Raw genomic sequence first — 144,179 nt, 5'->3', positions numbered from 1 at the left:
TGAGTCGATGCCTTAACCCAGGTGTGTCGCACATCGTGTCGAGTCGACATGCGATACTCTGGTTTGAGGGGAGTGTCGGGGTAACACAAATCAGCTGTAACAAACTGTTCCTTCTATCCTGATTTATAGTTGCCACACGCACTTTTGGCTTGTGGTCTAGTGGAAGTGGGAAAAGAAGAGAGAAAGTTGAATGGGGAGAGGATGTGGCCTAGCATTAAAGAAAACATAGAGAGAGAGAGAGATGTTTAAAAGCTATGTTGCAATTATGTTGGGACATCCAAAAAATGGCATTAGTTGCTAGCTGGCAACTAAATTGGATGGAATCCTAGTGCCTACATTGGCTACATGAATGTTAGATCGCCACTAATTTGTAAATGCAGCAATGAAGCATATCATGCTATTGTGTTGATGACAAGGCAAGCATAAACAAGGAAATTGGAAGTACAAAGAAATGAAAAAAGCATATTCAGTGTAAAAAAGATCAGGACAAAGAAAAATTTATAGTCTAATGAATGAGAGAGGGGAGAGAGAGGGAGAGAGGGAGGTAAAGGGAGAGGAAGAGAGAAGGAGGTAAAGGGAGAGGAAGAGGGGAGGGAGGGAGGATAATAAACAGAAGCAAAAGAAATATTAGGATGAAAGATTAAGTCTCTCTCAGACCCAATTTGGTGTGCTCATTTGACATGGTACATAGTTTTAAGAAATATGTTAAATTTTTGCTGATCAAATGTTATTTTAATGAAAAGTAGATGGTGTGGCAGTTAGTGGGATATTTTTGTTTAAATTGAATTTGAGTGTGGGACCCTATCTTTTAGTGGCAGAGAAAGAGAAGTAATAATAAATTAGTTATTGCCAATTGAAAAATACGCAAACTAAATTAGGATTGATGAAAAAGGAAAGTGAGCTAACGGAATTGGTTAAAGGGAGTTATAAGACAAGTTGTATTGGGTATGGTTCTAAGAATTGGACATGGAGCTTTTAAATTAAGGACGTAGGAATAAACTTTAGAAGCATTCCACTTTTTTTGACAAGGACTTGGTAACATAATCTTTATCTCAAATTGCTGTCGAAATAAAATCTCACTTATAGGGAAATTGGTGTGTGAATTGGGAGTTTGGGAATTAAGGGTCGGATAGGGGTTGAGAATACAACAATCTCTTTTTTGATTTGTATTTGGTTTAATTATTGGTAATTGGTCATATTAGTTTTATCCCTATCCCTATCTCTGATACTCCTCAACACACCCCCCCTCCCTTTCCCAGAGGTAATAAAACCTTATTTTATCCCCAATTCCAAGCTCTTATACTTTTCCAAACTCTTAGCTCATTTTCTTCTCCTTCACACAAAATAAACATTGTAACTTAAATTCCCACCTCCTCTAATTTTCTGTCCCAAGCAGCAATTCCTACAAAACAGCACCTCCTATGTTGTTGAGCAAAATAATTTCCCACTAGGTGTCCGTGCAAGATTGAAAAAAGCACTAGTTAGGGGTGTTCGTTCGGATTTCGGTTTGGATTTAGTCCAAATCCAATCCAATCCGAAATGTAATTCGGTTTTCAATTTTCCAATCCGATCCGATCCTAATTTCTCTCCCAATCCAATCTGATCCAATCCGAATTAAAATTTGGTTATTTGGATCCGATCCAATAATCCGAATTATGATACATTATTTTTTAGTGCCTAAAACGATTATGAAAATAAAGCTTTAATATAAATACAAGTCTTCAAAATCATGATTAAAATAAATAATTCAACATCAAGTCGTTAATTAATTAATACAAAGTCTCACTAAGTTATTTTATGTAGTAGTAAGTGTTTGAGCTAATCTTCAAAAGACAAAGAAATCCATATTTATACAAAATTAATATTACAATTCGGTTTTCGGTTTGGATTGTATCCAGTTAGGGTCAATCCGATCCAATCCAAAATTTCAAAAATTCTCAATCCGATCCGATTTAAAATTCGGATCCAATCCGAATTGATAATTCGGTTTGGATTGGATTGGATTTCGGAATCCAAATTATAGACACCCCTAGCTCTAGTTTGTGGCTTATCGAACAACCCAGATTCACTTTCATTTTGTTTTTTGTTTTAAGTACAAAGGTGTTTATAAGACTTATGTAATGATGCGGGCCTATTAGCTCGCTCGCTTTTTTGATTTGCTAAGGTTCTTACCTAATACTCCATTTATGATTAATTTCAAAGTTTAAGAAAAATTATAGAGGACCAAAATGGAAATTTTATAAAGGTGTATTTAATTGTTAGTGGAGAGATGGAAAAAAAAAAAAAGTAAAGAAAATTAGCGCAAGTGTCAGTGGGAGAGAAATGCTCCCTTTGTTTTGTAATAATCACTACAATTTGACTTTTACACTATTTATATGCCTAATTTGAATATACTTTATACCAGTGGCGGATCTAGAAGATTCAAAAGTTTATTCTATGTTTGGACAGTCTGGTGAATGTATTAAGAAAGAATATGAGTCTTATTGGAATTTTTGGTTAAGGTGATGGAGAATATGGATTTTGATCCTAGGTCGAGGAGTTGATAAGGGTTTGTCTTATACTCATTGTATATTTCTGGCCTATAGTTTTTCTGCCATGTTCATTAGTATTAATGGGTGTTCAGTCATGTTCATTAGTATTACTGGTTGTTCAGTCATGTTCATCTCTATTCATGGTTGTTCAGTTATGCTCGTGTCTGCTGACATGACCGAACACTGGATTATTTTCTTTCGTTTAAAATTAGATGGGTCATTTCGTCATGAAATTGGTTTATTTAAGGGCTGAAATGGAGTAATGACAACATTTCAATGTTTTGTGATAGGTAGAGGATTCTGTTTTAATTTTTGCAGTTACCGTTTCGCATACTGGTACTTCTTATTCCTAGCTTAAAAAAGAATGCTTTCTTTTTTCTAGGATCTTGATTGTGCAATCAAGGGATTGCATGATAGGACAGTCCAAGGGCCGAATTCTGGTTTGTTTAAGCTCCAGGTATTCAGTTGTGCAACTATATAGATTTTATGACTCGTTATCGTCATCCATAAGTCCAATGAAATCGTTTGCTATCGAATATGAAAATGCATTGTGTATTGACAGGTAGAAGTTGCAAGACCCTTTGAGAAAAACAAGAAAAGAGCCCGTGAAGGATCAAGTAGGGCCGTGACTGACGTGAGTCAATCCAAAGTCTTGAAGGCTTACTCTGGTTTTACTTCAGGTGGCCATGTTTCGAAAGTCCGTGAGGTTTGTTAATTTGATCATGCTGTAATGAGCATATTTATATATTCATTATATCATACATGAGACAAATTTTCTTTGGAATTGTGGACTATCGGTATTGGTATTGCTATTGGTATTGGATATAGTCATGAATCCATGCAAAATCTAGGACTATCCTGTGATTGGATTCAGGTATAATATAATAAGAAAGTTTGAGAAATACTTCCTCTGTTTCTCAATTGATGCATCATAGGGAAATGTCTCACAAACCAGTAAGGAGAGGGAGTGGAGATATTTACATATTTTCCCATGTGATAAGCTTTAATTATGGTATGTAAAATAAAAGTGGAGAGTTGGTCCCCACTTATTTGGAGTACACGTTTATTTGGAGTACAAGTTGAGGACAAGATAGTAATCTCACACATAAAATCTTACTAAAAAGAGAAGTGATGTACATTTTGTGAAACTTACAAAAAATGATGCATCAATTGAGAAACGGAGGAATTGGGATTTTATAAAATGAGGTTCTAAATTTAAATACTGAATATCATTATTTTCAGAATTTAGAAACTGAAATCAGACACTTTCCAGATCTTTCTAGTTTTATATTGTTTTCCCGTGTAATACTCCGTAATTTCAAAGCTTTTATTGTGTAAAATTAATTACCTTATTTAGAGAAATGCGGAGGCATAAACTGCTACTCACCATGTTTAACTTTAGTTGATGCAATGAAGAAATTTGTAAGCTCTAAATCAATTGAACTTTCTTAATTATAGTGTACACTCATCTAGGTAAATTCCACAAATGATGACAGTTTAAATCTTACACCCTTGACCCTTGTCAAAAGTCAAATCATCAACCTTAATAAAGATGTGAATATTCCTTAAATAAACCTATTTCTATAAAGTTGCCATCACACTTGAACCATTGAATCTTGAGAAAATTATATGTTTTTCGGTAAAGTTATAGGTTCCTATTTTTACAATGTATATCTTTGTGGAAGATTTCAAATTGCTACTAGATTTTGACAAGGTCTTGCTATGCTTATGTGATAGTTTTCTGAGGTTGGAATCTTGGTAATTGACTTCTTTTTGTAGTTAATGCATTTGAATAGTTGCTTGACCAGAATTTGATTATAATTTTCATTCTGTACTTCCAAAATTTACGGAATGTAAACACAAATTATATTTTTCTGTTTTATGACTTTAGCTTGACGTGGATAATTTACTATCAGGAACATGTTGGTGATCCATATGAAGCAGCAGTAGTTTCACTACCCGCTGCTGTCCAAGATCGTTTACTTCGGATCCTACGACTGGATATTGCTACCCGTTATGATGTAAGCATTCACAGATGGCCTCTTAGCATGTGGCATTTTTATTTTCTTACATACAGCTATTTGTGGACCATCTGCTTTCTTTATTTGAGAAATAGGCTTATAGTCTAATACATTGTAAATTTACTGAAAGTCTGATATGCAACCTTGACAGCAGGATTATAGCTTACATTGCTAATGAAGAACAGAACATTAAAAGAGTGAATCAAGTGACAATAGTCACGATACAAAAGATGGGAGAAACCAACTTTCTGCAGACCTAAATTTTTACTCTCCCAAACCAAGTTAATCACAAAATATTTAAATAAATAATAGAGGAAATTATTTAGCTTTGTGCTAGCAAATTATGTAAAATCTCATACATCATGTCATTGGGCTTCCAAACCTTATAGTAACTTAGTTTTTAGCTTTTATTATGCATTGTTTAGAATAGGGATAGTATTTGATCTGGCTGATTATAAATGTGAGATCTACAAAATTCAATGCTGTTTCTTCTACATCAAACAGCACGGGACACTGCTACATACTGTCCGTATTGAATAGGCACTTCTTGCCATACATGCTTTCCAGGAGCAGTGGCAAGATATCACGGCAGTAATCTCATACAAGTGATTTTTTTTCTTTTTCTCATAATGAGGTCTCTTCACTTTTCATGCCTTTATCCCGATCGCATTGTTTATATAACCTTTATTTCGCTCGTATCATTTAATGCAGCAATTCTTCACTTTTTTCAGTTTAGTTCAGTGGACATTGACACCATTTAATCGTTTATATTTTCTTCCAATATTTTATTTTATGTGTTTTTTGTTGGTAGATTGACATACGATGCCTGAGAAGTCTTAAGGAGATCCCAGAATCAGCTGCAATATCTGTCCTTGATCAGGTTGATTTTTAGTTGTCTTTGTCTCCATTTCTCATTTCATGTGCTACACTAACTGTACTCTCCTGTATGCAGTTCCTGTTATCAGGAGGAGAAGAAATTGACAAAGGAGCATTTCTTGCGGGATTAATTACCAAGGTATACTTGTCTAGATGCAAATCTAAACCTGTAGTTTGTAGGAGATTTTCTTATACATTTTTTCGTTGAGAATCTCTCTCTCCTGTGACATTCTCTTGTTCAGTATCAGACTAGAAGCCTAAGGACAAGTCAATTGCCTGAATATACGCCAAGGGAAGATGAATATGTAAGTGCAAGATCAGAATTGGCCAGGTTACCAAGTCGAAGCCAGGTGCCAGTTATGGACTCCTTTTCTTCCCACGTGGCCACCTCACGGTCAGTTGTATCTGTTTCTTCTCATGCGATACTCATTTTTGCATGCACATACTAATTGAGTAACTAGATGCCTTTATTTACTGAGGAAAAGGGCACAACTAGCTTATATCATGCAAGAGAATAAACTATTTGATGATTTATCTGATTAATTATGTAGCCAAACCTTCACCATTTGTTACATATGGATGGAAAAGTTGGCTGGTACTTGCAATTTACACTAGTGGTTATGGAAAACTTAAGACAATGTCAGCATTTTGATTGTATATATGACGAAATACACAAGAGTATAAAAGTGAGTTTCAGTGCTAAGAGAGTTCTGTTATGAGGATCTACCAGTAGACAATTTCTTATAAGATTTTTTTTGAAGGAATATCTTATAAGATTCATCTCCTGTTTGTTGCTGCCCTTAGGTCTGGAAATCTCTTTTGCACCCTTCAAATTCAATGGAGTTCATGAAAGCATATCCAAATTGATTTCCAGCTGAACTTGCCAAATTTAGGCTTTTTTTTTTTTGGGTTTGCGGCGGGGAGGGGGGGGGGGGGGGGGGGGGGGGAGTATGAATGTTGGGATGGGTATGAATATCCAAACATCCAAGTGTCACACACCCTTCAGCCATTGGAGGACTGGCCTAACATTGGACTCAGTGTGGGGACATGCATCTATGAAACATGACTAGAAAATTTTGGATTAAATTTTTTGGGTAACATTTTCCTGTATCGTTATCACTGCCCAGAACTAATAATTTTCTTCTCAAATATTAGCTAATTGCCTTGTGCATTATTGTTACCCTCAATTCTTGTCCATTATGAATGAATGTTGTGTTGTACAGTGTTTTGTTATTGAATTATATACATTTCTTGTCATTGATCTGCTGTACATGCATCGATAAGCAGTTATTTTTTTAACTTTTTATTTATTTATTTATTATTTTTTATAATGTATGCTTTAATCATTTGCGTCTTGTCACAGGTATGAGAAATATTCTCCTAATTTGCCCTATTTTGATTACTCGCCATCACCTCGAGCTGGCATTACAAGAACATTTGAGGAAAGGAATACTTCTCCAGTGTACTTCCCAGGTCCCTCATCAAGCTATGGAAGTTTGGGAATAAAGTCACCCATTTTAAGCACTGCATCTCACCAACCTACACGACCTCAAGTTAGATTTGATCCTTACACAGGTGAACCTTATAAATTCGACCCCTACACAGGCGAACCTATTCAACCGGAAACTCTTTCACGTGGCGGTCGAAGCCTTTACTGATGGTGATAGAGCCTTTGAGAGGGCTACCTTTTCCCTGGTCTTCCGGTGACATGTGAGAAGTAATTAGCAAGTTTAAGTAGTACAATAGTGATAGTTGTAGGTTTTTCATTCAATAGTGTTTTACTTCTGGTCTTTTAGAAGACGATGTCAAGTTGTTTAAGTTGCACAATAGTGTTATTAATTTAAGGAAAAATTGAAAAGAATAATCCCCCTTTGGCACATCTTCTCAAAATAATCTCACATTTTCGTATTTCAGAAATAATCCCACCTTTATACCCCATCTTCTCAAAATGAGCCTTTTATCGGTTTATAAAATGAGTAACCTATTTTAGAAGGTGACTTGACACTTGTCACCTTCTAATTGGTCCTATTTTTAAATAATTAAAAAAACAGAACAATTAAAAAAAAAAAAACTCAGCTCCCATCCCCAACCCGACCACCCCCTTCATTGTCGGACTGAAGTGGCCTGCCTTTGCCCGCCACCGCTGAAACAACCAGGTTTTTTTTTTTTATTATTATTTTTTAATTCTTTTTATTTCTTAAATCTCTCCTTCAAACCTGCCACCTCCCCCACTGCTTCAATGGCAGATCTCCATGACCACCACCACCAAACCTCCATACTACCATTACACCCACCAGATCTCACCTCGAACTCCCAACCTTACCCCCACAAAACACCATAATTCTCTCTCTTCACCGTCCTCGCCCTACCTCGCCGGTCTAAAACAAGCCGACCTGAATGACCACCCACATCTTCCTCTTATTTGATAATTATTGTTGTTCATGGTTAATTTATTACCCCAACATTTGATCTATTTTTGTTGATTGTGAAATAGGGTAGATGTGAATTTTTGTGGGTATTTGAAAAAATTGAGGTTTTTATTGTTTAATTTAAGTTTGTAATTGAATTTTTCTGGGTTTTTTGTGTTAGAATTATGAGTAAAAGCGGCAATCTGCATTGCTTGAATGTTCCATTAATTGAAATGATAATGAGGGTTGGTGGAGTACGCAACAAAGAGGGGAAGCAGGCAGGGAGGCAGGGTAAGGTGAGAGGGTAGTGCCGTGACGAGCTGGTGGTTGTGGTGGGGGACTAGGGAGGGAAGGGGGAGGAGAAAATATTGTTTGGGTGGAGGTCAAGTGGTGGTGTGGGTGGAGGCAGGTCTCTGGTGAAGGGGGTGGGGATGAGAATTAGGATTTTGGGAGGAGGTCAGGTGGTGATGTGGAGGTGGTTATGGTGGTTGACATGGATGGAGCCATAGAGGGGGTGAGGTGAGAAAGAGGGATTAGAGGATTTTTTTTTTAAAAAAATCTAACCTGTTTTACAGGTTGAAGGTAAAAAGGTTCATTTTGAGAACATATGATACAAAGGTGGGATTATTTTTGTAATTCGCAAAGGTGAGATTATTTTGAGCAGATGGGTGAAAGGTGAGATTATTCTTGTCAATTTTTCCTTAATTTAATCAGTTATTCAGTGAAGATGGTAAGAGGTTTCATGATTGATTATTTTGCTGGTCCAGTATTCTCTGTTGTCCTACTGCACCACTTACAAGTAATTCAAGTCCTAGATCCTGTTAAATTGTTTTTTATTTTTTAACGTAGAACCTTTCCGTATCACAAATATATCGCTCATTACATCAACCATATAAAGAGATGGTTGCACATTGTTTTTGTTAAGGTATTGCTTTGAACTGCCTTTGAGCATTTGACAAGCATCAGTGCTAGGGCTAAAATTGCAAATTATTTATGGGCCCTGTTCAACTTTTCGAAATGAAGCCTTCTACTCGATAAATTCATTACCAAATTTTTGTTCATTAAATTATTTTGAAATTAAATTATCTCAAAGATTTCTTTTTCATTTGTAAAATTATAAGAGTGAGTAAAATGCATATATAGGAAAACTTGGGAGATTAACAATGGTTTAATAGTTAATTTCATCTTAAAATTAAAGTTTTAACCATTGAAACTATGAATTAATATGGGAAAAATTATTTTGGGAGATGAAAAAATTTAAAAATTAATTCAATAATTGAAGATAATAATAAAAAGTAAATAAGAAATGTTGAAAACAATACCATTTAAAAACTAACTGTAAAATTAATTTTTTTTTAATTTTTTTTTTGACAAAAGCAAAAGAACAGAAAATTAATCAAAGTTTAACAGAGTAAGCCAACATTTCCTAGCCATATCATTCGCCCTTTTTACCTGTTCTCTCGGAACCTTTAGGATTGCGCATTTCACGAATGTGGCTCCCACTTCCTTAATTTCCTTAATTAACCAGGTAATCGAAACATCCTTACCAAGATGATCTTGCAAGTTGTCCAGAAGAGAGATAGAATCAGAAATCAGAAGGATACCTTGCTATCCTTGAGACTTAGCCCATTTTAAGGCTTAAGACATGCCCATGCTCACACTGTACCTTAGATGATGCCGCTCCACATTTTCCCATTTCAACTACCAAGTTCACCGAACTATTCCCTACAACTGCCCAACCAATCCCTGCCCTTGAAGTCTTTTTATCGCACGAGCCATCCGCTTCAATTCCACAATGAATCTTGCATAGCCGCTCTTGTCTTTTCCCAACTGCACATGATTATAACCTGGGAGAATGACTGGGTCATTGCTCCCTAAGCCCAAGATAGGGTTGCCTCCATTATGCTTATAGGTGAAGACCTCATGGTCTTGCATTGCTTGGTTTATGAATTTAGTGACTAAACTCGCATTCCCATTGACACTTTTGAAACATCTCGCATTTCTTGTTTTCCATAGACCCCATAGTGTCGCTATGAACAAAGCATTACGAGTACCAAACTTACCATCCTCGCTATAAAAGAGTAGGATATAACTCTGGATCCACTTCCTCAACGAACTGGAACCAGTAGAATCATGGCTAATAGAAAGTGGGGAGTCTCCCCGAATTTCCCTAGTCAGAGAACAATAACGGAAGAGGTGTTGACTATCTTCCGGCTCAGAGCCACAGAGATCACACATTTCATCAACCTGTAAACCCCTCCTTACTATGTTAACTTTTACAGCAATGCTATCATGAAAGAGTCTCCAAAGGAAGAGTTTCCATTTAGGTTGAATGTTCATTCTCCAAATAAGCTTTACGAACTCCTGGTCTTTGGTGGAAAAAGAAGCTGGATTTAACCCCTCTTCCTTCAGGAGATAGTAGTATCCTGTTTTCACCGTGTATCTCCCTGATGGGTGAAATTTCCAATAGATGAAGTCATCCTCCCCTTTCTGCGGAAGTTCCATAGCCAAGATAGCCTTAGCACTATTCCACTCAAAGCACCTTCTTACCTTTCCTGCATCCCAGGCTCCTGTGTTCCTGTCAATGAAGTTCTCCACCTTCCAGCCTAGAGCCGCTCCCAGAGTTTGATTAGAATTTACCATTGGAACTTCTCCTTCCACCCAAGGCATACAGATGGCCTTAACATCTTTCCCATTTCCAATCTTCCAAGCGAACCCATCCTTGAAAACTCGGGAAACTCTTTGCAGGCTTGACCTCCCCAAAGACGGGTTTCCCATCCTTACATATGGCCTAGCCATGTTGCACACCCCACAAGCCTGTAACCCTCCATGTACCCTTGCAAGTAAAAGTTGGGGGTTAAGGTGCATCCTTGAGGATTGTTTGAAGAGAAGTGCGTCATTGAGGATAGAAGTTCCTCTAATCCCCAAACCTCCCATGCTCTTAGGTGTCTGAATGACCTCCCTACTAACCCAATGCATACCTTTGCAACCTTTGTTGGACCACCAAAACCTTGTAATAAGGGAATCAATCTTGTTGGCAATACCTTGAGGGAGCTTGAGGCATTTCATAACATGTGTTGAGATACTTACTAGAACTGTGTTAATTAGAACTAGTTTAGCCGCTTGTGACAGATTGAGAGAAGCCCATGGCACTACCTTGTCTGACACTCTATCAACCAAGAATTGGAAAGCGGAAATCTTCTTCCCCTGAATATCAATCGGGCCCCCAAGTGTGTTCCCATATTATCCGTCTCTGGCATAGAAAGAATACTCTTCAAGACTAACCGCTTGTTGTTGTCAAAACCCGGAGAGAACTTAACAAATGACTTTTGGAGGTTCAACTGTTGACCCGATGCTTTCCAAACCTTAGGAGAATGTCCTTAATGCATAAACATGACTCTTCATCAGCCTTAAAGAACAACATAGCATCATCTGCAAAGAAAAGATGAGAAATCGAAGGAGACCTTCTCGACACTTTCAAACCTTTAAATAGGTTGATATCCTCTGCCAGTGATAGCATTCTTGAAAGAATATCCATGCAGAATATGAAGAGGTATGGGGAAAGGGGGTCACCTTGTCTTAGACCACACTTGGGAACAAAATGTTATGATGTTCTCCTGTTGATGACTGCTTTGAAGCTCACAGTCGAAATACATTGCGAGATCATCCTTATCCAGTGACTAGAAAACCCATAAGCCTGTAAGACTTTTAGGAGAAACAACCAGTCCACTCTATCGTAGGCCACTGACATATCAATCTTGATTGCCGTGAAATTCGAGCCTCTTCTCGAATTGATCAAATGCATAAGCTCATGGCTTAAGAGAATGCCTCCATGTACCTACCAGGGATGAAGGCATGCTGGTTTTCAGAGATGAGACCTGGGAGAACTTTTTCAACCTGTTCACCAGACACTTGGAGATGCATTTGTATACTGTGTTGCATAAGCTGATGGGTTGGAACTAACCTGCCCATTCAGGACTCCTAACCTTCGGAATCAGGACTAAAAGAGACTGGTTCCATTCTTTTAACATATTTCCTATCCTCAAGGATTGTTGCACACTATCCACTACTAGATCCCCTACCCCTTCCCAATAAGACTGAAAGAAATTAGCCGTGAACCCATCCGGCCCTGGAGACTTTGAATAGTGCATACTAAACAATCCCTTTTTAATTTCTGCAGCAGTAAAAGGCCTGTCAAGCCCCATCTTTTCCTCATTCGAAATCTAGGGAATGTCTAGCTGTCGAAGAAGAAGATTAATCTCCTCCGATCCCCATGACTCTCAGAATAAACCGGGTTGAAAACATCTTTAATTGCTACGAGAATCACATCATCTACCTCTCTATGCCCCTCCACCCAGACATCATTCTCATTTTTCAGAGTCAGGATTTCATTGATTGCTTGATGTTGCTTGACCAACCTGTACATTGTAGGGGTAGGCAGATCCCCAAACTTAACCCAATTTGCCTTCATGCGTTGCTTCCAGAAACTGAAGCATAGTTGGCTTTCTGGCACAATAAGGTTTACTTGTTGGATATAGTTGTCCCCGTCCTGGATTGACCTAATATCTGAAGCTTGGTCCTTAATCTCTCAAGTTTCCTTGATAGCTGATACATCGAGGAACCTTGAACTATTTCCTTCCATTCTGATTCCACTATTGTCTTGACTTCTGGGAAATTAAGACACCAATTTTCCAGTTAATAAGGCCTATTTGAGATGGCCTCTTTAGTTGTAGAGTGATAGGTAATAGCCGCATGATCCGAGCAAATAATTGGTTCATGAACTAACTTCCCCTCCGGGGAATGATGGAACCAATCCTCCGTGATATAAGCTCTATCTAGCCTTTCTAGATTTAGGCCATTACCATCCCTTTTGTTGCTCCAAGTAAACCGAGGCCCGGAGAACGGCACTTCCGAGACATTGCTGCTAAACCTCCAATAAAGAAAGGCATCAAGCCATCTAATTAAAACTGAACCCCCAAACTTATCGCTTCCACTTTCTACTTGATTGAAATCTCCTATGACTAACACATTTTTGAACTCATTCAAGAACCATTAAAGTTGTTCCCAAACTAATTTCCTATTTTCTACTTGAGGCTCCCCATAAAGAAAAAGTACATACTTAAAACTTCCATTAGATTCAAAGATCTTACAAAGGATAAAATTTTTGGAAGAGTACAAGCAATCTACTACATCATTTGACCAACTTAAAACTAGCAACCCCCCACTACTCCCATCCGAATCCCAACCAAAAGTGGATGTAGGAGCCAAAACACCTAAAACTGAAGCCGCTTCAACAAAAGCCATTTTAGTTTCCGAAACAAACATAAATAAAGGTAATTTAGAACGGTAGAGCCACACTAGGTAGGGAATTGTAAGAGAGTGTGGATCATTTAGACCCCTACAATTCCACGCCACAACCTTCATAGCTCTTTTGGGGGCTGATCTGGTACAGCCTCCTTACCCATTGACGAAACCCTCATAGACTCAAGAATGGACAATTGCAAATCGATGTCCATGTCATCCCTTATCTCCCTAAAAGCCGAAGTCACTTATTCACTCTTTTGCCTCTTAAATGATTCGGAAGATGAGGAAGAGAACCCTTGGTGCCTCTTGTTGCCTACTCGCTTCTTGATATCCTCATCAATTTCCACCCCAAACTCACGAGCTATATCCGCATCCGAAATTGCCTTAGAAGAAAACTTGTTCACACCATTCCTATCCTTGAGCCAAATGCTAAACGCACCCTTCTCGGACCACCTATGAAGCCTTTTAAGCCTCTTGCGTTCCACCCATTCATAGTCCGTCTCACTATAGCGAACCGAATCTCCATCACATGAAAACGGCTTATGCCCCACCGCCTCCCTAATCCTCTTCTTTGTGTTAGCACTATCATCAAAGTTAAATAAATCCGTGAAGTTGAAAGAACTAATATGTGATAATGGAGTGTTAGGTGATACTAGAGTGTTAGGTGGATCAAACTCCGTGAGTGGTAGATTCGGCAACCCTCCCAAGTCGGCCAGAGATAGCCTAAAAAATGGAGTAGTACTCCTAACATTTTGATGGATAACTTGAATTTCCTTCCGCCTAGCATTGCGAATACCAAGAGATAAAATAGTGCTTGCCTCCATGATACAAGCGTACTCATCATCACCAAGTTGCTCATCATATTCCCGCATAGTAGCCATAATAGACGAATTTTCCATCTCAACTTGCGGAATTACAGCAACTTGATTGTTCCCATTACCCATTCCTAGCAAGCCCGGCCCATTTCTGTCGAAATCAGATGGAGTAGTGGCCCATTCGGAGACCCCTAACGCGTGAAACAACGTTCCCGGACCTCCACCCCTCTGCTGCCGATTCTGTTGGGCCGTTGAGGACTCGCCCATCTCGAATCTCGACCCAGCAAAGAAATGACGAGGTGGCGGAGGGACATCAGCCGCCAGTGGAGGGTTTACCCCCTTACTCGATCGTGAAATTAATTTTGAAAGATATAGAGTTTTTTGAAAATTAGAATGTTTGATTGAAAAATTTATGGAAGAAAAAATATTTAGAAAGATGAAAGATCAAAAAGCGAAGCATTGTAGAGCAATTTCATTCAATGCATTTAACGTTCAACATACTAGGTGTCAACTTCATTTCCCAAAAAGTTAAAAATTGTATGCACAAAGGCTCAAACTCCGATATCATGTACCAAGCATACTTGCTCTAACCACTTCTCCAACTGCAAGTTAATGATATTAAACCAAACTAAATTATATATATCTAAATTTTGGGGCCCCTCAAATTTGGGGGCCCTGTTCCGTCCACCACCCCGCTCTGGCCCAGAACCGCCACTGACAAGAATTATAGTTATGCTTACTGGTTTCTTTCTTCTGATAACTGTAAATACGTCAAAATACTAGATATTGTTATGCTTGTTGCAGGCTTATGCCTTAGATTTCCAAGGAAATTGGGAAGTTAATCTATCTTTAATAGATTTCTCCTACAACAACAGTTAAACCCTTCAGCAATTACAATTTTGGATTGTTAGAGCTTGAAGAAGACTACTCTAGAAAAGATTTGAAAGAATTTGAAGAAGAGCTTTATATTCATATATGTATAGAAGAGATAAATCCTTCTTAACTGCTTAATAATGAGCATTATAATGCATATGATACATGTATGATAAAGTCTTACATAATAGCCATTTTCTTTGTTTGTTGACAGCCTTGGTTGTAGATATATTCCTAATGTAAGATCGAAGAGAGAATGATTGCTTTGGTAGTTGCAATTTCAAGTATTGTTGAATCTAGTCTATTTGGAGGTAGAATTGCAATGTCTCAATTCAAAATCCCTCTAGATGTTGATCAGATTCCGAGTCGAAATATTTGTCTTTCAAGACTAATTCTATGGGATGAGTCACTAATGGAAAAGCGTTAAACTATTGAATACTTTGATAGACTACTAATGGATGTCTATTCAAGGCAACATAAATTTGGAGGAAAAATTGTTGTCTTTGGTGGTGACTTTTGACAACTCTTGCTTGTTATCAATGGCAAAGCAAGGATACAATGGTAGGGCACACCGATCACATACTAATCGATAACCAATATAAACACATTAACTAAAATTTCAATAGTCCACAAAATAATTTATTCAATAAGTGATAGTTAAATTGTTCTTGACGAGTTTTATGTTATGGCTATCTTTATTTTATTTATTTTTTTCCCCTTACATGAGCTTAAACAATATAAACCAAAATAAAGTAGAAATGGAACAAAGGCTAGAGGACATTGTTGTTGCTAGTTGATGTACCAAGTGCACTCTCTGTTGCAACCCAAATTCCTCATAATGTGCTTACAAAATAATTATTAGCACATCTTAGGCTTTGAAAAGTCGGATATAGTAGAGACTAGAGAACCTATTCTTTAATGGAGAGGTTCTCATTGATTTCCGAGTGGATGCCAAGGCTTCCAACCCTTAAGCATGCATTGTACACTTGCAAAATTGAAACAGGTTGGAGAAATATTTGATCCCCGAGGTGAGAGATTGACCTTCGTAGAAATAGCATTTTTGAATAATTTCCATATGAAGTGTTTTAATTTAAGTAGGATCTTCATAGCCCAAATAAGCATGGTAAGTTAGTAGAAGCTAGAATAACATAACTAGTTTTGATAGATAACTTACCTGATTTATGTAATTTGTATTAAAGTAACTTATCTGTATTGGACCTAGGTAGCTCCAAGATAACAAGCAGAGGCGGATCTTCTATAGGGGCCATCTGGGGCCTAGCCCCTAATAGAAGCCCAAAAAATTAAATTTACCGGGTAAAAAAAATAGCCCAAAATAAAAAGCTAAAAGGAATGTGCAAGCTCAGATAAGTTACCAAGCGCCACATCTTTCTTATTTTTTTTCTTTTATCTAATCTTTTGGCATTACAAGGTTAAATTAGGGCCTACAATATCATTTAAAACTTCATGAGCAATTTGTTGTACTTTATCTCAGTTTGTCAATCTATTTAATTTATTGTACAAACTATATAACATACTTGAACATCTTAAATTATTTAGTTAGAAATAATAAATTGTAACTCTTGATCACTTTTTTCCCAACTATCAATTAAATGATCACTTTTGAGCACAACTACGTTTTATTTATTTTATTTATTTTTTTAAAAAACTACCACAAAAACATAAAAACTTTGAGTACTCACACTTAATTTTTCGACAAGAATCTCTGATTTAGATAGCCTACTATATAAAATTTCAATCAATGCCGGTAGAAAAAAAATAAGGGAATTCGGTAGCCAAACACAATTACATGTAAATCGCTTTTAATTTCCTATTGTAGTTAATTTAATTTCTCAATTATTGAATCTTAAAATTGGGTTATGGTCAAAATATTGAATTTAGGATTTTAATTAATTAAGGGATTGGGGCAATTAAAGTGTATTGCGTAATTTAAGGTTAATGTAGAGCACTGATGTCATTTAATATGGGTTTTTTGGAAGAAAAATACAAAACAGGCCCACAAATCATTATTTTTATTAGAAAAACTAGTGCTAGTCAAAGTGGTCATTTAAAGGGTAATTGTTGGCAAAATTTCCAATTTCTGAGCATCATCAATCTCAAAAACCTAGGATACTAATTCCTGGTTCTAAGACCTATCTTCTAGTAATTAAAATAAAATGGCTAACCATCCAATTTTTTTCATTGTGGAGGGAAATACTGGATTTGTAGTATAGAAATTCACAATGAACCCATATTTCTTTCCTAGCTATAAGATTGGTCCCATTTCCAACTTTCCAAGTCGTTCCTTTTAACATTACATTTTCGGCTTTTCCTATCCCTCGTAAACCCTATGAAAGTTTCCCAATAGTTCGAAACCCTGTTTCCAAAGAAGGCTGTAAATTAAAGCATATATGACTGCATATCGTGACAAAAATGTTTGTGGGTTGTTGATGAGTTTCCATACTTATTTCATGAACAATAATAGTTAAGTATCGAAATAGCACTTAGTAGCTTAGGCCCCATGCCATGCACGGTAAGTCTATTTTTTTGTAAAAAAATAAATATATCTAACAAATAAAAGTGATGCTTTAAAGTAATTCTTTAATATCAATAATATGAATCAATTTTATTATTACTACTTTCTTTGGCAAAATCTAATATTACTCCGTTTATCATATAATTAAAAAGGAGTTGGAATAATATTTTAGGTAAATATATATGGAAGAATTATGAACACCAAATAAAAGTGAATATATTTGTCATAAATATTATATAAAAGATTTAGAATAATATTATTATATCAAATATTTACCAAAAAAAAGGAAGGAGAGTTTTGGAGGGAAAAAAACAGCACCAGGATGTGACACATGTCACTCTCGGTGTGTTTTAATATTAAGTTACTAGATAAGCCCCGTGCGATGCACGACATAAAAAAAATCATTGAAATAAATATATATTTTCTATATGTCCCTCATATGAGATAAATTATAGAAACATAACCATTAATTGTCATTTGCAATGATACTAAGATCTTTTTAATTTTGAAGAAGAGTAAAAAGTTAAGCAAAATATGCATTATGGGGTACTCTATAACCGCGAGTAATTATATTTTGAAGTCAAATAGTCACTCATAAATTCATAATATAAAATATGGAGTATAATTAATATAATAATAATAATAATAATAATTGTCTTACAAAAATATTGTTATAATTTAAGGTAAAATAAATAAATAAAAATATGATGTCAGCAATTGATTTAGGCGTGAAAAATTCTAACAACAGCTTGACATGTGTACAATTTTAAAAAGTGATGATGTCAGCGGTTATTGTTTTAGTTTATTTATAGATTGATTCCTAAACTATAATACCCCTAAATTTTGGAAATATTTTCTTAATTAATTTAGTAATTTCTCTAATTATTTGAAATAATTAAATAAATTGTGATCTTGGTCGGTCCATAATTTTTTAGTTAACGTTGTACGCCATTTTTTTAAAATTAATTATTTTTCCGGATATTACCTTAATAATAATTAACAACCTTAGCTGAATTATTATCTCATGAATTATAACTAATCTTAGTTTTGATATTATCTATATTTTATATAATAATTTGATTTAATCATCAAATTCAATTATTTTATTTATTATTTATGATTTTCGTCTTTATTTGAAAAAAAAAAATGTGTTGGCCCTGAGATTGAAGGTGTCTTTTATCTTCAACCTTAAGTGCTAAATCTCCCAATCTAACTTACTTCCTATCTTATTTAACCAATTAACACTTACCTTATTTTTTTTTTCCTCTAATAGCTTTCATTAGTTTTTTTTTTCCACATAAATTAAAAAAAAAAAATGTTGGCCGTAAGATTGTAGGTGGCTTTTATCTTCAACCTTAAGTGCTAAATCTCCTAATCTAACTTGCTTCCTAACTTATTTAACCAATTAACACTTATCTTATTTTTTTCCCCTCTAATATCTTTCATTAGTTTTTTTTTTTTACATAAATTAACCTAGGCTAAATAAATGGCATTTAAATTCATTTAACTAATCAAATTTATCTAGTTTTCACACTAATCCTATACCTTCTTGAATGCTATCTTTTCCATCCTTAAACATCTATAAATAGACTCTTAATCCCTTCCATTTATTCACACCAAAAACAAGAATTTATTCTTGAGAAAACTCACGACCCTCCTCTTCCTCTAAATATTTTCTCCGTCTAGCTTAAGCAAACACCGCAACCGCAACAAAGTACTGCCACCACCCTTGTCGCCACATTACTATCGCTGGAAACAACCTACTACTGTTGCTTGCCTTGCCTAACGCCACCTGCTGCCAGCCCGCAAGGTGCAACACACACCTTTCCCTCCTTATTCCTTACCAAAATATATACATACTACAACTCTTTTTATTTCCTTATCATATATTATTATTATTATGTTTTCTAATACCCATTTATGATACTATCAATACTATTATGATACTAAGATTGTTATTTTGATACTAAAGTAACTTGTTAACAAGACTTGATCTTATAAAGGTTAATATTTAGATAGTTCATGCACAATTAGAGTATTATTTATAGTTTTGTTTTTTTATTTTGTTAACCTTATATTAACTAAGGTTACTTTAATTGTGTATGAGGAGTCCCTCGAACGTGGTCAAGTTTAGTAGTCGTACCTTATTGTTCTCGTGATCAAGGTACGTATAGGTGGCTAGGTCCTTGATACAATTTTGAATGCGTGATTGGTAAATGTTTGTTTGAATGATTGTTTGAATAAATGTTACGTATGAATATTAAGTTAATAATTTTCATAACGAGTTAAAACATATAATTTTATGATTTAAAGGTTTAATCTCTAAAAGTGTTGATTGATAAAAGTTGTCTAATTTATAAAACACTTGATTTAATTAATTGCAGCTCTTTATGAGCCCGAGTATTTAATATTTTAATTGTCCCTCTACCCGGGACTGGTTAAGTAAGACCATGAGCTTTGTATGATCTGGTCTTTCCTCGAGTATAGTATAACTTGCTTGGGGGGTGAGCACACTTAGGTGAGGAAAATTGGTTTGGAATTATATTTTAAAATTGGAAAGTTTATAAATTGGAAATCTATTGGTTTGGAAAGCTTTTATTGATGAACATTACTACCCTTGGAAGGTTTAATTTTAGAAAGTCTAATTTTGAAAGTGACTTATGGCAAATTAAACTGGTTATTCCGAAAGCATGTTTGCCTAATAAAAATATTTACATGCCTTGCACTTATACGTACTTAGCGTTTTTGCTAATCCGTTTTCCTTTTTTTTTTTGGCTTGTCCTGTTTACCATTACTGGTAAGCAGTCTTGATTTCAGGTGTGGAGTTGTTCGTGCACATGTTAGAGTCGGGATGGGATCACATAGTTATAAGTTTAATTTTATTTATGTATGGAGTTTTTGTTGGATTATTTTGAAACAATTATTATGGTTATTTACATTATTAATAAAAGTTAGTTATTTTTCCGCTGCAATTTGAGTATTTAATTAAGCCTTACGTTTTCACGTGGCGGTAATACGCCTAAGTCTATCTCTATGATATTTGTATACGTATTAATATAGTAATTACGTAGAGGGGTATTTGGGGGTGTTACATAAACCATTAAGTCCCTTGAAAATGAATAGTAGCTTTATTAACCCAGTGCAGTCCTTATTTCCCCAAAAGAAATGTGCAATTAGAGAATCAATACTAGCAATCAACTATAACACCCTAGAAAATCCTTTCCTTTATTAACCCAGTACAGTCCTTATTTCCCCAAAAGAAATGTGCAATTAGAGAATCAATACTAGCAATCAACTATAACACCCTAGAAAATCCTTTCCTTTAAAATACATGTTTTGCTCTTTTTAAAATATGAAATTGGATAATCTAAGACATTATCTCCACTGTAATAACGGCTAAAGCAATTATCAAAGACACACATCGGAAGACTATCTTTAAAACCATTCAAAACCAATCAACTTAAACAGTCAAACTAAACAAAAGTAAAGTCAAACCAAAGTCAAATGAAGTCAACCTACCTAGAACAAAGGACCATTGTAGGCCCTTACTAAAACCAAAATAAAACTCAAAACCTTTGCGTTGGTCTCACAAACAAAATATATAATATTCAAAGCAATAAACCACATCATATTCTTATGGAAACTAAGCATGATTCGCTCTTCACTCATACCCATCACGAATATGCTTCATCACCTTAAAATTTTCTCTTTATTTTGTCCCCACTACTCGCCATCAGAAATGGGTCGTCGTACGGTCAAGATAAAGACAAGTCCAACAAACACACAATCAGAAATGTTGAGTACATAAGCGTAAATAAACACAATAATAACATGCTTTTTATCCTTTCATCACACAACTTACCTTTTTGCACTTGTTTACAAGCATACAACATACAACATGACCAATCAATAAATAACTGAATTATTTATTTAGCTTGATTACGCATCGAACGAGTTTCCCCCAAACCTACCCCAATAAAGGGGTACAATAACAAGAGCTAACCGTGCCAATAAAGTGGTAGAATTCCTGCGCATAATATAAAGGAAAATACAGTGATCTGTACACCTAATAGAACTTATGATCAAATATAAAGTCACATAACTCCCCACCCCCCATATGTTCATACTCAAGGTATATACGTTCCAAGAGTTTTGGTGTGTAATCTCGTTCACTTTACGTTGTTTACATATATTTAGACTTTGTGATGACTCTTGAACCATAACAAAATCAATCATTACAAATCACTCAAGCAATATATGCCAACTTTATTCTTGAATAATTAGTGACCACATAATAAGTTTAATGTTGAATCTTTTTTAAACTATCTTGGTGTTAAATAACACCTTAAATGCATAATGTGTCACAAATACTATCACTCGGTGTTGAAAACACCTTAAGTGCACTTAGGCACCAAGAATATAATTTAATCCTCATGTGCATAGAGAATTAAATAGTTCAATTCTCATGCTTATAGCATCAATAAAATTTATATGAACCATAAAAAATATTCTTTTAGTAATCCAACCTCAATAATTAAATGTTTAGTCTAATTAAACATGCCTTCAATCATGCCAATAATAAAAGTGTGGTTCATATATATTCAACATGCCAATATAATTAATTCCAATCATCAATTCATCACATTTAATTCATACTTAGCTTAAACAATCAGATACCTACATCAATCCAATCAACAACTCCAACTAATACCTATCATGATCCTTTTTTTTTTTTTTTTTTTTTTTTTTTTTTTTTTTTGACACAACCTATCATGATACTACTTATTGGAATCAATTAATCAAAGTCTAGCAATTTTCTATACACTTAGATAATTACCAAGTACGTGAATGTACCTTGAATATGATCTCAAAATCGCCACAATTACACGAAATCACTCACTTGGAATTCCCCTATAACCCAAATTTACAAAGAGACATTAATACATATTCAATATAAATTTTCAGCAATATATACACTCTTTAAATCACTTATAAATCCTCTAAAATAAGCTGAATATTAATTTAGAACTTTTACTTTTATTCCAAATTAATGGCTATTTAAAAATCCTTTCAAGAAACACAATTATAACCTTTATATAAAAATTACATCTTTAAAGAAACATGTAAACTTGTTGTAATTATATTTAAAAATACCTATTTCAATAATTAATCATCTACAATAAAATTCCCTCAATATACATTAAATTAGAAATCTAAGATTTTCAATTTGGGGCTTTTTAATTCAAAATTAAATCTGAAAAATTAAATACATAATAATAATAATCAAACATCATAAAAATCATCACATAACCCAAAAACAACATTTAAATCAAGGGTAGATTAAAAATTAAATAAAAGAAGAGTTTTCTTTATTGATGGGTTGGCACGCACGCACCACAGCAGGGCTCCTACCGCGCGCCCGCCCCTGGTGCCGGTTCTGTCAGCGTTCGCTAGTGGCGGTAGTCGGTTGGTGGTGGTTGTGGCGGTGGCCGGCCACACGTGTGTGTGTGCGCGCACGTGTGAAATGTGTAAATAAAAGAGGGTGGGGAAAATTTAAAGGGAAATAAAAATAGGAGGAGGGAAAGAGAGAGAGAGTTTACCTTTGGGTATTCTTCACGGCAAAGTTTAATTTGCTCATATGATGGGTATTTATACCCTCTCTCAAAAGCCTAACTTAAATTCCTTTTCTACCCTTAATGATTCCTACTCCTATTCAAAATATACAGTTGACTTCTTTAAAATCCCATTAACTTTAAAACTTCTTTTCATAAAATCACAAGCCCCAAAGTTTCTAAATCATGAAATAAAATATTATAAAATTATTATATAAGTAAAAGTGGACCTTTAATTTAAATAAACTTTTTTAAAATTAATACAAAATTATAAATAATTCAATATAATTATTTAAATACTGTATAAAATACTTATTTAAATTAAAATACGTATAAAAATACGGGATATTACATCAACTATGGGATTTCGTGTAGTCAAGAATATAGGATGTTGTAGCTATCAAAAGAGAGTTGATTATGACTAATTTCTAGGGTTGACAAAGGTTTGGGTTTCCAAAAGAGGATTTTGCTGGCAATATATTCATAGATAAATTGGAATTTGTTTATCTTTATTCCTTCTTATTATATCCATTAGTACTCCAAGGTTCGAAGTGAACTTATCCACTTGTTGCATGATTAACAAATTTTTGAAACTAGATTGTACCAACAGAGCGAGGAATGAGCGTTAACCTTGAAATGTGATTTTCCCAGGTTAAGTTGTTGGCTCAATAATTAGCAAAATCTTGTAATGTTAGTGGAGAGCCCTCTACATGTCATCAGTAGCTCTACAACTGTCATCAGTAGCTCTTAAAAATAGTAAGGCATCATCCGCAAAAAATGAATGTAACATCATTGGGTGTCCCTTGAAACTTTGATATCCTTGAATAAGTTAACATTCCTTCCTATTTCCAACATCCTTGAGAGAATATCCATGCAGAAAAGGAAAAGATGGATAAGGAGATAAGAGGTCTAATTAGTAGTACTTTGTTGGAGATCGTAGAGATATATTGACTTATCAATTGAATCGAGTAGTAATTTGGAAACCCATAAGCTTTTAGACTTTGAAGTAGGGAATCCCACCAAACTTGATCGCAAGCTTTGCTCATATTAATTTTTACAGCCGCTAAAAAGCTAGCACCTTTATTTTGGTTATTGATCTTGTCTAGCAACTCATGGCTTAGAAGGATAATGCTAGTCGTGCACCTTCCAGAAATAAATGTGTGTTGAAAAGGAGAAATAAGTGATGGAGGAACCAACTTAGCCATACATTTAGAAGCACATTTGTAAATAGTGTTGCAGAAACTAATAGGACGTAATGATGCCCAACTTCCTCTAGGACTTATTTTTTAGGAATCATGACTAGGAGAGAATGAGTCTACTGCCTTAGTAGGAAACCCGTCGAAAGAAGCCCCGAATAGAACTACAAACTAAGACTCCGAGTAAGGCTCGAGAAGTAATTAGTCATCTTTATTTGAAATATAGGGTAAATTCGATCCATCTCTTGAAGAATTGTGTCAATCTCATATTACCGTTCTAAGTCAATAGGAGAATGAAAGACTTGGTTCGTACTGTTGCTTCAGTGAATATTAGAAGAGGGGGTGTTTTATAGTATGACGAATAATCAAGCTTTCTGCGGAATTAAAACGACTAAGCCTAATGCAAAGAGAAATTTTATATAGAAACTTCTTGGCCCTAAACAAGAAGAAAAAACATGGTCACTAGGGAATTTAAATAAAGATTATTTACAAGAATAGGGCAAAAATCTATTACAAGGTAAAGACTCTTTCTTTGAGTTCCTTAACGAACTCAAAATTTTTCAACAACAAGTCCCTCAACTTGTTGCTCTTCTCTTCTCTTTCTCTCTCTCTCTTCTCTTCTCCTAGATTCACTCAAAGCTAAGAACATAAGATCACTCAAACTCTACAATTAATCCCAAATTACAAGTCAACAAGATTAGCTCTAGTATAAGAACATAAGATCACTCTAAGTAACTTTTGTGGAATAAGACTTTTAACTCGATTAAGAAAATAAAAGACAACGTTATACTTTGACCAAGGGTGAGTTATTCAATAGAATAACATCCATCTTTATTAATACACTTACTTACACTTACCTAGCTTAGGAAAAACTCTATGGCTGATGCAACTTGACGCCACTACTCCATACGCACCAAGTAGAAACATGTCCTATTAAGACATGATCTTCCTTCATGCACATTGGTTGGACTGATTCATGGGGAGTAGTCCGCAAGAATAGTCAAAAACACAACATATTTTATTTCCATAACAAATCACATGTTTTCATCTAATAAAATCCTTTTAGTTTTCAAAATATAAGATTTAAACGTACAAATGTTTTTTTTTAGAAAGATTCTACCTATAAATATCTTTAATGACTAATTCCAAACAACTACTATGAGCATAAACTTGGTTCTCATACTTACATATATTCTATAACATAAGATATTTTAGTCTTCATGTTTCTTTAGGAAACTTCTACTCCGAAGCTTTTGTTCCTCCATGGAACTTCTTTTTTCAAGGCTTCAACTCTGAAGCACTAGTTCCTATGAAGGAACTCTTCACTTGGATTACTTTGTCTTATGTTATTTTGTTCCTCATGATGTCTCCACAATACTTCACTTTTCCTAGTTAGTCAATGTTCATGGACATACACTAAAGTAATCAAACACTTATTAGAAGGTAAATAAGTTAGGCTAAGTCATCATCAAAATTATAAGGAAACATTATTCCCACCTTTTGATGAGGACAAACAAGCCAAACTTATTTACAACGAAACAAAGATAATCCCAATAAAAACAAAACAAAAACAAATAGAAAATAAATGTTGTTTCAAGAGAAGGCCAAACACAAACATAACTTACATGTTATTTAATAGTTAGTGTGTGGTTGTTGTCAAAAAAAAAAAAAAAAATAGTTAGTGTGTGTATTCCTGTTGGTGTATATGTACTCAGCTTTTGCTGATTTATACTTTGTTGTTTGTGTTTGGTCTTGTCTTTATTTTATCCATGTGATAACCCAATATGAATATGACACAATTAAGATAAGCTACAGGTAAGTAGAGCATGAAGAGCGTGTTGGGATGAGTGGTAAGGGCTATTTGTTTGATTTGCTTGTCTTAATATATTTATTGAATAATATTATTGTTGCTTTGCTACTAGCATTACTTGAGTTACATACTTTTGCATTGTCTTAAAAAAAAAAAAACGTTTGCATGTTTTTTTTTAATGGGTTATGATTAGTTCCAATTTGTAGGATTTCTATAAGGCTTGAATTATTATATATGTTAGTTTTGGTATAATGTTTTTGTAAAATAGATGTGACTTTTTCTTAAAAGGCACGCCTAAATTGTGATTTATTTAGGGAATTTTAAAGGTTAACATCTAGGGGTATTGCACTTAATTATCCTTATAAAGAGTTACTATCATCTCTGGCTTCTAAACTTTAGTCTAAAATATAATATAATTTAATTTAATCTAATAGTTATTAGGGATATTATATTTTGATATTATAAAGGTGATAGATATATGGTATATACATTAATAGAAGGGTATAAATCATTTATGTAACTTATAATAATTTTATAATGATATATAATTAAAATTACCTCTAAAATCAGTCTCGATTAGTTGGAGAATAACGATAAACTTTTCTCCTTCATACCTTAACTACATATAGACTTAGGAGCCAGTGAATATTTAAATGATTGATATGATTATTTAGAGAAAATATGGAGCTTGGTTAGGGATGTTGGCTGATTAGAACAATAAAGGACAATAAAACTATACCAATCGTGGTAAAAGTAGGCAAAGTGAAAACAAAGAAGGTGATAATTAATGGTGGATGACTTAATGGTTTTGTTAGTTTTTTTAGAAGAAGTGCCTAATGTACTAAACCGACTAGATTTTCGGTGAATAAAAAAGATGATACAAATATGATTAGCATTATTGCCTATGCAATGCCAAAAGATGCCCTCCAACCCCATGATTGATAATTAGATACAAAAGGTTTACTAAGGTAGATCCTAGGGTTCTAAAAAACAAACTATGCGCCTATGCTACATTAATTAACAAAAGAAATGTGTCCGGGATCGTCTTTAATACCATGTTGAAGTGACTAGTGATTTATATACATCAAGAAAATACAAACCAACTTTATTTATTTGATAGGTAGGTTTATAAGAATATAAAATTATTATATTCCAAAAATTCCTATATTACTATTTAAAATTAATTTGTTAATATTAATTAGATACAAGCATATAACTAGAAAATTTTATGATAGACAATGGTAGATCTAGTATTTTTTTTATAAGTGATTTAATTATTCAATAAGTATAATTATATATTATTGTATAGTATTAAAAAACATATAACTACAATTTTGTAATGGCTTACGAAACTAAAAGAAATATGCGCATGTACTTTATATGTTGCACAAATATTGCACGTATAATATATTGAACATATTTGCCATTCATAATTATATGTAGTTTAAATTGTTATATTGTTTTATATTTGCATATTATCTTCTCGTATTAAATATTTTGATGTTAAATTATTATTTCATTAGCTTTTAAATATTTGTCACACAACTTGTTAAAAAAAATAGGGCTAATTGTTTTATTTTTATTTCATAGAAGAAATATGTATATAAAGTAATTAAGTTTGTTAATCAATGTAATTATATTAAGCTCTCAATTTTTAAGCACAATATGTGATAGGAATATAGGGTTTATATAAAAATGGTTGTTGTAAAATTATCTAATCAAATAATGATCAAAAAGAGTGACAAATAATGCACTTTTTCCATCATGGGCCTCCAACTATCATTAGCGGAATATCATATTGTACATAGTTGCGATTTATACAGCGCACTACTTTTGTGTTAGGTGGGGAAGAAAGACAACTATGATAGTATTATCTCTAATGATGCTCATCATTGACATCATCATCATAATTTGGTTCCCCACCTTTTTCATTATTGTAGTTTCCTAGTACTAAGTTTTGGAGTAGCTTTGTACCAAAGGTTTCTATCAAAATTCTTGTTAGCTTATTTAATTTAAATCATTTACATGACATTTTAAACATCAATAGCAAGCATCTAAAATTGATTTAAAACATTGGCCTAAAGTACCACAGGCACAACTCTTACAAAAAGAGATAGTGTACCTAAATATTACAGACCAAAAATTGTTCCAAAAGCAAAAGTTAAACATAGCATCACACAAGGAGTTAGGTAGGATAGGAACAGCTTCAAGAGGTAGTGCTTTGGCCATTGTCTTCATTAGCTACAAGTTCTTCTACGTCATTGTTGACCTAGTCACCACATTATTAACAATGTCTCCTTTCACCTTTTCTGTGCTTGTGGTCTTCTTTTTCAAATCAGCACTCAGTAAGGCTTGCTTCCCTTAGAATGATTCCGAATAGATTAATCTTTAAAGATTCTATCTAATAGATCCTTGAATATGTTCTTGTTGAGGTGACGACATTGCTGAAGATAGTCGAAACACAAATCTTTTCCATAACTTGAACCTTGTGCGTTTATGTTAGGGAATTGTTATAATATAAGTAAGAATTTTTTTACTTATGGCTTGAACAACTTTATCATTCAAATAAAACCAACAATTATTGGTCTTTTACTCTGAATGAGAGTATTTCCATGTTTGAACAGAAAGTTTGCAAATTATGAAACATAATAATCATATATGTTTCAGCCTTAGCTTTAAGAGGTCTTTGAACAACGCAGATTACCTTACATCTTATGTAGCACCACTTGCTTCATTCCAAGCTTGTAAGTCAATAACTTAGCTTAACTTCAATATAATGGTTTGAGGTCATTTGAAAAGTGGAACACTCAAGTAGTTTTCAGTACTTGTGAAGATAGGTTGCTAAGTAAACTTCGATAACATAAACTGTTAGGTAGAATTGGAATCTTAAATTCATTTCCTTTGTTCCATGTTTCCTATATTTCTTATCATACATTATCTCATAAGTGTTTTAACTTTAATACTTTGTTAGGCAAAATTAAACATCTAATGCTTCATGAAACAAAGTTCCATCTTTTCCTTTTATTCGTACTTGAATAATTACGTCAATGAGTCCAACTCATTAGTATATAAAGCGAAACGATATGATGTTTGTCAACTATTGACAAATTGAGTTTTCAACTCCACACTTCACGTTTATCAAAACTTTCTAATATTTTTTAAATACATGATGTCCAACTGTCCTATAGGAATTAGCCATAAAAGTCATATATGAGAAGTTGTATTTTTGAAATGCCTTTTTTTTTTTTTTTTTGAGAATCATTCTCAAACTATTTCCTTTACAAAATCATTGAAAACATTATAATTCGATTTCGAAATTCTACAAATATATGTGTAAAGTATAACCATTTATCAAGATAACATAAGCTGTCAAATACATGCAAACTAGCAATTTCAATCAACTTATTATTAACGCTTTATTCAATTTAAATTTATCCCATAAGCTTGAATAAAACGATTCCAAGATCCCAAAAATTAATAAGTGATTAAGCATGCTTTGGCTTGTCTTAATACTTATCATTTTAAGGTAAGAAATCTAATTGCTAATAGTTCCAAACCACTCTTGGTTTACAAGTTGTTGTATCTAATGCCTTCTCGACACTTATCCAGTTTGCCACAACATCTTAGAACTCCTTACTAATATTGTTGAGTTTAACCAAAACTGACGCGTATATCCAATATACGTTATATCCCTAAGAAAATGGTGATTTATTGCTTTAGAATAGCCCATTACCAACTTTAAATTTGAAGTTTAAGTAATTTGCCATTTTGGAATGGCAAATATGTAAGCAAATGTATAAATGGATCTTCAAAGACGCATTATGAAGCATAACCCTTGTACTCAGCTTCGTCTTCAAAGAAACACCATCTTCTTGACTTCACCACGAACCATGCAAGACTAGGAAAGAAGAGTAATCTAAATAACCTAAGTACAAAAATACTTAACGGCACACAGTCCGTATTTAGATTTACAAAAATACATAACGAAACACAATCTGTATTTTCGATCCTAGTCGGGCCATACTAGTCACTTTTTGTAAAAACTTGCATATATAAGAAAATTTATAATATTCCATTCATCCATTCACTTCCAAAGTGAATGGTCCATACATTTTTACAAACAATCCAAGCTAAACTTTGCATAAAACAAGCGCATAGTACTTACTAATTAACTTAAGTGGTTAATCCAATTAACACACCTTGCAACTAGTCGAGTTGTTAACATATTGTGTGAACTAACGTATAACAAGCATAATAAAAGCTTTAGATGCTCAAAACTGATTAACAACACTCCCACTAAATCCCACATCCATCTTAATTAAAAAAATCCAATTAAATTTACTTAAGCATATCAGTTAAAAAATTGTTAAAAATACGTAATCATGTGAAAAATCGAGTCCTAGCCTCGTTTTAAACAAAACCGCAAACCGAGAAAAAACAGTCAACGCAAGCTATGACCGAGGCGCTAGCCTTCAAGCCAATGTCGGGCTGCTGTAAGTAAGGCTGCCTAGCCGAGTAACCTTGCTAGGGCTCGGGCTAGGTGCTACCAAGCAACCCTAGCACCTTGCGTGGAAGTGTTGGCTGAATATCAGCACACACTATGTGTGCTTGATCTGCCGCTAGTGCTGCCTTGTTACCAGCCATGCGGGCTGGTGCAAAGTGCTACTAGCAACCCGCACGCACATGCATATGGCGATGGTGCAGCCCAGCATCCCAACAACATGTATATGTGTGTTGTGTTGGCATTGGGCGCTGTCTAGCAAATTAACCTACGCATAGCATTAGGCAACATTGCCTTACTAGCATCTCTTCTGCACACTCCAATGCACACACCTACACCACAACCTTCAGTTAGTAAATTAAAATGGATGTGTGAACAACCTTACTAGCCGAGGCTAGCACCGAGGCTCCATGCCTTGATTTAGGGGTGTGACTCGGGATTTTCAATCCCTTCAATTAATTCCAAATCCAATTTATAATTAAATGTTGAGCAATTCGGAATTAATTTTATGTCCAACTTAATTAACCCAAGTTTAGTGCAATAACCAAAATTATTTCCATGAACCAATAATTTTAGGTTACATTGATCTAAACAAAATAATAAGGTCAGGGCATGCTACATAATCATATTAACTTATCCAATGAATAAATTAATTATTATTTAGACAAACTAATTAAATTAATTAATACCATCCAATGAATTTACATTATTTAATTGGGACTCGTGAATGTTTGAAGAATTCAACATCCAATGAAGAACATTTAATTTAAACATAAATGTGAGCATGCATGATTTTAAACCAATTTTTAAAATCCTCAAAACTCGAAATTGTTCTTTTAATTTAGGGTTTTAGCAAGCCAAGATTCAATCAATCATTTAATAAAGATTCAATCTTTAACTATTTTAACCAAACTACTTAAGGCAATCCAATTATAATATTTAAGCATTTTTAAGTTTATGTAAAAAATGAGCACTCCAAATAAGGAACCATAAATTACCAAATTTATTTATAAAAAAGGAGTATAATTGTAGTAGATTAAATCCATAATCACTCACTGATACGTGTCGTTTATTGTATAAGACTAGTTTCGGACCCGTGCCATGCATAGTAAGTCCAAAACAAATTGTACATTGATAATACAATTATATATAACAAACAAAAAGTATCGAACAAAGTATCGGAGACGACCTAATTAAATTGTGATAATTGATAATACAAAATATAAACATAAACTCGTGAAATTGAGTGAAATAATAAATAAAGTAGAATGGTGAATTAAAGGTATGTAGTTGATCACCAATCCCTTTACAGTTCTTTATTTTTGCGAATTACACTATCAGCATAACTAATAGCTCGGATGCACATTCTATTTGATTAACATACCTTTTTTTCAATGGTTTTGATCCGCATACCTATTCCATAAAGTGTTACTCATAACATTTTTCCTAAATTATTTTTTAAAAAAAATTTATACGATAGCAATGTTATATTAAGCTTCATAAAAATTATAGTAATTATTGTAAATCCCCTAACTAAAGAGTGAGCTTGATAATTGGTGTGCCATGTTTTGTTGAATTGGCATGCAGTATCAAATATATTAGAAAGAAAACGGATAACATTTATTTAGTAGTATGAAAATTTTATCATAAGAATATATTTTTGAATTGAAGATGAGTAGAAATTGCAAAGGTAATATCATATATATTAACATTAAAAATGGCTTTGATTTCTTTTTCAATAAAGAATGTTCATTTGATTTACTAAATGTAAAGAATATTCTAGTAGCTTGCTTGGGTAAATCTTGTGCATAATATTAGATTACCTTAATGCAAACATAATTCATTTGATTTACTTAACATAAATAATATTAAAAATAAAAAATAAAAAAAAAAACTCTAGTAGCTTGTTTAGGTAAATCTTGTACATGTATGATATATAATTTGCTTATAAAGAATGTTAATTTGATTTAATTAACTAATTAACTTAAAAACTTTTTCTGGCTCGTTTAGTCTAAATCTTATGAAGTATTATTTTATAACAAAGAATATTACAATGACTAATAAATAATACGGAATACAATGCATGGTAATATGGCATAGTAAATATATTACAGTGACAATATGGTATAGAATCATTGTAGTTTTTTAGGCCAGATCTTATGCAATGATGTTTTATATTAATGAGTATCACAATGAGTAATTATTAGTATAATGCATGGTAATTTGATATAGTAAAAATATTACAATGAGTATATGACTATACGATAATACGTTATAAAATCATTATTCTAATATTTCATGCTATCGTGAAAGTTATATGCATTTATTTCAATCTGAATATATAATTATAAACTTAACATACATATAAAATTATAATTTTTTAAGGGATGGAATGTCTCAATCAAAATATAGTGAATATTTTATATAAAGAATGAATTGAAATAGCTCAATAAATAAAAAAAATATTTCAATCCGAATATATTAAAATTATAAACTTAATATACATATATAAAGATTATTTTAAATAAGGGATGAAATATTTTAATCAAAATATAGTGAATATTTTATAAAAGGAATGAACTGAAATATAGCTAAAAAGATGAGTGTTGGAAGGAAAATAACAGCACCAGGAAATAACACGTGTCATTCCTGGTGTTTGTTTTACTATTTTGTCTGTTTTAATATTATGTTATTGATTAAGTTAATAATTTACCTCACTTAAACCTTCAAAAATATTAACAACTAGTAAAAAGGGTAATTAAGGATCGAACCCACGAGGAGATTAATTAACTCTAAAAACTCAAAATCAACTCGAAACGTAAACTATATATACGTAAAGAATACTATTTACATTATATACATGAGAATGGGGGTTTTAACTTAAAAGATCAACTAAAGTAAACAAGAATTAAATAATAATCTACTCATTACAAGTGGTGACACACTTAACCAATTCCATTCATAACTTTACTCATACTAAACTATTGATAATAATAATTGATCGACTCTGCAAAATTACTCAATTTAACGATTAGACTAATGGTAGAGACATTAGTAACAAAGGCTCCCTATCTCCCTTGAAAACCAATTCCGAACTAAGCCGAAATAGACTCTAAACCAACCTAGTTAACACAAATATGGTCGCAACTTGTATAATTTAGTCTTGGAAGCAAAACACATAAATGTCAAATTACTTAGATTGAATTTGCTCACTAATTTAAACAAAATCGTAATCGCAGACTTGATATAAATTTAAACACTACTTCACTATATGATGTAAACTAAGCCAAACCATATAGATAGCAATAATTCACAACTAACATCATGAAAGATAACAATCAATGTCGAATTGCAAATTTAATATTCAAGAACAAGAAAATTTAAAATACCGATTAAATCGAAAATAATACTGTCAAGAATTAATTATAATATCAATAATCCAATAAAAGTATATCATCAAATCAGCAAAAAATCAAATAAATCGGTAATATGCAACAAATAAGTTAAGAAGAAGACTTATGAAATATACTCCCAAGAACACCCGAATAAACCCGACTTCGACCACGCGATTCACCTACATTCTTGTTCTACCTTGGATTAGAGACTAAGCTGCCCTCCAATGGCTATCTTCTCTTCACCAACAGCCCAATTACAAACTCACTCAAACTATCTCGCTCTTCGCATAATGTTTGGCTATGTTGTGTGTTTTAATTGGATAAATACGTTCTGAATTTATAACCAATTGCATGAACTGATTTTGCAAATTTTCCTTGGTCAAACTCTCTCTTGTGAATATGATATCTTCATCACATTACTCATCGGAGGATTTATATAGAATTGCGATATTAATGGGATTTGGATGATTATCTTTTCTTTGTTATTTGGTGTTCTACTGACTTCACGCCTAACTCCTTATCTTCTTCTTATTTTTTTTTCTTTTTCCTTTTTGTTCTGCTTCTTTTATTTGATGATGAAAGAGCACGTGAATGTGAGTTAGATAACCACACAATTTGGGCCTCCTTTGATGCTCTACGTTATCCAAATCCACTTCATACTCCACTGTCTTTCCTGCCAAAAAAAAAAGGATTATTAAGTATCAATGATTATAAAATAAAGGAGATTTTAGATTTTCACACTACAAAAAAACCAAAAAAATTGATTTTAACACTACCAAAAAAAAAAAAATTAACACCATTTAAAAAATGAAAATTTTGAAGTTACAACCATTTAACGTTTTTTGTCACTGAATTTGGTTGTGGGGCCCACCTATTGTGTTTACCTCCGAATTTCAACCTTCTAATTACGATTCTTCTTCATTTCATTGATTACCCACCAACCATCTGCATTCAATTCAATTGAATGTCTTCATCTACCCAAAAAAATATTCAGCCATTATTAAGTATAACCTAAATTGTATGGTTGTGGAGTGAATTTGAGAGGAGAGCAGTCAACTGTTTACAAAACGAACAACTCAGCAAATTGCGTCACCCATCTTTCTCAGCGAAAAAGGTTGACAGTTGCTTGGGTACTGACAAAGACTGTTGAAAGATTCCAATTTAGGTATTTTTTTTTATCCTTTTATACCATTTGTTGTATCATTGTGGGGTTAATTGATGTCAAAATTGTGAATTCATGTTGAATTTTGGGGTACTTTTGGTAAATTGACATAAACCCTAAATTAATTGTTTATAATGGTTAGCTCTGTGAATTAGGTTATTAAATTGAAATTTATGATTAATTACACTTGGTGATCAGATTATGTTGCTTTTATATTGTGCTCTATGTATGTTGATGTTTGGGTAGATGTGAGATGTACATGTTGGTGTTGCTGCAATTTAAAAGAGTATAAGTTGTTTGGTTGTTGTTGAATGATGTTGAACCTTGTGCTTGCTGCTGTAAAATTGTAGATGTAGATATAATATGCTTAATTTGATTAGTTTAAGATGATTTTTGTATTGTGAAGTGGGTAATGACATATTGTAGACACCCATTTGTGTCTCCCCAAAACCAAACCCAGTGATAAATAACCTTTCACGTCGAACCATAATCGAATAAGGTGAAAGTGTGAAAAGTTAAGTGTTGCGGTTTAGTTTTTATTAAAATTCTCTTCTCTCTGTTTTTGAAAACAGCCTTATTTTATTAAAAATAGTCAATCCGGTTTAGTTTGGTCCGTAATTAAGGTCCAATAATAGTGTATTTGGATGGGGCTCGCTAAGACCTTTCCAACGATATATTATAAGCCCAATTCCGATGAATATTGAGGAAGTTATGGCCAAAATACTAAACTGGGCCCGATTTGTTATTTACATAGGGCCCAATGATCTAGAGGAGGGCCCAATGTTAATTATTATTCCTAAAATTATTAGGATTAATTATAATTTTCTAAAAGTTTCTAGAAGGTTCTTTTAAATTCTAATAGAGTTAGGATTAATGATTATATTTTGATGGATTTTTATTTGGAATAAAATATTATTATTTTATTAAAATATTATTATTTTAGTTATACAATTTTAGCTTCTGTACGGATTCTATAGATCAAATTTGGTTAAAGATTCGATTCCGCGTGGAAAACGCGTGTGTAGACACTTAAAAATGTCTCCCCAAAACCAAACCCGATGATGAACAACCTTTCACCGCCACTATTGGTCGGGTTTAGTATTTAATCCCGAGAGTGCTTAAAAAATCATATTTAATTAAATTCATTTTTTGAATAGTCCATGGATCAGTCTTGATGTTTGGTCAAAGCATAGTTTTAATTTTAGCCCAAACCTCTTTTTTATTTTATTATTTATTTTTGGCCCAAACCTTTTATTTATTTCTTTTTACTTATTTTCTTATTTTAGCCCAAATAATAATAAATCAGGAAAAGGCCCGAAATTATCAATCGGCACTTAAAACACCGAGTGAAATTAGGGTTAAAAAATGTATTTAGATGGAAAAACGGACAAAAATCTCCCGCGTCACGGCAACAGTTCACCGTGACACGGGAAATCTCCCGTCTGACGGTGGGATTTCCCGTGTCACGGGATACCTGCTGTGACACGGGGGCATTACGTGTCTTTTCCGCGTAAAACCTAACGCGTTTTCTTCCCCGTTTGCACCGTGTCACGGGAATGGTTCCCGTCTGACGGTGGAGCTTCCCGTGTCACAGTACAGTTTACCGTGTCGCGGGATACTTTTTTAGGGTTTTTATCATTTTAGGGTTCCGTGTGTTCCCTCAGCACTTTTTTTCTATATACCCCCTCATTTCTGATGTAGGGGGCATCAATCAGCTCTCTCATTTTCTCTTCTATGCTCTAGCCTAAACACTAGCCTACCCTTCTCTCTCAAAATACCTTCTTTAAGCACTCCAAGGAGTCCGTACTTTACCCGAGGTTCTATCCTTAAACCACGGCGTGAAAGGTAGAACTGTTTGAGGGTTTGGCCCCAAATCAATTCTATTTAATTTAATTTGATTTCATTTTAATTATTGTTTTATTAATTTTCCTTGAAGTTACTAACGCGTTTATTGTTTTTATAGTAGCAAGCAAGCAAAATCAAAGTAAGGAGTCATGTTCCTTTTATTTCTATTATTTTTCTAATGATTTTATATTGTTGGATTTATTGCTATATTGCTTTCAAAATTAATGTTTATTTATTCTATATTTATTGATCACGATATTGCATGTTTAAAGGGAATATGTAATTGAAAATCACGCTTAATAAGATAATTTGGACAACCGGTTTAGGTTCCTTTAATCTTGTTATTTAATCAAGTGATCACTAATATTTTAGAATTATATGTTGCATTAATATCCAACCAATTTAGCTTAATAATAGTTTGGAGCGAATTAAATATTTTGTTTGCATGCCTTTGAGATTGCATGAATACTTTTCACTATAAGAATCGAGTAGAGGCCAATACGGGCGAATGTGACTCCATGACTCACTTCGTACCATCATCCCCGATCCTCCTATCGTGGTTCCGAACCATATGGAGTTAGTAATCTCATGGATTATGAATGGGGTGTAATGATAGGCCGTCGTTGAGCCTACCAAAGAATAAGTCCTATCTTGGTCTCACTAGCTAATAGCAAGGGTAAGAAAGGGTCGAACCCAAGAGAGGCGTTGAATCAACCACCGAAATACTACCGCATAAATAAGCTAAGTGAAGTCAAAGTTGGTTTGGTTTGGTGTAACAAGTACAAGTTCCAGTTAACTAAAGCTAGGGGAAATTAACAATATTTAGAGGATTCTAGGGCTCGGGTTATACCACTCAACTCCATCACAAATCACGATTAGCATGCATAAACAAGGTAAAATAAGGGGTATAATAGGGGAAACTATCTAAAGCACCCAACTACTCTCTCAAGCTAGAGGGATTACTTGAATCATGAATACAACCTACTCTCGTGGTTACAAAGTATAAAACAAGTGTTAAAGCATAATCACGATGACATAAACATTCCCTTGACTAGAAATTCCTATTCTCATGGCATTTCAAGTCAATCAAGCATAAGGGAGCTAACTCAAGTTCATCTCTCGATCCTTCGTTGAGAAAGCTTGGATAATAGTTCTAGCAATGGCCATATACAAGAACTAAGCAATTAAACCACTTAAGCTCAACTAATTAACACCCAACAAGTACCAAATTAGCACATGCAACAAGTAATTAGAGACTACATTAAGGGTTTTACCCAAACCCTAGAAAATTAGACTACTCACAATCCATGGAGATTAAAGCAATTAAGGATTTCAAACAACTCATGAGCATAATTAAACTAAGAATTAAGCTAATTAACAATCTAAATATGCAAGAATCAAGCAAATAATTAACAACAAAGCAAGAAGAAATAGGGGAAAAGGGTAAGAAAAAATATTACTAGAAGCTTGAACTTGAATAACAATGGTGGAGCTTGTCTTCTACAATGATTGAGATTGAAAATTCCAAGCTAATAATTAAAATCTAACTAATGATTTGAGAGTATTTGTGTTTTCTACAATTACAAACTAAGAGGAAGCACTAAAAACTTGGATGCCGTACAATTGAGCCAAAGGGGGTATTTATATGACCCTCAAATAAAAAGGACGGAGAAACAAGAGTCGAGAATTTCTGCAGGTGCGCACGGACGTGCCAGAGGTGGCGCGAACGTGCAGCCTAAGTGGCACGGACGTGCCACCCTAAGCACGGCCGTGCAGATTTGGGCAGTAGCTCAAACTTGGGCCAGGCTAACTGCACGGGCGTGCAGCTTATGGCACGGACGTGCTGGCTGAGCTGCACGGACGTGCTGAAGCCTTGCACGTCCGTGCCAAATCGGGCAGTAGCTTGGTTTGGCTGGGACACTCCTGCACGGCCGTGCAGGACATGGCACGGCCGTGCAGGGTCTTCTAGGCCCTTCTCTTCACATTTTCTTCAGTTTTTCTCCATTGTCACGGCTTCTAACCTTGGTTTATCATCCATATGCCTCAAATGATCTTTTTTGGACCTAAAATCTCAACAAAATCAGTAACAACCCGTGAAGCAAGGGATACACAAAAATTGAACGAAAATAGGATAGAAGTGAACCAAAATGCCAATATATCGAGTAAACAAGGCTCAAAATCACCCTAAAATCATATCAAATAACAAGTTATCAAATCCCCCCAAGCTAAGTTTTTGCTAGTCCTCGAGCAAAACAAACATGTCAAATCAAGAAAGAAGATTACTTGCTAATGATCAAACCAAGGAGAGAAAACACCAACACAAATCCGCATGGCAAGAGCCATAAACACTTTTAGCACAAGTGAAACCAATTTAAACCTCTAAGTCGCCTAAGAGGATGAGTTTTTATCTCGTGAGGGTTTCCCTTGAGCTTAGCCCACAACTCACACAAACCACACCAACTATCATAGCACATTGTTGTTCTCAAAGTGGTCAAAACACACAAAACCAATGTTTTTATTGCCCAAGTCAACTCATCGGGATACAAATCACAAACAAGACAAGTGAGCAACTTTCAAGAATTACCATTCATACAAATGTGCACATGAGTTGGGGGTAGAGAGGCGAACTAAGCAAGGTTGCACTAGGATACTTCGTTATACCTTTTACTAGTTCATTAGAGCACGTCTAGATATTCCAAAGTTGCAAAGCCCTCCTTCGGTTATAAAATCTCAAAATGCAAGTCCACCTCCCAAAATGCACTCCCAAGCCCTTTCAACTATGCTCTAATTCGGGAATTTACACAAGAAACATCAAAATAGAAATTGTGTGGGAGGCATCCACAAATTGACCTCTAGAATAGAAAAGGTGAAAACTTTGAGAATTTTGGAGGAGTCTTTGACTTCCTCATTCTTTTTCTAATTTTTTTTTTTTTTTTTTTTTTTTTTTTTTTTTTTTTTTTTTTTTTTTGCCCTCGCCTCTTTTTACTTTGAGCGGCTCTTTCTTTTATTTGAAACATGTGGCTTATTATGCCACTTATTACACAAGATATACATAGAACTAATTCCCTAGTAGAGTTTCATTTCGGGGAGGAAGGGAGACACACCAAGGGCACAAGGGACCGCAATTTGATTCAAACATATCCTACTTTGGGCAAATCTGACAATATCCTATGCTAGACGTGCAATTGAGCATTCATCGGTTTTCATTTCATATACACTAGTGCAATAAAGATTAATAAGCCTCTAAATGACCCCAACTCTTGCACACACCCTTCTAAAAGAACTTTTACTCATCACTCAAGAGTCAAGCAAGCGAATCATATAAGCATCGTCATTTGAGTCTCATCCAAGGGCTATTTTTTTTTTTTTTTTAAAATTTTAAATACTAGAAAGCAAGAAAAGATAGCAAGTTAGGAGAACTAAGCTAAGCATAATCACAAAAAATAAAACACAACTATACAACTAAATAAAGAGAGGAAAGAAGAAAAGTATTCACACATTAAGAGATTTGGATTTAGGGTGTTGGATTTCAAAGGGAGCAAATTTGGATGTTAAGGGGTTTGGATATTAGGGGAAGGAACAAACAACATGCAAGGTAATCACCAATCAAGCACAAACAAGAACCAACATAAAAACCAAAGAGAAAGACTCCCCCCCAAGCTATCATAAACATTGTCCCCAATGTTAAAACAATTAAAGCACAAGAAAGGGGAGAAAGAGACTAACTCATTGGTTCGGGCCTCCTTGGGAGCTTGAGCCCCCGGGGTACCAATGTCGGTAGACATTTCAGAACTCACCCAATTCCGACCGAAGACCTTCGAAGCTTGTCCTCATGTTGTCGTAGGAGGACCTCATATGTTCGTGAGACTTTCTCATAGTCTTGAACTCGGTGGTCATCCAGTTGAACCCTTGGTTCATCATTTGCATTTGCTGCTCGAAGGTGAGGGGTGGGTTGCCCTCACCCATGCCTTGACCTTGGTACCCTTGTTGGTGGTCGTATTGTTGTTGTTGTTGTTGGAATTGTTGTTGTGGAGGTTGTTGTGGAGGTCGCTGCTGCTCTCCTTGCTCTTGCTCCTCTTCGTCGTCCTCATCGCCGGGAGCCCAATCGTGGTCTCTCTCAAAGATCCAGTTGGTCTCGTCGTAGATGAAGGTTCGCTCCTTGTCGGGGAGGTAGGCGTAGGACCGGCCACTCACGTGCCACAGGTAGGGGTGCGGCCCCTCTACGTCCTCTACCCACCTCATTGTCCTTAGCGACGGCATATCGATCCGCGTCGCACCTGTGCAAACCTGCTGATCTGCAAAATCAAGGTTAAGAGCAGCAGCAATAATAGTGATCATACCACCTATAGTGATGTTACCAGACCCGGTGGCAACATCCTCTAGGTGGTCTACAAACCAAGACCGTACATCTAAGGCCGAACTACCCTCACTCAAGTGCCATAGGAAGTGAAGCTCCCTAGTGGACACTACCCCCGAACTGTCACCTCTAGCAAACGTCGTGTTCGCTATGGTACGCTGTGACAACCTAAATGCGGGGTGGATGATGGCCGTGGCCTTATCGGTCCTTAGGTTGTAGTTAAAGAGGCCGGTGATCTTCCTCCAAAACTCACCAGCGTTATAGCTACGGGGTGGCCTATCCTTTGCCCCAATGGTTCCGTTCGTAGGCCACCCAAACGCTTGGTTCACCCTATTGATGGTCATGGTATGTTGGGTGTTCATGAGTTGGAAAGTAATACGGCGGAGGTTCCTGGTTGTGTCCCGTTGGACTTGGAGGGTGGAGAGGAATTCAAGAGTTAATCTCTTGTAGGTCAAGGCATGTAAGTCTAGCCAACTACCTAGGCCACATCCCTCGAATAACATTCTAATGTCTTCCCCCACCCCTAGGGACTCGGCTACCTCCTCGCTGTAGAATTTGGTCGGCCTAATTCTCCTCCTACTATTTCTTAGAAAGTTGTTTGAAAAAGTTTGGTCATTGAAAATTATTCCCATTGTATCCACTTGTGGTGGACCAACGGGAGGAGGAGGAGAAGGGTCGCGGTACCTAGCGTCCGTGTTTCTAGGTCGATTTCTTCTAGACATGGTCGGATTTATGCAATGCAATCAAACAAACCACAACCAAATAATCAACACAATAAACACACAATAGGCACTAAGTCCACTAATACACAACCAAAGTTCAAACAAGGCCAACAATTATTACACAATCAAGCCAAGCTCTAAGTCTCCCACCTAAAACAAGTAAATCACCAAGCCACTAAGATCATTTCAATAGTGCCTCCACAACAATTTTTTTCATTGATTTCACGCACTAGAATCAAACAATTCAACACAACAATTTACTCAAACAAGCATGCTCTTCATTCACCAAAATCAACCCTTTAATTCCACACTTACAAAAAATTCAATTCTCAAAACACACCAAATTCATTCAAACTCAATAATTCTTGACAATTATCAATTATCAATCACTCATAACCAATTTCAACAAACTTTCTCAAGCTATTACATGTAAAAATACAAGAATTTAAGCTTAAAATTAGTAAAAGGGAGGAACGATTATACCGAGCTTATCGTGGGTGTAAAACCCGCAAATGAACCTCTCTTGCCTTCCTTTTGCTTGCTTGAGACCCCACCTTCAACCAATTGCTCCAAAATTTACTCCCAAAGAAAACCCCCAAATCAATTTTTTCAAGTAAGGGTTTACAAAACCTTTTCTTACTTCTCTTTTCATCAACACCTACAAAAGACATTGAGAGAAAAGTTAGTAATAGTAAGAGTGATGGAAATTAAGTAATAGTTATGAGAGAGAGAGTTGAGAAACTCGGGTTGCCTCTCGGAAGTGCTCTTTTAACGTCACTAGCTTGACGACATTGCGGGATCAATGAGAGTAGGGAACATCAAACTCATCAAGGTGAACAACCTTGGCTTCCTCATGCACAAAACCGTCAAAGTATGCCTTAAGCCTTTGGCCATTCACTTTGAACGGTTCACCATTGTCATTTGAGATTTCTATCGCTCCATATGGAAATACCTTCTTAACGGTGAAAGGTCCACTCCATCTTGACTTGAGCTTATCCGGAAACAACTTCAACCGGGAATTGAATAGTAGGACCTTGTCACCTTCCTTAAACTCCCTTTTGCTAATATGCTTGTCATGCCAAGCCTTGGTCTTTTCTTTGTAGATCCTTGCATTCTCATATGCATCCAACCTTAATTCTTCCAAGGCGTGGAGGTCAAGCAACCTCTTCTCACCGGCGCTTTGAAGGTCAAAATTCAATGTTTTGATAGCCCAATGAGTCCGATGCTCAAGTTCTACCGGCAAGTGGCATGACTTCCCATAAACAAGCTTGTATGGTGTGGTGCCGATAGGAGTTTTGAACGCAGTACGGTAGGCCCATAGAGCATCATCAAGCTTTGTAGACCAATCTTTCCTAGACCTATCCACCGTTTTCTCAAGAATCATTTTTATCTCCCGGTTTGAAATTTCAGCTTGACCACTTGTTTGGGGGTGGTAAGCTAATGACACCTTGTGCCTCACACCATATTTCTCGAGGAGAGCTTGAAAAGATCGCTTTGCAAAGTGTGAACCTCCATCACTAATCACAGCCCGGGGCACTCCTAACCTTGGGAGAATTACTCTTTTGAAGAGCTTGACCAAAACCTTAGCATCATTAGTAGGAGATGCGACCGCTTCCACCCACTTTGACATGTAATCAACGGCCACTAGAATGAACTTGTTCCCAAAAGAGCTCGGGAAAGGCCCTATGAAATCAATGCCCCATACATCAAAAATTTCAAGTTCAAGGATGTTGTTCAAAGGCATTTCATTCCTTTTTGAAATATTACCGGTTCTTTGACACCGGTCACAAGCTTTCACCACGCCCCACACATCTTTGAACATTGTTGGCCAAAAGAAACCACATTGCAATATTTTTGCCAAGGTCTTGTTAGCACTCATATGTCCTCCACAAGGTGAGGAGTGACACATTGTGATAACATCTTCAATTTCATTATCCGGGACACACCTTCTAAAAAGTCCATCAACACCTTGTTTGAAAAGCAAGGGGTCGTCCCAAAAGTATTGACGAACATCATGAAGAAACTTCCTTTTTTGTTGATAAGAGAGGTCGGGAGGAAGAATAGAGCAAGACAAGTAGTTTGCAATGTTCGCAAACCATGGTGCCGGAGCTTGGAGAATAGCGAATAGTTGATCATTCGGGAAAGAATCGTCAATTGGCAAGTTATCAAGATCACCTACAAAGATAGGCAACCGTGAAAGATGATCGACCACAACATTTTCGGCACCCTTCTTGTCTCTAATCTCAATATCATAGTCTTGTAAGAGCAAAACCCACCGTATCAATCTTGGCTTCGGTTCTTTTTTTGACAAGAGGTACTTCAAGGCCGAATGGTCGGTGAAGACTATGACTTTAGACCCCAACAAGTAAGATCTAAACTTCTCGATTGCATGAACAATAGCTAGAAACTCTTTTTCTGTGGTAGTGTAATTCCTTTGTACATCATCTAGTGTTTTGCTAGTGTAGTAGATAGCATGGAGCTTCTTATCCTTCCTTTGTCCTAGAACGGACCCAATGGCATAATCCGAAGCATCACACATGAGCTCAAAAGGAAGCTCCCAATTAGGGGGTTGAATAATAGGAGCCGAAATCAATGCCTCCTTCAACCTATCAAATTCTAGCAAACATTCATTAGTAAACACAAAAGGGGCATCCTTTGCCAACAATTGAGTGAGCGGCTTTGCGATTTTTGAAAAATCCTTTATGAACCGGCGGTAAAAACCCGCGTGTCCAAGAAAGCTCCTTATTCCCTTCACATTTGTGGGGGGTGGGAGGCGCTCAATAACCTCAATTTTGGCACGATCAACTTCAATGCCCCTACTAGAAATCACATGACCAAGAACAATTCCCTCCTCTACCATGAAATGGCATTTCTCCCAATTCAAAATTAAGTTCACCTCTTGACTTCTTTTCAACACTTTAATCAAATTCGAAAGGCATATGTCAAAAGATGAACCAAAAACAAAAAAAGTCATCCATAAATACTTCAATTGATGATTCAAGCATGTCGGAAAAAATAGACATCATACACCTTTGAAATGTGGAAGGTGCATTACAAAGCCCAAATGGCATCCTTCGATAAGCAAAGGTGCCAAAAAGGCATGTGAATGTAGTCTTCTCTTGATCCTCGGGTTGGATTGGGATTTGGAAGAATCCCGAGTATCCATCCAAGAAAAAATAGTGACTATGTGATGCTAGTCTTTCCAAAATTTGATCAATGAAGGGGAGTGGGAAGTGGTCTTTCCGGGTGGACTTATTCAATTTCCGGTAATCAATACACAACCTCCACCCGGTGACCGACCTCGTAGAAATGGTCTCACCCTTATCATTCTTGATGATGGTCATGCCACCCTTTTTAGGCACAACTTGAACCGGGCTAACCCACTTACTATCGGAGATAGGGTAGATTATGCCCGCCTCAAGAAGTTTTAAAACTTCTTTTTTCACAACTTCCTTCATATTTGGATTGAGCCTTCTTTGGTGCTCAATCGAGGAAGCATGATCATCATCAAGTAAAATCTTATGCATGCATATACTAGGACTTATCCCCTTAATGTCATCAATTTTATAACCAATGACACATCTATACTCCTGTAGGGAATATTTCAAGCATTATGATCCCAAACTTGAACCCCACTGTGATCATACACTTAAGTATGGCGGCGTTCCAAAGGGAAAGAAAAGAGAGCAAAAGAGTCGCCAACAAGTTTTAGGAACTTGTAAACCCAAAAGACGATCCAAAGAACCATCAACTCCATAAGGTCTTGAACCAAATAAGGTTCGGGGATGAGGGTACGAATCCAATCTACAAAAGAAAGGACCCGCCCTATAAAAAAGGCCTCTACTTTGTTCTGCTCGTATTCATGTGCGCTTTTCGAATAACATACAAACATTATATTGAACCTAACCTGTTTATCTATGTTGGTTGAATATTAATGCACAAATAAGACTATTATTGGCGATCACTTGAGTTAAAATCACATTAGCCTAAACCAAATTATTAATTATCTTATTAAGCGTGATTTCAAGTACAAATTCCCTTTAAACAAGCATAAAAAGCGTGATCAAGCAATAACAATAAAATATAATATCAAGCAACATAATAATAAGCATAATAACAATAATCATCATATTCATAATAATAATAACAATAATAATAGTCAAAATCATGATAAGGCATAATAAAGCTTAAATATAATAGCAAGATCCTAGGCATGATACTAACAAGATTAATAACAAATCCTAGCATGTCACTAAGCATTAAAGATCAAAGCTTTAAACCTAACATGGTATTAACATGCTAACATGATATTAGAAAGCATAAAATAACATCCTAACATGATATTAGGAATTAAACATCCTAACATGATACTAGGAATAATAAACAATAATAAACATGCTTTCTACATTGTGAAAGAAATAGAGAGTAAGCTAATCTACTTATTTTGAAGCTTCGTACCTCTTTCTAATAACAAAATACACAAGTTAGTAAACTTCAATGAAAATAATAAAGAATTATTAAAGAATTAAATCAAATAATTAAAAGAAAGAGCTAAAAAGTTTAGACTGGATTTGGGACCAAACCCTCAGAAAATATTAAACCTTGCACGTCTAGGGCGAAGGCAACTTCGAACTTGGTTAAGTGACTCTAAGTCTCGTGAATGCGGAATATTGTTTGTAAAAGGTTGGTTTAGAAAAAGAGAGAGAGAGAGAGAATAAGAATTAAGTAATTCTTGATGAGAGATGATAGGGAGAATTGATAGTTGATGAGAATTGATTGGGAGAATTAATGAAAGTTGATGATAGTTGATGAATAAAAACAGAGGTTCGGGACCCTATTTATAAGAAAATAGTCCGGAAAATCATAGAATTTGATAAGGAATAAAACTCCACGCTGTCGCCAGAAAACTAGACCTGTCGCCAGAAATTTATCTTGTCGCGAGGCGACAGGCTTGTCGTTTCGCGACAAGACAGTTTTTTGCGGATTTTGTTTTTATCATATATTTTGATCTAGAATTCCAAATAAGTCATATAATATGTCGTTGGAAAGCTCTTGAAGTCTACTTTCTAATGCAATTAGAATAAGATTAAAATCTTTTGTAGATAAAAAGATACGGCCGAAATAGTGAAAGGGTGTTAGTTTTGGATAGAGTTTCGTATTTCTTTCATATCTTTTTCGTTATAGCTCGGAATTAATATTATAATATATAATTGGAAAGATAATTTCAAGATCTATCCAACCATATAAAATTTGAATAAAATATATGAGGCACGAAAATAATATGTGACTATCTTTGGACATGTTTAAATCCGAATAGAATTAGGAAAGTTTTAAAAAAGGAAAGTTTATATTCAAATCAAATTCCATGATCTTATCTTTTCAAAAAAGGATAATTAAGATATTTTAGAATCTTATAGAAGATTCTAATCAAACCTAATTAGTTTAGGATTAGGATTAAACCTTTGGACCCTCCTCATGATCATTGGGTCGTAGGTAAAATCCGGTTTGGGCCCAGTTTAGTATTTTGGCCATAACTTCCTCATTATTCATCGGAATTGGGCTTATAATATATCGTTGGAAAGGTCTTTTCAAGCCCCATCCAACTACACCATTATTGGACCCTTATCATGGACCAAACTAAACTGGATTGGACGTTTTTATAAAATAGAGTGGGTTTTCGAAAACAGAAAGAAGGATTTTAATAAAAACTAACCGCAACACAAGACTTTTCACACTTTCACCTTATTCGATTATGTTTCGACGCAAAAGGTATTCATCACTGGGTTTGGTTTTGGGGAGACAAAAATGGGTGTCTACAACTCCCTTAAAACATCTAGGAGTTTCCCAAGAGAGGTGTCATCAAGCTTAGCATTGACAATAACGGGATAACTCTCACTATCATCAAGAAAAGCATATTTAAGTAAAGGAGGAAGGGGTTTAAGTTCAACCTTATGAGGAGGCGTAGTCCTCTCCTCTTTTACCTCCACATTAAGCACTTCCACTTTCATTTCGTTGTGGACTAAAGGTTGGTTGAGCAAAAGATCATACCCCCTTGTTTCTTCATCTTCCTCAACTAAGCCTCCCGTTAGGATAGCTTGTAAAGGATCTCCTTCAAACAAATTCTCTTGGAACTTCTCTAAGTCCCTTTCCAAAGTATCAACTCTATGAACTTCATCATACAATGAATTTTTCAATGCTTGTGGGAATGAAAATGATATTTTCTCATCTCCCACATTCAAGGTCAATCTTCCTTGCTTCATGTCAATCACCACTCCCGCGGTGTTCAAAAACGGTCTTCCCAAGATTAGGGGCACCGTAGTATCTTCTTCCATTTCTATTACCACAAAATCACATGGCACAAACACTCTTCCAACTTGAACCGGCACATCTTCAAGAATTCCCAAAGGTAGCCTAACCGTGCGGTCGGCCAATTGTAAGGACATTCTTGTTGGCTTCAAGTCTCCAACCTTCAAACTCTTGGCAATTGAGTAGGGCATCAAGCTTACACTTTCCCCAAGATCACATAAAGCATCCATAGCTTCCATATCTCCAATCTTCACCGGTATCGCATAGCTTCCCGGGTCACCAAGCTTTTGAGGAAGCATGTTTTGAATGATTGCACTCACCTCCTTAGGAAGGGAGATGGTTGCACTCTCTTCAAGCCTACTCTTGTTGGATAGAAGATCCTTCAAAAACTTTGCATAAGTAGGCATTTGTGACATGGCATGAAGAAAGGGGATGTTCACTTGAAGTCCTCTCATGATTTCAAGAAAATTTGAAAACTTCTCATTCAATTTCTTTTCTACAATCCTATGAGGGAATGGAATTGGAGGCTTGTATACTCTCATTGGGGGATTTTCTAATCTTTCCTCATCTGCCTCACTTTCTTTTATGACTCCCTCGTCACTCTTTTGTTGCTTCTTTTTCTCAACATCAACTATTTCATTTTCAAAATCGTCCTCATTGCTCACCACCACTCCCTCATCTCCCTTTTGAGGCTCCTCTTCACTCATGACCGGCCCCTCATAACCTCTTCCCGACCTCAAAGTAATGGCCTTAGCTTGCTCCTTTGGGTTCACCACCATTGAACTTGGGAAGTGACCACTAGGATTTGAGGATGAACTCCCAACTTGTTGTGCTATTTATGCCAATTGATTCTCAATTATCTTGTTGTGTCCTTGAAGTTGTTGGATGTTCGCTTGCATATCCGCATTGCTTCTTCCTTGTTGTGCAATGAAGGTCTCAAGTGCCGCTTCAAGACTAGACTTTTGAGGAGGTGGGGGAGCGGGTTGGTTATATTGTTGCCTTTGTTGGTCTTGGTTGAGATGTAGATATGGAGCTTGTTGGTTTTGAGAGTGAGGTTGGTTGTAGTGGTTTTGGGGTTGGTTTTAGCTTTGATTGTAGCTATGTTGTGGGGGCCCTTGGTTTTGTTGCTTCCATCCCGTACCTTGTTGAGGTTTCCAACCTTGATTGTAGGATTGGGGGTATGGCTCATTTCTTTGCCCAATTGCCGCCGCTTGCTCTTGGTTAGTTGAGTTGCAATAAGAGGACATATGATCGTTTCCTCCACAAGTCTCACAAGACATGACTTATTGTGAGGAAGAGCTTGGAGATGTAAGAGTGGCTTGATCTAGCTTATGAGCTACCATGTCAAACTTTGATGCAATAAGGTCTATTGCACTAAGATCGTGGATTCCGGCCTTCTTTACTTGAGGTTGCCTTCTATCACCCCCATATGCATAGTGCTTAGCCACTTCTTCAATCATTTTATAGGCTTCACCTACCGATAGCTTTTTAAGGCTACCACCGGCCCCGTTATCAAGATTGGCTCTTGAAGTAGGAGTAAGACCATCATAAAAGCTTTGAACAATGATCCATGATGTGAAACCATGGTGTGGACATTTTCTAGTGTAGTCCTTGAAACGCTCCCAAGCTTCACTCAAAGTCTCATCAATCTCTTGGTTGAAATTGGTGATTTTCCTCCTTAGCTCGGCGGTCTTTTCGGGTGGACAATACTTTCCAAGGAAAGCTCTAGTGACTTCATCCCATGTTGTCAATGATCCCTCTTCTACCGTTCTCAACCAATGCTTTGCCTTATCACGGAGGGAGAATTGAAACATGTGCATACGGATGAACTCTTCCGTAATGTTGTTTTATTTGATGGTGGTGCACAATTCGAGAAAGTTGTCTAAATGAGCAAAAGGACACTCATGAGAACTCCCACCAAATTGATCACCTTGTATCATACGGATGAGTTGAGGCATTGGGGTGGTCATAATCTCGTAGCAATGGTGGAGGAGGATTGTCGTCACCCATGTTCTCTTCTTCGTTGGTTGAAAAGATTTCTTCTGGATCCGACTCCGAATACACAATGGAGAACTCGGGTGTGCCTTGCAAAAGTCTCCTGACGTTTCTCAAAGTCCTATTTAGCTCCGGATCAACGGGAATAAGCGGTGATTGCTTACTCTTCCGTGTCATGCAAAGTCAAACAAAGCTAAGAAAAACTTTAGCAATGACTATCACAAGGTGAAAACACAAATATACAAAAATAAATAAGAAAAATTATGATACAAAAATTCACACACTTAGACTCATTCAACAATAATACATTCAATGTGACTTTGCCTCCCCGACAACGGCGCAAAAAATTTGATAGGCCGTCGTTGAGCCTACCAAAGAATAAGTCCTATCTTGGTCTCACTAGCTAATAACAAGGGTAAGAAAGGGTCGAACCCAAGAGAGGCGTTGAATCAACCACCGAAATACTACCGCATAAATAAGCTAAGTGAAGTCAAAGTTGGTTTGGTTTGGTGTAACAAGTACTAGTTCCAGTTAACTAAAGCTAGGGGAAATTAACAATATTTAGAGGATTCTAGGGCTCGGGTTATACCACTCAACTCCATCACAAATCACGATTAGCATGCTTAAACAAGGTAAAATAAGGAGTATAATAGGGGAAATCATCTATAGCACCCAACTACTCTCTCAAGCTAGAGGGATTACTTGAATCATGAATACAACCTACTCTCGTGGTTACAAAGTATAAAACAAGTGTTAAAGCATAATCACGATGACATAAACATTCCCTTGACTAGAAATTCCTATTCTCATGGCATTTCAAGTCAATCAAGCATAAGGGAGCTAACTCAAGTTCATCTCTCGATCCTTCGTTGAGAAAGCTTGGATAATAGTTCTAGCAATGGCCATATACAAGAACTAAGCAATTAAACCACTTAAGCTCAGCTAATTAACACCCAACAAGTACCAAATTAGCACATGCAACAAGTAATTAGAGACTACATTGAGGGTTTTACCCAAACCCTAGAAAATTAGACTACTCACAATCCATGGAGATTAAAGCAATTAAGGATTTCAAACAACTCATGAGCATAATTAAACTAAGAATTAAGCTAATTAACAATCTAAATATGCAAGAATCAAGCAAATAATTAACAACAAAGCAAGAAGAAATAGGGGAAAAGGGTAAGAAAAAAATATTACTAGAAGCTTGAACTTGAATAACAATGGTGGAGCTTGTCTTCTACAATGATTAAGATTGAAAATTCCAAGCTAATAATTAAAATCTAACTAATGATTTGAGAGTATTTGTGTTTTCTACAATTACAAACTAAGAGGAAGCACTAAAAACTTGGATGCCGTACAATTGAGCCAAAGGGGGTATTTATATGACCCTCAAATAAAAAGGACGGAGAAAGCAAGAGTCGGGAATTTCTGCAGGTGCGCACGGACGTGCCAGAGGTGGCACGGACGTGCAGCCTAAGTGGCACAGACGTGCCACCCTAAGCACGACCGTGCAGATTTGGGCAGTAGCTCAAACTTGGGCCAGGCTAACTGCACGGGCGTGCAGCTTATGGCACGGACGTGCTGGCTGAGCTGCACGGACGTGCTGAAGCCTTGCACGTCCGTGCCAAATCGGGAAGTATCTTGGTTTGGCTGGGACACTCCTGCACGGCCGTGCAGGACATGGCATGGCCGTGCAGGGTCTTCTCGGCCCTTCTCTTCACATTTTCTTCGGTTTTGCTCCATCGTCACGGCTTCTAACCTTGGTTTATCATCCATATGCCTCAAATGATCGTTTTTGGACCTAAAATCTCAACAAAAACACTAACAACCAGTGAAGCAAGGGATACACAAAAAGTGAACGAAAATAGGATAGAAGTGAACCAAAATGCCAATATATCGAGTAAACAAGGCTCAAAATCACCCTAAAATCATATCAAATAACAAGTTATCATGTAACCTTCATGGGTCAATCGTTGTTGCCTATCGTTGTCCCTTTATTCGTGGTTGCCTTTTATGATCCGTGAACGGTTTACAAGTTCCTTAAAAACTTGTTGGCGGCTCCCTACTTTCCTTGTCCCTAATCGTAATGTCAATTCCCACTTCCTATGAGTGCCAAGCATATTCACCACATGCTTTTAACGTAGGCGCACTTTAAACGACGCCTACAGCGTGAATACAGGTTGTCGCCGCGCGACAGAGTGAATTTCTGGCGATAACGTGTAGTTTTATTCCTTATCAAATTCCATGATTTTCTGGACTATTTTTCTTATAATTAGATCCTCGATCTCTGTTTTCAATCATCAACTCTCATCAAGGCTTACTTGATATTCTTCTCTCTCTTTCTAAACCAACCCCTTTTAAACACAATACCGCATACACAAGACTTAGAAACATCTATCCAAGTTCGAAGTTGCCTTCGCCCTAGACGTGCAAGGTTTATAATTTTCTGAGGGGTTGGTCCCAAATCCAGTTTAAACCTTATTTACCTTATTTCTTTAATTTAATTCTTTATTATTTCCATTGAAGTTTACTAACGCGTGTATTTTGTTATTAGAAAGAGGTACGAGGCATCAAAGTACGTAATCTTATTGCTCTATTTTTGTAGAAAGCATGTTTATTATTGTTTAACTCCTAGTATCATGTTAGGATATTATGTAATGCTTTCTAGAATTATGTTTAGGGTGCCTTTATTTTCTCCAATAGCATGTTAGTAGCATGTTAGGTTTAAAGCTTTAATCTTTATTGTTTAGTGACATGCTAGGATTTGTTATTAATCTTGTTAGTATCATGCCTAGGATCTTGCTATTATATTTAAGCTTTATTAACATGGTTATTATTATTAATTGATATAATTATGTTGCCTGATGTATATTTATTGTTATTGCTTGATCACACCTTTTATGCATGTTTAAAGGGAATTTGTACTTGAAATCATGCTTAATAAGATAATTAATAATTTGGTTTAGGCTAATATGATTTTAATTCAAGTGATCGCCAATTATAGATTTGTTTGTGCATTAATATTCAACCAACATAGACTAAACAGGTTTAGGGTTAATATAATGTTTGCATATTAGTCAAAAAGCGCACATGAATACGAGTAGAATAAAGTAGAGGCCTATTTTATAGGGCGGGTCCCTTCTTTTGTAGATTGGATTCGTACCCTCATCCCCGAACCCTATTAGGTTCAAGACCTTATGGAGTTGACGATCTCATGCATTGTTAAGGGGTGTAACCTTCACCCTCGTGAACGGTTTACAAAGTTCCTAAAACTTGTTGGCGACTCTTTTGCTCTCTTTTCTTTCCCTTTGGACGCCACCATACTTAAGTGTATGATCACAGTGGGGTTCAAGCTTGAGGTTATAATGCTTGAAATATTCCTTACAGTTTTTGGCGACTCCACTGGGGAGGATTTCTATTTTAATTCCTGAAATTTATTTTGGCAATCATTTAGAATGAGCGGATGAGACTCGAAAAGTTCTAAGTTTTCATGTGCGTAATTTTGATAACATTATTGTCATATGCATAAAAAAAAAAGGTCCTCATTGGATAGACCATCCGAAATGAGTCAAAAACATAGGATTTTTACACGTAGGAAATTTGAGAAATATCTTTTACAACTAAAATTGAAATTATACTGCGAAATCTGGAAAATTCTAAGAACACAAATACCTGCCAAGGCATGTAGGAACTAGCGTCTAGAAAACAGGGCTTATCGCCTGTAAAGTGCTTCTGTTGCCTGGCGACACTTCTGTCGCTTGGCGACAAGGGTGCTTCTACGGCGACAGTCCCTGTAGTCTGGCGCCAAATTCTTCCAATACCAAGCTAGAACTCTGCCTTCTTGTTTTGACCATTTCTAGTACTGTTGGCTCGATTCTACTTCCTGATTGAGTTTTTCTCTCTTTTCTGAAACTCATATGTGCTCTACATATGGCCATAACCCTACGGGGGTTCACGCTCCATCTACCCAATCGAACGCTCCTGGAAACGACGGGTACATCCGAGTTTGTGAATCCACCAAACCGTGGAAGCAAGTTTTTTTTTTAACTTGCGGGGTCCCATCCATACGCGCCAACCCTTCCAAAGGTAAAACATCCGCGCGGTGCATCTGGACTCATAACCATATACCCTCTTTGACTAACCTATATCCTCGAACTTCAGAGAACAAGAGCCATGGTTAGGTTGCAAACTCTTTGCATCATATTGTGACTACTTGACTACTTGTGCATTATTTGCTTGTGCATAGCTTATATGTGACTAAACCAACCGTTTGGTTTGACTTGTGTTTGTAAATAAGTCTTAATAAACTAACCAATGACTAAAAGACTTTGTTTAATTAATTAATTAATTAATTTGAACTAAAGAATAAGCCTTAAATCGAGTCATAGTTCCTTTTAGTCAACACGGATTTTTTATTCCCGTATACTGCACAAGCGTCAACTTGTTTTGGTTATAGCCGGAGTTATAGGAAGGACTACGAGTCGTATACCCTATGTATCTGTAGCCCCGAGTTTTATCTTTAATTTGGTGTTGGTTTCATTCCAATCAGAGTCACAGATCAAAAGTTATGACTAAAATACCATAGTATGTCCAGGTTAATGCATATACGTGAGGTCTTAACTTAGTCTTTGCTTGAGTCTAGTCACATAGTCTAGCCACATGGTCATGACACAAGTCTTAACATGTCACCTACACTCACTAGTCTTAGCACGCACTTCGTGTATATGTCACCATGACCATGTCTTAGGTTCATGCATGAGTCGATTTTTCCGTCATTTGAGTCGGGGGTCCATTCTATTCCTATTTCTTCCATATCTCTCCATCTACATCTTCTTCCCTTTCTCCACATACTTCACCACACATATCATTCCCTTCATTCTTTCATGATCTCTTCCCATCTATGCATGTTGAATCGAGTTTGAGTCATGTGATTGACAAAAAAAAAAGAGTAATGATGAGACAAAACAAAAGGCAAGCTTCTCACCAAGATTTCATGCTTTCTTCTTCTTTTTTCAAACCTTTCCCCCATAAGTCTAGCATAGGCACCCTTCGTCTTCCTTAGATTTATTTCATAGGTTTTTTATTTTTTTCCCCTTTAATAAAATGAGCATTTCTTCCCTCGACTATGATCATTGCATTGCATTGTCAAAAAAAAAAAAAAAAAAAAAAAAAAACCATGCCGAATTAAGCACGAGGTATACCAATGATTTGAGGCACCTCTTGTAGCCATATCATATCACTTTTACTTTTTAAATTTCAAATATACAATCCTTTTTTGATAAAGCACTTTGAGCTTCGTCTAACGATATACCTTTCTTTCTTCAACCCTCATTTACTTAACCTTGGGATGGGATGGTGTGCAACTTATGCAATTTTCAAAATACAAAAGCTTGAGTGATCTCAAATGAAAAATAAGCAAAAAAAAAAATAATAAAAGTGTACAAAAGGGCAAGTGTTCCAATGTCTTTGATATGAAAATGTCTTTGATAAGAACACGTCTCAGATTGCGTCTCTTGTCGAGTGCTCGGTACCGTGCCTGAGAAACATGAATGCCAAGTGAGTGATAGACCGCATGATCGGGATTGCCCACACTTATCAAAATAAAAATGCAAAAGCAAAAAAAAAAAAAAAAAAAAAATAGAGTAAGCAAAAGATAAGCAAAAGAGAGAGCTAAAAAAAAAGAGTTCAAAGCCTCAAGCATAAAAATACAAAGGATTCAAAAGCATGGTTGCACACCTTGGGGGCTTATTTAGGGTCTTGAGCCTTTATCCCCTTCTTCTTCAACCTTTAAGCCTAACCACGTTACAACCCTTAAAAAGACCTTTTTGAGGTATACACACACTTGTGCGAGGTTCGGCTAGAGCTATGTTTGGCCTGATTCCTAACGGATACGTAGGCAACCTCACATTGAGGTGCGGCCGTAACAAAAATGCATTCATATTCACATTCACACACTTACACCATGATCATGTCAAGGGATCTTCTATGCTCATCCCTATTTACTTAGAGCTAGACTTGGGGGCTTGATCCCTACATCATTAGCTTACCTTGCCTAAGAGTCACATCCCTTGACTCTTCTCAATACTTTTCCACACCGTTAGCCTTTGCAGCCTAACTTTAGTGTCACTTTCACACACATCACAGATACATGACCAAATAGTACTTCCCTTAGGAACCCTTTGTCATGAAATCTTAACCGAACGTTGAAGCATACTTTGTCATATCAACATTACTCATTATCATAATCATCATCATTGCGTCACAAAATATGAAGTACTTAGCCTCCGCGCCTAAGTTACCTAAATACTTTCATAATCGAGTCAACTAAGATAGTTTAAGATGAATTACTCCTTGTACCTTGAGGGATAGTATCAAACGCATATATTTGCCTAAGCTCATTCGACATGCGCCATTAAACACTTTGATTCTTTTTTTCACGCCTTTCTTTTTCGGGAGAAAGTCGGTACCCTCCACAAAAATGATGTAAATGATTGAAATTTTTTGTTTTTTGAGTCATGTACACTTCGAGTCGAGTGCACACACGAGTCACACGTAGTGAGCCATCATTAAATCAAGTTCACACCTTGAGTCATGTCAAGCCACATGTGTCAAACGCTTTGAGTCGAGTTATGTCAAGCCACATGTGTCAAACGCTTTGAGTCAAGTCATGTCAAGTCAATGAGTCAAGCAACACTAAGTCTTAGGTCAACCCTAAAAATAATTGCAAAAAGATGAGCAAAGTCTTATAGTCCAAGATATAAATACAGGTATACTAGGACGAGTAATCTTTACAAAAGATTTGAAGCAAAAGGACGCAAGCGACTTAGCAAATCAATTAAAGTCGGCCCGATTGCAGTTGGATTGACGATCGGCCTGACGATAATCAAGCAATAATCGGTAATAATCGCGAATTTCCCAAGATAGAAACTCTCTACGGAAATTAGCTCAGACTCGGTAAATTCTTAAAGGATAAGGTTTACCACAAAATTTTAAGGCATAGGAAGCTATCACTTCCAAAGAGAAAACAAGCAAAAAAATTCCCGGATTTTTTCGGAAAGAACCGCGAATATAGATGTATAAGTCTCTTTCAAGATAAGAGGAGTTTGAGCAAAACACATGGATCGGTAAATTAGAGATGAAGAGCTTTAATTTGCAAAAGATTTGAGCGGATTTGGTTATAAGGAAACGACCAAATTGAAATATCGGAGCAAACCACAAGAACAGAGCAGCAGCAGAAGACGGAGAAATGAGAAGAAGGCGGATTTATTCGGAAAATCCGACCTTATCGCTTGGCGACAATCAAAAACGGCGGCGAAAAGCAGTTCCAGCTTACGCTGGTGCGGCGACAGGTCACGTGGCTTCGTGATGTGGTCATATAGACCTTGTTCAGCAGTTGGGTTCCTTGGTACGCCAATTAGCCCCTCTAAGCAATTCGACATGATTTAGTGATCGGCTCGATTACAATCACAGTAAGTGATCAACCTGATAAAAAAATCGTCTCACTTAGCTTAAAGCACCTAAGTATTGGCTCATTGCAAAGGCACCGAAATAATGGTTCATAAACAGCAGAAGCACCAAAATAATGGTTTATAAACAGCAGAAGCACCGAAGTAATGGTTAACAAGCAGCGGAAACGCCGACATATTGGCAAAATAGCAATATCAAAGATCAAAAAGTAAAGTGATCTTCGACGGTGTCCCAAGATAGAGAGGAAATTGTCTATAGTGGCGAAGTATTGCCGTGGCAAGGTAATGTCACAATTCTGAAGATGGCGAAGTATGGTCACCTTCGATGATGTCCCAAAGTATGGAGGAGATTGTCTATAGCAGCGAAGTATTATCGTGGCGAAGTACTGTCACAACCTTGAAGATGGCGAGGTACGGTCATTTTCGACGATGTTCTCGAGGTATAGTGGAGGATTGTCACCAAGAATATTGAAGATGGCGAAATAATGTTACCTTCAAACGATGGCGTTCACAAGGTACTGTGGAGGTTGTCACAACAACAAAGATGCAGCAACAAAAACCGTTACTCCAGAGACGTGTGCCTGACGGTGCAAGATACACGTTTCTTAACTCTCTTTATCTGTTTAACTAATGTTAGTTTGCAGGTATCGGCGTTATAAGAATGATTTAGGATCGCAGAACGTTCTGAATCATTCTCTGTCCCTATCGCTACTTTGACTTTTGTTTTCGAAAACATGCGTTTCTCCAAACTCAGTCAAAGTGGGGGCTTCTGTAGACACCCATTTGTGTCTCCCCAAAACCAAACCCACTGATAAATAACCTTTCACGTCGAACCATAATCGAATAAGGTGAAAGTGTGAAAAGTTAAGTGTTGCGGTTTAGTTTTTATTAAAATTCTCTTCTCTCTATTTTTGAAAACAACCTTATTTTATCAAAAATAGGCAATCCGGTTTAGTTTGGTCAGTAATAAAGGTCCAATAATAGTGTAGTTCGATGGGGCTCGCAAAGACCTTTCCAACGATATATTATAAGCCCAATTCTGATGAATATTGAGGAAGTTATGGCCAAAATACTAAAATGGGCCCGGTTTGTTATTTACATACGGCCCAATGATCTAGAGGAGGGCCCAATGTTAATTATTATTCCTAAAAATTATTAGGATTAATTATAATTTTATAAAAGTTTCTAGAAGGTTCTTTTAAATTCTAATAGAGTTAGGATTAATGATTATATTTTGATGGATTTTTATTTGGAATAAAATATTATTATTTTATTAAAATATTATTATTTTAGTTATACGATTATAGCTTCTGTACGGATTCCATAGATCAAATTTGGTTAAAGATTGGATTCCGCGTAGAAAGCGCGTGAAAACAGGCTGTCGCCGCGCGACAAAGTGAATTTCTGGCGACAACATGTAGTTTTATTCCTTATCAAATTCCATGATTTTCCGGACTATTTTTCTTATAATTAGATCCTCGATCTCTGTTTTCAATCATCAACTCTCATCAAGGCTTACTTGATATTCTTCTCTCTCTTTCTAAACCAACCCCTTTTAAACACAATACCGCATACACAAGACTTAGAAACATCTAGCCAAGTTCGAAGTTACCTTCGCCCTAGACGTGCAAGGTTTATAATTTCTAAGGGGTTGGTCCCAAATCCAGTTTAAACCTTATTTACCTTATTTCTTTAATTTAATTCTTTATTATTTCCATTGAAGTTTACTAACGCGTGTATTTTGTTATTAGAAAGAGGTACAAGGCATCAAAGTACGTAATCTTATTGCTCTATTTTTGTAAAAAGCATGTTTATTATTGTTTAATTCCTAGTATCATGTTAGGATATTATGTAATGCTTTCTAGAATCATGTTTAGGGTGCCTTTATTTTCTCCAATAGCATGTTAGTGGCATGTTAGGTTTAAAGCTTTAATCTTTATTGTTTAGTGACATGCTAGGATTTGTTATTAATCTTGTTAGTATCATGCCTAGGATCTTGCTATTATATTTAAGCTTTATTAACATGGTTATTATTATTAATTGATATAATTATGTTGCCTGATGTATATTTATTGTTATTACCTGATCACGCCTTTTATGCATGTTTAAAGGGAATTTGTACTTGAAATCACGCTTAATAAGATAATTAATAATTTGGTTTAGGCTAATATGATTTTAATTCAAGTGATCGCCAATAATAGATTTGTTTGTGCATTAATATTCAACCAACATAGGCTAAACAGGTTTAGGGTTAATATAATGTTTGCATGTTAGTCAAAAAGCGCACATGAATACGAGTAGAATAAAGTAGAGGCCTATTTTATAGGGCGGGTCCCTTCTTTTGAAGATTGGATTTGTACCCTCATCCCCGAACCCTATTAGGTTCAAGACCTTATGGAGTTGACGATCTCATGCATCGTTAAGGGGTGTAACCTTCACCCTCGTGAACGGTTTACAAGTTCCTAAAACTTGTTGGCGGCTCTTTTGCTCTCTTTTCTTTCCCTTTGGACGCCACCATACTTAAGTGTATGATCACAGTGGGGTTCAAGCTTGGGGTTATAATGCTTGAAATATTCCCTACACATATACTCTTTTTTATCCCTGTGTTCTAGTGGGTAGAAAATGGACAACATTAGTGATGACTCAATTAATTTATGTCTCAAAGTGGGGGGTAGGTTCGTTCCTAAAAGAGTTAGCAAAAATAGACAGCTGCTTGTTTGGTGTGGTGGCTGGTGTTATTAGCGAAGGAATGTCAAGGTCTCTGAGTTGGATGTTAGTTTGATAAGGGAAGTTTCTATCCATGGTTATGTGAAATATGACATGCTTGAGCCTATGTATTATAGCTTTTGGTATAGACAAAAGGGTAGAACTTTTAACACAGGAAAGAGAAAAATAGAGAACAGTGAGGATATAAGGGGGCTTTTGGAGTCAGTTAATGATGAAGGTTATGTAGAAGTCTTTGTAATAGCAGGAGAGCCTATTAGGCCCAACCCTGATAAGGCATAATGTACTCCAATTAAGCCGAGCAAGAAGGCAAAGAAAATAGTGCCAGTTAGGAAGAGTTCTAGGTTAAACACAACACACACTAAGGTAGTTGAGGAAGAAGACATTCCAAAAGCAAGGACCATTCATCTCACAAAAAAGGGGCAGGTTAAAGTAGCTAATTGGGATATATGCATCTGGTAGTGGAGGAGAAGGGAAGGAAAAGGGGAAAGGTCAGGCAAAGGGGAAACGGAAAGCTTTGGTGTTTGAGGATGATGAAGATGGGAGTGCATCTAATTACTCAATTTTGGAGTTTAGCTATAGTGAAACTGATTTGAATTGGGAACTTGGAGAAGAGGAATTTGATGAAGGTGATGAAGAGTGGTTTCTTCAAACATTAAGGAAGATTATAGAGAAGGTGAATAAGAGTTTGAGAAAGGGTCTAGGGAGTGAAATTGATGAGGGAAGAGTGAAAGATCCTAGGTCACAACTGATTGAGGATCTGGTCACAGTGGCGAATCTTGACAATTTTTCTAAGGGGGGCCAAATTACCTTAATATTATTAATTATACAAATACTATAATACTTATATAATAAAGTATATTATAACACTAATATTTACTAATTATTATACACATACCATAAAAATAAAATAATCATTGATATAATTATATTTAAAAAATTAACCTTTGACACTACTTCCATAACTCATAATTTCAAAGGGTGGATAGATAAAGGTATAATTTGTTATGAGACTTATGACTAATAAATAAAAATCAAATAACATCTAAGTTCATTAGCTAAGACTAAAAAGTCTAGCACAACAAAAAAAAAAATTGAAGAGGATTTAATCATTCAAGGCATTAGAATTTTGGATAGAAATAATGCATAAAATAGAATAACAAAAAGAGATAACTAAAAGGGTAATATTGTAATTGTGTAGTGAAAATAGCCACAGTATTAGTAACGTGTAATTCATTTGCTTTGGAATTTGTGCAAGAAAGACAAAGTGAAAAAGTCATATACTGTAGTATGACATATACTCCTAGTAAGCTTGGACGTTTGGTACCAACTTCTTTGGGTGACTTTTGGGCCCGCTCCTTCAAAGGTCCAACCCTGGATCTGGACATATGTCAAATTCAGTCAAAGGAAGAGGCTGAGATTGATTCTAATAACTCAAGGAGTGTGTAAGGTTCTAATGAAGAAGCTGATACCACTCCATGGTTTAATGCAAGTGTAGACTTCAGCAAACCTGAAGATAAAGCAAAAGTTCTGTAATGTTGCAGTCATTAGGAAGGCTTTGAGGTTGCATGTTGTGCAAAACATGTATAAGTTATACTATCTGCATAATGACAACACTAGAATCACAGTGCAGTGTAGGTCTAGTTGTGACTGTGAGTTTAATAGCTACACTTGTAGGATGCATGCAAGCACTTGTGTGGGTGGAGTGAAATGTCATTTCAAGGTTCATGCTAGGAAATTGTTGAAGCAACAAACTAATCAAAAGCTTATAGCTGAAACACACTTGTATGAAGGTTAATAAAAATAGGATGATATCTGTTGAGTACATAGCAGAGAGTTACTTGGAAGATTTTAGAAGCAACCCCCATTAGAGAATCAAACAAATTAGGGATAGGGTCCTAAAATGACTTTGGTATAGAAGTCACTTATTTCAAGGCCTGGGCTTCAAGGTGTAGGGCTAAATTTCTTATCTCTAGATCAGCTAGGGAGAAGTATGAGAGGGTCTAGGACTATGGCAAAGCAGTAATGAAGTACGACCCTAGTTCAGGTTGTAATATTATAGTCGAAGGCTATAACCATCCTAAGCCTCCTCTTTTTCTAACGATGTTCATATTCTTGAGGCCACTTAGAGATGGGTTCTTAAGGGGTTGTAGGCCACTCATTGGTGTGGATGGCTGCCACCTTAAAGGTGCTTACCCTGGACAAATTATGGTTGTTGTGGCTAAGGATGGAAATAATAGCCTATTTTGTATAGCATGGGCTATAGTGGATATAGAAAACAAGGATACTTGGGTCTGGTTCCAACTTCCGTCACTACTACAGATTATTGGTGGAGATCAAGGAGCTGGCTTCACCTTCATGTCTGACAGATAGAAGGTATGATTTTCCTTTCTTTTTTTTTTCAAATTTGTTTGTTCATTGTACTTATATAGTTTGATATGTAACCATCTACAGTTAACTTCATCTTAATATTAGGGTTTGGTTTAGGCCATGGCTGAAGTTGTTCCAAAGGCTGAGGTTTGTTTCCGTGTAAGGCACATTTGGGTCAACTTTAAGCTCAAATTTGCTAGGACAGTCTTCAAAGAACTATTTAGGAGTGCAACAAGGGCAACAACATATGTAAGTCCTCTGTTCACTTTTGCAAAATGTTTCAACGTGTTGTTTACTTAACTATATTATCAAATAGGTTTCCTAAATCTAGTTCATGTTTGTTGTGTATGTAACTTATCAGTTTAATTTTGAATTACATATGGAGAATATCAAATTCTTGTCTGCAAAGGCCTATGTTTTTTTGCAAAACATCCCCAAACATCATTAGTGTAGACATGCTTTCACATCAAACTGTAAGTTCAAAATGTTGTTGAACAACATGTGTGAGACTTTAAATGTAGTGATAGGGATGCTAGGGATAAGCCCATCCTCACCCAGATGGAATGGATGAGGAGGTACATCATGAATAGGAACAATGATAAGTGGGAGGATTCAAAGAAAATGACAGGTAATTTGGTGCCATGTATGAGGAAAGTGTAGGAGAGGATTGACTATGTAGCTAGGTCTTGTGTTGTGCAATCATCAAGTGGAAAACCTATGAGGTTCAGCTAAAAGATGTCCAGGTCTTAGTTGACTTAGCTAACTTCACTTGTACTTGTTATCATTGGGAATTAACTGGTATTCCCTGTGTTCATGCATATGCATGCATATTGGATAATAAGGCGGACATAGAAGCATATGTGGATGGGTATTACACTTTGAACAATTATACGGCAGCCTATAAACCCCCAGTCCAGCCTATGCCTCAGCTAAAGGTGGGCACGGGCCGTGCCGGCACGGGCCCGGTATGACTCCGGCACGGCAGCCCACCCGTGGGCCGTGGGCCGTGCTGTGAACAAATTTGTGGAAAATGGCACGGGCACGGCACGTGGGCCGGCACGCCGGCATGGCACGGCGCGGCCCGGCACGGCAAGAGGCCCGCCAGGCACGGCCCGTGCCATATTACCGTTGGAAACTAGCCGTTTTTGGCCGTTTTCCAACAGCTATAAACGGCTAGTTTCCAACAACCATTTCCCACCCATTTTCCCACCCAAACTCCCTATAAATACCCCAATTCTTCCTCCAAAATTTTCTCAATTCATCAACTCATCTCTTCTCTCTTATTCTCTAATTTTCTTACTCTCTAATTCCTACAATCTTGCTCTCTTTTGTGAAAGAAAAAAAAATTCCTACTCTCTTATAAATTTTACATTTTTACCATTATTACTTTTATTAGTCTACTACCAAAAAGAAAAAAAAAATAAAAATAAAAAGAAAAAAAATTGTTATATCTACATTCGAGAAATATTAAATTCGGGGAATTATAAGTTCGGGAAATTATAAATTTGGGAAAGCATTGAAGCGTCATTGTAAGATCAAACTCAACTTCATTTTAATTTGTTATTGTTATTGTTATTGTTATTGTTATTGTTATTGTTATTATTATTGTTATTGTTATTGTTATTATTATTGTTATAGTTATTATTATTATTATTATTATTATTATTATTATTATTATTATTATTATTATTATTATTATTATTATTATTATTATATTCTTGGAAGTTGGAACTACTTAATTATATAAAAACTACTTTTTATTTTAATTGTGGGTTATTTGGATTGTTGAAATCTGTCTAAGGCGAGATCTGGGCTCTGGACAACGTCGCTCCTAACCTCTCCTACCTGGGATCTCATTGACCCAAATAATCTACTATTATTATAATTATTTTTAAAAACTTAATTTATATAAAAACTACTTACTAATTGTTATTATTATTGTTATTGTTACTTTGTTTTTGTTATTTGTATTATTATTGTTTTTGTTACTTTTATTGTTATTGACTTATTGTTATTATTATTAATATTAATCATGGCATCAAACCCGAACCCTTCCTCCTCCTCTAGAAAAGCCAAGTCAAAACGTAGGGAATCACTAAACCCAAACACGTGAATGCCTTTGCCCCCCCCCCCCCCCCTAACATGTCTTTTCCTTCCCCTAACATGCCCTTTCCAAACACTTCCGGATCACAACATAAATTTCCTTGGACCCAATTTCAAGATTTTCAACAATCCCAATTCTCACCTCATTTATACGGATCACAACAAGAATTTCCTTTTCTTCCTCCTTCCCAAGGTAGTCAAACACAAGCCTCCGGGTCGAGTGAACCATCCACCCAAATGCCTTACACCCAAATGCCTAACACCCAATTAGAGTGGTGTACCGAAGAGGAATTTGCACAAACCAACCGAAAGAGTGAAGTTTGGGCACATTTTCAATTGAGTAAAAATGGACCAAAAGCCTTAGCCAAGTGTCGGACTTGTAGTAAAATTTTCTCGGCCGAAACCAAGGGAGGGACGGGACACCTTAGTAGACATGCCAAAAAAATGTGGTGGACCATCTAGTGATCCAACCCAACCCAGAATTTCTCAATTCCATCCACAGGGCTTCAATTACAATTATGAGAGAGATAGAGATGAACTTGGGAGAATGATAGTACATGCCGAACAACCTTTTCTTTTCGCCGAAAATGATGCCTTCAACAATTACATAAACCGAGCACTACAAACCAAACACAAAAAAATCTCCCGAAAAACAGTTCGATCTGCTGCCATGAAGAATTATCAAGAGTATAAATTGAAATTAAAAAATGAATTGAGTAATCTTCCTAGTAAAGTTTCTTTAACTGCCGATGCATGGGATAGTGGATACGGACTACACTATTTATGTGTTACTTGTCATTGGTTGGATAATGATTGGTTGTTACAAAAACGCATCATTCATTTTAAAATGCTTGAATACCCTCATACCGGTCTTAACATTTCTCATCATTTGATGGAAGCCATTGATGCATATGGTCTTAGGGATAAAATCATGTCTATGACTTTCGATAATGCAACTTCTATGACTTATAGTGCAAATTTGGTTAAACCCCAATTGACCGATGTAATATTAGATGGAGATGCACTTCATGTTAGATGCATCTGCCATGTTCTTAACTTGTGTGTGAAAGATGGAACACAAGCAATTGGTCCATTTTATCACAAAAAAGGAATGTTATTATGTCTATTAATAGCTCTAACTTGAGATATCAAGAATGGAAAGGTTTTTGTAGGCAACAAAGGATAAAGACTATAAAAATAGCACCGGATTGTGCAACTAGGTGGAACTCCACCTATGAAATGTTGAGTCGCGCAATCGAGTACAAGGTTCATTTAACACTGTTTTATAATATGAAATTTCCGCAATGTGCTTTACTAGAAGATGATTGGGTTAATTGTGAAAAATATATGAAGTTTTTTCAATTACTATATAGTATGGCACATTGTTTTTCTTCTGTATATAATTCTTGTTCCCATTCTTTTCTTAGCAACGCATGTTTACTTGCACAACTTTTTGCCGAACACCGATCACAATATGATTATCATGGATATCTTCCATCTATGGAGGAAAAATGGCGTAAATATTACACTAATATTCCTATGATTTATATTTTTGCTTCTGTCTTAGATCCAAGGCAAAAGTATGATGGCACTTTTCTATTAATTGATATTTATTATAGTAACATGGAGTTTGAAGATGATGTTGAAACTTTTAAAACTAAGGTCACTAAAGATTTTTTCTCTTTATATAGTTTTTATGAATCCAAATATGGAACCGTGTCTCGATTTGCCCCTTCTCAAACATCCAAAAACGTAAGTAAAAGGGCCAAAGGTTTAATTACACAAGCTGCTAACATGATGTCTAAGTTTTCAGGTACGGAATCATCATCATCTAGGAGAACATAAAGCGATGTTTCGGAGTTGCAAATGTACTTAAGTTACGACTTCATGAAAGGCATGGACGATGAAGAGGAGTTCGGCCTCGACATCCTTGAATGGTGGAAATCACAAGCCACAAAACATCCAATTTTGGCGGCAATGGCTCGTGATATTTTTGCTATCCAAGTCTCCTCCGTTGCCTCCGAAAGAGCTTTTAGTTCGTCGGGACGGGTTTTAGACGACAGAAGAACAAGACTAAAACCCGAAACACTTGAAATGTGTGTTTGCTTCAAGGATTGGTTGGATGCCGAAACTCGTTCCCAAGATCATACTTATGCAGAAAACGATGACGATGAAGGAACATCGGCCCCGGTTCTATTAGTTCTCTCAACTCAATGGCCAATGAACTTGAACCAAGAGAAGACGAAGACAAAGACGAAGACGAAGACGAAGAATAATAATTCCATATTTACATTAGATACTATTGTACAATTTTTATATTATCAAATCTCGTATTCCGTATAATAAAATAAAGTTATTCATCAATTATTGTATGATTTTTAATTATCATTAACTTTTTGTATTATCGATTTATCGTACCGACTACCGGCATATAAAAAAATAAGTTTTCATCAATTTTTTGTGTTTTCGGGTTATCGCACTTGCAATTTTTTTATTATAGTATGCATTGTTATTTTTCGCTAAATTAATAAAAAAAATTTCTGTAAACTTAAACATAAATTATTTACATAAACATAAATTAACAACATTAAATATATAAACTTAAGTTGTACAAAAAAAATATTTTTTTTTTAATATACATTTAATAAAAAAAAATTAAAAAAAAATAATAATAATGCAAGGCACGTGTTGGCCCGCGGCCCGGCATGCCAGGCACGTGGGTCGTGCTGTGCCGTGGGCTGGGGTGTGCCAAAAGTGGGCACGACACGGCATGGCCCGCTGCGAAGCTGGCACGGCACGAGCCCACCGTCGGCACGGCTAGGCACGGCACGGCACGATGCCCACCTTTAGCCTCAGCCAAAGCACTGGGAGAAAGTTAAAATGAGAGAACCAATGCCAGCAGCATTTAAAGTTCAACTAGGGAGACCAAAAAGCAAGAAAAGAAAGTTGGAAGCAGGAGATGGGTCCTCTGCAAGGGCCATCACATCTAAAAGAAAAAACCAATGCAAAAAACTTGGGGGTTTTGGGCATTATGAAAAAACATGCAAACTCCCTTCTCTGCCAGATTCTAAAATGCAAAAGTCAGCTGGGAGAGCACCTGTCAACTCTCCTTAGGTAGAAGAGCATAGAAAAGTGAAAAAAATAAGGGCAACTAAAAAGGTACTACCTCTGTTTTTTATTAGTTGACACGTTTTGACTTTAGCACTATCCACACACTCCCCTTTGACCATATTTTGTGATTTATACGTAATGAAAAATATAGTCATGTAGGGTCTTGTTGAAGGAGTTATGTCTTCGTCGTGTGCAATTACTAGATACATAATTGGATCAAATTATGGAGATAATTAAGTCCGGACATTTGGGTCGTCGTTTTGCCATAGCTAGAGGTACTTACGATCTTTGGACTAGTAAAATAGGCCAAAGCCCAATTAGACGGATCCTATAAGGTCACACAAAGGGGCTAGATCGAGCATTAGAGGACGAGGCCCATCATGGGCCTCATCACTCTAGGTGGCCGGCCAAATGGGGATTAGAAGAGGTTTTGGGCTTCGTGCCCTTGTCTAATTATAATGAGATTATAAATTAAATAGACTAGGTGCCTAGGTTTGCAAGGAAGAAGTTTACTGATCATTTAGATCAAACCCGAATTAGCAAACACGAAACCCAACCCCTCTCATACTCCCCTCTCTCACGGCTCTCTCCTCCTCCCCGGCGCACGGTGATGTCTCGTGGTGGTGGTGGTTCGTGCGGTGGTCGGTTGTCCGAAAAGGTGGTGATCGTGGTTTTCCTCAATCACTCGACCAATCTAGTATTGGTGGACGGCTCGTTCGAATCTCGTGAACTAAGTAGAGGAGCAACACTTGGGGCTCTATTCTCTCCCTGATTTGCCTGTCGAATAGCTTTGTGGAAATTCACGCTTCAAAGGTATGATTATGTGTCTTGTGTGTTATGCATGTGATTCTTGTGTGTTATGCATGTGATTCTTGGGATTAGGTACTAACAAACTTGCATGCAATGCTGGTTAGTGCTGAGAAACAAATCCCTAAGGAACCTAAGAAGGAAGTTCTTATGATTCAAAAGGGAAAGGGGTTCAAGAAGAAGGGGCAAAAGGCTAGTGCCAAGAGCAAGGGCAAGCAAGTTGCCAAGGCTCCTGAAAAGCCTAAGGCAAATCCAAAACCCAAGGCTGCAAGTGAGAGTGAATGCTTTTACTGCAAGAAGAAGGGGCATTGGAAATGCAATTGCCAGAAATACCTTGATTTCCTCAAGAAGAAGAATGGAACATCAACCTCAGGTATTATGTTATAAACATTTTAACTTTCACTAAGGTATGTTATACCAAGTTGCAGAGCTTAACATTATGATGTTGCGCAGGAACTGCAAACAAGTGAAGCTAGCATGGAGATGGAGCTTGAAGGTGCACTAGGAGTATTTAAGTGGCCAGAGATAGCTTCATAGTTTTATTTTCTGATTAGTTTATCATGACATTTAGAACTATTTCCAGTTTTTGATGAGACAATATTTGGTTTTCTTGTTTTGAATACTGATTTGTTTTTACTTGGCTTGGACAAATGTTGATCCATGACCAAGGTAATAAATTGTTTTCATTTTGCTAGATATGAGTTGATTTTGGTTTTATGACATTGATATAAGTAGATCACAAAAGTAAAATTAGATGATTCAAAGCAAACTTACTTACAATAAAGTAAGATTAGGTCACATAAACCATTTGCACATCCAAAGTTATGGATGGACTCTTACTCTTATATGATTATGAATCACTTGAGAATTAGAAGTCATGCTTAATAAGGTAAAATGACCAAGTTACCTTTTAGTTGAAAGGGGAAAAGAGCTAAAATGACCTTTTGGAACACAAACATATGATGTGAGTGTACCATAAATTCAAATTTGGCAAGAGATTTAACTATTTCATAATTCATTGCTTTTATTAACGATTTAAGTAAATATGTCGATAATTACTTAATGAAATAAAGGTTGGAATCATTGAAATGTTCAAAAATTCCAAAATGAAATGTAAAATCAAGTTTGAGATAAACAATTTAGCACCACAATATGATTGTTGTGATAAATATTTAACTCAAAACAAATGATCATCTAAAGGAATTGTTGAATTAGTTCACAATCCAGGAACATTACAATTAAAATGTATGTATAAAGCAGGAATCAAACTTCGCTTGCCATGGTTCGATCCAAGATTTAATGATTTACAAATATCGTTTTGAGGATGTGCATTAGAACAACAACGATTGCGAATATACTAAAAGGAACTTAACCAAAGCAGTAGAAAGGATGGAAATGTTCCAAAGTAATCTTTTCTAAATAGGATTGAAGGGTAATGAAATCTATGTAAAATGTTTACAAAGATGACATAATAGACCCTAAATCAGGGGTATTATTCCTACAATCGCGTCGAAACAAAATGTTTGTTGCTCGCGATAGTGTCTTTATAGAAAGAAATGTCTTCCTACAAAGCCAAGTGGGAGTAAAGTTAGATCTCGATGAGATTCGAGACGAGCTACAAAAGGATGTGGATAACACTACATCAGAGACGAAGGCGCATGAAATCAACTAATTTGATAAAACATGTGTCGAAGCAAGCTAATTCAAGTAGCGAGACTTCTATCGTCCTACTAGAATGAAAGACTTCAAAGAGTTGAAGAGAATAATTCTATTGTCGCTCATACCCATCGTAGGTTACTTAGGATCAAAACAAACAGTTTGTTGAAATTCTAGTAAAAGGTGAATTCTAAAATTTTCCTATTGGAATGGTTGGAATCCATACCTACAAGCAAGCTTTGAGCAAGTGCCAACTCAGGAAGTGGCTTAAAGCCAAGAAATCCAGAATGGACTCCATGTCTGCAAAGATGTGCTAGTCCATGATAGTCTTACAAATAAGGTCAAACCTATTAGTTATGTAAGCCTATTCGGATTATTCTAGTTATGGAAATCAAAATCACCTTTCATGAAATGTTCTTGATGGATGGCATGTATATGATACAACCTAAGAGTTTTGAAATCCAGGAATTCCTAGAATGTTTTGCAAACTTCAGAAATTCATTTATGGATTGAAGTAAGCATCAGGGAATTGGAACATTCATTAGGAAATCAAACAGTTTGATTCCCTTGGAAGAATGAAAAGGAATCTTGTAGAGACAAGAAGTTTAGTGGGAGCAATGGGTCTTCTTAGTCTAGTATATAGTTGACATACATTTCATATGAAATGATATATCAATGCTTGAATGAGTCAAGCAATGGTTAGAAAGATTGTTTCTATATGGGAGACTTAGGAGATGTTGAGTACATATTGGGAATCAAAATCCACAAAGTGAATCTTGAAGGATGACTGGACTTAATCAAGAGACTTATGTTGATAAGGTTCTTGACAAGTTCAAGATGCAAGACTCTAAGAGAGGATCTCTTCCCATGTCTCATGGTTATACACTCAGTAAAACTCAGTGCTTTAAAAGCTAGTAGAGTTGAGTTGTAAAGGTAATGTACCTTATGCTTTTGCAAAAGGGTCCATTACATGTGCCATGAAATGTACAAAGCAAGTTGTCACATATGACTTGTGCATATGTAGCAAGTTTCAAGCAAATACAAAATAAGCATACGGAGAGTTACCAAGAACAAATCCTTGAGTACTTGAGAAGCGCTAAAGAAATTTTTCTAGTTTATGGTGTTAAAGGTAAACAAGTTGTCAAAAGGTTTTACAGATGCAAGTTTTTCCAAACAGGCAAGATGATTCTAGAAGTTGATCTAGATGCATATTTTGTCAGTATGGAGAAATACAGTGAGCTTGAAGAGTTCAAAGCAGAGCACTATTGCATGCTCAATGTCAGAATATGTGTATTAAGCTATAGTCGGATAGTTTTAGAGGAAGTTCGGATTAAAATGTCATGTGACTAAAGGGTCACCTTTGCCCAAGAACAAAGGAGTTAGGGTCACATCACAAATCCAAACAAATGGATATGAGATATCGCCTCAGTTATGAGATCATTGACCAGCGGGAGGTCACGTAAAGTTTTATTATGAGTGATAAATCACTAAACCCCTTCCATAGACAAAGGTATGAAAGTCATATTAAATTCTTGGATTGAAGCAAATTATGTAACTTAAGTTATGTATGTTTGAGAAAACATATTACATAAGAAATACATCAATTTGCAGAATTATGTTTAAAACAGAAATTATTATTTCTCTTATTTAATTATGGTTGAAATTAAATAAAATGTCCAAAATAATTATGAATTGATGGGCTCACTAGGTTAATGACCTTTTGAATGAAACCCCACGGGTGAACAAAATTCGTATATTATTTAAGTTCCTAGTTCGAGATCATTAAAGTCGACATAAATGATTTCAATAAATGGACTAGCATGTAAGATTGATTGGATAGCACAGTTTCATGGGCTATAGGGGCATAGTGATGCTCAGTTTATCACTTGGGTATGCATGAATGATGCATGATCGAACTATTGACCTACTTTGAAGTTCAAGTATAGAGCTTCCGTATATATTAGTGGATTCCTTTGACATGAGTGGAACATTGATTTCATTCAATGGATGTTATAACTATGGTACATTCAAACGTCTACCCGTAACTGGAGATTATAAAGGATGTTTCCCGGTTATTTCAGAAGTTGAGTGGGAGGCTTGTTGCCACAAGATTGGATAGAGTCTACCTATTAAATTAGGAAATGTGTCATGGCCGCTTGAAGAGGGAGAATTCAAAAAATACGTGGCCGCGTTCAAATGCATTACTCAGTAATCATTTGGTTTTGTAATTCTAACTCAGATTTTAAGAAACGATTTGTAAATTAATATGATCTCGACATGTGATGCAATCATATTATCAAATCGACATATACATTGACTTAAGGATTTGAATATTGCACCCTTGTCTCAGATAAGTGGGAGATTGAAGGAGTTATGTGTTCGTCGTGTGCAATTACTAGATATATAATTGGATCAAATTATGGAGATAATTAAGTCCGGACATTTGGGTCGTCGTTTTGCCATAGCTAGAGGTACTTACGATCTTTGGACTAGTAAAATAGGCCAAAGCCCAATTGGACGGATCCTATAAGGTCACACAAAGGGGCTAGATCGAGCATTAGAGGACGAGGCCCATCATGGGCCTCATCACTCTAGGTGGCCGGCCATATAGGGATTAGAAGAGGTTTTGGGCTTCGTGCCCTAGTCTAATTATAATGAGATTATAAATTAAATAGACTAGGTGCCTAGGTTTGCAAGGAAGAAGTTTACTGATCATTTAGATCAAACCCGAATTAGCAAACACGAAACCCAACCCCTCTCTTACTCCCCTCTCTCACGGCTCTCTCCTCCTCCCCGGCGCACGGTGATGTCTCGTGGTGGTGGTGGTTCGTGCGGTGGTCGGTTGTCCGAAAAGGTGGTGATCGTGGTTTTCCTCAATCACTCGACCAATCTAGTATTGGTGGACGGCTCGTTCGAATCTCGTGGACTAAGTAAAGGAGCAACACTTGGGGCTCTATTCTCTCCCTGATTTGCCTGTCGAATAGCTTCGTGGAATTCACACTTCAAAGGTATGATTACGTGTCTTGTGTGTTATGCATGTGATTCTTGGGATTAGGTACTTTATTGAATATGATTCATATATGTTATTTCCGCTGCGTAGTACCTATAAACTCCTACACTTGTTAGATTCGTTACGGTATATATTTTCAAAATATCAATTTTTTATAATATTTACTTATCGGTAACTAAAAATATTAACGTTTTGATTTGTGCATTGGCAAACATGACTAAAGAAACGTGTCAACTAAAAAGAAACGGATGAAGTATATGGTTTAGTGTTGTTAGTGTTATGAATTTATTATTTTTTGCAACCCAAAGTATGCTTAATACCGCTGTTATGTGTGTGCTAGAGTCAAGTAGGAGTACGACCAAATAGCATAGCCAACAAGAAGAAACCCCAAGAGCAAGGTCAGTCAAGCCAACCAGTGAAAGAGCCATCACATAAGAAGTCTAAGGCTAATGCTAACACCAAAACTCCCTTAAGTCAGCCAGCACCAATTGGAGCACCAAGAGGAGTGGTTACCAGGTCAAAGCTTAATACTTTCAGCAAGATTAATCTCACCCAGTGATGTGAATAAAATTATGTGGAAGGCTATGAATGTCTCTAACTTTATTTCAAACTTTGAAAGGCTATGAATGCATCTGTCTTTGTTTCAAACAGTCATGTTAGGTTTATAACTTTTTGTAAGGCTATGAATGCCACTTAACAACACAAATTTTGTTGTTAGACAAGTAACATGTATCATTCACTAATATTTGAATGCAAAGTGTTTTTTGTAAAGTAAAATACTTGTCCATTATTCTAGAATACCACTTCAAACACTGCAATGTCCACAGCAAAAATCCTTAAAATAGGTTACAAACATATCCAACCCTTAAATTCATTACAAGTTAGGTGAAGATTAACCACTACACACCCCTGACTATTACAAATAGTCCACACACTGCCACTGCAACACAAATGATTAAGGTAACACAAACAACATAGTCCATGGAGGACCTATTTCCTTTGTCGACTTCTTTGTTCATTTTCTTCCTGTCACCATTTAAGGCCTTACACCTCATCTTCAGACTGTCAATTTCATTAAGCAAGCATCTCCTTTGACCACTTATATCATCAACTTCCCTTTTCAATTCATTAACTTCACCCTTCAACAGTTTCTTCTCCAACAACAAGTTGTTAATAACTTGTGTTTGCCACTATGTTCCATAAGGTTGATCAACCCATTGAAATGACTTACAGCCCCTTGAATCAGTAATTGGATAAAAAAAATTGCAAGATCTGAACTTCCTTCCTAGGTTCTCCCTAATCCATCTAGTAAGCTTTGACGTTGGTACACCACATTGGCATTTTTGGTCCTTTACCGGAGATGAGCTAATAAACGACATAACCTGCAGTGATTTCATAGAAAAATCCACATTCAATGATGTGTACACAAACTAATTCATATTCTAGACAACCAATTTTGGTTATACCTACAAAATACAAAAACCCCTAATTTTGGTTTGTTATGAACCCTAATTTTAGAATTAGGCAAATTCAAGATCATAAGCACTATTTTGTCCATTGATTCGATTTAATCAGAACAAAATTTCATGCTTAAATGTCTTAACATAATCAATTATGTGTCTAATTATTAAACAAAAGGATTTCAATTAGGGCTAGAATTTGTCATATTACGCAATTAATAATGAACATATACATACCTAAATACCAGGTTCAATCTCTTGCTCTTTGATGTACTCGTGCAATTCCCTCTTCAATTTCTTAGAATTTCGCTCAAAAACTATAAAATTTGCTATTAAATTATTTGACAAATGGAGGAAGAAGGGATAAATGTGACTATCTAAAAGGAAAGAAAAAAAAAGTGTTCGTTAGAGTGGGCCCCAGTAACAGTTCCGTTAAAAGAACTTAGATTTAGGTGGTAACTTCAATTATTTAATTTTTTAAGCTGTGTTAAAGTAAAATTTTTTTTTTTAATTATTTGTAGTGTTAAAATCAATTTTTTTTGCTTTTTATACTATTGTAGCATAAGAACTAAAATGATTAATTTCATAAAATAAGTAATAGAAAACGATTATAGAACTAATATTGGGGACTAAAAATATGATATATTATGCACTTATCACTCACAGAATTAATCATTATATGACCATGACTAATTAACGTCCAAAGATTTAAAATTTTCTCGTTCTAAACGAAAAAACCCAAAACTAGAATTAGAAAAAAAAAAAAAAAAAAAAAAAAAAAAAAAAAAAAAAACCTGGAATTTTTGGATGGATTTTGGCCTCTAAAAGCCATTTTGTAAACACTTTGTGGGTAAAGTTCGATTTAGAATGTTGTTTCCACTGCACCCAGAATTCACTACTTTTGTGTCGAAATCTGAGCATTTTAGCAAATCAAGCATAAATTCGATTTTATCCGATAAATTCGTGATCCTAATCTAATTAGGTTGCTAATCAAGATTTTTAAATCCCTTTAAATAATTTTAGTTGTAAAAATTAAATGCGCGAGGCTCGTGATACCGCAATTGGGTTTTACAGTGCTCCAAACACTGTGCAGATCGGAAACCAATCACCGCCTCTAACCACATGCATAATTTAATACAACTAAACTATACATACATTTAATAAACAAACACACAAGATAGGGAAAGAGGGGGGGGGGGGGAGAGAGAGAGAGAGAGAGGAGGGAAAAGCCATTCATATCCTTAAAGTGTGATTCCACATCGCTCGAGCAAGAACCTCGAATGGAGCGAGAACCTCACACGTGGCTCCTCCAACAAAGTCCACCCGTGCGCTGAAACTTGGTTGGTATTTACGGCTAGGCCAATACGCAACACTACTACAACAAGTTTACGTAATCTAAGGGTTTTCTCACGTTTTATGTATGCGAAGATGCCCTTTTCTATTTCAACTCTTGCAAATAATTCCCAAGGCATACTTGGGTGTTTATAGGTATGGCATCTCCTTCCTTTTGATATTCTATCAATATAGAACTTTTTACAAAGTGAGAAAAGCTAGCATTTAATTAATTCTAAATTCTGTATAAAAAAAATTAATTCATTAAATTAAATAATTAAAATAATTAGCAAACGACAAGCGGCGCAAGAACAAGGAGAGTGGGTGGAAGGAACACACATTACACTAAGTGGCAGCAGCCTTGGGCAACAAGGCTTGCTGTGTTGGCAGCCTTGTGCTCCAAGGCGGGCTACTACTAGGCCTTGCCGCAAGGCTTGGCTGCCAGCCAAAAGCAGCCTTGTGCTCCAAGGCGGGGTGCTACTAGGCCTTGCCGCAAGGCTTGGTTGCCAGCCATCCATGTTGGACGCTACAGCCAACCCATGCACAGGCCAACCTTGCGCCCTGGGCCTTGTGCTAGACGGCCTAGCAACCCTCATGACCTAGCTTGCTAGTTAGGCCTCATTCTAACGCCACCAGCCAGAACGGACAAAGCTAGCTAGCATGTTAAGCATATGTGGTGCGGTTGGTGCCTTTGGCACACATTTGCGACATAGGCCTCGCCCTACTTTTGTGGTATGCAATGGCAAAGCCTTTTACTAGGCTTTTAGGCCTAGTATGATATGTCGTTTGACTAATTTTATCGTTTAGTTAATTCCTAGAATTGACTCGACGCATAACGCTCAAAGCTTGAAATCCAATGTTTGAGTACGAAACATATTGATTGACGTATTAAAACCTTCGGCTTAATTCAATTCATCGACTTAGTTTGGTTGCACGCTTGTGTGTGACTTGTTGGAATCTGTAAAAGGATGAGATTAATATAATTAATCTTACTAATTGGACATGGTCTCTAGCCCGACTTTCCGTTCACTTGACTCATTGAGTAATTAATTCCGTAATTAATTTTAAACCCTTTATCAGAACAATACACTTGTTTGAAGAACACCATACCTTCAGTTCTTTGAGGTCTCATCTTCATGTTTCCGCTTCTTATCTTACTGAGAGTTCTCACGATTTGTCCCACATACCTTTGAGCCTTGTATGTTCTTGTGTGCCTATTCCATTGCTTCAGTTAGGGTTGACATGCACCTCTGACTGAATCAATTTGAATATGAAATTCATGGTACTTAATCCAGCCAGGAAGGCTGTTAGGACGGTCTCCAAAAGGGCAATGATAGATTCATGGTTAAACCTTCATATATAGTTTTACAAGGTCTCTGTCTTCCCTTCTGTCGCAACCATTAGATTGAAACTTGTTTTTTTGTCTTGTCGCGTGTTTGAACTGACTAACGAACATGCGTTCTAAGTTTTAGTAGCTTTGGATACTACCCTTGGGCACACATTTCTAGAACCATAGGAGGGCTTTTCCTTTCAGTGTTGTGGGAAAATATGTGCACCATGTAGCTTTGAAGCTTGTTTGTACACTAATCTGAGTGACATATGCGGCTTGATTCTCATCTGGATTAGTTGTTTCACAAAAGGCTTTATGGTGGGCATCTTAACCATGTTCACCTTTAGGGCATTCATTAGGACCTAAATGAGATGGGTCAATGGTGTCGATAGATGTGAGGGCCACCGTATCAGTAGCTCATCTTGGTCTCGATCTCCTCCTTCATCTCGAGTTTTATGGCTTATGTGGCGAGATATACGACCCCACTCTGACCTTCCCTATCTCAGTGGATCTTTTAATTTTCCTACGTTCTCCCGAAAAGAGGAAAATTGGTGATTAGGTGACCTAGGGATCCTGCTTTGCCTACAACTTCAGGCTTGATCATCATCACCATTTTCACGGACTTGGCATTGCTCTATTACCTGACACCTGCTAATGAGCCCTTGGGCATCTATCTTGCGTCGTTGTAGGTGCATCTCATTAATGATTTTCCAAGCATTCGAGTCTTTGGCCTAGTTTGCCGGTTCACCTTCCTTCCATCATAGACTTGCAATAGAGTGTTGGTCGGGCTCTATGCGGACATGTGATATGATGTTCGATTGTGAGGGGATCGACGACAATTTTTCGGATCGACTGTGAACTGAACCTAGTTGCAGCGAAGGTCTATGCCCTAAGGCTTTGCCTCCACTTCTACGGGGAACATCATGGTGATGTTCCCTCTGATAGTTTTGGGATGCTTGGCCTCCTTGATTTTTGTTGCGACCGGTTAGAGGGCCATGTTTGGTTGTTCTTCATAGATTTTGTCAATTATTTAAGGGTGTCTTGTAGAGTTGTGTTGAATTGTTCGATTAGGTTTTTGAGATATTATCTGGTCACAGTTACTGATCTCCTTGATCAATGAGTTGTTTAACTTCCATGGTGTCACCTTAATCTTCACGCGTTGGATTGCGGATTATTCAACGGCTGACAAGGTGGGCGTAACAGACCTTAAGTGCGATAATACCATGGCTTTTTGTTTGACTTATTACAACGGCAATTAATTCTACAAAAGAATTTCGATATATGATTTTTTAGGGATCCTGCTCATCTGGTCAAACCGAGTCATGCAATACAAAGAAATTCAAATGTCTTGGGGGGTATTCCTAAGAACGCCCCTCTAATTAATTGATTAGGGTTCGAATTAGAGTTTTTGACCAATTTGGGTCATATTAGGCACTATTGGGTCATGTAAGGGTTTCTTAGGATGTGTGCTATGCATGATTATGAAATATTCTTGTTCTAGGGTCTAAATGAGGGTATTTTGGTAATTTCTGTATTTTATGAACGTCGGCCCACAAGAGGGTCTGTAGACACCTAAAAATGTCTCCTAAAACCAAACCCTATTATGAACAACCTTTGTAACACCCTAGAAATTCCTTTCCTTTGAAATACTTGTTTTGCTCTTTTTAAAACACAAAAAAGGAAAATCTAAGACATTACCGCCACCGTGAAAATGGCTAAGACAATTATCAAAGACACACAGCGGAAGACTAATTTTAAAAACATGCAAAACAAGTCAACTTAAAAAGTCAACCAAACTAAAGTAAAGTCAAACCAAAGTCAACCTACAACTTGGAACCATTGTAGGCCCTTGTTAAAAATCAAACCAACTTAAAAACTTTTGCGTTAGTCCCACAAACATAATAATAAAATAATTACAGAAATAACCACATCACAAACTTATGGATTCTAAGCATGATTCGCTCTTCACTCATGCCCATCATGAATATGCTTCATCACCTGAAAAAGCTTCTCTCTACTTGTCTCCACTACTCTCCATTAAAAATGGGTCATCATAAGGCCAAAGTAAAGATAATTCCAAACAAACACACAAACACACAATCAGCAAAGCTGAGTACATAAGCGTAAATAAATCATACTAACATGCTTTTATCCTATCATCACACAACTTACCTTGTTGCACCTGTTTACAATGCAAACATACAACATGACTCTCTAAATAAATAACTAATTTATTCATTTAGCTTGATTACGCCTCGAACGGGTTTCCCCCCTAACCTGCCTCAATAAAGGGGTACTAACACGGGAGTTAACCGTGCCAGTATAAAAGAACTACTCGTAAGTGGCGAAATTCTTGCACATAATAAAAGGAATATACAGCATCCTGTACTCCCAGTAGAAGTTATAGTTAAATATAAAACCCCATAACTCCCCCCATGTGTTCATACTCAAGGAATATACATTCCAAGAGTTTTGGTGCGTAACCTCTTTCACTATACGTTGTTTTACATATTTTTAGACTTGGTGATGACTCTCAAACCATAACACAATCAATCATTATAATTATTCAAGTAATCAAACATACCAATTTAATTCTTGAATAATTAGTGACCACATAATATTTAATGTTGAACCCTTTTTAAATCTACCTCGGTGTCAAAGACACCTTAAACGCATAATGCGCCACAAATCCTACCCCTCGATGTTGAAAACAGTACACCTTAAGTGCACTAAGGCACCTAAATATAATTTATTCCTCGTGTTCAATGACACTTAAAAAGCTCCAAACTCGTGCTTATGGCATCAATAAAAATTCATGATACAATACCTTTTCAATATTCTAAACCAAATTAAACATGTAGTTTAATTAAACATGCGTGCTCTCTATCATGCCAATAATAAAAGTGTGGTTCATACCCAACATGCCAAATTAATTATTTCCAATCATCAATCCATCACATATAATCCATGCTTCATAATTTAATCACCAATATCAACCAAATAACAAATTCCAATCAAAAGCTAGCATGACACTACTTGGAATTAATTAATCAAAGCCTAGCATGTTCCTAAATCATCAAATATATGCCAAGTACGCGAATTTACCTTGAATATGATCTTAGAATTGCCACAACTATGCGAAATCACTCACTTGGTAATCTCCTACAATTCAAAATCATAAGGAGGCATTTATTTCTACTCCACACAAATTTCCAGCAATATTTTCACTCATGAAATCACTCATAAATTAATTAAAACAAGCTGGAAATTAATTTAAAACTCCTTACTTTAACCCCAATTAATGGGTAATCAAAAATCCCTTCAAGAAACTCAATTATGGCTTACTAACCAAAATTTCAGCTTTATTAAATCGGTAAAGCAAGTTGCTGCCACCGACGCGTACTGGTGGTGTGGCGGCCTGCCGGTGGGCATGGTGGTGCCGAGTAAAAGGGGAAGGGGAAAAAGAAAGAAAGAAAGAGAAAAATAATAGAGAAGGGAGAGAGAAACTTACCTTGGGTATTCTCCACTCTGGGCAAAGTTTAATTTGCCCATGTATTGAATATTTATGCCCCTTTTTTCTCTAGAAACATTCCTACTCTTTAATTCCTTTTCTATCTTTACTAATCCCTTTCCTATTCAAACTTGTTTTTGACTTTTAAAAATTTCCTTTTATAAAATATTTCCTTTAATAAAAATCACATGCCCCACAATATATTTTTAAATTATAAAATAAAGTATTTTCAAAATTTTTAAATAAATTACCATAAATAATTCATTCCGAATTATTTAAATTCTTTACAAAATACTTATTCAAAATAAAAATACGTATAAAAATACCACCGCGTCAAGTATTTAATATTTGGAGTGCTTAAATCCATATTCTATCCCATACATTTCATAAACGAACCCAATTCTTAGCCCAATTTCCTAAACCATAACTTATCTTCCAATTTTCGTTTCTACATCACAATATCGAGCTTAACTGATTTCATTGCCCCATAATTTTGATCCATTTATTATTTGGTTGTATAGGCCTTGAAATAAGCTTTTCAACAGTATATCATAAACCCAATTCCGGTTTAAAATGAAGAATATATGAGCAAAACACCAAACTCAGCCCAAAACCAACAATCTTTTCACTAAAACGGCCATATCTTAAAATATACAAAGTATTTTGACCTGATTCTAATTGGGTTGGAAAGTACACTTGATAATATTTCCAACGATATGCCTTATTCCGAATTACAGATCAAAATTAATCATAGTTTTAAAAACACGTAAAATAGGAATTCACCACGGCACGGCATATTGTACGTGACGTGTCACGGCACTCTGTACGGCATCACGGCATATTGTACCGTGACACGGCAATTTTCTAGGGTTCTGTGGTTCACCCTACATATTTTCTCTATAAATACGAGGCTGATTTCCTCGGCTTCAGGGGCACCAACAATAATTCTCTTCCTTCTCTCTCTCTTGCTTTTGCCTAAACACTAGTCACCCTATTATTCCACAATACTTCCCCTAAGCACTCCCAGGAGTTCATACTTGACCCGAAGTTCTATACTTAAACCAAAGCGTAAAAGGTAGAACCGACTGAGGGTTTGGCCCCAAATCAACTCTACTTTTATTTTATTTAATTTCAATTCAATTTATATTTTTTTTTTTTTGAAGTCACTAATAATTTATTCATGATGTCGCAATTTTAAAAAGCGAAACTTGAGTAATTAATTCACTTAATTACTCTTATTATTATTTTATATTGCTAGTATCATGATTAGGGTTATTATTTATGCATTGATTTGACTAACGTTATTATGGTTAAATTGCTTCCAATATTATTGTTTATTCTATTGTTTATTGTTGATCACCATATTGCATGTTTAAAAATTGTTTATGTAATTAAAAATCACGCCTAATAAGATAATTTGGACGGCAGATTCAGGTTCCTTTTTAATTTTGTTGTTCAATTAAAGTGATCACTATATATAAATTACATGTTGCATTAATATTCAACCAATTAAGCCTAATGTTAGTTTAGAGCAAATCAAATATTGTTTGTATGTCTTTGAGATCGCAAGAATCACTTTTCACAATAAGAATTGAGTAGAGATCAATACGAGCGAATATTACTCCATGACTCACTTCGTACCATCATCCCCGATCCTCCTTTCGTGGTTCCGAATCATATGGAGTTAGTAATCTCATGGACTATGAATGGGTTGCAACCTTTACGGGTCAATCGTTGTTGCATATCGTTGTCCCTTTATCGTGGTTGCCTTAAATAATCCGTGAACGGTTTACAAGTTCCTTAAAACTTGTTGGCGGCTCCTTACATTGCTTTGTCCTCAATCGCGTGTCCCTAATCGTATATGTCAATTCCCACTTCCTTTGAGTGCCAAGCATATTCACCACACGCTTAAATAGACGTGCTTCAAATGATGCCTACATAGTCCAAACAGCAACAAAGTTACAGGCATTAGTGCGGGTGCCATTGATCCCCGCCACATAGAGAGAGAAACTCTTTAGTAAGAAATCTTATGATTTCTTGGCTTCTCTCTCATGCATCTCCCTTGCTTCTCTTTCCTTAGATCTTGCTTTGAAATTTGTAATTTCATCCGCCTATCATTTCATGCTATTGTTGTTTTTACAAATCATCTGTTATGAAATTAAACAAGAATTTCTTGCTTGTGAATGGCTAGCCTTGACCCTTACATCTAATGATGTATATGACAATTTGTTTATGACTTTATTTTAGTATTTGCTACTAATTTTGTGTTTTGGCCATTAATGGCCAATTCTTTTTAGAATTGTTGAGAAATCTAATTTTTGACACTAATCTAATCCAAGGATTTTGATATTTTTTTTCCAATCCAAAAAAAAAAAAATAAATAAATAAAATCTGCCACAGGTTAAGACAAATCAACAACAAAAGGAACAAACGATACATATTTTCTTTGATTGTCAAGGAGAATGAAAATATGCTGTCATCAGCTAGAAAGCTCCTTTTACCAATCATAAAAACCAGGTATAATAATAAAAGAGACCTTTTTGTCTGTCATTATTATTACATCATTTTCAGTTAAGATTTTGATACACTTACTCACTTACTTTCATAGTACAATGATTCTCACGTGAGATGATACAACAATCAAAGCAATAAAAATTAGCAAGAGACAAAATATAAGATTAGAAAGAGACAGCAAGTACAATAAAAACAGGATCTAAGTCAAGTGTTTTTATGCTTTATTATTACACACAACTACAAAAATAGCCCACTTCCCAACATTATAACTGTTATTTGTCCTTTTTATTATGACATCCCCACCCTTTTATCACTACAAAAGGGCACAGGATCTTTGCTTAACTCATATTTTGTTGCATGTACTTTTCAATAAAATTAAAGAGGGAAAGGGGGCTCCAAGATGAGAAGGTTCTAACTGATTTTCAAATACTGTCCCCGCCAAAATTAAGCATGGACAATTTTTTTTAAAAGGTAGGTTTCGGTACCATATTTCGCTTCCTGTACCTTTAAAACAAAACGATGTTAGATGAAATAAGCGGGAAATAGGTCATTTTGCATCAGATGAAAAATAGAAAATTGAGCAGAGTGCAACGGTTAATCTGATTATGAAAGTACTGATACATAAATAACTTTACATAGTTTTAAGTTACCTTTGGAAGTTCTAGACAGAGCTGAGTTTATAACATCCGTACTTGTAACAAAAGACGAGGTTACTTCTGAGTTCTTCCTAGTTTCTACTAATTAAAAAGATATACATAAGACATATATACTGTCAAAAATTGACGACCGGCCTCCAAAAGGGCAGCACATTCCTTGTTTCTATGAAGTGACTCATGGGTCCATGCATTTTTCTTGAGTTGGTCTCCTAGATTGCTTTGTAAGTGCAAGGAGTCAAGGACATTGCAATGCATGTCACCCATGATTATGAGAAGGCTTGATAGGATAGAAATTATATACTGAGGGCGAATGAGCGAGTAAAAACTTGTATTAAAGTGGAAGACATTGTACCCCTTCTGGTAATTTCAGGGGTAAGGGAACTGCACTAACATATCTCTGAAGGAATGGTTTGACAGATGCCACACCAGTTGGGGAAGATTCTGAATTAGCTGCCGCTGGGTCTGGTACACGACTATGGTATCTTGCATAATGGTTAATGTGGCAAAACTTCTCCAGCTCCTGGCACTTTACCAGGATATCCACAACTGAGATACCCTTGATCAATCTGTGACAATTAAAATAGCAAATCAGAAATTTTGAAATCACAAGTCACTAAAGAACCACATTGCTGAATTAATTTTCACTCCACAAACAGATTTTTTTTTTTTTTTGGGAAAAAAAACTTAGACAGGACAAAACTGTATTGTAACCAAATCTGGTTATATCATGAATAATGAATGCCTACCAAAACTCCTAGTAGGCTAGTACTGATACACAAAGAATTTGGTCCACCACAGCAAAAACAGAAGAACTTTTCTTACCTCTCCATATGGGTTTCCAACTCTTTGGTTCGCTTAAAAAGCTCAGTAGCTTTGTCAGAAAGGCAATCAGCCATCCTACCATTTCTGTTCCTGGCAACAATGCTTAATAGTTTATGAAGTTTGAAGATACTATAGTTCAGAGAAGAGCTAAAAAAAACTAAGAATAAAAGGATATATTAACTCAACCATCCTTGAGATAGCATAGATACTGAAACTTACATGTTACCAAATTCTTGAGACATGTTACAATCAGTCCCTGTTCTATTGGCCAAACTGCAAGCATCAGATAAAGCTAACTTGGTAGTAGAGTATGTCACTATCTCATATTCCATACTAGCATCTACTGAAAGGACAGTTGATGGTGGGGGTCGGAAAAGCAGCTGGATGAGCTTTGTAGTTGAAATGAGTCTTCTCTTGGCGCGTAAAGCTGGTCGCATTTTGTCATATCTTTCATTTTCATCCACACACTCCTAAATAAGATAACACATTGAATGCATTGCTAAATTAGAAAAATGATGTCAAGATAAATGGTCAGTTTTGGAGATACAAAGTTTTATAAGGACAAACCTTCTCCATCAGTCGATTTGTAACCTCTGCCCACTCTTGATCAGCGTTACTGTGAAACAGAACAACTGATGTATTAGAGACAGAAAAATGAGATTGATACAATACCTGTTCTTCTATTGCTCCTTTAAATTTCAATCGTAAGAAATAGTAAAATGAGATGCACTATTCAAGATTGCTCAAAACTCCAAATTGTCACTTCCCTACACTAGGCAGACATGTCAGAACTACTTTTTAAATATTATCAACTAGAACTGTACCACATGGTTAGCGTATCCATCGGCAGAAAGTGTGTGTCTGAATGTGCCCACAACTATAGATTCCCAGCCAACCACATTATGAAGTTTAGTTGCAACTAATGAATGTATAGTTACAAACCTGTCCCCATTGAAAGTTCTATTCCCCTTTTTAACTTTTCAAGCTAGCCACTGTCATTTCAATAATCTAAAAGGAAATACGACTTGTAAGGACAGAGTACTAAGTGTTAGATGAGGACAATCACCTGATGTCTGGAAGCACCTGACAAGTTTTCATCACCTCCTTGTGCCAGGGAAGGCATTCATACATTGCAGTTTTACGCTTCTTTATTCTACTAACACCCAGGTTTATAGTAGCATCCAAATGATGCACAGATGATGGCAGTGATTGTTCACATGTGACCATCTGGTTAGCCTGACTTGGCAGAATACCAAGTTTTCTGCTGGCTGGAATTCTGTTAAGGTCTGTGATAGTACCACTTAACTGCACATTCTCAGATGCCTTATTGGCAGTTTGAGCGGCACACTGAGATAATATCTGCCTATTTTTCATGTATTCATTCTGCATATGATTAATTCTATCAGACAGGATAATGTTGCCATTAGAGTAACCCTGGGCAAAGACTGGCACCTTATCAGGATTTATAAATTGCAAAGCTGAAGATCCTGAAGATATCTCCTTCATGCTTCTGTTTAGCCCTGATGACAAAGAAGGAATGAAGTTGTTGCCAGATGAACATGAATCAAATCGACTGCCAGCAGTATTTTTGGCCAGTTCATGTATTTCATGCAGTGATTGCAGCCCTGAAAATTCAGGAATCCACTGCTTGTTTAGGTTATATATAACAGATAAATTATAGTCCACCTTATTCAAATAATTATCACCAATGTATTCTTGCTGGTTGAAGTTACCTGCATTATGTAATAGCTGGGATTGGCCATAGGTGGAAAGTGCTCTTAAGGTTGTCTCAGAGGGAATCTTCTGAGCAAATCCACTATTATCATAGCCCTGCTGATTTATAAAACTCCCAGCAGAAGCTGATGCATCAGCAGAGATGATGAGGTATTTGTCTGAAGATTCATGACCTTTATGGAAATCAACAGTCTGAAAATTTGATGTATTTTGCTCATCATGACTGTCTTTGCCCATCCTAGAAGGTAGACCAGCCAATGATGAAAGCTCTGGTAGATTACGAAAAGCAAAATTGGTTACATAACTAGCTATAAATAGGGTGGGGGAAGAATGTACAGTACAAGAAACCCCGCAAGCATTACCTATCATGTTCTTCTGACTTGGCACATCCCTCCATACATTAAGTGGCTTCTCGCCTGGACAGTACATACCTTGTAACTGTGTGACTGGCAAAGCTCTTGCGTTTAATGGATAACCATCTTGAGTAGTGGAAAAACCAGATGAGGATATTTGTTGATTCATCCCAGGAAATTTGCTTCGAATAGATTCAGATGTGTCAGACACTTTAAATATGTGTTTACCGTCAAGCTGGCTGTCCACATGAAGATGACCTGAAATTAAACCTCCAAGTGAGTTTCTCTTACTTTTAAGTTTGAGGATCTAATTACAGTATTTAAAAAATGTGAGACTTGCCACTGCACCTTGTGATGGAGAAGCTCCTTGCAAAGGAGAGAAAGAATTCCCCAAAGAAGACGGTGTCCACCAAGTTTGACCTTTTTTATCATTTCCCAAACTAGCAAGCCTTGAATCCCCTGGTACAGAGCTTTGAAAAGAAAATCTTTCTGGATTGGCAGCCCCATGAGAAACTGAAATTTTTGGCTCAGATGTATTTTGACTGTACACATTTTAGCCAGTTATAATATGCTCAAAAAAATATGTGCTAGGTGAAATAGACAAGTCTTCACAAAAAAAACCAACACCAAAATAAATGTTAGCTAAATAAGTACCTGTACATTGTACAATTTAGAATAAAAAATTCAAATTTTTAAGATAAAAATATTATTAACTAATTGATTTTGCAACAAATTACACAACTCGCTTAAAAGAGGGTTTTTGGGAAAGAAAAAAGTCATTAATGTGTTTTTGGTTAATTGATATTCACGCTTTTATTCATTTTTTAAAGAACTATTTACCCAATCTTTGAATTTGGAAAGTAAAAAAATAGGAAAGAAAAAAAAATGATGTCATAAGCAATTTTGGCAGGAAAAACCATATGCAAAGATGATGTAAGCAGTTTTACTTTAGATATAGGAATAGACAAGGCTTTGCACATAAAAGAACAACAAAAAGTTAAAGCATAACCATTTGCATAGATTAGCTACACTTAGACAATAAGGATCAGTAAATGCAGTGGGGAAAATGAACTGCAAATGCATTATATAGAACAGCTCTAATAGGATAGTTAATAAAAACACTGGACAAATTCAGCTTCAACCAAACTTCAATAACAGTAGTTGCCATGTAATTTAGAGGGTAGTATCAATAACTGACCTGTCAAATGAAGCAGATATGTCAGATGCTGGACTGCCTTTTGAAAATGCATCACCTGACAAATTTGGCTTCCCCTGAAATGATGTTCAATGCCCATAAGGAATATAAATTAGCCATAACATGCACTTAAGGGATAAGTGCTCTCATCTAAGATCAGGTAATGGATTACCTTCATTGTATCATCAGTATCTGTGCGAAAAACATCATTGGACTTTAAGGGGCTGAAACACTCTTGCTGACTGTTAGCTCCAGGTGAGGATACACATATGACCTACACATAGCATTTAGGGCTGGTAAATCTTACAGTTCATCATTAATTACAAACTTCACCTGTACACGAACAAGAAGTTCCCCTCAATAAAGAATGCCATCCAACCTGGTTTTGAGACTTGTGGCTGCTCCTTGCAGAAGATTCAGAATCTTCTGCATTTAAGCATCCAAGATCTGCTTGAGCTACGTAAGCTTGAGAAACTTTTGAATTGTAGCTGTCACTTGAATTTTCTCTTCTGTAATGGTTCTGATTTCCATATATCTCAGCTGCTTTTTTATAAAGTGCATTAACAGCCATGGGGTTACTACTTGACTGGTGGTCAAGTCCCATGTTTATGTAGTCTTTCTGATCAGTATCATTGTTGACAGGCACGTAACTATGACTATGAAAATCATTCCTCATCATTCCTGACATTGAAAGAGCAGAAGTCCTACTCCCCTGAGAAAGATCTGCATTCTTGCAGAAAGTCTTTGTTACATCAGCAGGCCAGTGATTTTAGCACTAGAAGATGATAAATGGCTGTGCATTACCTTTAGAATTCTTGTCGTTCATGACAGTCCAATAATTTACAGGGTGTTCTGCTGGAACAGACCTGTCTATAAGCTGTTGACAGTCGACAACCAAAAAAGATGCTCAGATCGTTGTTTATTACATATTCATGAGGACCAAAAAGGAAAAAAAAAAAAATCAAGTATGACCTAGCCTCATCAAAAACAGGGAATACAGAGCTTACCGCTGAATCAACAGATGACAGGGGAGCTCTCAGATTATTTGAAGAGCTCTTCAATTCACTATCTATCCATCTACCATGCTGCTGATCATTTGACGTGAGATTTGTAGGTTGTTTCCTAATGCATGAATCAGAATTCTGGAAACTTAAACCACTCAACTCTTCTTGGATACCAGTGTCACTGCTAGAAGCCTCGGCAACAGCAGACTGCATAAGAGCACTCCAGCTTCCACTATGAATAGAAGAATATGAATCCATGTAGTTTTTATGACTCGAAGTATCCATAAGGTCTGTAGAATCTATGGCAGCAAGCTTGCTGAAAGAAGTGTCCCAACCGTCGTCTTCTGTATCAAACAAGATCTTCTCTTCTAGAGGATCCAATGTAGCTGTACCTAGAGAATCATTATTTTGTTTGGTTTGTTCATGCAGGAATCTAGAATTATTAAGTTGTCCGTCTGCTCTGTCGTATGCTTTCGGTGAGGCATTTGCCTTCACCGGCGGGAAATTTTTCAAAGACATTCCACTACTTATCATTTGAGCAGACGTTTGACCAGCTAAACCTTTTTCCTGCACCCCTTGCCTTAGCATAAAAGACCCATCTATGGAATGACCTGGACCTGGAGGAGCAGAAGGCTTATCACCCACGAATGGATTAGTAAATGCTGACGACGGTGAGACGAGCTTGTCGTTTGAATTAACAGACAACGTATAGACAGAGCTATAAGGTACTCCTTGTAGAGAAGAGTAATGTCCCAAATTGCCTTGCCCACTGGATATAGGTGTTCCGTAATAAGAACTATCAGGCTGTAGCAAAGCAGAACTCATCATTAATCCTTCACCAAGGGAATATGCAGAACCTCGGTTTATTCCTTGCATGGATGAAGACCCATTGTGATGCATCCAGTTCAGATTACTGGAGGCAACCATATTTGATGCATTAAAAGCTGCTCCACTAGGGATTTGACCACCTGCAGTATGTTTAGCATACAGAGGCATATTCAAAGAACTTGATGGCTTTCCATCACCCAACTGTCCAAGTTGCTGCTGCTTCTGAAGTTCTTGTAATCTTGCAAGCATAAGCTGCTGCTGTAGCAGTTGCAAGTCACTGAGTCCAAATTGCTGTTGTGATCCAGGATATGACATGCTGATCGTAGTTTTTATTGTATGTTTCAACCCCCCACCAAGTCAAAAGCTATGATGACAGCATATCGTTTTCAGCAGTAATATTTTCTGTCTGAATTCTGACCACTGCTTTTTCTATCATCCCTCGTGGCTATCAACTAATATAGTATAAATCCAGACAAAATCCTCTTAGCTCCATTCCATGTTTCTGTGGTTCACATATCTTCCCCAAGAATCATCTAGCTCATAGTCACCCAAAGTTTAGATTAATTGCAACAATCCCTTACTAATTATCTGCAATGCAGGACACATAATGTCAACTTTACCAGCAGAAGATACAGCCACAACGAGCTTGAAGAGCTTATATTCTAAAATGTACTGAAAAGAGTGAAAATATACAACATCAATGTCATTCCAACGCCTCCAATGAGGATCTCGGGTAAGGGTGGGTCAACTTTAGACAGCCTTACACCAAGAGAGGTGCTTTTGGCAATTGACTCTTGATTCACTACACAGTGATCACAGCTTAGTCCTAATAAATAAAAGAGCTGAAAGTGAATTGACCACTTACATATAGTTTTTTACAATCTAAAAGCAGAATAATTGTGCATATTCGACTCCATTGGTTATGAAAAGATTCTTAACATGCATTGACAACATCTTTGTATGAAATTATATATAGTAGATAATGGAAGCCTAAATAGTGCAACCAGACGCGTTAATACAACTCAAAGAACACAGAAACTTAAAGGGCATTCAAGAGTGGTATTCAATAAGTATATGTCTCACAAAATAACCCAGATCTCACTAAACTCGAGTTTACCAAACTCGAAATCTACACAGTATAACACTTAACAAGCAAAAAAGCTAAAACATACCTCGGAACACAGCTCGACTACTGAAGTAAGTAAGCTATAATCTCAACATCAACAAGGATATCATTGCATGCTTTACAAAACATCAAGTGAAAATATCAATTACAAGCTAGTTCAGACACAATAAATCAACTAATTAAACACCCATAATAGTAATTTAAAATCATATAAAGTAACACATTTAATTGCAATCATGTCAACTCAAAAACCCTCAATAATTACCCAAAAAACACACAAATTTCTTCAATTATTACATCAAATACAAAACCCCATCACATAAAATCTAGGAAAACTAACAAAAAACAGTAAAAAAAAATTAAATAATAAATAAAACAAAATCAGCTCAAAACAATCAAACCCAAGTCATTTAGGGTTGTTGGAAAAGAGAGAAACTTACATAATTATTAAGCTAGTGTTTGTTCAACATTAATCTATGATTTTGCAGAAAAATGGGGTGTAGAAAATTGAGGGTTTGAAAGAAGGGAGTGAGTGAAGTGAGTGAGTTGAGAGAGGTGGAAGAACGAGTTGACTCAGGGAGTCAGCAAGAAATGGTACAGTGTTCTTGCTCTTCCTTTCTCACTTTTTTGTTATGCAATCACTTTTCTAATTTCTTTTTCTTTTTTTTTTTTTTATTCTGTTGGTTGTGTCACTCGCTTTAATGCAGTGGGTACCAACAAGAAGGAAGAAAAGTAGGAATTTTAAGAGAGAGAAATAAAGTGATTTTCAGACATTAAAGAACTTTTAAAAAAAAGGGTAAAATTTCTTTTGTCTTGTAAAAGTTTGTGATAATATTTTATAAATAGTGTTTGGATAATAAGATATTTTAAGTTGTTTATTTATTTATCGTGAACTGGGATGTTAATGGTTCAGGATCCTATCTAGACATTATGGGTACGAGTAGGGTGTGGATATATATAGATAATATCGGGTAGGGTATGTTGGTAAAATACATGTCGATTCCAATGACAAAATAGAGAAGATGAAAGGGAAAAATACTTGATTGAAGATCTCAAACTCACAGTCGCGCCATGGAACATAATCCACTGCCTTAGAAGCGAAGTACGTCACCACCGGTACAGGTTTCCTGATGACGCATGCCCCCAAGTTTAACACAACTCTCCTTCGTAATTCGTGTACCCGAACCCGAAGCGTGGAATTACTCAAGAACTGTTCAGATTTCACAGGGTAGGTTTGTGTTTATGTGATTTGGGTATTTCAATAATGAAATTAACGTATGAATAAATAATGGCCAAGGAGTTGTATTTATAGGTGTAATAAGGAAAAAGAAATAATCACAAACCTCAGGCAAGCTACTCGCAAGGCCCAATACTCGGCTGGGCTGGCGAGCTATCGCTCAGCCTTGTCGTGGGCATTTTGAGCTGCGAGCTACAGTTCCCTCGCTGGAGACCTATCACTCGGAGCTGCAGCGAGCTATAGCTCACTCGCAGGAGAATTATCGCTTAGAGCTCTAGCAAGGATCTGCCAACAGCGAGCTATAGCTCGCACATAGGCGAGCTCTCGCTCACATCTGCTGAAGGCCATTGCAAGCATCCGAGCTCTAGCTCCATTGCTAGCTCAATCTCGCGCAGCTCACTAACTTACTTGCTACACCACTCCTTCATTAACTCCTTGCACACTCACTTGGTAAATCTCTGATTTGCATTACTAGAATTGTAAAAACTCCATCATGAGCAAAAAATACCCCATCTTCTAAGTTGTCACATGTGCATGCGTTTTAAATACACACCCTTGATTTACAATTAATCATGCTAGGAAGCTTAAGCAACCATACTGCAAAACAGACAAACTTAGAACAAACCAGGTGAGTCATAAAAGTGGGTCAGCACCAAACTTACAGAATAAATCCTGATGTCATAATATCTTACCTTCAGCTCATTTCCAATCAACCACCTTTCAACTCACCTTGAAAGATACATACAACAGATGAATTTCTAATAGCAAGGCAAGATATACTCTTCTCAAACATATCAGACTCAAAGGAGCGCACACTCGCATTAACATGCTTCTTTCCACAACTAGTTAATCAAGGTTTATCCATATGGTTCAGGATTTTTCATCCACCACTACTTGAATACATACCACATAACAAACCTCTGCATACACCTTTCGATCAAGAGAGTCAACCCAAGATGATACACAACTAGTTCAAGCATTAATCCAATACACCTTAGATGATGAACTCATCAACTTTACTGGCAGAATAAAGCTTAGGAAGCAAGAACAAATTCTATGAATGAGCAAAACTAACATGTCATGTCATAGGAAAACATGTACTTGAGACATTTCACAGGATTTAACATATGAAGCTCGTACATGATAAATGATAAGTCTATTATATATATATATATATATATATATATATATATATATATATATATATATATATATATATATATATATATATATATATATATATATATATATATATATATATATATATTTATTCCCCGTCCCATGGTCATATTTGTGCTAATTTGAGCTCTACGGAGCTATTTTTATTACTAATATACGTTTTCTAGTGTTTTTGTAGCGTTGGTATTATTTTGTAGGAATTTGCAGATTTATGACAATTCCCGAGCTTATTAAACCACTACGAAGATATTGGAGTTTGAACGTTATTTATGACCGTATTTTTGAAGCGCAGGACCAAGTTAAAGGAATTTGGTTGGGTGATTAAGGACTCAATTAAGTGAGTAAGCTACGAAAGTCCAATCAACTAGCATGGATCAAGTAGTGAGTAGAAGTATTTTGGACCTGAACCTTAAGAAGCCCAATTCAAGGGAAAGACCCAATCTCCTAAAGCTGCTAGTCGTGAAAACTGAAGACCGACCTGGCCCGATCTCGTATCAGTGTTAGTATGCCGCAAGTCAAATTGGGCCGGTTGTTTGGGTTTTGTTTGTCGACTTACTCGGTTTACCTTATTTAGAGGAGTGGTAATTTGAGTTTTAGTGGGATTAGGGGTTAGAAGTTGACTCCTTATAAAAGGAGGCAATAGTAGTACGTAGAAGTTAGACAAGTTTTATTAGTTTAGATTTAAGTTTGTTAATTCCTTTTCTTAGTTTAACTTTTATGTAGTTTAGTTTTAGTTTTGTTATGTTTTCTTTCCGACTTTTCTTTGTTCACTTCAAGATTTATTATTTTGTTTTCTTATTAATTTAATACTATTATTCTCTACTCTTAATTCTTGCTTTTAATCATGCTTTCTTTAATTGTTTTGATTAGTTTAGTTTTAATTATGCACGAGTAGTTTATTTCTAGGGTTCTTGGAGATCCATAAATAATATGAAGGGATGATTTATTATTATTGATTGTTAATGTTGTTAATTAATTTCCTATTGATTGATTTAATGCTCTGCAACTAGATTAGCGCTGGTTTAATTGTATGAGTTTAGCAATATTGATTCGAGATTCGAGAGATGAGAATTAATATTTAGGCTTAGTTTCAATAGGCAGTTTAATTTATAAATGGTTGAGATGAGATTTAATACCGGTAAATTAACTCTGTGATTGTAATACGTAGCGAAAGCCCTTTATGATCTGATTAATTGATACATTGATGATTGATTATTATGTTTTACCCTGGAATATTATTTATTGGTGAACCTATGCTCTAGGTCTTTAATTCACTGTTTTTCCTCCTACTTTTATTTCTCCCTACTCATATTCTTCGTAGTATAGTCCCTTAAACAACAACTCTTGGTTACCCTGATAATTTAGATTATAATAATTAATTAGGAATAGAAAGACTTGTTTCCCTGTGGATTCGACCCTACTTCCCTATCTGCATTAGTTAGAGGACTTAGGTAATTCTTTTGATTTGGGGATACGACTTTACCCTGTCAATAAACGTAGCAGATATTCAGCATACATATCACCCACAGTCCCACAAGCCTTCATGCTTTACGTGAAACATATATAGAAGTCAATTCTTCGTTATTGGAAACCCCCACATCACATATACCACATGAAAATAATCATGACTCGGGTAACAAAAATAGGGAATATCAACCAAATTCTTAGGTGAACTACTTGCTACACATATAAACAACTGAAACATATCTGCAACCCCCACAATACTAATATTCACAGAATATTAATAGATTTTAAAGACATATGGAATGTTAATTCCCATCCTTATCTCATGTGGGGCACTTACACTTCAAACTTGCACGGCCATTCTAGCTTTGTTAAGTCAAGCTTTTTTTATTCTGCTAATAAGCACGAAAATCAACCCGGTCTCATCTAGACCATCAACAAGAAAAATAATTGCTACACCTCTAGCCAATTAAATACATTTCAAGTTCGTGAACTAAGCTAGTTAAGATCACAAGAATTAAGAATAATAGTTCTAAATCCCTTTTAATCTAAAAAGGGACAATTACATGCTTATCACATACCCCGTGCTTAACAAAACATTGTCCATGATTTGGAAAAATAACAATAAAAACACTATCATAAGATAGAACACATATCATCCCTAATCTACTAGGACAAATCATAGCCTTGTCGTGGGCATTTTGAGCTGCGAGCTATAGCTCCCTCGCTGGAGAGCTATCGCTCGGAGCTGTAGCGAGCTATAGCTCACTCGCAGGAGAACTATCGCTCGGAGCTCTAGCAAGGCTCTACCAACAGCGAGCTATAGCTCGCACATAGTCGAGCTCTCCCTCGCATCTGCTGAAGGCCATTGCAAGCATCCGAGCTCTAGCTCCATTGCTAGCTCGGTCTCGCGCAGCTCACTAACTTGCTTGCTACACCACTCCATCATTAACTCTTTGCACACTCACTTGGTAAATCTTAGATTTGCATTACTAGAATTGTAAAAACTCCAACAAGGTAAGGGTCCGGGTTCAGTGTATTCAGACCCAAACCCTACTTGCGAACCCGTGAAACTCATACCCTATTCAGACCCGTACTTAGACCCGCACACTTATTAACTTAAAAAATAGTTGTAAAACCTAGCTAATAGTTGTAAAAATAGTCATGGATGCGTTTATAAAAATGTTCATGTGCCACGTAGATCCTTTTAAATTACTCCACGTCACTGCACAAATACTACATGACGCTACATCACCTACCCAACATCTCATTATGCCACATTATCACTTAATTAACCTTAATCGTTACGCCACATCACCCAAGCAACCCACATTACATCATATAAAACTAATGAGTAGCCTGGGTGTTGCCTTAGGTTGCTACTTTTGTAATCGTGTAATTGGGATATTTTTTTTAAGGATTTGAAATTTGAAATCGACATTATTGAATGTATTTTTTTAATAATTAAATAGTGAGTAGCCCGGGCGTTGTCCCAGGTTGTTACCGTTATAGACATGTAATCGATAATTTTTTAAAAGACTTTTCTAAGCTGAAATTATCATCGTCAAACCAAAATTGAATTATTCTTTAAGAATTTTTTTTAAAAAATTATTCCTTGTGGGGAATATGTAATTGAATATAACGCCTAATAAGATAATTTGGACAACCGGTTTAGGTTCCTTTTTAATCTTGTTATCTAATTAAGTGATCACCAACATTTTAGAATAATGTGTTGCATTAATATTAAACCAATTTAGCTTAATAATAGTTTGGAGCAAATTGAATATTTTGTTTGTATGCCTTTGAGATCGCAGGAATACTTTTCACAATAAGAATCGAGTAGAGGCCAATACGGGCGAATGTGACGCCATGACTCACTTCGTACCATCATCCCCGATCCTCCTTTCACATATGGAGTTAGTAATCTCATGGATTATGAATGGGGTGTAACCTTCACGGATCAATCGTTGTTGCCTTTGTTGTCCCTTAATCGTGGTTGCCTTAAATGATCCGTGAACGGTTTACAAGTTCCTTAAAAACTTGTTGGCGGCTCCCTAATTTCCTTGTCCCTAATCGTGTCCCTAATCGTATATGTCAATTTCCACTTCCTATGAGTGCCAAGCATATTCACTACATGCTTAACGTAGGCGCACTTCGAACGACGCCTACAAGGGGCAAAAGGCTAGTGTCAAGAGTAAGGGCAAGCAAGTTGCCAAGGTTCCTGAAAAGCCTAAAGCGACTCTAAAACCCAAGGCTACAAGTGAAAGTGAATGCTTTTACTGCAAGAATAAGGGGCATTGGAAGCGCAATTGCCAGAACTACCTTGACTTCCTCAAGAAGAATGGAGCATCAACCTCAAGTATTATGTTATAAACATTTTAACTTTCACTTAGGTATGTGATACCAAGTTGTAGTGCTTAACATTATAAAAGTTGCGCAGGAACTGCAAACAAGTGAGGCTAGCAGAGATGGAGCTTGAAGGTGCACTAGGAGTATTTGAGTGACCAAAAATAGCTTCATAGTTTTATTTTATGATCAGTTTATCATGATTTTAGAACAATTTCTAGTTTTTTTATGAGACAATTTTTTCAGTTTTGTTTGAATACTGATTTGGTTTACTTGGCTTGGACAAGTGTTGATCCATGACCAAGGTAATAAATTGTTTTCATTTTGTTATTAGATATGAGTTATTTTGTTTTATGACATTGATATAAGTAAATCACAAAAGTAATATTAGATGATTCAAAGTAAACTTACTTATAACAAAGTAAGGTTAGGTCACATAAACCTTTTGCGCATCCAAAATTATGGACGGGCTCTTATTCTTATATGATTATGAATCACTTGAGAATTAAAAGTCATGCTTGATAAGGTAAGATGACCAAGTCGCCTTTTAGTTGAAAGGGTAAAAGAGCTAAAATGACCTTTTGGAACACAAACATATGATGTGTGTGTACCATAAGTTCAAGAATTAGCAAGATATTTAACTATTTTATTACTTTTATTAACGATTTAAGTAAATATATCGATAATTACTTAATGAAATAAAGGCTTGAATTATTGAAATGTTCAAAATTCCAAAATGAAACGTAAAATCAAGTTTGAGATAAACAATTTAAGCACTACAATATGATTGTTGTGATAAATATTTAACTCTAAATAAATGATCATCTAAAGGGAATTTTTGAATTAATTCACATTCCAGAAACACTACAATTAAAATGTATGTTAAAAGCAGGAATCAAACTTTGCTTGCCATGGTTCGATCCAAGATTTAATGATTTACAAATATCTTTTTGAGGATATGCATTAGAACAACAACAATTGCGAATATACTAAACAAGAAACTTAACCAAAGCAGTGAAAAGATCATAAACGTTATGAACTGAAAATGTTCCAAAGTTATATTTTCTAAATTGGATTAAGGATTATGAAATCTATGTAAAATGTTTACAAAGATGACATAATAGACCCTAAATCAGAGGTATTATTCCGACAATCGTGTAGAAAACAAAGTGTTTGTTGCTCGCGATAATGTCTTTATAGAAAGAAATCCCTTCCTACAAAGCCAAGTGGGAGTAAAGTTAAATCTCGATGAGCTTCAAGACGAGCAACAAAAGGATGTGAATAACTCCACATCAAAGACGAAGGCGCATGAATTAGCTAATTTGATAAACAATATGTCGAAGAAAGCTAATTCAACTAGCGAGACTTCTATCGTCCCACTTGAATGAAAGGCTTCAAAGAGTTGAAGAGAGTAATTCTGTTGTTGCTCATACCTATCGTAGGTTATTTGGGATCAAAACAAACAGTTTGTTGGAATTCTAGTTAAAAGTGGATTCTAAAAAATTTTCCTATTGGAATGGATGGAACCCATACCTACAAGCAAGCTTTGGACAAGTGTCAACTCAAGAAATGGCTTAATGCCAAGAAATGTCTATAAAAATGTGCTAGTCCATGATAGTCTTAGAAATGGGGTCAAACTTATTAGTTGTGTAAGCCTATTCGTATTCTTCTAGTAATTGTTTGGAGATCAAGATCACCTTCATGAAATGTTCTTGATGGATGATATGTATATGATACAACCTAAGAGTTTTGAAATCTAGAAATTCCTAGGAAGAATCTTCAAACTTTAGAAATTCATTCATGGATTGAAGTAAGCATCAGGGAGTCAGAACATTCGTTTCGATTAGGCAATCAAACAATTTGATTTCCTTGAAAGAACAAAAAGGAATCTTGTAGAGACAAGAAGTTTATTGGGAGCAATTGGTCTTCTTAGCCTTGTATGTAGTTGACATACAGTTCATATAAAATGACATATCAATGCTTGAATAAAGTCAAGCAGTGGTTAATGAGTTGTTTCTATATGAGAGACTTAGGAGATGTTGAATACATATTGGGAATCAAAATCCACGAAGTGAATCTTGAAGAATGATTGGATTTAATCAAGAGACTCATGTTGATAAGTTTCTTGACAAGTTCAAGATGCAAGACTCTAAGAGAGGATCTTTTCCCATGTCTCATGGTATTACACTTAGTAAAACTCAGTGCCTTCAAAAGCTAATATAGTTGAGTTGTATGGATAGTGTACCATTTGCTTATGCAAAAGGGTCCATTATATGTGCCATGAAATGTACGAAACAAGATGTTACATATGACTTGTGCATGTGTAACAGGTTTCAAGCAAATTTAGAATAAGCAGAAAGTTACCAAGAACAAATCCTTGAGTACTTGAGAAGCACTAAATGAGTTTTTCTAGTTTATGGTGTTAAAGGTAAACAAGTTGTCAAAAGGTTATACGGATGCAGGTTTTCTAAACAAGCAAGATAATTCTAGATGTTGATCTAGATGCATATTTATGTCTGGATGGTGAAGGACAGAAAGTTTGAAGAGTTCAAAGTAGAGCGTTGTTGCATACTCAATGTCAGAATATGTATATTTAGCTACAGTAAAAGTAGTTAAAGAGGAATTTTGGATCAAATTGTCATGTGACTGAAATGATGCCTTTTCAAAAATAAAGGGGCCAGGGTCACATCACAAATCCAAACTAATAGATATGAGATATCATCTCAGTTATGAGATCATTGACCTGTGGAAGGTCATGTTCTGCAAAGTTTTATTATGAGTGAGAAATCACTAAACCCCTTCCATACACTAAGGTATGAAAGTTATATTAAAGTCTTAGATTGAAGCAAATTATGTAATTTGAGTTGTTGTGTTTTGAGAAAACATATCACATAAGAAATGCATCAATTTGCAAAATTATGTTTAAAACAGAAATTAGTTTTTCTCTTATTTTATTATGGATTTGGAAAGTAAATAAAATTTCCAAAATAATTATGAATTGATGGGCTCATCAGGTGATGACCTGGTGAATGAAACCCCACAGTTGAACAAAATTCATATATTACTTAAGTTCCTAGTTCGAAATCATTAAAGAGGACATAAATATTGATTTCAATAAATGGACTAGCATGTAAGATTGATTGGATAGCACAGTTTCATGGGCTATATGGGCATAGTGATGCTCTGTCAATCACTTGGATATGCATATGATGCATGATCGAACTATTGACCTGCTTTAAAGTTCAAGTATAGAGCTTCCGGATATATTAGTGGAATCCTGTGACATGAGTGGAACATTGATTTCATTCAATGGATGTTATGACTCTGGTACACTCAAACGTTTGCCCGTAACTGGAGATTATAAAGGGTGTTTCCTGGTTATTTCAAAAGTTGAGTGGGAGCCTTGTTGCCACAAGATTGAATTGAGTATACCTATTAAATTAGGAAATGTGTCATGCCCGCTTGAAGAGGGAGAATTCAGAAAATACTTGGCCGCGTTCAAATGCATCACTTAGTAATCATTTGGTTTTGTAATTCTAACTCAGATTTCAAGGAACGATTTGTAGAATAATATAATCTCGACATGCATGTGATGCAATCATATTATCAAATCGACACATATTAACTTAAGGAAATTGAATATTGCACACTTGTCTTAAACAAGTGGGAGATTGAAGGATTTATGTCTTCGTCGTGTGCAATTACTAGATATATAAATGGATCAAATTATGGAGATAATTAAGTTCGGACATTTGGGTCATCGTTTTATCATAGCTAAAGGTACTAACGATCTTTGGGCTAGTAAAATAGCCCAAAGCCTAATTGGACGGATCCTATAAGGTCACACAAAGGGCCTAGATTGAGCATTAGAGGACGAGGCCCATCATGGACCTCATCACTCTTGGTGGCTGACCATAGGGAGGAATAAGGAGGGCCTTTTGGGCTTCGTGCCCTAGTCTAATTATAATGAGATTATAAATAGACTAGGTGCCTAGGGTTTGCAGGTAAGCAATTCAGTGATCAGTTGGATCAAAACCCTAATTAGCAAACACGAACCCAACCCTCTCATACTCCTCTCTCTCTCACACGGTTCTCTCCTCCTCCTTGGCGCCGGTGGTGCTTCGTGGTGGTGGTGGTTTGTGCGGTGGTCGGTTGTCCATAAAGGTGGTGATCGCGGTTTTCCTCAATCACTCAACCAATCTAGTATATATTGGTGGTCGGCTCGTTCGAATATTGTAGACTAAGTAGAGTAGCAACACTTGGGGCTCTATTCTCTCCCCGACTTGTCTTTCAAATTGCTACGTGGAATTCACGTTTCAAAGGTATGATTATGTGTCTTGTGTGTTATGCATGCGATCTTGGGATTAGGTACTTGATTGAATATGATTCATGTTTTTCCGCATTATAGTACCTACAAACTCCTACAATTATCCCTTAAGAGATCTAAATTTTTATTACAAAAATTAAGAACCCCTAAACTAATGATATCACTTCGAATTCTAATCTGCTCCTGGATAATTTTAGATGTCTTTGTATCATTCTTTACAGAGCTTCATTGATGTATAGGCGCAAAAGCAATTTTACAAGACGAATATACTAAATATGCACCCCTATACCAACAGACCTGCAATTTCACAAATTAGCAAGACAAATCTTTCAAATTTGTATCCCTACACACACGAAAAAAAAAAAACAAACAAATAATTCTAAAAAATCCCACCATTAGGGAACTGACTAAACCCTACATGGAGGGAATAACTATAATCACTACACTTTTACTCTTTTAGTGATCTTTATTGCCTAAAAACATTTAATTAAAGAAGAATTTGTGGCTTATTATCGATAAAAATCGATAGCAGTCCATAAGTTTTACTATAGTGGTTAGGTTTGAAGAGAGAACAAAGAAAATATTAGGATTTAGATTCATTTCAAAAAAAATAAAATATTAAAACAACGAGTGTACATTAATTTTATTGAAAAACAATCAGTTTAAGCGTAATTTTAACTTTAACAACTTAAGCAAAATTATTCAGATCCATTATGTAACCTATGTAATAAGTCTAAGTATATTTAATTTTTTTTTTTTGAAAACAGTATATTTAAAATTACTTTAACCCGTTTCACAATAAATTAATGTGCACCGGTCGGTTTTTTAGAATTTGTGTACCAAAAAATTGAAGTAGAAAACTTAAATAAAAAATTTATAACCGTTGATATTATTCAGATCCGACGATCGACATTACTCCGTATATGCATGATTAATCTTCCTCTTTCGTTTACATTTTTCATCTCCTTTGGAGCTCAACTCTTTTACACTGTAACTCCCTTCTCTCTCCTCCATTGAAGCGCATTACCTGAATTCTCCATTGAAGCAGCTTCTGAGCTTTCTCACTCATCCATTAAAGCACTTTCTAAAGTAAGACGATTTTTATCTTTTTCCAATTTGAAATCATCATATATCAATTTCAACCCAAATTTAATGCAAATTTCTTTGTATTTTTATTAGGGTTTTTGTTTGATTGAGGATGGGATGGAAGGCAGCTCAAAAACTTATCAGGAATTGGAAGATTCTTCGAGGTGATAATGTAAGTGCCCAAAATTATTGGTATATTGCTTAAACCCTAATTCTGTTTTTTTTTTTTTTTTTTTTTTTTTTTTTTTTTTTTTTTTGGAAAAATTCCATAATTTTATGTTTTGAGTTTTTTTTTTAGGTGATGATTATCAGGGGCAAAGATAGAGGTGAAACCGGTACCATTAAGCGTGTGATTCGATCTCAAAATCGTGTCATTGTCGAGGGAAAAAACCTTGTAAGAATTATTCTCTATGAAATTAGAAGAAATGGAGTTTTCTATATGTTGCTTTATGTAGAGGAACTGAATACTGAACCTCCGTTTGTGTGTTTTGAACCTTCATTTATGTTTTGTAGATGAATTGGAGTTTCGGTAAATGTTGAATTTCAATGAGATTGAACCTGCGTTTATGTCTTGCTAAATAATTGTAATCGCAATATTGCTAATGTGAACTGGCAGAGTGATTGAAAATTGAAGTAGTGGTTGCTTGTTCGCGATAGAGGTTAGTCTGTCTTGAGTCACTACTTTTTTACTGTAGTAAGGTTCCATAAGCATTATCGAAACTTAAGAAAAACTAGTTTACATGTTGACTAATCCATTTGAACAGAGGTAGATGACAATCATGGAATTCTGTCATGCTGTCTTTTTTAGGGAAGGTTGGAAAGTTTTTTTTTCGAAGAAACAAGATAGATGCTATCATATTTTAAATAGAGACAAAGGGCCCCATCATATCAAGCTTACCGGTGTGTTTGGATTGAAGGAAATGGAGGGAAAGGAAGGGAAGGGAAATAGAGAGATGAGGTATCTTTAATTTGGATAACAAATGAGGAAGGAAGGGAATTGGAGGGGAGAGAAATGGAGGGATTAAATTGTAGGAAATTGATCCTCCAACACTAAACTCTATTGTTTAGCTCTTTCATCTTTTGATGTTCAGCAAGAGTGTTTATTTTTTTTGCTTCTTTATTCTCAGTATAATCTGCTTGGCATATTTCTCTGTTTTGTTCCTTGTAAGCTGGTGCTAGGATTCTTTGTGCGGTGGACTTGGTTTGATGAGGATTTTGGTACTTAAGCTATATGAAGTTTTTGTGCTATTTGATTATTACTTCTTCTCACATGGGGCCCCTTCTTTCCAGCGGGGAAAGAAAGAGAGAATCTTTCACTACAGCCTAAATTCTGATCGGAATGGAAGCTTTTTCTTAATTCAATAATAAGACATTGAGCCGTAGGACAGTTAAAATCTTAGAAGCTTGCCTGGCTTAGTAGCTTTTGATGCATTCCCTCAGCATCTTTCTGATGGATGAAGTGGACGGAGGTAGAGACTTCTGTCTTCTTACGATCTCTCTCTTCAGAAGAGACTCTAAGGGTTAGCTTACGTCTTTTCTTATTGATTTTGTCATATACCCAGAGAGAATGGGATTCCATTACCCGATAATCCTGGGATGTGCTAAAGTAAGGGGTGTCATACTGAACGGGTCTATCACAGCATGAGCTAAACCAGCCTATAATGCGGATTAAGCAGGCACTTTTCTCTTTTCACTTGAGAATGTTTACCCCACCTACTTACTTTTCAAGCCAAAAAGAGGACTAGTCTCTTAGTTAGCCTGTATAGTATAAGGTGTCAAACGAGAACGAGCAAGGGCCTGGCATATTTCTCTGTTTTGTTCCTTGTAAGCTAGTGCTAGGATTCTTTGTGCGGTGGACTTGGTTTGATGAGGATTTTGGTACTTTAGCTATATGAAGTTTTTGTGCTATTTGATTATTACTTCTTCTCAAGAGGTAAAAGCTTTAAAATAAAATTCAATTGAGTTTCAGGTTTCAATCTAAATTATACATGTGCTGATCTGATAGGGTTAAGCTCTTTCCGAATGGATTGAACATACTGAATGCTGATGTCCATTATCACTTTTATGCATGTGATGGAAATTGAAATGTACTTTGTATGTTGCTGTTCGTTCAGGTTTTTTTGATAGTCTCCCCGGTATAGTATACTGCTCATGTCTTCTTTTGTTTTGTCTTCCCAGGTCAAAAAACATATCAAACAAGGGCAAGGGCACGAAGGTGGCATTTTTACAGTTGAAGCCCCACTGCATGTCTCAAATGTGCAAGTTGTTGATCCAGTTACTGGGTATAGTCAACTGCTCATATCTGTCAAATAACTTACTGAATATTCTGCATCTTTACATAACAGATTCCAATGATAACTTTATGGGATCATGCTCTCTTCTGCAGAAAACCTTGCAAGGTGGGAATTAGATATCTAGAGGATGGTGGAAAAGTCAGAATTGCAAGAGGTATAGGAGCATCAGGGTCCATAATCCCTCGCCCTGAAATTTTGAAGATAAGGACCACACCAAGGCCTACTGCTCGTATGTATCTGATTCTTACATTCTGCTATATCTTGCTGTTTGATAATCTATGTCCACACTATCTCAAAGTTATAGGCAGCATTAAACATTATGGTCTAATGTTTTTTTAGCTTTGAACTTTACTTTTAATCACCATATCATTAGACATGCTGTAAATGTTGCAAAGGTAGCATTTGAAACAATTTCAGCAATGATATTAAAAATATTAAATTACATGCAAGCATTGATAGGTTACTAAATTACTAGCCAAAGTTGACATTTTTTTCCAAAATATTCAAATGTGGTCAGTTAATATGAGAGAGAGGTAGTAGATGGTTTGCTGTGGTATTTATGTTCTTTGAATTAATAGAAAATTGGGGTCAAGTTTAGAACTTTTTATTATGTAGTTTGATCAAGAAAGGCTATGTTCTTTTCATTTTGGGAGTAAAAGGTTTCAGTATCATTAAGGTCATATTATGGCTTCATTTTAGTTCAGATAAGGGGCTAAGGGCCTATGAGTTCAATTCACAACTAAAATGAGTTAAGATACTGGCTATTAAGCTAAGATTAGGACTTGTGATTTAAAAGAACTTTCCAGGGGTTTCTTGTAGGAAAGCAGAGACTTAGTGCCAGTAATTGTTATGAAGAATTCCAATGAATATAGTTAGCATGATTTACGAAGTGAAAATATTCTTAAATATGATCTTGTTGGGTTATAAGAGTAGCAAAAGATTATAATAGCAAATGTGAGAGTGAATAGTGCCTGGATTAGATGTAGTCATAAGCTTTGAAGCAAAGACCAAGCTCAGCTCCATAGCATCAATGTAGTTATTAAGTTATGTAGTCCAAACAACTCTTACTAGGCAAAACCTACAGAACACACTACTCCTTGCTCCTTTCTTGAAGAGAATATATATCAAGATGGTCAATCTTATCCGAAAATAACTCTTGTTGGCAAAACAATATTGGCAACAGCCAACATTTTAATGCTGCCCTCATTTTTGCTCAACACTATTAAAATCAACTTCTCAAATTTACAGTAATGAGTTATGTGAGGGTTCAATTCCTTGCTTACACAATATTATGATTGTCTTGAGATGCACTTGTAAACATTGTATGAAGTTTATTATTCAGTGAGGTAGTACTCAAAAAAAAAAAAAAAAAAAAATGGTCTAGTTTTTCTAAGCATAGAGCTTCTATAGATAAGCATACTGTAGAAGGCTGGATTTAGAATTTGGTGTGTTGCGTCTATTCAATCATTTTTGTTACATCAGGCTCTTTGCCCCCTTAATTGATTTAGTGCTAATATGAATAATGTATTTCACTGTTCCTAAAGGTTGCAATACTTACATCAGGCTCTTTGCCCCCTTAATTGGTTTAGTGCTAATATGAATAATGTATTTCACTGTTCCTAAAGGTTGCAATACTTACCGCAAGTAATTCATCATTATTCCCTTCAAGAGCTTGTGAACTAAGTTGATATCTTATTCAAGGGCTTATATCTTGTGCTTAACTTCTTTATCGCTTACACAATTCTTTCTCGTGCAGCTGGTCCTAAGGATACCCCAATGGATTACGTGCTGGAAAAGACTTATGATTCTAAAACTGGAGAGGGCATGCCAAACCTTTAAGGGGGTTAAACATCTTTTTCTTCTGCTACTATTAGTTCAGCTAGGTGTATCCGATAGCTAAAGCATTTGCTCCATGACATACATATTTTCATTAGCTAATGCAGTAGTTTTTCTAAACTGTTTTGAGCTAATAATTCTTTGCTTATACCAAAAGAACTTATCCAAGTGATTTGTTCGTTTGCAGAATGATCTATTGTGTCGTGTGTTTTGTTTTCCCCTCGAGTTCATGTTTTTTACTTCATAAATTTCAATGCACACATCAAACTGAATAAAAAAAGCTCCCACATGAACACGTTTTTCTTGTACATGTAGGTTATGTAGCAGGATAGTATTAGATTTTATTTGCATTGGAGTTCACTAAGATTCCGAACAAGTGCAAAATAATGAATTTATAGTGAGGCCTCATTCTATTATCTAATTTGGTACATTACTAAATTTTGATTAAATGGTCAATTAAAATCGAAAGAAACCAACTTAATGGCTTAATGCCGACTCAATATACTAGAGAATTTGAAACTTAAAAAACCTTTCCTAAAATTTAAAAAACTTAATACTCTATATTAAGTCAATACTTTCCTAAGAAAAATAATTCCGATTTCATAACAGTTTCAATGCTGTCTTAACAAAATTAATTTATTTATTTCTTAAATATTTAGGAGGTTAAATGGAATATAAAACAGCTGTTACATGACAAAATGGTATTCTGAACACATAAGCAATTATTAAGTAAATTCAGAAACATAGGATTCTTTTTATTACAAAATATAAACGAAATTCTTACCATAAGTTTCATTACAAAATTTCTTATGTATATATGTTCATTGTTCACTTGCATGAATTCACAACTTTACAGTATTTTCCAATACTTCTAAGAAAAAAAACTTGATCCTATCAACTTAACAGCCAGCAATGTATTCGAATTCAACCTCCAAAAACTCATCAGAACCACCTTCTGCTAGATCGTCGAAACAACATCAGACGAGAAAGGATGGAGAATGGACGAAGGAGGAAAACAAGATATTTGAGAATTCTCTAGCAGAATTGGGCATTGATCGTAATGACTTATTTGAACAGATTGCATTAAGGATCCCTGGAAAGACCGTTGAGCAAATCAAAGAGCATTTTGAAGCACTAGTTAACGATATTGAACGTATAGAGTTGGGAGAGTTTGATCATATGATCAACTAGGTTTTCACATCTTCTAATGAGATGTTTTGGTCTTCCTAAATAATATTTTGGCTATTTGCTTAGTTTGTGTTAGACATGTTTAGGCAGCTTTTGTAGTTAAGTCAAATTATAATTAATGAAGAATACGTTTAGAATTTTTTTTATTAAAAATTTCTACGTTATGATGTCCGTTGGTACCTCGAATACACCAAGAAAAGAAAAAACATACAATCAAATAATCAAACTAGGGAGTACAAAGCGTGGGGTAGTCACACCTTGCACATCCTCACTGATAATCCTACGAAGCTCCAACGGAGAATAACAAAATTATCCGATTGAGTCACTCCACGATTAGGAAGCCAGTCAGCCCCACGATTACCCTCACAAAATACATGGACCACCCTAGCTTCCCAATCGTCTTTATTAAGCAAATTGTGGCAATGCTGAAACAAGTGAGCACACTCACCGCTTGGTTGTGAATCAGAACGTAGCGCTTGAACACATGCTTGATTATCTTTTTAATACATAATGAAGATGCGAGTGTTTGTTAATAACAATAAGCGCATAGGTGCCATATATTTGCTAACATATAGGATGACATTGTTAGAATTAAGTTAAAGTTTGTCACATGAAACTATGAAAGTGGACCAATAAATTGCCAGGTGGAAGGGATTTTGGGGGAAAATATGATGGCTAAAAACATTACTACGTGGATAATAGTACACAAAAAAAAAACCATTAAGACAACTTATAGTCTTATACTTTAATACATGCCTAATAATACACATAAATGTACCATTATAGAAAAACATCAAATGGAAAAAATAAAAACCCCAAAATGCCCTCCTATATACATGCTTAATAAATATGTGCTATGCGTCTATATGCACTTAGTGTTTGTAAAGATGGGTGAGTGTTATTAAGTGGATAAAGTAAGAGAATGTAAAAAAAATGGGTGAGTGTTATTAAGTGGATAAAAGTAACATAGTGTAAAAAGATGGGTTACTGTTTTTAAGTGGATAAAATAAAAGTAGAGAATAAAGATGTAAATGTTGTAGGTAGTGGTTTGAGTCTCAAAAACTTACCTAACCTGAAAGACTTTTTAAAAACCAAACAGGGTTTGAGACCCGAAAAATCATATTAATATCCAACATGGTATCAATCCATTGTAACTCGAAATGGATTTTAATCTATAATTTACGATCTAAGATGTCCGAATATATATTGACACATAATCTACCCGAAATCAATAAGAATAGGTAATTCAATATTTGAATTTGATCTGACTTGAAGCAAAATACACCCGAAACCATTTAGACTAGAAAATTATTGGTTTTACTCGACTTGAAACTACCCATGACCCAATAAGATTTGACTTCTACCCATGGCTCGGTTAGACCTGACCCATTATTGGCCTAACCTGAAACTTCCCATGATCCAAATCAGACCCAACATGATTATAACCTATAGACACTAAAATATGCTATCTAAAAAGAAAAAAGCCAGATATTAGTTCAAGTTGCGTAATGGATCAAAAGGTTGGTTGAATAAACTTTTGTTTCGACTCCAAACCATTTGTTATAGTCCTCTAGTCTTTTTTCTAAGTCATATAAATAAGTTCTTTCAATAGCCCAAACCCTTTATTAAGCCCAAAATCAATAAAAATTAGTCCGATTTTCTCTTTTCATAACCTTAACCTGAAATCGAGCTAATCTAATTTCCGAGCTTGAAATTTAGGATGAAACTTATATTAGTATAGATCTCTTGAAATAAACTTTCCAATGATATATCATAAATCCAATTCCGATTTCAAATGAAGGAGATATGAGGAAAATACTAAATCACACCCAAAACAGACACCCATGCATTGTGTACTTTGTGCCCTTAATGTGCTTCCCATTCACTCGAAATGGAACTCTATTAAAGGTTTTATTTCATGTTTTGAGTAATAAGTGTCACAATGAGTGACAAGTTCTTTGCATTAGCAAAAGTCTCAAAAAAAAAAAGACCGCTCAAAGTTAAAGAGGCGAGAGCATTGATAAATATGAACAAAAAAGGAAAAAAGTGAAAAATTAAGAAAAATACATAAAAGTTTTAATAAAGAGGTCAAATTATGGATGCCTCCCACACTCAAATTTGTTTGTTTTGTTTTAGTCTCGAAATAGAATGTAGTTAAAGGGGTTTGTACGTGCATTTTGGGATGTGGACAACAAATTGATAGAAGCTTATCCGACCATGAGCAAATCAATCAACATTCTAGGCTACTAGGTGTGCAATTGGACATTCATTAGCTTCATTTAGTAGACTTTAACTTTTTTTATTTTTTTTATTTTTTATGCAAGCCAAGAGAAATTAATTTAGAATAGTACAAGTCTTACAAAGTTAGGGAGGCTAGTCTTGTAAATTATATCCTTGACAAAACCCGGAGGGTTGTAAAAAACAAGTCTATCATAATTTCCCATAATGTCAGTTCTACAACTCTTTGCCATTATGTCAGCCACCCGATTAGCATTTCTTCTCTCATGCTGCAGCTTGATATCTGATAAGTGGCATTTATGCCACTTTTCTACCCTTTTTTCTCTAAGGATTCTCCCCTCATTTGCACTTGTTTAAGCCTCTTTAAGCGTTTTTACCTTAGTTTTGCTTTTTCCTTTTTTTTCTCGTGTTTCCTTTCTTATTCCCCTTTTTGTCGGTTTTACTAGAGTTTCTTTGTTGTCTTGTAGGTTCTTGGCCTTTTTGAACGAACTTTGGAATGCACGGCGTGCCATGGAGAAGGAGTGTGAATATCAAGAGGAGCTGAAGGAAGGAAGAACATCTAGGTTCGGCCGAACCCCCCAATGGTGTGGCCGAACCTAGGTGTGGCCGAACCTACTTTGTGGTGCGGCCGAACCATCTTGGCAGTTTCAAGCTGGAAAATGGCCGTTTTGCAGGAGTGACCGAACCTCCCAAGTTCGACCAGACCAAGATCAGGGGAGGTTCGACCGAACCTATCCAGGGTTCGACCGAACCTACCCTGTGGTCCGGCCAAACCTTCCCACTGTTCGGTCGGACCAACCCCTTTATTCCAGCTGCTTGTACGGTTTTGTTTTAGGCGGTTATTAGAAAGTTTTTAATGTAATAAAGGGAGATTAGCTTATGATATATTATGTACATTTTAGCCCTAATCTAGAGAGAAAAACTTCATTAGTAGAGAGAGAAAGTGTGTATTTTCATTGATGAACTTGGATATTGAAGAAGGAGCTTGATTGAATCTTTGTAAATCTTCATCTTCAATTAATGAGAAATCTCTTACTCTCTTTCTTTACTTTTGTATTTAGTTTTGTTTGCTTATTTTGATTTTCCTTCTTTGCTTATTGATCACGTTGATGCTTATTGATTTGATGATTGATATTGTCTTCAATATGATTTGTGAGTAGTCACCTAGCCAAGGGTGTGGGGATGGTGTAGTTGTTGATTGATTCATGCTTATGATGTTGGGGTTATGTTGATGGTAATTAAAGTCTTTGCATGCTTGATATTCTTTGATCTTCTTGCAAGTGCACATTGTTAGTTGATTAAAGGTGAGTCTTTGCCAATAAGAAACGGAAGTTGACTTAGTTGAGATTCATTAATATCGATAGTTCATTGATTGCACCTTCTGATATATGGTTCTAGTGTGGAAACATAGAGGCTATGTTAGGAGAAACCGATTAACCCCGGAAGGCGGTTAGGTCGGGCTTTATTTCGATATTCTTGCATGTTTAGTTTACCATTAATTTGCTTCCGTGTTATTGCATGATCAAGTGGTGTCTACACCTACCCACTCCCCTTGGTGTTTAGTTATATTGATCTTTAGTCCTTTTTAATCCTTAGTTTAATCTCTTAGTCATTCACACCTTTTGTTCCAAGATAGCTTAAGCCTTAAGTAGTGAATGCGGTGTTTGTGCATGTCTCCTTGTGGTTCGACCCCTCTATTTGCCCTATACTCGTATTAGGTTGGTAGAGCGTTATAAATTAATTTGATTTAGGTGCAGTCGTCTAACGACACGATTATTCCCTTGTCAATATCACTCCTCATCGATCCAAATAAGATCCCTGCATTTTTCCACAATTAAGAAATTAATATCCTTTATGTTGTTCTCTTGGCTTACTATTGATATCCCGTCCCGGGAGTCTGAAATTATGATGACTAGGGACCATCCCTTTTCATAAATAACTTGTAAAAATAGCTTTAAATTCACCCATCACTGCTGAATAAGCATGGCAATTCTGGGTAAAACCAAGCTTTCAAGTCCCGTTATGATCCCTGGTTACACTTGTTATACCTATATCTTTCTTCACACGTTAGAAGGATGTATCACAATTCATTTTTAATTTAGCCATAAGGGAGGGGTGGGTTACAGGAGGGGTTTATGTTCTGGTTCGAGAGGGTGGTAGGAGAGGTGCAATTTCTTGAAGTATGGCATCCCCAAGCTAAGGTTTAGGCTTCCAGGATGCATTTACCAGGGGGGTTTGAAAGTTTTGGAAGATGTTAAGGTTTCTTCGTTTTCAGATGAACTAAATGATAAAGGGGAATAAGGTTTTCTAAGGTAAAGGGAGTAAGTGACTCGAGTGTGGCAGAGGGACATAAATATTATAATGGAACCACGTGCTCAAGGAATCTATAAAAAAGGGCATGTAACTGAAAAGTCATTTCCAATTTCCTTAGCCTGGGGGAATCCTTAAGAACTAAAGCAAAGGTAACAGTGCAAAATCATTGCCTAATATAAAAAAAGTGTTGCCTTGTAGCTAAGGCAACACATATGAGGCGTTATCTTGCTTGTTTAACACACACACACACACACACACACACACACTCGCCATAAAAGCAACCTCTTAAATTATGTTGTCTTTTTAATATAAATGTTGCATAGATGGCAACATAGATATTAATGTTACATTTTCAAATAATAGTTTTGTATTGTTATCATTTCATGCAACAATTATTATGTTTGTTGTCTTAGACAAGAGAAAGGTAATACTTTAAGCGGCTGTTGTGTTATATAGTCTGGACTCTGGAGCAACACTTTTTTTTTTTCTGTTACTTTAGTTCAAGGTAACAAATAAATATTGCTGCGTTAAATTATTAAGAGTAACATTTTTGTAAGTGTTGCAATCTTAAGTGTTGCCTATTCTCATTTTTTTTTTGTAGTTCTTATGGGTATTAGGACACCAGACACAACAGAGAGAGGGAGCCATATGTCTCACAAATAAATTTGGCTATGTGAGGAATATGATCATTAATAGCAAGCTAAAAAAAAATTAGTTTGGTAAGTCAGTCCGCTTTCCATATGACTGTGATATACTCAAACGTCTAGCCGTAACTGGAGATTATAAAGGGTGTTTCCTAGTTATTACAGAAGTTAAGTGGGAGGCTTGTTACCACAAGAATGGATAGAGTCTACCTATTAATTTAGGAAATGTGTCATGGCTGCTTGAAGAGGGAGAATTCTGAAAATACGTGGCCGCGTTCAAATGCATTACTCAGTAATCATTTGGTTTTGTAATTCTAACTCAGATTTCAAGTAACGACTTGTAGATTAATATGATCTCGACATGTGATGCAATCATATTATCATATCGACATATATTGACTTAAGGAATTTGAATATTGCACCCTTATCTTAGACAAATGGGAGATTGAAGGAGTTATGTCTTCGTCGTGTGCAATTACTAGATATATAATTGGATCAAATTATGGAGATAATTAAGTCCGAACATTTGGGTCGTCGTTTTGCCATAGCTAGAGGTACTTACGATTTTTGGGCTAGTAAAATAGTTCAAAGCCCAATTGGACGGATCCTATAAGGTCACACAAAGGGGCTAGATCGAGCATTAGAGGACGAGGCACATCATGGGCCTCATCACTCTAGGTGGCCGGCCATGTAAGGGGATTAAGAGGGCTTTTGGGCTTCGTGCCCTAGTCTAATTATAATGAGATTATAAATAGACTAGTGATGAGTGTCATTTAAGGCACTCATTTGATCTCTTTTAGGATGATTTTCATTCTATTTTATAGCTCTTTTCCTTAGTTTTTCTTAGTTTTGTTCTTTATTTCGTTAGTTTGTGCTTTTCGTAGTTAGTTTCCTTGTTTTGTGCATTTCTTTGTTTAATTGTTCTTTTTCCCTTTTATTTGTTTGTTTTCGTTTGTTTTTAGGTTATGATCGTGTTTCCAAGGATTCCCGAGCCTTCCTCTCATATTTCTCATCAATTTGGATGCCTCATGTTCGTCTTTTGGAGCTTCAAGTTTGAAGTAACGCAAGGTGCAAGTCAAGAGATCGGTGCACGCATGCGGTGGGGGCATCATCTTTGCCATGAACCCATCAAAATATCCATTTCAAGACTGCCTACCTTAGTGTTCATCATCATCACCAAGACGAGCGCACGAGGATGAGCTAGGACGAAGAAAGAGAGAAAGTGCCCACAAGGGTGGTGCAGCCGCGCACGAGGGTGGTGCGGGCGCACCATATGTGGTGCGGGCGCACCTCTTCTTGCCCCTATTCCGTACCCTTTTTCCCGCGGCCGCGCCTCTTCCTTGATGCGACCGCACCTTCCGGGGTTTTCTTTGGGACGATCTAACTACTTCTTCTTTTGTATCTTTCCTATATATAGTCTTTCCTTCTATTTTTAGAGAGAAGAATTAGAATAGAGTTTTTGATCAAATTAGAGAGAGAAACTCTAGGTTTTAGTGAGAGAAATTCATGGTGGATTTTTGATGATTGAAGCTTTCTTTAATTCGTTGATCTTTGATCAAGATTGTAAGATTTCCTTTTCTTGAATTCAATATTTAGTTTGATCTTTAGTTTGATTTCAATTGTTTTGTTGAATGTTCAAGTTTGATTGAAGTTTGATTGATTTGTGATTTGATTATAGTTTGTTCAATTTGATCATGATGAATTTGTTGTTTAGCTTTGTTTTGATCTTGATTTCTATGGATTGTGAAAAGTTAGATTGCTAGGGTAATGGTGAAGCATGTATGAGTAATGGATTAATGCTAATTGGGGAAAATTGATGGAGTTGATGATGTGATTAAATTTGGTTGATGATCATGTGCATGTGTGTGATTAATTAAAGAGTAGCTAACTTTGATTGTTGCACTAGATTGCATTGTAAGTTCACATTGATACGGACCATTGATTTGTGGCTTGCATTTACACGATTGAGGTGTCTTGTGATGTTTCCTAGCTAGAGTTTATCGTAGTTGACACTAGTTAGACCTTTAGGAGAATAGCTTGATATGCTCTATTGGTTGCATGATTGATCTTCCCTCACATTGCTTGACTTAACCAATTTGACCTCCAAATTAGTTGCTTCCATTATGACTACATGTGGATCCTAGCCCTAGTGCTTATTGCATTTGCTTTCTTCTAGTTTATTTGCCGAGTTTGTCCTAGTATAGAATTCATACCCTATTTCTAGACTTCGGGATAGCTTGACTATAGACAATAGACAATTCCCCACCATTCCTTTGGGTTCGACCCTTGACTTACCATATACTAGTATAGGGTTGGTTAAGTGTTTATAAATTTTGTTTGACCTTGGGTAGCGGTTAGCCTCAACGACCTAGCTTCGACCAACGTCAACTAGGTGCCTAGGTTTGCGTGCAAGCAATTAACTGATCATTTGATCAAACCCTAATTAGCAAACGCGAAACCAAACCCCTCTTATACTCCTCTCTCTCTCACGGCTCTCTCCTCCTCCTTGGCGCCGGTGGTGTCTCGTGGTGGTGGTGGTTCGTGCGGTGGTCGGTTGTACGTAAAAGTGGTGATCGCAGTTTTCCTCAATCACTCGACCAATCTAGTATTGGTGGACGGCTCGTTCGAATCTCGTGGAATAAGTAGAAGAGCAACACTTGGGGCTCTATTCTCTCCCTGATTTGCCTGTCGAATAGCTACGTGGAATTCACGCTTCAAAGGTATGATTATGTGTCTTGTGTGTTATGCATGTGATTCTTGGGATTAGGTGTTTAATTGAATATGATTCATTTTATTTCCGCTGCGTAGTACCTATATACTCCTACACTCCCCACAACCGCCACTCAACCCAGCCTCCTTCATTGTTGGCGACCCTCCCCAACACACCTTGGGCTGGCCATTTCGGATATTCAAAAATTTCGGATCGATTAAAAACTGATCTGAATCTGATCCGAAAATACCGGATATCCGGTTTTTCGGATATATATTCGAAAATTTCGGATGGGATCGTCGGATATCCGATCTGAAACTCTATGCTAATTTATTTTTATTTTAATTTTTGCAAGTAATAATAATACAAAGCTAAACTAAATTAAGGATTCAAGGAGTATCATAAAAATTAATAATAATGTAATTCATTACAAAAATAAGTCACTAAAGTCCAAATCACCAAAGCTACGTACAAAGAACAAAAACTGCTACTCCCTCCACCCCAAATTACTCGCAACAGTTTGACTTTTTGCACTATTCAAACATCTCCCTTTGACCATTTTTTTAACTATTATATGAAAGTCAATGTAATCATGTAAGATGTTGTTGGGTCTATTTTAATGTATAGTTTCTTAATATAAACTTTTTATAACATATATAAATATATAATAAAAGATGTCAACGGTCAAACATGTGTATCGACAAGCGTGTCTTGCAAGTAAACTGGGTCAGAGGGAGTATTTAAATAAAAAACATAACCAAAATATCAATAATTTAACAAACAACAAAATAAAGAACAAGACCCACATCCCAAACAACAAATTGAAACTCACGAAAACTGCAAAACATCAACAATTCAAAACCAAAACCAAAAACAAATCTAACAAAATTACAATTACAGAGAAACCCATTAATCAAATTTTCTTTTTTTTTAGAAAAAAAAAACGAATTACTCATTATTTGTGGGCTTGTGGTTGTTTGGGTAAGTGACGAGTGACGAATGATGAATGACGAGTAAGATCAGTTGTGGCTTAGATGAGGATGGTGGCTCCAGTGAGAAATTCAGGTTTGTGGCTGGCTGGCTACGCGATAGGGAGAGCGGTGAGGGCATGAGGCAAAGAATGTTTTAGTGTTTTAGAGTTTGAGCATTTGATTTTTTATTTTTGATTTTTAAGTTTTTGGCAGAATGTAAAATAATTGTTTTAAGGTTTTTTTATAAAAGAAAAAAGTAATTTTCGGATCGGATCGGATCGGATATCCAATCCGAATTATCAAAAATGTAAAAAACTAGATCGGGTATGCGAATTTTCGGATCGGATCAGTCGGATCGCCGATCGGATAATTTTCCCACCCCTAAACACACCCGCCACCCCTCCCCTAAATCCCGTGCTGGTGTCTACCCATTCACGTGAACCACCATGCACCCACCCTGTTTTGAACAATTAAAATCCCTCCCCGTATTTCCACAGTCGCCGAAAATCAAGCAACCACCCCCGAAACACCTTCGCCGGCATGATACTATCTTCTCCATAACAATGTAGTACATGTAAAAAATAAGCATATTTTAAGAGTGCACAAAAACAACATATCTGAACATCAAGGCATATTTTACTAGATCTACAACAACAAAATTATTATTTCAAAAGCCAAACAACAAAAAACAACATGAAGACACCTTTCACGTATAAGTGGTACCCAAATTAAAAATGGTGATATGTTCATTTCTTCACCAAATCAAGCAAATTTAGTCTCAAATTGCTCACAAATCAACATACATGCATATACCAACAAAATCTTGGCAACAATTTCAACACAAAAGCTCAAAATTGAAAACCCCCAATTTGATTTTTCAAGGGTTTCAAATGAAAAATCATGCATTTGAGTAAAATTTGAAGCACAAGTTGAATAAAATTATATGGATTTGTGTAGAAATATGAAAATGAGGAGTTTTGCAGAAGATTTAAGCAACATTGGTGAATATTTGAATGAGAATGACTCAAAGACAGCAACGACGAAGGCGGAAAAGTTTCACGTAATTTGTTAATGTATAAATATGTAAAAATATACACTCATTATCATGGACTGGTTCATTAGCCGAGGTCAAGGTCAAGTCGGTCAAACACCTCTATTGGTGTATTCAAGGAGGAGCAAGAAAGGGAAGGAAGTCAACAACATCCAAGGCATGGCAGCATCAATTGAGCATGGGGAAGCATTCCCTCACTAGTTGACAAAGCTAATTAAGAAGAAGGAAGGGAAAGAAGGCAATCAACTTTAGCTTGGTTCAATTATGGTTTTTCTATATTAGTAATGTATCAACTCTAGCATGGGGAAGCATTCCCTCACGTGTTGTAATGGTAGTAGGAGAAAGTATCCAGAAAATTGCTAAGAACCATTGAGACTTGCAACCTCAAGTTGGTAGAGAGAGTTGCAACCTAAAGTTGTTATTGTATCCCCTATTACTTGAATTATTCAATCAAAGAAGCCTTCCTTCCGTAATTACTGTCTTACAATTACAATTGAACACCTAGTCTACTACAACTTGGTATTAGAGCCGGTGGTCCTGCGGCCGCCGGTACCAGAAACCACCAGTCAGAAAAAAAAAATCGAAATCAATCAAGTCAGCCATGGAAGTAGACATACCACAACGACTCACCGCCATAGAAGAAGCACTAGCAAGCATCCAAGAGAAGTTGCAACCGCAGGATGACAACCTCACTCGTACGGTCGCGGTGGCCATTAAGGCAGCCATGGAAGAGGAGCGAAAAGAAATTGAAAAGGAACGGAAAAAGATGGAGGAGGTGGTCGATCAACTAGAAGACCGCCTAGACCAGTTTCGCACCACCGTGAATACTCAGGCCACCCTAGACCGCACTAAATTCACGAAACTTCAGGAGGAATTGGAGAAATTGAAATTTCCCAAATCGCCCCAACTCCAACCTCAACAACCACAACAACCACCAGTCATCCAACCGGTGGAAGGGTCATTGAGTGGAGAAAATAGCTTGCATGAAGAGAGACCCTACGACAAACCCAGTTGGCATCCGCCAGATCCTGAGGGGTGGCGCGACGGTGGCGGTGGCGGTGGCGGGGGCCACGGGAAACACTGCAAGCTAGAGATGCCCATCTTTGAGGGGGTCGACCCGGATAATTAGACCGCTAGAGCAGAGATGTTCTTTGGATTTTATAGATTAATGGAAAGAGACAAGATAGAGGCCACAGTGGTGGCCATGGACGGAGCGACCCTCAAATGGTTCCAATGGGAACAAAAACGGCGACCCTTCTACGGCTGGCTGGATCTCAAGCAAAGGGTCCTCAACAAGTTCCGGCCATCTCACACCGGTACCTTACATGAACAATGGATGGCGGTTTAGTAGGAGGGTACGGTGGCCGAATATCGCCAGCGTTTCATTGAATTAGCTGCACCACTCGAAGACGTACCGGAAAGCTTGATGCTTGCTCAGTTCATAAATGGACTGAAGAGGGACGTGAAAACCGAGTTGCGGCTCCTCAACCCGGTCAATCTAGAGAAAGCCATGGAAATGGGTGGAAGGATCGAGTAGAAGAATTGAGCCATTAAAGAAAAAAGGCCTATGGCCAGTTGGAAGGGAAGTGTAGGGGTTGGGCCCTCAAACACTAAACCGGCCCAGACCCAAAATTCAAGCCCCCTTCAACAAGGGTGGGCTCATCCAGACTTATGGGCTGCCCAGCAGTAGTGGGCCTCCCAGAAGCTGGCCCAAGCCCCCGGAGTCACAGGGGTCAGTGAACGCGGGAGGCCGATCCAACCCCGGTTCGAGCTCAACGAGTGGAACAAGGAGATTGTCTGAGTTCGAGTTGGCGGAGCGAAGGGCAAAGGGACTATGCTTTCGTTGTGACGAAAGATGGGGTGTTGGACACCGATGTAAGAAGAAGGAGTTGAGTGTGCTCTTGGCGGGAGTTAATGGTGAAGAAGAGGAGATTTATGTTGGAGGGAACAAAGATGGTGGTAAGGATGATTCGGGCCCACCCGTGGAGGTGTCACTTTGCTCGGTAGTGGATATATCAAACCCTAAAACAATGAAGTTAAAAGGTGTGGTTAAAGGGAAGACTGTGGTAGTGATGATTGACCCGGGAGCCACCCATAATTTCATATCCACCTCGGTGGTGGAGGCGGTGGAATTTCCCTTGACGGAGGGTTACGAGTTCGGAGTATCCTTAGGGAATGGCGACACGGTGAAGGGCAAGGGAGTGTGTCAAGGTGTACGACTTAAGCTTCCCGGGGGAGTGACCGTGATAGAAGATTTTCTACCACTTGGGCTAGGGAACGCCGATCTCATCCTTGGTGTTCAATGGTTGGAAAAGTTGGGTGAGGTTACTACTAATTGGAAGACTAGATGCGGTTCACGGTCGCCGAAACGAAGGTGGTGCTCACCGGAGATCCTTCATTGGAAGCTGCCATGGTTTCATTGAAGGCCATGTTCAAGACCATCACCAAAAACAAGTCTGGGCTTTGGCTAGAAGTAAATCAAGTGGAGCAACAAGTGGTTGGGCCAGAATTGGTAGATGGGCCCATTTGTGATAGTGGGCTGCCAAGATTTCTAAAATCCTTGATTAAGCAGTATATGAGGGTGTTCGAAATGCCGCAAGGATTACCCCCTCCAAGAGGACGTGAACATGCAATTCTCTTGAAGGAAGGTAGCAACCCGGTTAGTGTGAGACCGTATCGCTACCCTCAAGTGCAAAAAGACGAGATAGAAAAGTTGATCCGAGAGATGGTTGCGGCCGGAATATTCAACCCTCTACTAGTCCGTTTTCAAGCCCGGCTTTGCTAGTGAAGAAAATAGACGGGTCGTGGAGGTTTTGTGTAGATTATCGTTCACTTAATCGGGAAACGGTGCCGGATAAGTACCCTATTCCGGTAATCGACGAGTTGCTAGATGAGTTGCACGGGGCCGCCATTTTTCCAAGTTGGATTTGAAATCTGGCTATCATCAAATACGAGTCAAGGTCGAGGACACTCACAAAACGGCCTTTCGAACTCATGAGGGGCACTATGAGTTTCTCGTGATGCCGTTTGGGTTGACTAATGCCCCGGCCACTTTCCAATCTCTAATGAACGACATTTTCCGGCCTTTCTTGAGGAGATTTGTGTTGGTATTCTTTGATGATATCCTTGTGTATGGCAAGGATGAGATGGAGCATCATGATCATTTGTCTCAAGTATTGGAGAAGTTGGCAGAACATCAATTGTATGCAAATTTGAAGAAATGTGAATTTGGCAAACAAGAGGTAGCATACTTGGGCCATGTCATATCAAGCCATGGAGTTGCCACGGACAATGAAAAGGTGAAGGCTATTTTGGATTGGGCCAGCCCACGAAATTTGAGAGAGCTTAGGGGATTTTTGGGCTTAACCGGCTACTACCTAAAATTCGTACTTAGTTATGCCCAAATTGCGGGCCCATTAACGGCCCAACTCAAGAAGGACTCGTTTGGGTGGTCCGATGAAGCAAGCCAATCGTTTGAGAAGCTTAAAAGGGCCATGACTTTCGCTCCGGTTTTAGCCATGCCCGATTTTTGAAAGCTATTTGTTCTTGAGACGGATGCCTCCGGTTATGGGCTTGGAGCCGTGCTTATGCAAGCAAATCGGTCAATTGCATATTATAGTAAGCTTTTGGGGGTGAGAGCTCAAGCCAAGTCCATCTACGAAAAAGAGCTTATGGCTATTTGTTTAGCCATTGTGAAGTGGAGACACTACCTCTTGGGGCGCCACTTCATTGTACGCACCGATCAACAAAGCCTCCGCTACATAACTTAACAACGGGAAGTTGGTAGTGAGTACCAAAAATGGATGCGGAAATTGGTAGGCTTCGATTTCGAGGTCCAATACCGTCCCAAAGCTTCTAATTGGGTCGCGGATGCTTTTTCAAGAAAAAGGTGTGAACTTAAGTCCATGTGTTACACACAAGAAGTCAATTGGGAAGAGTTAGAAAAGGAGCTCTAGGCTGATCCATGGATTAGTGAGATCAAGAATGGGCTTTAGTCCAATAATGGGCCTAATGGGGTTTCCTTAGAAGAAGGCAAGTTATTGTACAAGGGAAGGATTGTTCTGCCAAAATCCTCTAACCTGATTCCCAAATTGATCCAAGAATACCAAGACTCCCCAACTGGTGGTCACGACGGGGAGGTCAAGACTTACCTCCGCGTGGCGGCGGAATGGTTCTGGCCAGGGATGCGCAAGGCGGTGGGGGCTTATGTGAGGGGCTGCGACGTTTGTCAACTCCATAAGGTGTCCCAAAAGCAACCGGCCGGTCTTCTACAACCCTTACCGATGCCGACTATGGTGTGGGAGGACATTTCGATGGATTTCATCGAGGGTCTTCCGTTGTCAAAGGGGGTGGATGTGATACTCATGGTAGTGGACAAATTCTCCAAATATGGGCATTTTTTGGGGTTAAAACACCCCTTCACCGCCATGAAGGTGGTTGAGAAATTTGTGAGTAAAGTGGTGCGTTTGCACGGATTTCCGGCTAGCATTGTGTCTGATCGGGATAGAGTTTTCATCATCAACTTTTGGAAAGAGTTATTCCGTTTGCAGGGATCGCAATTAAAAAGGAGTACTTGAGGTGTTTCACTTCTACCTAGCCTAAGAAATAGGCTTCGTGGCTGCCATTGGCGGAGTATGCGTATAATACCTCACCGCATATTTCCACCAAAACTACCCCTTTCAAGGTAGTCTACGGCATGGATCCTCCTCGTTTGTGGGGAGTTGGGCACGGTCAGACAGCAGTGGGGTCACTCAAGGAACAATTGCAAGAAAGAGATTATATGCCTGATGAAATGAGGCTGAATTTAATCAAGGCTCAGCAAGTAATGAAAGGGGTATGCTGATCAGCTTCGGAGGGAGCAGCAGTTCGCAATAAGGGAAAGGGTGTTCCTCAACTCCAACCATATAGGCAGAAAACATTGGCAAAACGTCCATTCAAGAAATTGGCAGCCCGTTTCTATGGTCCGTTCAAGATAATTCAGAGAATTGGGGAAGTGGCATACAAATTGGAGTTACCGAAACATGTAGACTCCACCCGGTTTTTCACGTATCTCAACTCAAGAGGGTCATCAGCGATCGACAAATTAACCCCATCTTACCTGAGCAACTCAATGCCGAATTAGAGTTAATTGTTGAGCTCGAGGAGGTGTTCGATGTTTGCAAGAAAATTGAAGGCAACACTGTGAAATTGGAAGTCCTAATTAAGTGGTCTAATCTTCCGAACTTCAAAGCCACGTGGGAGGAGTTCCAAGCTATGGAGGACCGTTTTCCATCCTTCCACCTTGAGGACAAGGTGAAACTCAAAGGGGGGAGTGATGTCATGGACTGGTTCATTAGCCGAGGTGAAGGTCAAGCCGGTCAAACACCTCTATTGGTGTATTCAAGGAGGAGCAAGAAAGGGAAGGAAGTCAATAACATCCAAGGCATGGCAGCAGCAATTGAGCATGGGGAAGCATTCCCTCACTAGTTGACAAAGCTGATTAAGAAGAAGGAAGGGAAAGAAGACAATCAACTTTAGCTTGGTTCAATTATGGTTTTTTTATATTAGTAACGTATCACATGTAATCTCCCTAAGGTCGATTGTGACCACTAGTAATCTTTAGTATAAGTGTTGTAATGGTAGTAGGAGAAAGTATCCAGAAAATTACTAAGAACCATTGAGACTTGCAACCTCAAGTTGCTAGAGAGATTTGCAACCTAAAGTTGCTATTGTAGCCCCTGTTACTTGAATTATTCAATCAAAGAAGCCTTCCTTCCATAATTACTGTCTTACAATTACAGTTGAACACCTAGTCTATTACACTCATCATTATATGTATATTAATATCTCAACAAGCAACTCGGTATAATTTCATCTAATTTGTTAATTTATAATTTGTTTCATATTGAATGAACCAATATACAATAATAATTGAACTTTTTATGTGTTCAATTATTACTTTTTTTTTTTCAAATATTTTTGATTATCAAAGTATGTGATGTCAATAGATGTTGTCAGTATAATAATATACATTAAAATTTTCTTCTTCAATCCTTAAATCACAATCGTACACATTTAATTCCTCCAACAACGGAGATGAAAGTAGTATGTATTGGATGAACTCTAGAACACCATTCAGACTGTGATTTTCCATAATTATGGTAATTGATCTCAATTGCCTCAATAAAAAGTCAGGTAAACCTATATATGCTTCTAGAGTTCATCCAGTATATACTACTTTCATCTCCATTGTTGGGCTTAAAATGGTGTTCTATAGATTTAGGGTCAAATGAGAAGGGTCTTAAAATGAGAAAGATTAGAACGAATCGTCACCATTCATATTTAATCCAATGACTACAATCTCCATCCCCACAATCACTGTGCACATTTCTTAAACTAAATGTGCATAATTTTATTATTCAATGTGCATATTTTTTCTTAACTGGATATCTGCATATTTTTTAAATGGAATATGCAAAGTGTCTTTTTTTTGTCCCCCAATAAGATGACATACTCAATTACTCACAAATCTCTCAGGATTCACTCTGTGATTCTACCACTCTCATCACTTTACAGTGAGATTTTCTTGATTTTGGATATTCGGGTTTTTTAAATTAAATTTGCCTAAATTTTTAAACATATAATATGATAAAGGTATTTCGTTGCATTGCATATATGAATGAGTAGTTTTCTATATTAGCCTTTTAAATTCATTAACTCTGACATATATAAGTAGAAGTAGATCAAAATGTAGTTGCAGATTTTTGCTTTTAATTTCACTTGTTGAGAAGAAAAAGAAACCAATATGGAGATTGCCTTGGGGAACAAAATAAAAAACAATGAATTGACAGAAGAGTGGGGGAGCTGAGCGTGTAAAATTATTTTAGGGTCCTTATCATTGGATCTCATCTGCCACTGTTTGCCACCACTCAAAAGTAAAGAAAGGAAACTATATTAACATTCATTGAGCATCTTCATTGGGCAAGAAAATCAATTCAACTGCTTTACTCAAAAGTATATACACAAATTCATTTTGTTTTTTTGGATTTCTTCATATTTTTTTGATTTCTTTTTTTTCACAATAGTAGAAAATTATATACAAAACCACATTTGTCAGAACAAGGCCAGACATGATCAATATAATATAATCTAGCTATACCAAAAGTCATAACAAAGGCACTCATAGCCGTTTAAATATATATAGCAATCAATCTAAATAATAAATTTTTATAAGCAAGGAAGATAAATCAAGCATACAAGACATCACGAATAAAAATATTTCCACTATTTTGAGATGAATTTCCCATAACTAGCGAATAGCATTATATGGACAGTGCTCCAACCAACTCAACTAAATTATTTCCAACATAGATATGTGCAAGGAAATTTTGACTTTTATCACAAAAAAAAAAAAAATTAAAAAATTGTTTTTTACCACCAAAACTTCTAAAACTTTTATTTTACCATCAAATAAATTCTAAAATTTGTTTTTTTTACCACCAAACGTCAAGAAAACCGTTAAATCTAACGGTTTAAAAAAAATTCTTTGAATTTCGTGCGCAAAAGATGTTTTTCATAGGTTTAGGGGGGCATTTTGGCCCTACGATCCAATTTGAGGTTAGAATTAACAAAAAATGATCGAAATGCCTCGTTTTGCGTGTTCACGCAAATCGAGGTTTTTTAAAACTCGCAAAAAATGAGGCATTTTCGATCATTTTTTTTCAATTCTGACCTCAAATTGGGTCCATAAGGCCAAAATGCCCCCCAAAACCCCTAAAGAGCATGTGTTTGACACGATAATCAAAGAATTTAAAATTTTTGTTAGGTTTTTGACGACAGATGGTAAAAACAATTTTTAATTTTTTATTTGGTGGTAAAATAAAAGTTTTAGAAGTTTTGGTGGTAAAAAACATTTTTTTGATTTTTTTTTGTGGTATAAGTCAAAAAATCCTATGTGCAAATTAAATTGATTTTACGTAATTTATATCATGGGGCGGGCCATGGCATGGGCTGGCCACCCCTAGATCCGTCATTGTAACATGCACCTACTTACACATCGAAGAATAAAAGGAAATATAGGCAAAATTAAAAGAAGTAAAGAAAACGATAAGCAATAAACACGGGTCACTTCCTGAGAAAGATTTAAGGTCCTAAGTTTGACCTTTTTTGGTAAATGATATGTCAACGATCGCAATAACTTGTCAAGTGCTCTAGAGCACTTCTCGAAAAATCCAAAGGTTTTTATTGACCTAACTGCAAGAATGCTGGTTTCTATTTATAACTAAATAATATTAAATGTGGAACCTATAAACGCAAAGAAATATCCCATATGCAATTGAAAAACGAAATTAATGCACCACGTATAGTGCAACTTTATGCAAATGAGGAGAGAGGAATGTCAAGTACAAGAAGGCTTACAAAAACAAAGAAAATAAGAAAAAGAAGAATGAGTTGGCAAAACCTTTTCAAGAGATTCTTTTTTGTTAACAAGTTGGCTCTTGCGGTCTTGCCTTAATATTGAAGGTGTGGGGCACTTTGGGAACATAAGCTTGAGGCTCCTCAAGAGGTGAAGTTGGAGAAAGTAAAGGAGTGAGATAAAATAAGAAAGAACAAAGGTCAAGCTTTCAAGAAAAGAGAATATGAGGTAGAGGAATAGCATAAATGGCTATATAAGTAGCCATTCGCACATCACCTTGATTCGAATCACAAGTTATCTCAACCAAGAACACTTGGTTCATGGGATTCTCTTCCAACCCATCTTCATTATCATTAAAAACATTCTCAAACTCATCCTTAATCAAATCACCGCAATGTAAATGAGATCTCAGCAACCTCATATCACTATAAAACTTTAAAGGAGACTTATCACATGGTTGGGGGCCAGGTCAATTCAAATTGGGAGGGAGCTCAAAATTGACACATACAAGAGTCGATATATCCCTCAAGTACTACACAACCTTATCATCACTCATGGGGGGAGGGGTATAGGGATTCTCAAGGATCAAAGGAGAAGGAAAAGGTTCAAGATTCATTTAATGAGAGAATGAGACTCAAGAATTGGATTTTCAATTAGCAAGGGCTCATAACTCACCTCAATCTCAACTTCATTAACCTTAAACATGACCTATAATCCCTCATTTTTCCAACCTTTACCCATATCATCCTTAAGGCTTTACCCTCCAAATTTCCCATGCATCTTTCATTTCCCATAGGTAAAACAATACATACCATCACAACATTCTTTTGACTTAACAAGGCCATCATTATCCTCATGAACATTCTCAACCGCCAAATGAGATGTCTCACTCACGTGATCACCAAGATTTTCAATCTTCACTTAGGCAATTCAAGTTGATTGTCTCTTAACTTGCGTTGATCTCAAAGCTATCGGACTTGTTGGAAGAGAGAATTTGCAATAGAGCAAGAATGTAAGTATCAAAGTTATTGGGTTAAGGTTCATGTTCAACATTAAAATGTGTAGCTTCAATATTAGAGAACACCCTTGTTTCTCGATCACAATCAATAACTCGTAACGATTATAGAGTCAAGGGAATATGACCAATAGAGGTGACAAACTCAAAAGGCTTAACAACGAGTTATTCAAGAAAAAGAAGTTGAGGAAGATGAATCCTTGAGTCCTAAGGATTGTAGTTACTTTTAATCACAAATCTCCTACTATTGAATCGTAACTTGTAATTAAATAGTTAAAAAGGGAAGAGAAAAACACCAATTGTTGAGGGCAAAAATACCCTAGACATGTGGACTAATGAGAGAGCTCCACGTGTCAAGCCCTATCAGGTCATCATAGGCCACTCACCAGCCGACACGCGGACACCCCTCAGATATCAATCAGAATTGCTGCCTTCAAGGGCCCAATTCTTAAGGAATCTGCACTTTGCGGTGTAGCCCACCAAACCTAGGTCAGAATGACCTAGGGAGGGGCATATTTTCCAAAGACCCTATAAATAGGGAGATATTCTCCCATTGTGGGGACACATTCAATCATTTATTACACCCACTTTCTTTCTCATCAGAGTACACCTAATCTCGGAATCCGAGAAGATACCCACCTAAATTTCGCACTTCTTTGTTCTCTTTCAAGTTTCTAAATTGATCTTCGGAGGCGGAGCTCCAACATCCGGAGTCTCTGTGTTTTTACAGGTGCAGCTCGAGCCGGACCAAACTTTGTGACGTAACTCTCCTGAGGGACAAAAACACCCAAAATATTTGGCGCCGTCTGTGGGGAGAGTACCTCAAAGATGGTTCAAGAGTCTTTTCCGATTCCTGATCCCAACAATCAACAACCGGCTCATCAGCTGGGTAATTCAAGCATTCCTCAACTGGAACCTCAGCTGGTGGTCTATATTGACCAAGAGGATGAGGATGACAATGTGGAGACGTATACGGCCGAGGATGGCTCGTTCATCTCCAGATACATTCGTTCCAGAGAACAACTGGAATGACATATAAGCCAGGAGGGTCCAAGCAGGCCCTCTGGGCGGCCAAAAGGGGAAACTCAAACGGCAAGAGGATCAGCCACAGTCACCCGGGACTAACTCAAGAAATTCTTGAATAGTTTCAAGGGTGAAGTCAAGGATCTGATCAACAAAACCAAGGCTGGTCCTAGCAAGGGTGAGCCGGCTAAAAAGACTCCTCTAGGTGAGAGGAAGAATCCGGTCAAGGACAGGCGACCAACTCCACATCCCAAGGAGAAGGCAGCTGCAACACTTGACTGGACCAAGATCCTTCTACCGAAGGGTCCACAGAGGCACACCCGGTAGGATCAGCCGGGTGCCAGGAAAAAATCAACCTCCAACGCTCGGCATATCATAGAGCGAAGGAGGAACCAGCTACTATCTAAGTCAGCCTCCACCTCGAGCTTTCCAGACAGCTTCAAAGAAACTTCTGTGAGGAACTCAATGTCCTTACATGACAGCCATACAAGCGGCAAGTCCGTCAATACTGGCCCTCAGATGATGATCGGGTCTGCCCCGTATGCGCCCCAGGCGCAATATGGGCAATATGGCCTTCAATCATGCAGTCGACCCCTTTTGAAGGTTAGGCGGCATACAACAGCGTCCAGCCTCTGGACTGGCAGCTATGTCTGCTTAGACTTGGTGAACAGCCTTCTGCGTTCACCAAGAATATAATCGAGGCGGCACATCCGGCCAAGGTTAAGAATGTGTTGGTAGGTACTTATGATGGTACCTCCAACCCGGAAGATCACCTTATGGCATACACCAACCTCATGTATCTACAGGGGTTGGATGATACCACTTGGTGTCGATGTTTCCCGGCTACATTGAAGGGCATTTCCCAACAATGGTTTGGCAACTTGCCAGCCGGTTCTATTGATTGCTTCAAGAATCTTGCCTTCTTGTTTGCCACCAATTTCTCAATGAACATCCTTGCAAAGAAAACAAGTCTCGACTTGAGCACCATTAAGCAGGGAAAGAGAGAAGGGCTACGCTCTTATGTCAGGCGGTTCAATCTGATAAGAATTTAGATTCAGGGACTGTCTGACGAGGTAGCATTTACAGACTTCTTTAAGGGTCTGAGAGACGGGTTGACCTTTAAGTTCGACCTTGTCAGAAAAGGGGCATTCACATTGCAGGAGTCCCTGAGGGAGGGGAAAAGCTACATTAAAGCAACCGACCTCTGCTCGCCTGGCAGCCTGTCAGACTCCAAGAAGTCTGACAAGCAAAAAGACAGACGGTCTGCTTAACCGGCAAAGAAGAAAGAAGAGATCAAGAAGAGAAAGGAAGTCTGGGCCGTTAGTGATTCTGACCAACCGTCCTAGAAGAAAAAAAAAGAGTTCAAACCATACGTCCCCAAGTACAAGTTTAACAAGGACTGCAACTCCATCCCCATGGAGATCATGGACCGGCTGTCCCTTGAGAAGCCGAATCCAATGAAGACTTCCGTCTAGTCACGGAACAAGAACAAATTCTGCAATTACCATGAGGAAGTTGGCCATGACACCAATGACTGCTTCAGCCTTCAACGGGCATTGGACCGTCTGGCTGACAAGGGGATGCTGAAGTCCTGTATTTTCAAGTTCAAAGGGACTAATAAGAAAAACCAAGGGCAGTCGTCTAAGACTCCCCAGCCTACTAGTAGCTCGGACACCGACAAGGAGCCGGTCTACACCATAGCAGGCGAGTTCTCATGTGGTGGCCTTACCATCCGCGGCACCAAGAGCCATCTTCGAAAGATGGACAAGGATGATGATGAGCAGGCGTCTGCCAGCTCCACCTTCCCAGACGTTCTGATCACTGAGATGGATAAGGGCAGCGTCCGTCGTCCGCATGACGACCCAGTCGTCGTTGACTGTAAGGTCGCCAATCAGCTGGTCGGACGGATCCTTATTGACATCGACAGCTCGTCGGACATCATCAGCCTCCGATGCTAGTAGAAGCTGAAATTCAAGCCCAACAGCATGCATCCGATAACCCATCCCCTGGTTGGCTTTGGAGGGGGGATGGTGTTCCTAGTCGGTCGGATTGATCGACCCATCCGGCTGGGAGAGAAAGGAGAAGGACGACACCTGGTCGTCAAGTTCTTGGTAGTTGAGGAGCTGAATGCCTATAACATCATTTTAGGCCGTCCAACTCTCAACGAGGCCAAGGCGGTAATCATTCCTTCCCTCATGCTAATCAAGTATGAGAAGGATGACGGTTTTGTTGGCTCCCTGAACAGGGATCAAAAGACGGCCCGAGAGTGTTATCTCTCAGCCGTCAAGTCCACTGTGGCCTCAGATGGTCAAGGACAGGAGCCAATAGACCTTAACAATGTCAAGGAAGTCAACCCAGCCCCACCAATAGCCGAAAAGAAAAGAACAGCTGCTTAGCTGGTGGAGGTGAAGAGAGAGAAAAAATAGCAATCACTGACCGGTGAGCGGTCAGATCAGCTCTGTCCCCAGTCGGCTAGTGAAAATTTTGATATACCTCTGGATGATAACCGTCCAGAGCGTACTGTTAAGATGGGGATGGTTGCTTATGCTAAGTTGGGTGCAGACTTGCACCTTTTGCTGAAAGAATTCAAAGACATTTTTCCTTTGAAGTGGAAGAGATGCCAGGCGTCAGCCCCGATCTCGTTGTCCACAAACTCGACGTGGATCTAAAAAAGAAGCCCACCCGGCAAAAGAAAAGAAATCACGGTGAGGAAAAAAGTCAGGCGGCAGCTGCTGAAGTCAAAAAGCTGCTAGACGCTGGGTTCATTTGGCCATGTGATTTCCCCGACTAGGTGACGAATGTTGTGCTTGTAAAGAAGCCGAATGGTAACTGGCGTATGTGTGTTGATTACACAGACCTCAATAAGGCATGTCCGAAGGATAGTTATCCGCTTCCAAAGATCGACAGTCTGGTCGATTCTACAGCTGGTCATGCCATGATGAGCTTCATGGATGCCTATTCCGGCTTCCATCAGATACCCCTGTGGAAAAAAGATCAAGAGAGGACGGCCTTTGTCGCTGATCAGGGGTTATTCTGTTATACTGTTATGTCGTTTGGTTTGAAGAATGCGCCGACTACTTTCCAACGGATGATTAATATAATCTTCATTAATCAAATTGGAAGGAATGTAGAAGCGTACATTGATGATATGATAGTAATCTAAGCAACAGACTGATCACCTTGCTGATCTCCGAGAAACCTTCACCACACTCAGGCGGCATAAGGTTATGTTGAATCCTAAGAAATGCGTCTTTGGTGTTGAGTCTGGAAGTTTCTCGGTTTCCTGATTGATCAAAGGGGGATAGAGGCTAACCCCGAGATGATACATGCGGTGATTGACATGAAGTCACCCCGCAATGTCAAGGAAGTTCAAAGATTAACCGGTTGCCTGATGGCATTGGTAAGATTCCTCAGCCGGTCAGGTGACAAATGCCTTTACTTTTTCCAAGCAATCAGGAAGAAGACTAGATTTGAATGGGGGATGATGCTTAGGCGTCCTTTCGGAAATTGAAAGAACACTTGCACTCTTTGCCAAGGCTTGTTAGCCCTCTACCCAGAGAGACGTTGTACATGTACCTAGACGTCTCAGACCATGCCCTCAGTGCCGTTCTCCTTATTAAGAGAGACGGCATCCAGCTCCCGGTCTATTTCATTAGCCATGTGCTCAAAAATGCTTAACTCCGGTACCCCATGGTTGAAAATTTTGGTCTTGCTCTTTATATGGCATTCAAGAAGTTGAAGCCTTATTTCTTGGCACATCCGGTGGTAATATACACCGACCAGCCCCTTAAGCAGCCAATGTCCACCTTGGAGTCATCCGGCAGAATGTTGAAATGGGCTATTGAAATGCAAAGCCTTGAAATCACTTACGAACCAAGAAAGGTAGTGAAAGGTCAGGCGTTTGCCATTTTCATTGTTGAAATGACTCGACCGGTTCCTCCGGATAATCTTGATCAGGTTTAGAAAGTGCTTTTTGACGGGAGCTCTACGAAGAACGGCTGTGGCGCAGGCGTTATCTATGAGGCTCCAGAAGGAGACAAATTTGAGTATGCACTACGGTTTAAGTTCAAAGCCTCAAACAATGAGGAATATGAATCCCTGCTAGCCGAAATCCGCATGTGTAGGGTAGCAGGGCAACAAAGATTGACGCCTATTCTGATTCACAGTTGGTCATTAGCCGGTACCAGGGTGTGTATGAAGCAACCCATCCGGTGATGATCAAATATCATCAGGCAGTCAAAGAAGAGGCTGGGACATTTGAAGAATTTCGTCTGAGTCAAGTGCCTAGGTCGGACAACAACCAGGCGGATGCCTTGTCCAAATTGGCATCTTCCGCCTGCTGTGATACTCCTTGTTCATTCTTTTGGGAAGTTCTTGAAAAAATAAGTATATATGAAGAGACCATTGGAATTCTAGACCGAAGCTCTACCTGGATGGATGGAATCCGGGCATACCTAACAGACGGCACACTCCCTGATTCACCACTGGAGGCAGCCGTCATGAAGAAACGAGCGGCAAACTTCTAGATGAGAAACGGAGAGCTCTTCAAGGCAGGTTTTTTGAAGCCTCTTTTGAAGTGTGTTACCCCAGAAAAGGGGTAGGAAGTTCTCGAAGAATTGCACGCGAGATATTACGCCTCTCATATAGGCGGAAATCCTTAGCCGTCAGGACCAAGCAGCAGGGTTATTTTTGGCCCACTCTTGAGTTAGACGCCAAGGAGATGGTGAAAAAATGTGACAAGTGCCAGAAATTCGGCAAACTCATTCATCGTCCGGCTACTGATCTGACGGCAATCCACAGCCCAGTCCCGTTTGCTAAATGAGGCATGGACATTTTAGGTCCTTATACGCCTGCTCCAGGCGGAAAAGCTATATTCTTGTGGCTGTGGACTACTTCACCAAGTGGGTGTAGGCGGAGGCGATAAAGAACATCAAGACAAAGGATCTCTTTCATATGGAAGAACATCATCACCCGGTTAGGGGTACCTATGTGCTATGTCTATGGTGTTTGACAATGACCCTCAGTTTGAAACGCCTCAGCTCAAAACTTGGTTGGGAGATCAAGGGATCTCAAACTGTTTTGCATCAGTCGGCCGACCCCAAGCAAACGACCAAGTTGAAGCCTTCAACAAACTCATCTCAGACGACATCAAAAAGAAAATTGAAAGAGCCGGTGGTTTATGGGCAGAAGAATTAATTCATGTCCTATGGGCCATCCGGACAACTGCAAAAGGGGCAACCGGTGAAACCCCATTTCTCATGGTATATGGTGCTGAAGCCGTCTTGCTTTATGATGAAGAGGCAAATTGGGAGGCCATGCGGCTGGCATTGGACTCACTCCCGGAACGCAGGGGCAATGCTGCCTTGCGTCATGAGATATACCGTCTGAGAGTGACGAGAGCCTACAACAAGAAAGTGCAGAAGCGCCCTTTGAAAGTTGGCGACTTTGTGTTACGAAAAATGGAGGCAACCGGTAGGGCCAATGAGCTTGGAAAGCTAACTCCTAATTGGGAAGGCCCCTACCGGATCTATGATGAAGTTAGGGATGGCACCTACCGCCTGGAAACTACAGACGGTAGACGCCTGCCTAGAACTTGGATTGTAGATAACTTAAAAAAGTATTACTTCTGAGAATTGTAATTTTTTTGTAAACAAGAAGTCTATCAATGAAAGGTTGCTTTTTGTTTTCAATTTTATTACTAATATTGTTATTTGTTTTTACGCCGTCTGGGCAATGCACGGACGGACCAAGCACATTTGCTAAAAAGCTAAGTTTGAAACTAAGCACAAAATAAGCTAAGCACAAAAAGGCTTAGTGGCTACACAACTGGTCCTGACTAGGACATGAGGCCTATGGCCGGATGGTTGCTTACTTTATATAATTGCCTGTGCCCATACGAACTTGGCGTCCGGCGACACCCCTCCGGGTGCAATTGTCTCAGAGAGCACTCTATTGTTTGCTCTACGTACGCATGCAAACGACAAAGATTGAACGACCTAATTAGTCAACTCATAGCCGTCTGACCAGAATAATCTAGGGAACGACCAAGTATGCGAGAAAACCGGATGTACTAGAACATCAGCTGGCTATCGACTGAAGTTCCTAATTAGATTATTTATTCCAAAATTGCACAAGTTTCCCTAACGGGGTAAATGAGCTTTGTGAAATGGCTATGCAACCATCCCAGACGGTAAATTACCGCCTGGATAAGAGGCTGGAACGCCTATTTCAATGGCCGGCTGTGCACTTGGTTTGGGGTAATCATCATTGTGATTGATTGGCTTATAAACATCCCATACTCCTCAAAGTATCAAACGTTTCCAAGCCAATCAATCAATCTAAGAGGAAACTAACCATACAGCCGCCCAAGGGAAAGGACAGCCGGATTATTACCTATTGCACGCTTTTCATAACTTAGGCAAAATATCAAGTATATATATGCAAAAATTCATAAATCAAGCGCAAATGCAATATGTGCAAAAGATCGACTATGTCAGAATACTTCAATTAAAAATCGGCACAAAGGGCGAACAATATTGTTAACCGGATACACATCCGGTGAAAAGAGAGAATAAAGTTTGTTGACCCGACTCCACAGTCGGTAAAACTACAAGATACTCGGCATACAAGCCGGAAAAGAAGAAAAGCATCCGGCGCTATCTTCGCTGAACGCTCCAAGTTTTCGCTCAAAGCCTTCACAACAGAAGGTGCTTTGCCCCCGGTCGTAGGATGATCCGGGTTAGCAGAAGAAGTTGACTGAGAAGGGTTCTTCTTGGGGATTTTGACAGCCAGAGATTTATTCAACTCCTCACCCCGCCTTTTGATGAGCTTGTAGATGGAGCGGGGAATGGTTTTGTCGGCGCCCTGCAAAGGAAAAAGCAAAAAGTTAAGAACCGGCAAAATACTTGGAATAAATTGGAAGTAAAGCAAACAAGTCAGACGGTGTTACCCCGCCCTTTTTGGCCTCCTTGGCCTCGACCGCTGCCTTCTTGGCCAGCAACTCCTCCTTGCACAATAGCGCAGCAGACGTAGCCGGAGTCTTCTCAGGGTCCACCATGTTCCTTGCTTCCTCTACAAGGAGCAAACCAAAAGTTAGTCAAAACAATTAAAAAAATCGAAGTACATAAGCAGAGGCGGCAAATTGCTGGATGATTAAGCAAATCTACTTTTGGTAAACATGGTGCTTAACCCGCAGGCGGACAGAAAGGCCTCGTCCTTAAGAAAGTCCGGTTGAGGGATCCAGTTATTTGGCACAATTATCTGAGTCCCATCCCCCAAGGGCTCAGTTGTGGTCTCGAAAAATCCCGCCTCCATTAGTTGCTCCAGAGCTCTATAAGAGAGCGGAGGAAGGGCACATTTCCTGCCCATGAGAGCCGGCTCCTTATTATACCGGCGTAGTGTCCGGTTGTGCCTCAGCGAGGGGTAGGAGATTAAGTAGAACTTCTCCTTCCACCCGGTCCATTTGGACACCTTGTCCAACAACATTAAGTACTGGGGCAGGGTGGTAAGAGTATACCACGCCCCATGGCCGCCTGGGGCCTTACGCATGTAATGCATATGAACGAAGGCTGCAAAGCTAGGGTCTATGTTCTGAAACTCGCAGGTGGCGATGTAGCTTGAAATATTGACCCATGAGTTCGGGGTAAGCTGCCAGACGCTCAGGTCATAACCCTTCAGAATTTTTCTGATCCCCCTATAAAGAGGGAATCGGAGGCCGACTTCTATCACCGCCTCGTAGCAGAAAACTACTATATCGTCCCCTAAAGCCATAACAGCATCCCCAGGCGAAATTATGATATCCCACCCCTCTCCAAAGGGGTGTTTCTGTTTGAAAGCTTCAAAACCGCTTTCCAGCAAAGCTCTAACACCCGGAAGCATCCTTGTCTTCTTTGGGTCGGGGAAGCTTGATGTTTTGGCCGGCTGCTGCTAGTCAGCCGCAAAACTGTCTTGATTAGAGCCAGAAGCCTCTGACCCTGATCTCTCGGCGGCCTCTTCACCGCATGACTCCTCTTCCAACTCCTGAGAGGAGACGGCATACTCGCCGTCTACCTTCCTTATACTTATGTTGCTTGGGAAAGAAAGGGCACCATCAGTGGAACCGTCCTGCTCATCCGGACCATCATAGTCCTCATCTCTCACAACCTCATCTGCGGGCACTTCCCTAGCGCGTCGCCGTCTGGGCTTAACAGCTGTTTGTTTCACTCTTGCCATTGTGTCCTGCGCAGACACAGAGAGAGAGGAATTCGGAGATGAGCGAAGCAGTTCCGACTGACCAGAAAAGGCATCCCCGATTCTAGATTCATCTGTACTAGGAGACCGGCTGAATGTCCTAGGCAGTGCCGTGTGTGTGGATGGAGTCCATTTTTATTTTCGAAGAATGTGTATACAGAAGGTAAATGAATGTAATACAGACGGTAAATGAATGTATACATACAGAAATGAAGAAAAAGCTGAAAGAGGGTACAGGCATTTACCTTACTTTACCTCTGAAAGATCTGAAAACTACAACAGATGGGTGACCGGGTGCTATCAAATACGCTCACGAAAATCTTGAAGATCTGATGTAGATGGGATCAGCGTATCACTCAGTAAGAATCTATCTTTCTCTCTCTAAAAAGTCAAAATGATGAAAATATTGAGAGAAGGGAGGGGGGTAAAACTCTATTTATAGAGGGGTGAAACGGGAGCATCCCCGTCACACCCCAGATTTTATTAGCCGTTTTCACTGTTCACCTCTTACAGGGGAACACGTGTCACAGACGCCACGTGGCCTGCCACATCACCCCCTGTGAGGGGCAAAAGTTAAGGGTAAAACTACCTTAGACATGTGGACCAATGAGAGAGCTCCACGTGTCAAGCCCTGGCAGGTCATCATAGGCCACTCAACAGCCGACACGTGGACACCTCAGATATCAATCATAATTGCGGCCTTCAAGGGCCCAATTCCCAAGGAATCTGTACTTTGCGGCGCAGCCCACCAAACCTAGGTCTGAATGACCTAGGGAGGGGCACATTTCCCAAAGACACTGTAAATAGGGAGATATTCCCCCATTTTTGGAACACATTTAATCATTTATACACCCACTTTCTCTCTCATCAAAGAACACCTGATCTCGAAATCCGAAAAGATACCCACCTAAATTTCCGCACTTCATTGTTCTCTTTCAAGTTTTTAACTTAATCTTCGGAGGCGGAGCTCCAACACTCGGAGTCTCCGTGTTTTTGCAGGTGCAGCTCGAGCCGGACCAGACATTGTGACGTAACTCTCCTGAGGGACAAAAACACCCAAAACACCTACCAATGAAATTTAATCACAAAAGTATATAAAATAAAAAATTAAGCAGCGATTTCCAATGAATTTTAACAACACTGTACTCATCCTTTTTCAGCAAAAATGATGACATTTGCACACATTTGTATACAGTACTTTACATTTGATTACATTCAAAACCTTTAGCATAGGAATGCTTGGAAGTGACATACTTAGTTCCTTGCATCCTTTAACCTTTAATTTCTAATGTTTTAAGACAAGGGAAAAGGGAAGGTGTACTATTGTCTGGCAATGACAGACCATAATAAATAATTTTTAACTTTTCAAGGTAAAGAAGTGCCATATATATTGTCAACTAGTGAGTGCACCCCTTTTTTCCACAATATCATCTGCGCAACAAGTGGAGTCTTCAAAACTAGAAAAGAAGTTAATCAATGCCCAAAAAAATTAGGACGTACCTCTTTAAAATCATTCATTCCCTCAATATACTACAACTCTTCAATGACCACATGCACTCTTAGATGAATGTGTGATGCTACAACTTTTCAAGCACATCGATCTTAGTCTTGTCATCAACACGCTCCCACAAGTCTCCTATTATAGATACAACTTTTCAAACACATCACTCTTAGTCTTGTCATCAACATGCTCCCACAAGTTTCCTATTATAGATACAACTTTTCAAACACATCGCTCTTAGTCTTGGGAGGAGCCTATTGTCACGAAATGCGCATCGAGGGCCAACAACTGTCCTCACAGACCAACACGAGTCCTTTCGGTGCACTTTGTTCTCACTCTTGCGCACCCCGAGAAAACTTCCCAGGAGGTCACCCATCCCAAGACTACTCCCAGCCAAGGACCCTTAACTATATGGAGTATCTTAGTATATGAGCTCCCTAAAAAGGAAGATGCATCTTGTTGATATGAGTAGTATATCAAACTCTTTTAAAGCAATCATAAGGGGTATTACATTTAATCAAAAGAAATAATGCACATTTGGTTTTTCACTGTTCAAAAATCAACCTGGCTTCCTCTTAATTCACTATACAACAACACCACCACCACCAATCTCCTATTACAACTACATCATTGTTGGTTGTAGAATGCAACCGTGTTACTCCTAGAGCGAGTAGGATCATTATATGAAAACTCGGACTTAACATTTAATTTAAGTAACATTTATCTTGTTGCAATAAAACTATCGTTCCAACGATTGTAGAGATAAGGATTGTGAAGAAGAGGAGAGTGCATTCGGGAGTGACATCGACAAATGAAGCGGCACCGAGCGATGGTTGCGGTGGAAAAAGTGGTGGAGAGAGAAAGTGAGAATTTCAATAGACTGACCACCATTGTTGGAGCTTGGAGGAAAGAGAAAGTGATGAGCACTAACAATACCAAGAGAAGAGGCAGATATAAGATGTTGAAAATGGAAGAGAATTTTTTTAAGGGTTGGTTTTGGTATTTTATAAGTTGTTAGCACATTTAATTCAAAATATATGCGCATTTGATACAAAACTTATGCACATTCAAAATATATAGGAAGGCTCATGTAAGAACCCTCCTATATACAAGAACCCAATCTTATATAAGAACCAATCTCAACCCTTTATTAGTTTTGATCTAACCATTTAAAATGATCCTTTAGTAATGACATTTATGTAATTTTGAGAAGTTCATACTTAAAACATAGAAAAAAAATTTAGAACATTGAAAAAAATTTAGAAATAGGTAATTCTTAGAACATAAGCAGAAAGAATTTAGAACATAAGCATAAAATTTTATAACATAAGACAAATAATTTAGTAGATAGAAAAAATATAGAACATAAGAAAACAATAAAATTAGAACATAAGAATAATAATTCTAAACATAAGTTGAAAAAAAATTTATAGCGTAGGTAAAATTTAATAACATAAGTTGAAAAAATAGTATAGAATATAGAAAAATATTTAGAACATAAGCTAAAAAAATAATTTAAAACATAGGAACAAATTTAAAACATAATCTAAAAAAAATTTAGAACATTGAAAATAATTTGGAACATTAGCAGAAAAAATTTAGAATATAGGAAAAACTTTAGAACATAAGCTGAAAAAATAATTTAGAATATAGGAAAAATTTAGAACATAAGCTGAAAAATTAATTTAGAACATAAGAACAAATTTTAAACATAATCTAAAAAACAAATTAGAACATTGGAAATAATTTGGAACATAAGTTAAAAAAATTTAGAATATAGGAAAAACTTTAGAACATAAACTTAAAAAATAATTTAAAACATAAGAAAAAAATTTAGAACATAAGCTGAAAAAATAATTTAAAACATAGGAACAAATTTTAAAAATAATTTAGAACATTGGAAAAAATTTGGAACATAAGTACAAAAAATTTAGAATATTGGAAAAACTTTAGAACATAAGGTGTTCTTACATAAGAAAGGGTTCTTATATAAGGAGGGGTTCTTACCAGATCAACTGGGTATTTTTTTTGTAACTTTTACATTTTCTGCCCCTAAATTAAGTAATCCTCCACAAAAACTATTCAACTTCCCCAACTCCCTTGCCCTACATCCACCTATAACATGACATTGGTCGAAGTTTTGCAGGCTTTTCATTTCCAAATTCCAAGCGGCGTCTCCATTAAGGGAATTTATAAATTTACATGTGGTAGAGTTTTTCAAGAAATACAATAAATGGACTCTTCTCAATTCAATTTGCAACAACCTTTCAAGCACAATGACAAGGTTCCAAAGATTGTTGATTGATTGCGGCAACAATTTATCCTACTGAATATGAGACTAAGGTAGCGCAAGTGTTAGACCACCACTACAATCCCACACAACATCAAATTCATGTTGAATAATTTAGAGTATTTAAGATAAATTCCATGTTGGTTAATTAATTGCTTAGGATATGGTGTTGTAATTAATTAAACAAGGATTAATAACAAGAACAATGTTATGCAGCAGCAACATAGCTCATTTAATTGAGCCATGGAAGTTCAATTGAACGCAAATGTAAAGAAGATGAAAGCCATTAACGCAGCCCGATCGAGTGGTGGTAGCCCGATCGGGCGCGTGAGCGTTGCTATTTCTTGTTGTTTCACCGCCCGATCGGGCCACCACCATTCGATCGGGCGCGCAAGGAGGATTGGTTAAATGCTGGTGTTAGCCCGATCGAGCGGTGGCTGCCCGATCGGGCCCACACATGATGATTAATTGACGCTGCTTTCCATTTGATCGGGCTATCATCGCCCGATCGGGCCCGATCAATTTTGGGAATTTAATGCCGACATATTTGACGGTTATTTGGTGTTTCTTGGTTCTATAATTATTTGTTGTGGCCATATTCTCAATCGTATGTCTAATGAACTCTTTGATGTTTATCAGTTTAATGATTCTGCTAAGTCTTTATGGGATGAATTAGAGGCTAAGTATATTGCCGAAGATGCTTCTAGCAAGAAATTCCTTGTTAGTAAATTTAACAATTACAAGTTTGTTAAAAGTAGGCCAATTATGGAACAGTTTCATGAAGTTCAAAGAGTATTAGGAAGTCTTAGACAGCATAACATAGTTCTTGATGAGACTTTTGTAGTGTCATCAATAATAGACAAATTGCCTTTTTCTTGGAAAGACTTGAAAAGTGGTTTAAAGCATAGAAAGGATGATGTTAACCTTGAAAGTTTGGCTTCTCACATCCAGATTGAGGAAGAAATCCGGGTGCAAGAGGGAAATAAGGATGCAAATCCTAGTTCTACTACGGTAAATGTAGTGGAGGATGCCAAACAAAATGTGAGAAAAAGGGGTAATGACTCAAACAAAAATAAGGGAAAGAAGCCTAAGGTAAGCGGTAATGGTTCAAAGTCACGTGCTTGTTGGGTTTGTGGAAAACCCGGACACTTCAAGAAAGATTGCACAATCTGGAAGAAAAAACTGAGCAAAAAGAATGCTCAAGATGGGAATGGCAATGCTAGCCAATCCCAAGACAAACAAGGTTGATTTTTCATGGTATATCAATTCGGGCGCATCGAGGCATGTGTGCAAGGATAGATCATTGTTCAAAACCTTTTTGGAGGTTGATGATGGAGAAATTCTCTATCTGGGCAATGACTCTACAGCTAAGGTGCTTGGCAAAGGACAAGTGGAGCTAGTCTTTAGTTCGGGAAAATCTCTTATTTTAAGAGATGTGTTGTATTCTCCCGAACTTAGGACTTTAGGAGGAATCTTGTATTCGGTTCGATCTTGAATCGATTAGGTTTTAAGATGGTGTTTGAGTCATATAAATTTATTTTGTCTAAAGGAGGTCAATTTGTAGGACTTGGTTATTTGTGTAATGGTATGTTTAAGTTAAGTATTTCAAATACTTTGAATGATGTTGTGTATGTTGTTGATGGTAATTCTTCTCTATGGCATTTGCGACTTGGTCATGTTAATTATAAAAAATTGTATTTTATGTCAAAGCATGATATGATACCTATATTTGATCCAAGAATAGAGAAGTGTAAGACATGCATGTTAACCAAAATCACAAGGAAACCATTTCCTAAAGTTGTTGAGAAAAATAATTCATTGCTTGATTTAGTGCATAGTGACTTGTGTGATTTTCACAACACACCTTCTTTAGGAAATAAGAAATATTTGGTAACTTTTATTGATGATTATTCAAGGTTTTGTTACATTTATTTGTTATTCTCTAAAGATGAAGCCCTTGATAAATTAAAAATTTACAAAAGTGAAGTAGAATTGCAAACCAATGAAAAGATTAAAAAACTAAGAACCGATAAAGGTGGTGAATACTATGATCCAAGTTATTTCCAATCTTTAGGTTTAGTACATGAAACTACCGCGGCATATACACCACAACAAAATGGTGTAGCGGAAAGGAAGAATAGGACACTAGAAGAAATGGTAAATTTTATGTTGTCGTATTCAGGTTTAAGTGATGGATTTTGGGGTGAAGCCGTTTTAACGGCTTGTTACGTGTTAAATCGTGTTCCCATGAAAGGGAAAGATGTTACCCCATATGAGCTATGGTATAAAAGGAAACCAAACTTGAGCCATCTCAAAGTTTGGGGTTGTAGGGCAATTTAAAAGTGCCGGAACCTAAACGTAAAAAGTTAGGTGAAAGAGGAGTTGAATGCATTTTTATAGGATATGCGGATCATAGCAAATCCTATAGGTTCTATGTAATAGAGCAAAATAACTTTTGGTCGGTTCACACCACCATAGAGTAAAGGGATGCATTATTTGATGAAAATCGATTTTCTTCAATTCCTAGACCAAAGGATATAACTCCAAGTACCAATGCTCAAAGTTTTGATCAAGTTGTCATTGATCAAGAGGTGGATGACCAAACTCATTTAGAGGAGGCATCTACATCATCATCACAACCTAGGAGAAGTAAGAGGGCAAGGAAGCAAAAATCTTTTGGCTCGGACTTTCATGTGTACTTAGTTGAAGGATCAAGGGAATCTGTTTCAACACAATTTCCATACATTTTTAATGTTTAAGATGATCCTTTGACCTATGATGAGGCTATGAGGTCTCGTGATGCTCCTTTTTGGAAGGAAGCTATTAATGATGAGATGGAATCCATCATGGGAAACAATACTTGGGTTTTAGCTAAATTACCACCAAAATGTAAACCAATTGGGTGCAAATGGATCTTCAAGAAGAAATTGAGGATTGATGGAACGGTTGAAAAGTTCAAAGCCCGGTTAGTGGCACAAGGTTTTACACAAAAACCTGGTATCGATTATTTCGATACATATGCACCCGTTGCTAGAATCTCAACTATAAGGTTGTTGATAGCACTTGCGGCTATCCACAAGCTTGTGATCCATCAAATAGATGTCAAGACAATATTCTTGAATGGAGATCTAGAGGAAGAAGTTTACATGCGACAACCGGAAGGGTTTGTTGTGGAAGGTCAAGAAGAAAAGGTTTGCAAGCTGATTAAATCTTTGTATGGGCTAAAGCAAGAACCTAAGCAATGGCATCAAAAGTTTGATAAGGTTGTGTTGTCTAGTGGTTTTAAGCTGAATAATTCAGACAAGTGTATTTATAGAAAATTTGATGACAACGGTAAAGGTGTCATAATTTGTCTATATGTAGATGACATGTTGATCTTTGGAACGGATTTGTCACAAGTTGAAAAGACAAAGTCGTTCCTTAGTTCAAAGTTTTCCATGGAAGACATGGGAGAAGCAGATGTCA

At 37.0% G+C, this 144,179-nt stretch overlaps 4 protein-coding genes and 1 non-coding gene across 10 annotated transcripts in view; 3 read left to right on the top strand and 2 right to left on the bottom strand.

Annotated features, from left to right (window-relative positions):
* The window catches only part of LOC145595304 (uncharacterized), a 19,969-nt gene extending 12,675 nt beyond the window's left edge, over positions 1-7,294 (top strand). Inside the window, exons 11-17 of one of the 2 annotated variants that reach the window (XM_081651694.1) lie at positions 2,914-2,988; positions 3,094-3,237; positions 4,448-4,552; positions 5,364-5,432; positions 5,505-5,567; positions 5,677-5,822; positions 6,792-7,294. In XM_081651694.1, the coding sequence (XP_081507820.1) occupies positions 2,914-2,988; positions 3,094-3,237; positions 4,448-4,552; positions 5,364-5,432; positions 5,505-5,567; positions 5,677-5,822; positions 6,792-7,086 (897 nt within the window). In that variant the 3' untranslated portion in view covers positions 7,087-7,294. Of the gene's footprint in view, positions 1-2,913; positions 2,989-3,093; positions 3,238-4,447; positions 4,553-5,363; positions 5,433-5,504; positions 5,568-5,670; positions 5,823-6,791 lie in introns of both variants that reach the window. The other variant, XM_081651693.1, reaches the window with a different exon arrangement.
* A 36,610-nt stretch (positions 7,295-43,904) lies between these two features.
* LOC145595299 (uncharacterized) lies at positions 43,905-107,338 on the top strand. Of its 3 annotated transcripts, none has more exons than XM_081651688.1 (6): positions 43,905-43,915; positions 103,110-103,188; positions 103,315-103,410; positions 105,195-105,298; positions 105,403-105,539; positions 107,067-107,338. In XM_081651688.1, the coding sequence occupies exons 2-6, from the start codon at positions 103,129-103,131 to the stop codon at positions 107,147-107,149; spliced, it is 480 nt and encodes a 159-aa protein (XP_081507814.1). In that variant the 5' UTR covers positions 43,905-43,915; positions 103,110-103,128; the 3' UTR covers positions 107,150-107,338. The 3 variants fall into 3 exon arrangements, with proteins under 3 accessions (XP_081507814.1, XP_081507813.1, XP_081507812.1); XM_081651687.1 differs by lacking the exon at positions 43,905-43,915 and adding an exon at positions 102,886-103,019; XM_081651686.1 differs by lacking the exon at positions 43,905-43,915 and having other exon boundaries at positions 103,034-103,188.
* Positions 47,775-49,046, bottom strand: LOC145594288 (uncharacterized). Its single transcript, XM_081650622.1, has one exon. It carries the CDS (start codon positions 49,044-49,046, stop codon positions 47,775-47,777), a length of 1,272 nt encoding a protein of 423 aa, XP_081506748.1.
* On the top strand, positions 49,846-49,952 carry LOC145596251 (small nucleolar RNA R71). The gene has a single exon (XR_014103112.1). It is a non-coding gene; the product is annotated as a small nucleolar RNA R71 (small nucleolar RNA).
* On the bottom strand, positions 84,229-92,051 carry LOC145595297 (uncharacterized). 3 transcript variants are annotated; one of them, XM_081651683.1, is made up of 15 exons: positions 91,818-92,051; positions 89,427-90,839; positions 89,224-89,296; positions 88,799-89,142; positions 88,592-88,693; positions 88,423-88,496; positions 87,573-87,766; positions 87,234-87,482; positions 86,871-87,140; positions 86,590-86,762; positions 86,204-86,520; positions 85,705-85,753; positions 85,357-85,607; positions 85,138-85,227; positions 84,229-84,881 (listed from the first exon to the last, which is right to left on the bottom strand). In XM_081651683.1, the coding sequence occupies exons 2-15, from the start codon at positions 90,564-90,566 to the stop codon at positions 84,647-84,649; spliced, it is 3,561 nt and encodes a 1,186-aa protein (XP_081507809.1). In that variant the 5' UTR covers positions 90,567-90,839; positions 91,818-92,051; the 3' UTR covers positions 84,229-84,646. The 3 variants fall into 3 exon arrangements, with proteins under 3 accessions (XP_081507809.1, XP_081507807.1, XP_081507808.1); XM_081651681.1 differs by having other exon boundaries at positions 86,204-86,762; XM_081651682.1 differs by having other exon boundaries at positions 85,138-85,221; positions 86,204-86,762.
* Positions 107,339-144,179: the final 36,841 nt, after the last annotated feature.

Source organism: Chenopodium album, chromosome 19 (assembly GCF_948465745.1).
Source record: "Chenopodium album chromosome 19, dcCheAlbu1.1, whole genome shotgun sequence".
Lineage (NCBI taxonomy): Eukaryota > Viridiplantae > Streptophyta > Magnoliopsida > Caryophyllales > Amaranthaceae > Chenopodium > Chenopodium album.
This window is presented reverse-complemented; position numbering and strand designations above follow the sequence as displayed.

Coding starts and splice junctions, on each gene's coding strand:
- LOC145594288 (XM_081650622.1), bottom strand. CDS start 49,046: ATGGTGGTGAACCCAAAGGAGCAAGCTAAGGCCATTACTTTGAGGTCG.
- LOC145595297 (XM_081651681.1), bottom strand. CDS start 90,566: ATGTCATATCCTGGATCACAACAGCAATTTGGACTCAGTGACTTGCAA. Junction 89,143..89,223: donor GAACGACAAGAATTCTAAAG/GTAATGCACAGC, acceptor GCAAGAATGCAG/ATCTTTCTCAGGGGAGTAGG. Junction 85,228..85,356: donor TCTCAAGAATTTGGTAACAT/GTAAGTTTCAGT, acceptor CATTGTTGCCAG/GAACAGAAATGGTAGGATGG.
- LOC145595299 (XM_081651688.1), top strand. CDS start 103,129: ATGGGATGGAAGGCAGCTCAAAAACTTATCAGGAATTGGAAGATTCTT. Junction 103,189..103,314: donor AGATTCTTCGAGGTGATAAT/GTAAGTGCCCAA, acceptor TTTTTTTTTTAG/GTGATGATTATCAGGGGCAA. Junction 105,540..107,066: donor CACACCAAGGCCTACTGCTC/GTATGTATCTGA, acceptor TTTCTCGTGCAG/CTGGTCCTAAGGATACCCCA.